The 144,179-nt window shown below is 46.5% G+C and overlaps 1 protein-coding gene across 1 annotated transcript; it reads left to right on the forward strand.

The window, feature by feature from the left end:
• Window positions 1-22,634: 22,634 nt before the first annotated feature.
• LOC146178937 (endothelin-converting enzyme 2-like) lies at window positions 22,635-48,078 on the forward strand. The gene is made up of 6 exons (XM_084580074.1): window positions 22,635-22,904; window positions 23,015-23,326; window positions 27,463-28,598; window positions 32,766-32,968; window positions 37,064-37,425; window positions 47,776-48,078. The coding sequence occupies exons 1-6, from the start codon at window positions 22,635-22,637 to the stop codon at window positions 48,076-48,078; spliced, it is 2,586 nt and encodes an 861-aa protein (XP_084436200.1).
• Window positions 48,079-144,179: the final 96,101 nt, after the last annotated feature.

Raw genomic sequence — 144,179 nt, forward strand, 5'->3', positions numbered from 1 at the left:
GTGAGAGCGCCGCGAAAGGTTGTCAGCGAGCTTGAAGAAAACCAACAAGTAATAAACTCTGTGATAAGGGCTTTTGTCAGATGGACAAATTGTAAAATCAGGTAAGTAAGGCTCAGAGATGCAGGCTTCTTAATGCAGTTTCAAGGTACAAAGGCTAGGAATTCTTGTTTCTCATGGACGCTTGGGTTTTCGCTGATAAGGTTGGGCGTGTCATTCGTGTCCTGTTCGGTTCTAAGAAACACAACCTATAGTTCTTTCAAAATTCATGCTAATTTACAACAATCTATATACGAAGGTAGAAAACGAGAAAATGAGGTAACGTTTTACAGCGAATGTTGTAATGGTCTTACCACGCGAAATGTCTTGTAAGAGATTTCGTATAGCACTAAACAGTTTTTCTACCAGAACATAAGGGTCCAATGTCAATGTTTGATGTCTAGTGTATATAACGTTTAAAGGTTTAACAAAGCAGTACCACCTCAAATCGATAAGACCAGTCACGTATGGAGCAGTCACGTAACCGGATGTATAGTGTCTAGTTCCCAGCTCAAATTCGACAGTTCGGTTTTGAAAACCGGAAAGACCATATTCTGTTTAGAACTAAGAACCGGAAGGACTGTTCTGGTATAGAGTTCGAAAAGAACTTGTCTTTTCTGTTGTTGAATTCTCACCAGGTAAACCAGTTCGGGTCGGAGCTCGAATCAGATAGACCAATCTCTTTTAGAGAGGCATTGGGTGGGGCTATCGGTCTGCAAGACTTGTACATGCAGATAGTTTTTGGTGTTCGGAACCTGAATACGCCTGAAAATGTGTAAAGTATACAACAAACCTCACCTGTGTATGTTAGGTGCGGGCGTTACTGAATACCTCGAACCTACAGGTCATCAGACTATAGACAGCGTAATTCGTAAGCCCGTTGCCCCAGTCGCCACAAGCGAAACCGCCGCAGCTCATCCGAATCTTCTATCAGAACCTGCACCTTCTATCACCTTCTACCAGACATTGAAAAAAACCTGCAAAACAAAAAGTCAGAGCATTTGTTAAAAAAATTGAAACACATCAGTGATCATCGAAATGTGCACCCATAGCTATCAGGGAATGTAGATCATGAAATAGCAATGCCAAGTTCATTATCGCTTTGAAGGCAAAATAAAAAGGCGCAATAAAAGCTGTAGCAAGAAAAGAACCACGATGTATGAAATAAAAAAGGACTGAACCAGTTTTGGAATTTTTTTTTCACATTTACATCGCTATTTGAATATTTAATATGAACAAGACGAGGTTTAAATCGTTTGACCAACTTTTCCGTGAGTGATTACTCTTGTAAAATGAATAGTCGGTATGAAATTACGTGCGTCTAGGATCATTGGGTGGACAGTGAGTTAAATGAAGAAACACGACAAGCATTTCTTGTATGCGCTTTAATGCCATATATGGCAATGCTGCCACCACCGGCAAATTAAGATATACAGGCATGTTTCAGAAAAGAACTTCCGTAATAAAGATGAGGGAGAATGATGATAGCCTTGAATATTTGGAAAGAAAATGTAGAATCCTTAGAGGAATTCTGGCTAGTCAAGACGGCAATTTGTACCTATGAAGATATATAAACAAATTGCAAAATAGTTCAGTTATCCTACAGAAGGAAGGATATTCCCTGGTTCGCCAGTTGTCGGCTTAAAGTAGTGATTACCGTGCTCGGTTGAGGCTAGAAAGAATGCTGTTTTCATATTAGCTCTGATGAGGTGATAATTTTTTATGCTGTTTTTTTTTTCTTTTTTTGCTATATGTAGCCGCGTTTCTTTGCAGCTATGAACTTTTCTTAGCGTTAGTCTCGTTGTTATCTCAGAAATTAAGGCTGCCTACTCATACTTGGCGATAGCGTATAATAGCGCCAGCCTATTGCATGGAGGTCAATTATAAAATAATAAATTGGCGTAAGAATTGATTTATGAATATTCAAGCTGATTTTCAGTAGTATTGTGAAAGATGGCATTGTCCCTGAACATATTGCACTTTGACGGCAGTTAAAGCGACGCTGAATACGCATGGTCATGTTTGGCCGAGAGGAGACCATGTTGTGTGGTTCAGTGTACAGTACACCACACCAGAGCGCAAAACATTTCGCATCTACATTTACACTCAAATACGGTACTGATTGGTTTCCGATTGAGAAAGGAGTGAGGCAAGGCTGCATACTGTCGCCCTGCCTATTTAACCTATATGCAGAGTGCATCATGAGGAAGGCCGGTCTGGACGAGTCTTCAGCTGGAGTGAAGATTGCTGGAAAACGTATCAACAACCTTAGATATGCGGATGATACCACTTTAATGGCAGAAAATGAAGTGGAACTTATGAGACTTCTGATGCGCGTACAAGAAGAGAGTGAGAAGTTTGGGCTTAAACTAAACATTAAAAAGACAAAGATCATGGCGTCTTGCCCTATCAAGTCCTGGAGAATCTATGGACAAGAAGTTAAAGCTGTGACAGATTTTCTCTTCTTGGGCTCCAAGATTACCTCGGAAGGAGACTGCAGCCATGAAATTAGGAGACGCCTGCTTCTGGGAAAGAGAGCAATGGTTAGCCTTGACCGCCTAGTAAAGAGCAGAGACATTAGTCTGCCAACCAAGATTCGTATAACTCGTGCTAAGGTCTTTCCAGTTGTGATGTATGGATGCGATAGTTGGACTTTAAAAAAGGCTGACCGCCGAAGAATTAACGCGTTTGAATTGTGGTGCTGGCGAAGACTCTTGAGAGTTCCTTGGACTGTCAGAAGATCAAATCAGTCAATATTGTCGACCATAAACCCTGACTGCTAATTGGAAGCTCAAAAAAGGTGAAATTCTAAAGTTAAAGCTCAGCTACTTTGGTCATCTGATGAGAAGAGAGGAGTCGCTGGAGAAAGATTTGATGTTGGGAAAGGTTGAGGGTCGCCGGAGAAGGGGTAGGCAGCAAACGCGATGGTTAGATGGCATCCTCGAGGCACTGCAGAAGTTATGTGATGTTAGGAATATAGTGAGAGACCGAAAAGCGTAGCGTGACATGGTCCATAGGGTCACGAAGAGTCGGACACGACTGAACGACTGAACTGAACTGAACGGTAGAGTGTATTTTGACAGCTATATTCCTAGCAGCGTTATGTAGGCGAGCCCTATCCGACATCCACATGTGAGGTTAATTCTGTGTGGAGACCCCAGATGCCAGCCATGGCCGTCAGCAGGTGGTTTCACAGTGGACAAGTGGTAAAAAGTAAATTGGCTTTGCTTGTACAAGGGGATGAAGAGCCCGGACTAAATTTATTCATCAACGATGAATAGAAGAGCCAATTTTATTAAAACGACATATAAATTGAAGAATAATTGGGCTTTACACAGATTTTAACAAAATCAGCATTGATATGGGTTGTTGGATAAAGGAAAATTAAGTTATAAATGGAATAGATTAGCAAGTGATGAAAATTGTATCGCATTTCCTGCGTATGAACCAAACTGCTCTTTTTGTTTTAGCAATCATGAATCGGAAGCGTAAAATCAATAAATGAGATATACTGTTTACTGAAGGTATCTAAGTATCAGCATTAAATTTGTCGCTTCGATTAGTAAATCTGCAACTGAAGCATATCCTAAACCTCAATGAGAAATTTTTAAACTTCGGTGCGCTCAGATTATACAAGCACGAAAATTAGGAACCTCCGTCATGTACATGTTTGTATGACAAGTGTGATTAAGACGTTTAAGCTCAAATTTAAAAGTGCAGCGCATGACCGTTTTGTTGTCATACTTTTGTATTCTTTGAGATTCTACCAGAATATTTTAATACATGGAAACAGAATCTGACAACTGCCAAATTCTTGCAATCATTGAGCTCCTGCAACTCATATAGCTCATCGTATGTTCGCACGCATTACTGCTTATATGTCTGCATGATTGTTCCTTTCTTTCCATGTTTCTTTGCACAACAAGGATATTTAAATATTTTCCGTGCATCCCGTTTTTATTCGCAGGTATGCAACATCCTTGCCTACGTTGTCTTCGATGGGTGCTTTGCCTATAATGCAGGCTCAATAAACAACAATGCTGTGAACAATTATGACAGATCTGTCCGGCATTTTGCCGAAGCCGACAAAGAGCTGGTGGCTGGTATCCATAATAAGGCATTGGTACTTGAAGGAAGAAGCGATCAAAAAACAAAGAACAGCTCGAGAAGACCCAAGCTCACAGATAAAACTCCCATATGATGCCTTTACACGGCGTTCTTTTTGACAAAAAAATGCCAGGTTTATCGTGACTAATAAAAGCGCCTTTTCGTTAGCCAGGTGTCCCCGGAAATATCTGCCATATTTCTTCTTTCATCTTCACTTAGCTAAATATTATCACTAACATCGATGCACGCCCATGCATTCCATCTGAAAGCATCTCGTAGAAATCAAAACGATTTTGAAAACAATATTATATGCATTTCAAATGCAGGTATGAGCTTTGGCGAGCGCAAATGGCCTTTTAACTACTTTCCCGTACCTCTTCCTGGACGCAATAGACGCTGTAATGGAGTGATTGGCTGCAGATTATCGAGAAAAAGTGTACGTAGCGCGCCGCTGGCACGCATGTCTTCAATTTTAAAAGCAATTGCTTTGAAGGAGCCGAAATGGCAAGTCTTCTGTTACTTAGAATCACATTAAAGGGACGTCGAAAATGTCGTCACTGTTTTAGAGAATGATAGATTCCTGTCCAAAAACTACAAATACAACTTAACAATATTTTATCAGGGTTTGGTTTGGTTTGTGGTGTTTAACATCCCAAAGCGACTTAGGTTATGAGAGACGCCGTAGTGGAGGACTCCGGAAGTTTAGACCACCTGGGGTTCTTTAACGTACACGGACATCGCACAGCACACGGGTGCCTTGCTTATATTTCATCAAGAGCACGAATCAGTCACAATTATTTTTATGAAGAATTTGAAGTGTAAACATTTTTATAACTTGAAACATTTTGCAATTGGAGTTATACGCATTATCTGAAAAGCAGGCGAAGATTTAAGTGCATCTGAAAGCTTTCCGAAATTTGAGCCATACCTTCAAACACGTGCCAATTTTTTTACTGCTGAATTATGTTACTCCTCCGATTGATTTTAAACTAGTGCAAATAGTAATGTTACAATGCTTATCGTCTGATGTGCTCCTTTTTACTGTCTTTTGGCATGAACTTTCAAGCTTGTAATTGGTAAAGGAAAGTTAGCAAAAACCCATGGGTTCGGCCATTTTTCTGGGTTGAAGAAATATACCCCTGATACAGCAGTTGCACAACATTTGATTTAAGCCGTAGATTTCTGAAGGTGATAAGAAATCCACGCCTTTAACTGAAAGTCGTGATCCACCGATTCCCAGAGTAAACAGCCGATAAATAATAGTAAGCGAAACACTTCTTTTATGTGCTGTATTAACCGAGTCAAGACATGAAACATTATTCATGCATACGTATTAATACATACCCTCTTTCCTACTTCTCGCTTTTTAGAGCGTAGCTCTTTGACGCCAGTTCCCGCGTTTCGCGTCGCCGTCGGCATTGTCTCTAGTAAGAATAGTTGTGTTTTGTGAGCCAAGCCCAGCATCAACTCGGCGCGTAATATTGCCTTAAATTAAAGGTCCCCCTCTGCTTGTGAAATTGCATTGCTGAATGTTGTGGTCTTCCGCCCACATTTCTTTTTGGGGTGCTTCAAACATGCTTTTAAAACTGCCGCTTAACCTGGGTGCTTCCTTGATGTTTTTACTTGCTTGACGCCTCTTTTCTTTACTAGGAAACGCATTTTATATTTCATATATTAACAGTATTTATGTTTTCTTTCTGCTCAAAATTATTCTTAATTTTTATATCTGTTTCAATTTTACTGAGTGCCTCTGTTTCACTGGGCTTTCGAAATAGTCGAAATATCCTTCAATATTTCTTTGTCTACCTTTTTCCCGAAGGGGGTCCCGTGCATGCTTACTGTTGTGCTTTCACATCTGTATTTCATGCTCATTCGCTTCAGATTGGAAGGGCAGGAGTCTCATGAGACCTTGTTTTGTAGAGGTAACAAAAAAAAAACTAAAATAAAACATGATTTCAAAAACTTTATTTTTGACTGTTTGACAGTCTAGTTTCCTTCTTATACAGGACAGTCCGAGGGGAAGGCTAAATGCTGCTAGCCTGACGAGGCCTTCGCGCCGACTACAGTTTCGTCAGTGTTACAGCGAGACACCTTTAAAATACAATCAAAACGCGTCTCTGTCGTGCACACTTTCGCCATGGGTATATATACAAATACATACAAGACTTATTGCCATACAGATGTAAAACAAACAATACGGATGAATACAGACTCAAAGCTCATTTACCTTGACGGACTAGTGGGCTGATAAAAAAGTGCCAAAAGATCAACCAATCAATCAATTTTTATTTTCACCGAAACAAAAAATACATGGTGAAAAAGGGGGGTGGGAGAAAAAGCTGCACAATAGCAGCTTGACAAAGCTCCAACCACCCTGACGACAATGACAGCACTGTAACATTTCAGTGATATCAAAATCCATGAAAACTCAGCTTCACAGATGCTATGACAAAATTGCATATAAAAGTCACTGGTGTCAAAGTTCTTTATTCATTCCCGCTGCTTTGACAGTTATTTTTTTCATTCTTTTGCTCAAATCGACATCATGAGTAACAGATTATTTAAAAGAAGTTGTATTTGCAAATCTAAATGTTGTTTACCAATTATTGTGCGTGTTCGAGGCTTTCTGTGAGACTTGTATGCGAAGGGTGAGCGCGTGTGTTTGGGCAGGATTACCAGTTACGTGGAGTTTACGTTTTTGCCCATAATAAATAACCTGAAATAATACACTTCATTATCTCTCAATAAAGAATACTTCGCAAACAGTGGACCTGTTGATAAAGTCTTGTGGGTGTCCAACATACCTTTCAAGTAACCGCAGTACACGCTTCTCTAATTTTAGTAACCGGAGGTAATTTTTGCTAGTGGTTGTATCCCCCCCCCAAAAAAAAAATGAAGTAAGAACGTCTGGTCCCATTCGGTGAAAATAAAAATTGATTGATTGATTGATTGATTGATTGATCTTTTCGCACTTTTTTATCAGCCAACATGTCCGTCAAGATAAATGAGCTTTGAGTCTGTATTCATCCTTTTGTTTGTTTTACATCTGTATGGCAATAAGTCTTGTATGTATCTGTATATATTGTAACCCGCGCTAACCGTGTCAGTTCTGGAGGGAGAAGAAGACGAAGTTCTGCGGAGTGCGCGTGGTTCTGGGACGCCACTGTTTTTGCCTGGTCAAGCGCCTGCTCTCTGCCTCCTGTGCCTCAACCCCGTCCTTTGACCCTGTCCTTCTGGACTGCCGTCCGGGTAGCGATAGAACCCGTGACATTCTGGTGGAGACGCGGGGTAAATGCAGCACAGCCCCTCAAAACCCGCTACTCTGAGTTCGCCCCCAAGTCTCAGCCGCCGCCCCTTCGACGAGGAGGCCGAGATACGTGCCAGCCGGCGACTTCAAGGGCTTGCTCCTCAGTTTGGTCTGTTGCCGAACTCCGGCTCTCCACAACTTACAATGGCCCGGAGTACCACGACCCAATGTCAACAGACGGACTCGTTTCTCGCACCGTCCGTGGTGTACCTACCGATGGCTCCTCATGCGGCTGCCACGTTCCATGGCGATGCCTCCGAAGATGTGGAGGATTGGCTGGAGCAGTACGAACGTGTGGCCCGCCACAATGGTTGGAATGCCGAAAACTGTCTTCAGAATTTGTATTTCTGCCTGGACAGTACGGCTCGGCACTGGTTCGAAAACCACGAGGCCTCACTTACATCCTGGGACACCTGTAAGGAAGAGCTGCGACGGACGTTCGCCAATCAGTATCGGCGACAGCGAGCAGAAGACCTTCTGCAAACAAGAGTACAACGACCCGACGAAACTGTAACGAGTTTTGTTCAAGACGTCCTACGACTTAGCTCCCGTGCCGACCCCCGTGCCACCGAGGAAAAAAAGGTGCGTGCACTCATGCGGGGCGTCAAGAGTGACATTTTCGGCGGGCTTATTCGTGATCCGCCGACTACAGTGGCACAATTTGTAAATGAGGCGACGAACATTGAGCGAGCCTTGGTTACGCGAGCGGACCATTATCGTCGCCTTGCTGGAGGTCCCAGCGTTTCGAACCTTTCAGCTGCTCGCTTCCCTGTTGGTTCCCTCGACACCGCAAACCTACGCGAGATCATCCGCGAAGTTGTACGCGAGAAAATACGGCAGCTGCTTCCCCCTGCTGATGGTACGGCATCCTGCGCCCTCACGGATACTGTCCGCGAAGAAGTACAACGTGCCCTTTATCCACAGTGCTCCGTTGCTTCTTCACCTACTCAGCCCATTGAGACGTACGCGTCCGTTGCTAGTCGCCCGCCGCCGCAGCAGCCACCACCGCCGCCTGCTCGCCGTCAGTACTTGCCTTCACAACCCCGTATCCCTGTGTACGATCTTCGTCCGCAGCAGCAATGGATGAGCAAGGCTGACGCGTGGAGGACAACAGACCAACGCCCACTATGCTTCCACTGCGGAGAAGCAGGCCACGTCTACCGTCGCTGCCCTTACCGCGAACTTGGTCTTCGCGGTTTCCAGCGGAATGCTCCCCGCCCGGAGTTCGGCGAGCAACCCCGCGACATCGCGGACTATCTGCGCCGTTCACCACCACCCGACCGGTCTTCACGTCGCGACCTTCGCTCGACACCATCCCGCCGATACGAATCTCCCCTTCGCAGCAATCGACGGCAAAGCCTGTCCCCTCATCGGGAAAACTAAGCCCGGCGACGTCTGGAGGTGACGTTGCCGAACCCGTTCCTGTTAAAGAGCCTCCACGTTTTTCGCCCCGCTCCTCCACGCGAACCGACGATCAACCCGACGACCTTCCCGACGAACTTCGCGCCGAACTTCTCGCCGAACTTCCCACCGAGCTTTCCGACGAGCTTTCTGACGAACTTCACGACGAACTCCCCGACGGAGCTTCCGACGACCGTCGCACCACAGTGTACAATAACCTCGATGTTGTGATCGACGGATACGACGTGACGGCACACGTTGACACCGGCGCAGACTATTCTGTTATGAGTGGGGAGCTATGCCGCCGACTTCGCAAGGTAACGACGCAGTGGGATGGCCCCGATATCAGAACCGCTGGAGGCCACCTCGTGAGACCAATCGGCAGATGCACTGCTCGTATTGAGATTAACGGTCTCAGGTGCCCGGTTACCTTTGTTGTACTATCGAAATGTTCCAGAGACATTATTCTCGGCATGGATTTTTTGAGTGATTGCAGCGCTGTAATCGACTTTACCGACCGCCGCCTCACGCTTCGTCAACCTCGATATACCTCGGCGCAAACAAAGCCCCAAGTTTGCACGGCACGCGTTTTGGCGGAGCACGTAACCGTACCGCCCCAGTCTAGCGTATTTCTCCCTGTCACGTCCGACCACGTTGCTTCTGGCGAAGTTCTGCTGGAAGGAAGTGCTCAGCTGCTTCTTGAACGGGGTCTTGGTGTTGCTCGAGGTATCGCGCAGCTGGATACTGGCTGCGTACACGTCCTAGTCACCAACTTTTGTGGCACTCCACAGCGCCTTAAGAAAGGCACGGCTCTCGGTACCATGGAGAGCATTACCGCCCCTATTCAAGTTGTTGCCCTGTCCGAAGGTGCTTTCTCCTCTTTCTCTTCGCAGCAGAACGATGCACCTTTGGGTGTAAGCATTGCACCTAATCTCTCTGTGAGCGAGAGGGCCAAATTGATAGCGCTGCTTGCAGAATTCCAAGATTGCTTCTCTACGTCATCCGGAGTTCGCCAGACGACCATTGCCAAACACAGAATAATTACCGATGACGCTGCTCACCCTGTTCGTCAGTCGCCTTACCGAGTTTCTTTCAAAGAACGTGAAGTTATACAGAACCAAGTGCAAGAAATGCTGGCCGACGATATAATCTAACCCTCGCACAGTCCATGGGCAGCTCCAGTGGTACTAGTAAAGAAAAAGGATGGCACTCTTCGATTCTGCGTTGACTATCGCCGTCTCAACAACGTCACCAAGAAGGATGTTTATCCCCTTCCTCGCATTGATGACGCACTTGATCATCTACGACATGCCCGTTACTTTTCATCCATAGATCTGAAAAGGGGTTATTGGCAAATCGAAGTTGATGAGCGCGACCGAGAGAAGACTGCTTTTATCACCCCGGATGGTCTATATGAGTTTAAAGTGATGCCGTTCGGCCTCTGTACCGCCCCAGCAACCTTTCAGCGCGTTATGGACACCATCTTGGCCGGACTGAAGTGGCAAACTTGTCTGGTCTACCTTGACGATGTTGTAATCTTCTCAAGCACGTTCTCCGATCATATTCTTCGCCTGAGAGCAGTACTACAAGCTATAAGAAGCGCAAACCTCACTCTGAAACCAACAAAGTGCAAGTTTGCCTACGATGAATTAAAATTTCTTGGCCACGTCGTCAGTAGCGCGGGCGTTCGTCCAGATCCCGATAAAACAGCCGCCGTCGCCTCCTTTCCTACACCATCGGACAAGAACGCCGTACGGAGGTTTCTGGGCCTCTGTGCTTACTATAGGCGCTTTGTTCCCAATTTTTCTCATGTCGCTGCACCGCTTACTCATCTCACGAAGGAGAACGTCGCCTTCCAGTGGTCGGATGAACAGCAGCGTGCATTCGACCGCCTTAAACAAAGCTTACAGACCTCCCCTGTACTCGGGCATTTTGACCAGGACGCCGAGACTGAAGTTCATACAGACGCCAGACACAAGGGCCTCGGAGCCGTGCTCATTCAAAAACAGAACGGGACCGAGCGTGTAATCGCATACGCAAGTCGAACATTATCGAAGGCGGAGACTAACTACTCGACCACTGAAAAAGAATGCCTCGCGGTAGTTTGGGCAATTAATAAGTTCAGACCCTACTTGTACGGACGCCCATTTCAGGTGGTTACCGACCATCACTCTCTATGTTGGCTCAGCACTCTGAGAGACCCTTCAGGGCGACTTGCACGGTGGGCCCTTCGGTTGCAAGAATTCGATGCTACAATAGTTTATAAGTCCGGTCGCAGGCACACAGATGCTGACTTCCTCTCGAGAGCCCCTATAGAATCAGCGTCTGACGGTCAAGACGACGAGTATGAAGATGCTTTTATAGGTACCATAAGCACGGTCGATATGGCAGCGCGGCAGCGACACGACATTGAACTCCGGGAAGTAATCGCCCACGAAGGTCAAGAAGGCACCATTCCACGCGTCTTCTTGCGCGTTCTACCCGCATTATGTCTTCGCAACAATGTACTATACAAAAAGAGCTTCGCAGCGAGTGCGAGGTCTTGGCTACTGGTTATTCCGGCTGGCCTACGTAATGAAATTATGGACGCCTGTCATGACGACCCAACTTCCGGGCATTTGGGATACAGCCGAACACTCGCACGAATTCGTTCCAAGTATTACTGGCCTCAACTTGCTAAGACTGTTCGTCACTATACCAGGACCTGCCGCGAATGTCAAAGACGTAAGACTCCGCCCGTACAACCCGCAGGACATCTTCACCCCATTCCGCCGCCTATGACTCCGTTCCAGCAGGTAGGAATGGACCTGCTCGGACCTTTTCCTACGTCCAACTCGGGACACCGCTGGATTGCTGTTGCTACTGATTACCTCACACGGTATGCTGAATCGCTAGCTTTACCTTCTGCAACAGCGGCTGATGTAGCGAAGTTTTTCGTCGAGTCCATCGTCCTCCGTCACGGTGCTCCCGAAGTCTTGATCACAGACCGCGGTGCCGCGTTCGTGTCCCAGCTAATGGCAGAGATCTTGCGTTTAAGCAACACGCACCACCGGAAAACTACCGCATACCACCCCCAAACGAATGGGCTCACAGAGCGCCTTAATAAGACTATGGCCGACATGATATCTATATATGTGGACGTCGAGCACCGTACATGGGACGATATTCTTCCCTACGTAACTTTCGCTTATAACACCGCAACTCAGGAAACAACCGGGTTTTCGCCGTTCCGCCTGGTGCATGGCCGAGAGGTGACTACCATGCTTGATGCCATGCTTCCCCATGAGCCGGAGGCCTACTCGTACGACGATGTCCAACTGGTAACCCAGCAAGCAGAAGAAGCCCGACAGTTGGCACGACTACGCATCCAAGACCGCCAGCACGTCGATGCACGCAGGTACAACCTCCGGCATCGTGAAGTTCATTTTGCACCTGGTGATAAAGTGTGGGTGTGGACTCCCGTTCGCCGTCGCGGTCTCAGCGAGAAGCTGCTAAAACGTTACTTTGGCCCATACGAGGTCGTTCGCCGTATAAGCGACGTGAATTATGAGGTGATTCCGATTCTTCCGAGCACATCTCGTCGGCCCCCTCATCCTGAAGTGGTGCATGTGGTTCGCCTCAAAACTTACTGTGAACGCTAGAACCACGTATTCTGACTCTAAGCTCTGCTTGATTTAACGTTTCAGTTACGCTGGAGCGCGCATCGGGACGATGCGCCTTTCAGGGGGAGTAGTAGTGTAACCCGCGCTAACCGTGTCACTTCTGGAGGGAGAAGAAGACGAAGTTCTGCGGAGTGCGCGTGGTTCTGGGACGCCACTGTGTTTGCCTGGTCAAGCGCCTGCTCTCTGCCTCCTGTGCCTCAACCCCGTCCTTTGACCCTGTCCTTCTGGACTGCCGTCCGGATAGCGATAGAACCCGTGACAATATATGCCCGCTCCGCTGTTTCCATTTTAGCATCCTCTTTAAGGAAAAGTACACGTGCCCTCATTCCCCCGTGTACATTCCCACTCCCTCGTAACTTAACGAGATTGGAGGAGGTTTCCCTTAGAAGGATAAGAGCTGGGGCGGCCCTTACCCCGTCGGTAAAATGCCGATGGGAATCGCAAGCAGACATCGAACCAACCACATGCCCAAAGTGTTCCACGCCAGCTGCAGAAGTGGATGTTCGCCACCTGCCATGGACTTGTGCAGGGACAATGGAATCAAGGACACAGATTCTGCGCGAAGTGGGTCTAACCACAACAAGGGAAGAGGACTTTTCTAAATGGCTCACCGACAACGTTAAGAGCGGGAGCCTGCTCCGGTTCCTCACGGAAAACCATTTACATGAGTTCATATAATATGCCTTATGGCAAGTTTGCGTACAAAAAAACAAACAAAAAAAGACGTCTGGAATAAACGAGAGTATAATAAAGAGAGATTTTTAACTACAAAGGTAAGAGTAAACTTATTCTATCAATGCACCCGAGAGTTCTTAGTTCTAGAGCGAGATTGTCAGTATTGGTGTTCCAAGAAAAGTTTTCCTGGAACCTCACTCCCAGAAATGTTTGCCTCTTGTCCTGTTTAAGCTGAGTGCACGGAAGGTGATATGAATATCTTTGTCCATTGGCTTATTAATTTGCTCCGGAGAATCCGGGAGGCAATAGGATTGACCGCTGAGATACCTCTGTCGTGGCAGAGGGGTGACGGGTGACGCTGGAGGAGCCGATGGTAAGGCGGCGCGTCCAGGACCACGAGCACGAGACCCGTGGGAGTGCTGGCGAAGCAGCGAGGGGGGGGGGGCGTAGGAGTGGCAGGGGAGGGCCCACGAACAATGGAGTCCGCGGGAGACTGTCAGTGGCCAGAAGGACTGCACCCATGGGAGCTGCAGTGGGCCGCCGAAGTAGCCACGAGCCCGGTGGAGGCGACGAGGGGTCTGCCGCGGGGAAAACCAGGTCACCGGCACAGCACTGGGTCGACGTCTCGAAGGCGGAAGGGGCGTACTGTGAGGGTTTGGACATCCTGAAATCCGTTGAAGCAATGGGTGGGGCGCGCATGGTACGCTGCAGCTGCGAGGGGCGTGAAGGAAGCACAGGGGGCATCGCAGCGGCAGGAGTTCTGGCAGAAGCCAGCGAGATGAGGTCGATGGCCCGGGGACTGCATGCACACCAGGAGACTGCAGCAGGAAGGACTGTGCCCCCCAAGGGAGCGAGCAGGACGCGCGAACGCAGGAGGAAGGATTAGGCCGACGAGTGCGCGGAGAGAGCGGGAGCGCACGACCTCGCCGGAGCGAGCGCCGCACACACCCGCTCCCGAAGAGCTCTGGTTCTTGATACCAAACTTCTCGAGTCAGAGGTAGGATGCTGCATAGACGATGCGTCTCACGACCAAATTCTGCACCAGTCGGTGAGTATCTTCTTCTCGCATTTCTCATTTAAACGCAAGAGCTATCTTGATCTTCACGATGTCAGTGCTCATCAAAGGATCCCTAGGTGTTAGAAATTATTGGTGAGCTCTTCACTATGGCCCTTTCTCTCTCTCTTCTTTCGATCCCTCCTTCCTCCATTTTCATGCAGTGTAATAGAGGGCTACGGCTGATCTTTTTCGCTTTCCCCTTGCACTCCCACCTTCCTCTCTTTCCTTACGGCGCGGTGCAGGTGTCCACAGAAAACAAGTGAGACAGATACTGCACCTTTCCAAACCTGCGAACCAATTATTATTAGTGTCCACTGAGATGTGAGACATATGCGGCCCCTTTCCTTTCCTAGAAACCAATTTCATGTTTAAATGACCGGCTACGGTGGCGCAGTGGTTAACATGCCCGACTACTGTGCCGAGTAACAGGTACGATAAGGGGATTAAAGGAGGAGAGAAAAGGTGTGTGAAGCACAGTCAGTTTTTCACTCAAGCGGGTGGCTGTTAAATAAAGAGCGCCCTTTATGCCTTGAAGGCAGTCGACTATCGTGGCCACGGACGAGGGATCTCCATCATCAGCAGCAGGACTACACACACAACCGGGCGAAGGCCCCTCCCTAGTTCATCCAATTAGGCCTGTGCTAGCTGCATCTAATTAACCGCTACGAACTTTGACTTATTTTCTCACCTAACTTTCTGCCGCCTCCTTCTACGCTTTCCTTTCCTTGGAATCCATTTTTTTACCCAAAGCGACCATCGATTAGTTGTCCTCTCTACGCACTGCATTCATAGCCCACGCCCATTTCTTCTTTTTGATTTCCACAAGGATGTCATAAACCGAAGTTATTTCTCTGACCTACTCGGTTCGCTTCCCATCTGAACGTTACGAAGCTCAGTAACGAGGAGGCCATAGATCTGAGGCGGCTGCAGACGAGCACCTTCATTAATTTACACAAATTACATGTGATGCATCCCACTACATTCAAAGACGAATGCTCATGGCGCGGGATGACCCCTACCCTGTACCACATAACGTTGGAATGCTGTGAACATCAAATACAAACAGTTGCAAACCGAAATGAAAGGTAGTGGAAGGCTTTGCTGTCCAGCTCTGACCCGGAATCTCAGCTCTACCTGGTCACGACAGCTCGCAAGCTGGTGAAAGCCAGTGGTGCCCTGGACTGGGGGCGCCAACCGCTTGCCAGTCTCGGCTGAAGTGGCTAAGATAAAAGACACCCCAAGCACAATTACGTTAACTCACTCTATCACTCACTCATCCTACCATTTTTCGTTCCATAGCCTTCTGCGTGGTCCTCAACAAAGTAGAACACTCTTGGTTAGCCTCCACGTTTTAGCCCCATAGATGAGTTCAGGCAAGATGCAACTGTTGTATCCTTTCCTCTTCAGAGATACCGGTAAGCTGCCAGCCATAATATGCGAGAGGCGACTGTGCAATGAATACTTTAAAAACTCCCAAAGATCTTATTCGTCGTTAAAGGGCGAGGATCGAGGCGGTCCATCGCACAATGCAACTCATGTATTTTATTCATAAATGCAAGACATTCCCACAAGAGATGTTCGATTGTCTCTTCACGACTACAGTTTTTACAGGCAGGGCTGTCGGTCGTTAGAATTTTGAAAATATTTGTTCCTGAAAACAGCGAGCCATAAATGGCACTGCAACGTTGTGCCTCTACGCGTTATATAATGGGGAAGGTGAAGGAGCAGTCCAGGGTCCAGTGCACTGAGGCGCCGTTTACTAACTCTCCTGTATTACATGCTGAAAGTGTGATCTCCAAGGCGATAGGGCGAAGCGCACAAGCTGCGTCAACCCGCAATATAGGTATTTTCTCTTGAACTTCGTTATTGTGGGTAGAACGGGCTGCCTTATTCGACTGGTGGTTGCAATTGCTACCGCAGTGTCCTGGAAGGTACTGAAAAATAATATCGTGACCTTTCGATACAGCGCCGTGGTACAACTGATGGATCTCTCCAAAGAGTTGGTCATGTTACCCGCGGCGTAGTGCAGCTTGCTGTCCTTGAAGGGCTGCTTTAGAGCCTGTGAATACGGTCCAGTCATGTGGATGTTCTTGGAATATAATTCCACTACAGCTCTTAGGGCACCTAGTTCAGCACCTGTAGAAGTCAGATATGACGTTTTAACCTTTATCAGAATTGACTTGGCCAGTATTGCCACAGACGCCAAGAAACTGGTTAGATTAACTGAGCCATCTGTGTAGACAAGAGGAACCATTAATGTGGTCTAGTAGTATGTCGTAAAGAGACATAATTTAGAGCGGCGCAGTATTATGTCATAAATTCAAAAGTATTATGAAATAGTGATAATGAAATTATTCAAAGGAAAATAGCTCATAGCAAAATTAGTCGCAAGAAAATTGGTGATATGAAAAATTAGCGATAAAGAAATAGGTAAAAAAATTCGTTTTTAGGAATCTGGTGATAAGAAAATTAGTAGAAATTACTCCTAACACAAATAATAAGATAATCAGCGCTGAAGAAATTGATGAAAGGAAAACCAGTAATCAGAAAATTAGTGGCAAGATAATTATTGATAACGAATTACTAATAAGAAATTTGGTGATCAAATAAGTGATAGAGAAATTGTTAACAAGGAAGTTATTGGTAAGGAAATAAGCATACTATTAGCGATAAGGAAATAATGATAACATAATTAGTGATATTGATGCTTTCACATTTCTCCATTGCAGGTTACCACAGTGATCTCCAAGCTTTTTTATCACTAAATCTTTTAGTGCCACTGATTTCCTTATCAGAAATTTCTTTCTCACTCCTTTTCTGGCTGCTTTATTTCTGTTCACTAATTTTCTTATCCCATGTGTCTAATTTTGTTATAGTTACGTTTTACTACTAACTTCATTTTTATCCAAATTCTTATCACTGATTTGCTTATCTCTAAATTTCTTATCGCTATTTTACTAAACACTAATTTTCTTACCCCTAATTTTGTTTCAATGCTCGTATCACATTTCTGTCTCCTTGTGACATACTGTCACCCTTTCTGTCCAATGCAATGAAATATGTTACCCTTTCTACGCACTAAATGTCCTGCCCATGCAAATTAATTCTTGATTTACATTAGAATGTTATTAACACGAGTTCTCTGACCCACTCTGCGCGCTTCCTGTCTCTTAACGTTACACCTACCATTTTCCTTTCCATACCCCTCTGCGTTCTCTCCGACTGCAGTAGAACCCTTTCGTTAGCCTCCACTTTTCAGTCCCATAGGTGAGTACTGGTAAGATGCAACTGTTGCATACTTTCCTATTAAGCGATACCTGTAAGCTGTTATTTATGATATGCGAATACTTGCCAACTGCGCTCCATACTAATCTTATTCTAATTATTATTTCGCATTCATGGTCTGGATCTGCGGTTACTACCTGTCCTAAGTAGACATATTCGTGTACAACACCCAGTGCTTCGCTACCTATTGTGAACTAGCCAGGCTGCACGCATCATGCGGTCAACAATGGTACTATATTGGCGATGTCCGGTCCTGCATAGTGCCAGTGTATGTCCAACACACTTCCCATATTGGGCCAATGATATTTGCTGCTTGTGTACTGTTCCTTCTCGAGGCTGTTGAACATCACCTTAGTCTACTGCATATTTATCTTCAAACCTACCTTTCTACTATGCCTGTCTAGGTAATCAATCATTATTTGCAGTTCATCCCCTCAGTTACTTAAAAATGCAATGTTATCAGAAAATCGCAGATTATTGAGGTATTCTCCATCTACCCTTATCCCTATCTGCTGCCATATCAAGTCACTGAATACTTCCTCAAAGTGATTGCTTGAACAGTACTGGGGATATTGTGCCTCCTTGCCTTATATTTTTCCTTATATGATTTCTGTTACTTTCTTTATGCAGAACTATGGTAGCTGTGCAGCCACTGTATATATATTTCGCTACCTTCAAGTACGACTCGTCTACATCCTGATTTCGCAACGCCTGTATGATTGCCGCGGTTTTTACAGGGTCAAATGCTTTTTTGTAATCAATGAATACTATATATAAGGTCTGGTTATATTCCGAGTATTAGTCTATCACCTGGTTGATTGTACGGATATAATCGATGGAAGAGTGCCATTTCCGAAAACCTGTCTGATCGTTTCTTGACTGAAGTCTAAGACTGTGCTGATTCTGTTAGCTATTACCTTATTAAACTCCTTAAATCTTATTAAACCTGTTCATGCCAATCCATCGCCACGCGGAATATTTTAATCATGTAGGAAGAAGTGTGGCACCGAGATTCGAACCACGGTATTCTTACACGCGAGACGGATGTTCTACCTCTACACCATCACTTTTCTTTATTGGCTAATTTATTATCAGATTTTACACATATAGAACATCACACACACACACACACACACACACACACACACACACACACACACACACACACACACACACACACACACACACACACACACACACACACACACACACACACACACACACACACACACACACACACACACACACACACACACACACACACACACACACACACACACACACACACACACACACACACACACACACACACACACACACACACACACACACACACACACACACACACACACACACACACACACACACACACACACACACACACACACACACACACACACACACACACACACACACACACTGCTTGTTCTATAGAACAGAGCGTGTATATATAGAACAAGCAGTGATGGCGTAGAGGTGCTATGCTACACTGCTTGTTCTACATATACACAGTTCTGTTCTATACACCGCGCGTTAATGTGGGGCTGAGGTGTTTTTATTTGCTTCTATGCTCACGTTCCTCATTTCATGTTCAGCAACCGTACAGTTTGTATCCTTACCTGTGTAAAGTTCTGAAGAAGCTGATTCGATTCTAAATACAGTGAATCTTCATTAGCGCAGCTAGTATGCTATGCAATTGATGTATGCCCGTACTTATTCCACATAACCCATAACCCCAAGCGGGAATTCTAGCATATTTGCCGAGAGCTATCGGCTGCAGTAGTGCGTTCTGCAGTTTCTGCAGTAGTGCGTTCTGCACAAGAGTTAAGTAGATTGTACATACGGCTCTTGGGATTTTGTTTTTTTTTTTTTCGTTCTTCTGCCCCGAATTGTCGCGCTAGTTCAACTAGTTTACCTAATTTTGCGCGTTTCGGTGATCAAACCTAAGGTCATTTATATGTGTTCGAATTGTTTGTGGTTGCGAAGGTTGCCGCTGGAATCGCGAAGCAAAATAATGCGCGATGATGCAGCGAGAGGCGTGTGGTGCGAGCGCCACACTGCGGAAATGCGCATTATCACGACGAGCAACTTGCTTTTGGTGCATCACGCGAAGTGGAGATAACCCTGAACGGCCGGGCCGGAGTGGTTGATCGCCCATGTATAATATAGGCAGCTTGTATGAAGGGATGCATGCTGGGTAATCCGTCATGATGTCGACAGCGGACGGCGGGCAGCATAGCTATCAGAGCAGCCTGGCTGAATTGACCGAGTATGGTCCACCGAGCAAACACACGGCTGTTCGCGCGCTGCCCTTACGTGCGTGTAGGGTGTCGGCAGATTCCTGATGAACGTTTGCATCGGCGCTGCTCACGAAAGATCGAGCACCCAATAAAGAAATGCAAAGCAGAGCTGAGCGGACCCGGTCAAGCTACGCGCGGATGACTGTGCGTCTGGGCCTGTGGACACCCGTCGGCATCGCCGTCGTTAATGATTTCTAGTTCTGACGACTAGTTTGATACTTGCCCAGATTAGAGTCGATCTCGCGTCTTTTGGCCCCTGCGAGTCATTATTGTCGGCGTCGCTAGAAGGATCATCTGCCTTCTCGCATTCGTGGAGACGTATTTTTAGAATCTTGAAGTACCCGCAGTCGGCCTGTCCGATCGCGCCGGCATCGTCTGCGCGTATTACGCGACAATGCAGACGAGGCTGTGTTGCAGTGCCTTGATGCGTCGTCTGCTGCCAACGACAACAACATGGCGGATTACCCAGCATGCATTGCTTCATGCAAGCTCGATGCATGCTGGGAATGGGTTCGCAAGCCATTCCAACGCTTGGACAAGTCCCCTTGTCCAAGGGGACTTGTGCCCCTTGTGGGGGACAGAGGAGTGCCCCAGGGCTCCGTTCTCGCCCCTACTTTATTTAATGTGGCCTTCATTCCACTTATTCGAGCCCTAGAGGCCATCCCTTCTATACGGGTGCTTGCGTATGCCGATGATATAACCTTATGGTGCTGTCACCCAGATACGTCTGTCCATCAGGCGGCCCTCCAGCATGCGCTGGATATATTGACATTTCGCCTCCCTCCTTTGGGCCTAACTCTTTCGCATACAAAATCCTGTTTCATTCGAATTGGAAATAAAGCTGGCTTACGGAAAGCTCCCAATATAAATTTTATGATAGATAATACCCCAATTCCTCAGGTACAAACCGTTCGCATTCTTGGTCTTCTTCTACATTCCTCTGGGACTGGCACACCGTGGCTGACAGCCATCCGTAAGACCGCTCACGCTACTTTAGGCCTCATTCGTCGCATAGCTATGCGCTCTGGCGGCGCGCGTGCTCACACGGCCCGCCAGCTTGTTCGCTCTGTCTTCCAGCCACGTATAATATACCAGGCACAGTTTCAACGTCTCACCCGCAGACAGTGGGACTCCCTTGAGGCCATCAATCGTGAGGCTATGCGTGCAATAACGTACCTCCCCCGCCTAACACCCATACCAGTACTTCAGGAGTATGCCCAGCTAAATACGCTCACTGAACTCGTTGATCAGCGGACGGCAAACAGAGCTCGCAAACAGTCTTTACAACTACATCATTTAAAGACACTACCTCCATGGTCGTACTGCCAGCTCACGGACAATCGCCCCACTGCTTCCCCGTCGGTATCATCCGCACATCTGCCTGAAGGGTGCATATTATATACCGATGCATCACATACTGCAGAGCGAGGAGTTACTGCCGTGTATAGTCCCTCTCATCCGCATCTCAACACTCACGTGACATATACCGCGGATACGTGCACCCCTCTGGCACTGGAACTCCAAGCAATTTACAATGCTATACATTCCCTCCCACCAGTTCCTACATTCAATGCAGTTCATCTTTACACAGACTCTCTCACTGCCCTTAAACAGCTTAAGGCCGTTCGACGCACATTCCAAATAACACAGTCCATACATTTGCTGTGTTCAAAGTACCCATGTCCTATTCGCATACACTGGATTCGCGGCCATGCTCGCGATCCCCATAACATACAAGCAGATGCTATGACGCATATAAACACATCAGACGATCCACCACCTTCCCCTCTTCCCCCAGATCCGTTCCTGTCCCACGTTTCCGATTCGCAAGTTCTGCGCCACCGAACACGCGCTCTCATTCCTCCGTGTTCGCACCCTCTCCCCCGTAGTCTTACTCGGCAGGAGGAGGTGACAGTGCGCCGGATCCGGGCAGGGGCGGCTCTGACCCCATCTGTTCCACATCGATGGCGGGAAAAAGACCTACCAGTGACTGACAGGTGCCCTCACTGTGACACTCCACCTGACGTCTGCGATGTGCGCCACTTGTTGTGGACGTGTCCATCAACAACGCACATCAGGCAACGGATAATCATGAAGGTGGGCCTGCGGTGGATTCGCGATAGTGATTATGACAAATGGACAATGGACAATCGCTATACTGCCAACCTTCTCGAATTCATAAGCACAACTGGACTACACTCCTTCTTTTAACTTTCTATCTCCTGCATCCCATTCCCCCTTTCTCAACTTATGCCTTGTGGCAAACGCTTCGAAAAAAAAAAAAAAAAAGTCCCCTTGTCGAAGCGTTGGCTCGGCTTGCGAGCTGAGGCATCCCTCAACGCTTTTTTAGGGCTCGTACATAACTGACTATGATTCATGGTCAAGATAGTCATGGTTCCAGCGTCTGACGTTATAAACGTTCAATGTAGACGGCACCACTGCATCTGCTGGTATGTCTGAACACATAAGGAGTTGCCATAGTAACAACGGTGACGCCACTGCGTGCACAGGGGAGAAATGATTTCGCAATATCATGCGTGAAGAATTTTAAGTTAAAAACTGGCCTGCGTATTACATGGCTGTTTGTGGTCCGTCTACGTGCTCTATAAATATAGCATAGAAAATAATCATAGAAGGAAATATAGCATAGAAGGAAATCAGCAGCCAGAATAAACACACCTTTTTCACACAATGTTCGTATTTGTATTTTGCATCTTTTTCTTGGCTACCAAGGAAGAGAAAGCCTGTGCACGTGACGCACTCTCACGAGACGAAGAAGAACGAGGCTTTCACAAGCACCGACCATGAACCTCGACGAGGCGGAAAAAGACGTCACGAAGGCGTCGAAGACCTCCGAGGCCTCTAAAAAGTCGAAGAGGTCCCCTAAACTCGCGAAGGAATCAGAAAAAGAAAAGGAGTCTCCCAGGAATTCTCGAAAAAGCCGAAAAAAAGGTGCGGACCTGCTGATCATCGCACCGATACAGGACCCCAAGAAGGCCCGGACGCTCGCCAACCCACTTCTAGTGAAGCGGGTCCACACGAGAAGACTAGCAAAGAAGCAGCAGATGTTCCTGGTAGGGACAACGCGCATCCGACGCTATCACATTTACAAACTCCTGACCGCCGAGACGGGGCTGCGAGTGCATTCCAACCACTCATTCTCGCACAAACTGAGTGTACCAAGCTGCCAAATTCGGATGGCAGCCAAGCACAGCTCCTTGCAGCAAGGGACGACTTAAGCACTGCACCAAGCGGCGTACCTAGGGTCCGTACCCCCGCTTCAGTTGAGCAGCCCCAGTGCACTGACAAGGGACAGGAGCACGCGACTCGCATCATACGCAATGCGACTGGAATTCAGACTGGCGTCCAAGCAGCTGGAGCTGTCCAAGCAAGCAGTCCTGGAGAAGACCCGAACGCAAGGGCTCTCAGCGTTCGGACGCAGCCTGTCATGGAGCAACCCAAACAGGGAAAGAAGACGCCTGGATTTCGAATTACGGTAAGCACTGTCCACCGACTTCGATAGATTCTCGTGAGCAACAATATGGCATGCGCTAAAGTTCTTGGAAGACGAGCCGTAATATTGACCCAAACAAAAGGCAACCTCTTTTGTACCATGGTATAATGATACTAGCTTAGGGCTTAGTGTTAAAACTTGAACATCAATGTTAGGTGTAGTCTACACAGGTCTACACTCACAAAATCGTCCTTCCTGAGCTGTTCGAATTTCATCCCCGAGGCTGGCGGGATAACGCGCACGAGTCTAGACGTACCGTCGGGATCACAAGTGATTTAGTTCGTGCGGCGGAAAGCGCAGTGCAGAGAAAATGGAGGCAATTAAAACGAAAATGCGCTGCAGTGACATCTACAGATGGCATCTGTGATCGAGACACCAAATGTGCCCGAAACAATCCACAGGCACGTTATTTGGCGCTCTCAATGCAACGCATTTGGAACTACCAGAATATCGAGCGGCGTCGCCGCTGTTGCGATCCCACGGCCGTCTTTTCATTGTGTTTTCTTTTTTTGCAAGAAGCTTCACTACGCCATGTTCGGCAAGGTAACATACGGAAATAATTTGACGATCAAGTGGGGATTCGCCAGAGGTGTGTCGTGAAGCCTTATAACGCGATTCCCCGCAGCTGCCGCCGCTCTTCTGGTCACCGCCTATCCTGCTCTAGTAACGTGACCAACCACGTCACTCACCGTCCGCTGAAAAAGGAGACAGAGCGATGTTCGCGCACAGTTTCACAATAGATGAGAGCCCCGGAGTGCCGTCTACGGCGGCTGTAAGCGATTACTCTGTCGCGTAGGCGGTAGGCTGCTTCAGATCACTCAGCAGCTGTGGCTCGCCTAGCTGCGGCATTGAACAGATGAGGAATCGCCCTCAACAATAACGGTGGTTCCGCCCGGTTACTAGGTTTAGAAGAATTAAACTTCAGGAAATTTTTCACCACATGCACAGGTACGGTACGAATGTTCCATCGTTCTCATGTCAGTTGTGATATCTCTCGAGCACGCTATAGAGATGATGCAAAGAAGAGGACGACGGAATCGCTACTGCTGCAATGCCGCTCGCCATTTTTGCCGGTCCAGTCGCACCGAGACGGGGTTGTTGAAATAATAATATTAATATTAATTGGTTCACAGGAAGGCAAAGGCGCAGTATATGTCACACTTGCTCTGCGGACACCAGAACTGCGCCGTAAGAAAATGGAGGAACGTGGGAGTGAAAGTGGAAAGAGAGAAAGGGGAGCCGCGGTGGAGGGCTACGGAGTAATTTCGACCACCTGGGGATCTTTAACGTGTGCTGACATCGCACAGCACACGGACGCCTCTTCGTTTCGCCTCCATCGAAACGCAGCCGCCGTGGTCTGGTTCGAACCCGAAAACTCCGGCACATTAGTCGGGCGTCTTACCATTGCATCACCCCGGCGGGGCACGGGTTGATGGAAGTTTTTTTTTGTTTTTTTTTAAGCTAAAGCTTAATTGGCCGCGATGCAGCGATTTTGCCGTGCTACCAATTTCCACCATGATTACACCGCTCTTTCCACTTCCACTCACACCTTCCTCCCTTCCTGGTGGCGTCTTTTCGCTAGGAGTTCTCGTTCTCGGAAGATTCAGTGTTCCGGGCCTCTCTCGCTGCCGCTTTGGGAAAGCGTCTTGTCGAACACAACCTGCATTTCATTGATTGCATTAAAGTTCACCGGAGTTCTATAACTCGTCTACAGAAAAGGAAAGGCGCAGTACCTGTCATTCGCTGAATCCCGATATCATTCTCACTGTAGACAAGGGGAATTATGAAGAGCGTTTCACGATCCGTGTCATGGCGCTGTGGTGAAGCGCTGGGCTGGAGATCCAAGGACTGGAGGTTCGATTTCCCTTTGGAAGACATGGTTTATTTATTGATTTTTTTTAGCATCGATTAAATGCTGATTAGGCATGAGACTTCTGGTTAGTCACTTCGAATTTGGCGGCTCTCGCGCATGCGCATAACGAGCGGCGCACACTCATGCGGCTCTGCTCTGACCCACGTAGTGGAACTTTAGGCTACAAAATTATATAGGGCACTTAGGACCATTAGTTTGCGATGCGGTGAAAGCCATTATAGCGCGGTGGATCGCAGCCTTCCACTGCGGCATCTCTATATTTCTCTCTTTCACTCCCACCTTCCTCTTTTTTTTTACGGCGTGATACATGCGTCTGGGGAGAATCGCGACAGATAATACTGCTTGCTATATTAACGTCTATCACGGCTAGCACGTGTACCTTTTCTACCCTGTAAATCAATTTCAAGCGCCATTGATGCCTGCTATAGTAACGCCTCCTAGACATGTGGGTCTGCTTCTGTTTGCTGTGTGGTACGGCGTTCGCGGAATCTGAAAGTGACCGGCGCAATACGGACGCCTGGATCGGACGCCTGGCGGGGTCAGCTTCCTGTATGCACGAATCGACTGGTGACGTCATGGCTTGTCTTGACGGTATATCGCGCGCCCCTTGTCGAACACAACCAGCATTTCATTGAACACGTAAAAATTCACCGGCGTTCTACAATTCGTTTACAGGAAAGGAAAATCGCAGATTCTCTCACTCGTGGAATCCCGCTATCATCCTCGCGGTACGAGGACAATTATGAAGACCGTTTCACGGTCATGTCCCAAATCAATCAGTTTTTCTTTTCCTCTTCACGGTCCGGGATGTGACGCAGGGGTAAAGCGCTCGGCTGGGGATCCAAGGGATGGAGGTTCGATTCCCGCGCGAGGCAATGTTTATAAATTTAATTTTAACTCTCGCTCTCAAAAGCGTGACAGCCTCTGCCGATATCTCCTGTTGACAACTATGAGGGCTAAAAGGCTTTCGCCTGAAAGGGCCACTATCCTCCCTCCGGTCAAAAATATTTTCTTCCCCCGTGACTGTGAGGCGTGTCCTCAGAACGCAAGGCCGAAAAAATGTTTTTGAATAGAGTAACTAATAACACAGTTACAGCAACCGCGATCACCCGATTCGATTGTGTTTTTCTTCTCCCGTTCCCTCGCAAACGTTTTTCCCTCTCCTGCCCGGTCGTAGCCTCCGCAAGCTAAATTTCCCTTCCTCCTCCGCGTTTGGTGGGAGGTGGGGCGTAGACTGCGTTCGGGAAAATGAAATGGGCTAGGGAGCGCGCGCCGCGACATTCATTGCATTCAGTCCGGCCGTGGCGAGGGAAAAGCGGGCAGCGAGCGGCGCACACTATTAGCCGTGTACGCCCATCTTTCATACGTCAGTCAGCGATACGGACAAAAGGATGTCTTCGCTACTCCGACGTCAGCCTTGCTGCTCATAGAGAACGGGGAAGCTGGTTTCCCGAAAGGGAGGATAAGAGAGCTTTGATTTGCATTTTTGCTGCTTTGCGGCGCCCGCATTGCTGTAGCATTTTGAACAGACTATCGCCGGTACCTGATCGAAGCATTAGGCTCATTTGCTTAAGTTATATCCTGGACAGTGGTCCTTTAAAAACGAAGAGGCAGCCCTGGTTTGTGCGATGTTACCTCGAGAAACCTTGAAGATCAAGTACATGTACTGCACACTTATTTTCTTATAAACCAATGCAGAATATACAAAAGATATGAAAACATGATTAGGTGTAGGGATACATAATTCCGTGGCGTCCACTAAAAAGTATAAGGCTCCTTCCTATCCCCAAAACATAATTTTTGAGCAGTGAGCATTACGAAAGCTTTTATTTTGAACAACCCTGAATGTCTAAGACAGATACTGCACTTTTCTTATATACCAATATACAATATACAAAAAAAAATATGAATCTTGATCTGGTTAGGTGTACATGTGCACAATTCGGCGGAGTCCACTCAAAAGTATAACGCTCCTTCCTTTCCTCAAAATCTAATTTAAATAAAAATTATAATAGGCTATCGCTGCAACACTCAGCTTTCGCTCTATCACAAGGTTCAAGCCATGCATAAACGCCCATAATAATTTTCGCCGGATTAATATTTTCTGATTTGGCTGCCTATGGCGACAAATAACGGTGCTTGCTCTATTAACGCTTACCACGGATAGCACGTGTACCAGACTGCCAAATACATGAGTACGGTGTTGTGGTGCCCTAATAGATCCTCATGCGAAACATTCTTGCAGAGCCCTGTCACCGAGAAGCGCGTGGTGGTAAAAGGCTGCGTCGGGGTTTCCAGCCTTTTGCTAGCCTTCATCCTGACAGCGCTTTGGGCATTTGGACCACGCCCCCAGAAACATCATTACACGACTTGCGGCACCCTGGCGTGCGACGCCTACTCGAGGCGACTGCGGGAATCCATCAACTCGTCAGTCAATCCTTGCGACAGCTTCACGCATTACGTCTGCGATGGCTGGAACAGTCGCTACGAGGCCAGCGTGAATGACGACGCTCTCTTGGCCTCACTCACTCGAATGTACCGCACTGTTAGAGACATGGATGTACCAAAGAGTGGGCAGAGCATGTTGCAAAGCGCCGCAGCGTTCTATATGAGTTGCGAGTGCATTCGCAAGGGAGAGTGCAGCGACCTGCGGAGCGTCGTACGGCTGCTGCAAGAGGCGAACGTCGTGTGGCCCGCCAAGCCACGCCATCCGGATGTCCTCAGGACCCTCCTACATGTGTCGATCAAACTTAAATGGAGTGGCATCATTAGTTTAGTTGTGTTCGCTTATGGACGAAAAAGAGGCGTGCTCCTGCGACCATCACCCGAGTTTTACATATTAGGTAGGAAGTCAGACGAGCAACTTGGTGCGACTGCTAGCAGACAACGTTATTTCAATTTCCTAAAAAGAAGTTTCATACCGGCACGCAGCCTCGGAGCAGCACATAGCCATTTGGTGACGTTTGAAGAAACACAAAATGTTGACCAAAACATGTGGAATGTGCTTTGGAATAAGAAGCTCGTACATCCCATAGTGATGATTAATTATTCCTATGTTTACGGCTTAGTCCCAAACCTCACACACGAGCGATGGAATGAAGCCCTACTAGACTACGGAGTGTTGAAACCCGAGGATGAAGATGTCGCATTCTTCACTGATACAGCTTATTTCGTGGACATGTTCATGAGGCTGTGGAAGAAGCACGGTGAGGAAGAAATGCACCTCCTGCTCTCCTGGTACACTGTTCAGGTTGCAGCGTGGTTTGCTGATCAGGAGCTGCTTCTCAACTTCTACGGCACTGAAGAGAAAATGAGGCACGGCCATAGAGTATTCTGCTTCAGCAAAACTTTTCTCGTCACCGGAGACGCCCTGCTTCACAGGTACGCCCTATAGTGTACACCGTGTACACTGCGCACGTTTAGTTCTGGTCCCACACTGCAGCGTTAGCTCACGCCTGTGATCTCTAGTAGGCAGCCTGATGCTGCATTTCCACTTTTCGAGATTGCGCCGTGGAGCCATCAGAAATTACGTGTCTCGCAGCGAAGTCTGCTGCGCATTTCAATGCAAAATACATCTTTTATAATTTTCTTCTCAGGGTTACGAGATATCGCGTAATATCAAAGTAAAAAACCTCCTAGTTTCAAAAATTGTGAACATTGTTTATTGAGCTTGGTGGCGTTTGAGAATCCAAGAGCAGTAAAGGGGTACTGACATAATAGACTACTTTCTGCTGCAGGGTTTGGATCGTGAGTATGAAGGACCACTGCAGGAATAACGATGAGACTAAGATCGCCCTGAAACAGACTTCTCTTTAGGCAAAAAGAAGTGAGCGATACTGGAAATGTGGACAACCACCCCTAGCATGATTGCTTTGTTTTCTTGGTAATTTCTTGTCTCAGAGAGCTCATATCTTATTCAATCTAGGGTGGGTGAAGCAATTTACTACATATTTTGCGTACCAGACACGCTTTTTGCACTGCCGTCTTTTCGGCTGTCATCCTGCATGTATGATGATGAGCTGAGAAAACGTATTGCCGAGAACGATGCATGCTGTGGCGGAGGTCTTTTTCTCACGTACAGAATGAAAGAGATGGGCTTCCAGAAAGAACTCAAAGCAAGATCAGTTTTAAGTTTATTATATCTAAAAGCCTATTCAGCCCAAGTATGTTACAACGAGAAAGAACCCACCGATCACAATGCAGCATCATACGCAAAGTTCGCAGGTAGCCATATGTACACATCGCAGTCACCACACCTTCAGAGTGAAATGGAGGTTGCAGCTTTGGCCGCCTGGAGAAGCTCTGTATCTGTCATTTCTTGAAGTTACTCCCGTCGATAGTGCAACTTAAGTTGGACAGTGGAGACGTACATATCAGTAAAGGAAGAGACCTTCAATGCTTCTTGTCATAAAACATATCGATAACGCTATGGGAGAGCTTCGGATACAGTTCGCGACTGCTGCCCCAGGGGACGGCAATGTCCGAGAATTTGAGCGCTCTTGCGCCCAAGTAGGAAGCCATTCAGATGTTCACTTGACTGCGGTATTCGAGTTTTATTGTACTTTTATGCATTGGGACAATGCAATATTTGTCCGTGAGACCATCTCGATCACTTCTTTTCGTGTCAGCATGCCATTCCACTTAAATAGGCGCAATCCAGAAGCGTTTCGCTGGTTCCCTAATAAAACAGAGCTGGCAAGCAGAACGAAGCGGTCGTTAGCGGGGCAAGAAACAGGTGGCTTCACGCCTGCTTTGAAACATGTGCGCTTTTGAGAAAAACATTTAATATTTTCAAACCCAAATAGCCGACTCCGAGCCTCTGCCGCGACGACTAGACAAATGGAACCCTGGATTTCGCGAGTGTGGTTTCCGCTATTGCAGGAAGCAAATCAGAAGGTTTTGTGAATTAAAATATCCAGACAGTGCAGTTCAACGGCAGTCAAACTAAGTCGACATATTGGGTAAGCCGCAGGACGCACGTGAAACTGGCGAAAACGCTGGTATCAGCTCCAAACCGAGCCAGTACATCTGATTGGGATCAATTTCGGATATTGCCTATCCGGAATATGCTGCTACCGAATTGCACTATCCGGATCTAAAATTATCTCGGTCCGTATAAACCTTATGTTTAAACTTTGTACAGAACGGATCCCAACAGGTGTGGTTTATACCGGAAAATACAGGAGCGACAAAATCCGGTTTAGCGACATACGTGATTTTTTTAGGGATGCAATTATTCTTCCGGAAGATGATACAGTTAACGCCATAAGAGTACTATTCGGGCGAGCCAGTATAGTAAAATATGTTTCATTTTCATTCTATGGGCCATTTCTGTGAGGGACCACAAGACATAACTGCCGTAGATTTCTGTACAATCCTCAAATGAAACAAGGTTTAGATAGGTATCAGAGATCTCTAACCACACAAAATGAGTACAAAGAAGGGTACGTGATTTGAGATGGCAAATGAAAATGCGAGCGGTGGAAAAGGTACGCTAAGTAATCATATTTTTCTAATATTTCTTGGCCACATATGTAAATCGTTGGAGCCATTAATAACAGAAGAGAAACGAAATGAAATAACATTTTATCTGTTTTTCTTTTTATTTTACTCAGGGCTCAGCAGTGTCTGTTCATGGTTCTATGAACGAGATAGCATTTCCAACGCAACTTCTCGTGATGACATGCCCTACTGCTTTATAGAAAAAAAAAAGAACCTGAGTGTGATCGTAATATGTTTGAATGAATGTTTAGGTTAGCTAGTTTAAAAACTGATGAAGAGGATTGTGTTCCTTGGTTTATTGTTTAGCGTTCAGCATATACCGACTTTTAAATGGCAAAAAAGGTGCATGTCATGATAAGAAATTTTAGATAAAATGCTTTCCAACCTTTAGATTTAAGCTATTGACCGATACACAAAAAGGCAGCTGCAGCTGTACCAAGATGCACGACAACCTACCATCATTAGAGTTTTTTACTCTTACCTAGAGGGAAAGCTCTGCTGCCATCTTTGGGAGTTTACATGGAGTTTCCGGACGGCCAGTTCAGCCGCCATGGGCGCTCAAAGCATCATGGGCCGGAGAGCTACCGAGTGCAAAACTACAACTTTTGGCCAAAACTAATGCAAAGATAAACGTTGTTCTACCATAAATAGTGTCCTAAGATTGAATATTGTGACTATAAATTGCAAAAAGAGGGAGAAACAGCATGTCAGTGTGATATTTATCCAATATAAACGATGGCTCTTTCTCCTATTGACTTAGTTTTGAGCAGCACATTACCAATATTTCGCACTTAATAGGCACGCTTTAAAAGGAACAAAACGTTTTGGAAATATTTATGGTTGTGCAATTACTTAAGGGAGATCTTAGTGCCATTTTGGGAAACAGAAACCTTTTATTGGAGACGTCTGCTTTTCCGCCTTCGCTACTATGGCTTTTTCGGTCTATATACGAACCTCGAGATAATGATGATGACGATGATGAAAAAAAAACTTTATAGTAACGCCACTCTATGCATCCGAGAAAAACCGACTGTCCAGCAACAATTAGCACACCGGCCCATGATCCTTAGCGCGCCCATGGTGGCTGAAGTGCAGCGCCCTCAGCTTTCCTTCTAGTTAGGGTAAGAAACTCTATGCCTACCGTAGCCTGAGAAGGATTCGCGCACTACGGTATGTATTAGCTCTCGACGCAGACAGTGTACATGCAAAATAAAGACACCTGTATTCCAATTTATGTTTTCTAACAAATAAAGCCTTCGCTTAAGTGAGAGTAACTTCTGCGTTGCTGGAACAGTGAAATCAATCAAAGCAGGCCAATCTAAACGTGTATTGGTGTTTCCTGCAACAGAGAGCATTGTTCCTACACAAATAAGCCCGCAGAGTGTCCAGGCATGTTTACCAGCAACTATGGCTCCCTCCTAATGAACTCCAGAGCTCACTGGTTTGAAACCACACTTATCAACTCTCTTAGCAGGCCGAGGAGGAATAATACGAGAGACAAACAGGAAAAGAATAAGTGGGAGCAACACTGCCGGTATCGCGTCACTTGAATTTTGGTGTTCCTTGGCGCACGCAGCAAAAACGACTTGCGATATAATGGCAGCTCGGTCATGAGGTAGTTATTTTTGCACCAATTTATTCGTCACACGTAATGAGCGATATCCAAGCTTCCAACTTGAACCACACTAATTAGAGTATATTTCGCTTACCGCACGAAAAAATTGTAGTTTGTACAGTCGCGACACCACTGCGTTCTGTGCATTACGTTTAAGATTTGCTTGTGTCATCTAAATCCTTCATCCCGGCGATGTTCTTGGCAGCATGCCCTTTCTTAATTCACTCACATCATTATTTTCAGTTGCTATCTGTACTTGTATCTTGTTTAGCCGCCATGAATGAACCCCTATCCCGCCGAAAGCCTTGTCTACATCTGCATAGCACCACGATATCACAATTCAATGAAACAAAATCTTCGGTCTGCTTTCAGTGCGTTTATATTTTTTATTACATCATTAGATTTGGCTAATACATGGTTTACGATTTCAGGTTCAGCGATGCCACTCTACCTAATAAATTTCGACCAGAAGCCCGTGCGCTGATCCTAGATGTTCGTCACGCCCTCCATCGGCACCTTCAAAGCTGGACGCACTATAATGAGAACCTGACCGTGGTGGACGATTGGAACTCCACAGCGCTCACACTGCATTATTTCCAGGAGCCAGGAGGAGAGAACTACGGCGTCGTATCAGGCATGTAAAGCCAAAATTATTCCAAAAAATGAGCCGAGACAGCGATCGGTTATCGAGTGTTAGCTGTAGAACTCTACTTGGTTTTTTTTTTCGTTCTTATACAAACTACATGATCTAGCAATGCTGTAACTAACTTTGTTTATATCCCGATCACATGCGGTATTCTATATTCGATATACCCAGTATACTCATTCGTTATATCTGAAATAAACGCTGTTAGCCAACTTTGATAGCAATGTGAACAGCGGAAAACGACGAGTCTTTTGACACAATATTTGAGGCCCTTTGCTTTGCATTTGTTACCTTTAATTTCATTTATATAACTAATAAATGTTAACCCCACCAACACCACCATGTTCCGACTCAGCTATCATTTTTTTGGTCCGTGACCCGCAGAATCATTTGAAACTACCTCACACTTTCTTTGAAACTCGTTGCACACTAATTTTGTAGAAATCGTGGTACTAAGCTTTCCAACATCGATGCCCACAAGACGGCTATTATAACGAAACGATAATATAGGTCTACAGCACCCCTGCCCAACCCCTAGTTCCTGGAGGGCTTGGCTTGCCTCGGTTCATTACTCGCAGCCAACTAAGCGGCGGAAGCAAAACGCTTCGGATAAAGTGTTCTCTGCCTTTCTCATAGTGGTTTCCGCTCAGAAATACTTATTTTCCTTTCGGCCTCCTCAACCGGTAATAACGAAACGATAATATAGGTCTACAGCACCCCTGCCCAACCCCTAGTTCATGGAGGGCTTGGCTTGCCTCGGATCATTACTCGCAGCCAACTAAGCGGCGGAAGCAAAACGCTTCGGATAAAGTGTTCTCTGCCTTTCTCATAGTGGTTTCCGCTCAGAAATACTTATTTTCCATTCGGCCTCCTCAACCGGTAATAACGAAACGATAATATTGGTCTACAGCACCCCTGCCCAACTCCTAGTTCATGGAGGGCTTGGCTTGCCTCGGATCATTACTCGCAGCCAACTAAGCGGCGGAAGCAAAACGCTTCGGATAAAGTGTTCTCTGCCTTTCTCATAGTGGTTTCCGCTCAGAAATACTTATTTTCCTATCGGCCTCCTCAACCGGTAATCGGGTGTGCAGCTTCGTAGAGTATACGAAGCCGGAGCAAAATCCGGTGAATTCTTATCGGCGTGCATGCTCCCCCCCGATGGCAAAGAGGGATTCTCAGCGGTGGAACTGCGGTGGTCAATTCTCAGTCACGCTTCAGAGAAGGGTGCGACGAGGAAAACTTGGGATTTTTTCGCAGTCCTTACAGTGCATTTGTTCCACGATTTTGCGCCATTTTCAGTAGGTTTGCCATTTCTTATGTACAGGATGGTTAGATTGTGGCGGTTCAGTGATAACAGCATCTATTACCGAAGTCCATGGAGTACTCCGCATAGAAGAATGAGTCGGACCGAATGAAAATAATACAGAGAAAATCCGTAGACGCGCGGGCCTCTGAGATGAACTGGCCGAGCAGACTCCTGCGAAACGACAGAACAGTATTGCGCTGAAGTGGAAGTTTCCTATACCCGCCAATTGGCTAGGGTGAAGCCTGCAGCGGCCATCTTGAGAAGGGAAGAAGCGGTCTATCAAGCGCTTGGGAGCGCTGTTAGCCGGCGTTGCCAGTGTGTTTCAAGTGTTTAAAGGGTTTTCATGTTCTGATGCAATGTTGGGAGCTATCATGTCAGCCATCCTGGACGTCTCCGAATCAATATGTACCACATTCTTAAAGATATCGATGATCTCAGAGCACGGCCCATTTAGCTCTCGTCAGTGCTCAAGTCGAAGCCCAACCTTAATGCCAAACATTTGAGTAAAGCCATAGCAAAGCTAGTATTACAGTTGCATAGCTTATAATAAGTATAATAGTGCCGAAGATTGCAAGTCTTAATTAAACATAGTGAATTAAATAACTATTGTTAAACTTTGGACTTTATGCGACTTCATCGAGTCGTATGTAGCTTATTTCGAGTATATATGCAGTAGAAATAATTCTCGGCTCTGAATAGATATTGCTAATAGGTAAATGTGAATAGAATTAAAATGCATGTAATAAAAACAAGTCGTATATCATTGGATAGCTTGTGCTAAGAACAAATGCACTGGGAAACTTCGCGTCATAATCATTTACCGCTAACGAATTATTTGAAATTGAAAGTTGAAATGTGCACTATACTTTGAAGTCATATATCGTAGCTTAGCTTATATCACGTACGGCTGTGCTAAGACGAAGGTCCTAACTTGTCATGTTTAGTAATTAGGATTAACATTAAGCTTTACGCTTCAATCTTATCATATATTCTTGTAATGGTACCAATGAAAAGACGCAAACCATACCTAGTGCTCGTCAACAGAGTCAACAGAGTTTGACGGCCAATGTCTACTTAGCAATAGCAAACCAGTCTGCAGCTACCTCAATCGGAATCGGCTCATGACCTGGGGATTAGCAGATGAATGCCTTTGCCTGGACCCACAGCCATTGGCGTTCAAGCTCTATATAAAGCTTAAAATATACATAGTCCCGGCCCGAAGTAGAAAATATTATGCACAGCAATAAGCGTTTCTTCATGTTCTTTATTGCACTATTTTGAGACGTAGAAGCGAGCAATCATGTGATACAAAAACAAAATAAAAATAAAACAAAAATGTAATTCAAAGCATGAGAAATAACAACCTGCAACAAACCTGGGTAGCTATTCTAACTAGTATTTTGAAAAAGCAAAAGGAGAAATAGCTACCGATGCTTCATGGCCAACAAGCGGTCTTTGAAAACCATGTTCGCGGCGATCGTTTTTAAGGACCTGAAATGGCGCGCAGTGACAAGTCTATGAGTTAATCATAATATTTTGCTTTCCAAAGCACCGATAAAAAACACGTTTCCAACCAGCCTCTTTCTCAACTGGAGAACAAAAAAAAAAAAAGCAGAAATGAGAAACCTCCCTGGCGAAGAGTGCCGCCTTTGCGTGCGTCTGTACAAGACTGTTCGCCCCTCCTCCTCATTCTCCTTTTCCTGCTCCGTGTCGCGGGCGGGCTGCAGAGACTGCACAGACGGCCGTGCTCTGGGCGGCCGCGGCTGCGAGTAGGTTTTGTAGTTCGTACGACGCCCAGTACTAACAGGGAAGGGAATTTCACGCCTCGGTACACACATGGTGCTGAGTGAGAAGCTACCTGCAGGACGCGCATTCCGCCGCGCCATAGTGCAACTACAGATTCCGTTTTTGACTGTACAGTAATAAGCGCTCTCCAAAAGAAACTAGCGGGCACTCGAGGAAAGTTGACTCTTTTTTCACCCTTTCCGTATGCCGGCTTCATTGGTGTCTCGCGTGAAGACGGCCAGCACACAGCTTGGCTGGAGGAAGTATTCTCACTCACTACGTACTTAGGTATTTAAATACCCAGGGAATGCGAAATGGTATCTTTTTCTGCTTCTTTTTTTTTCACTCCGGAAGTCAACACATGACATTCATGCCGCGGATTATGAGTGTTTATGAAAAAAATTCCAGCCATCACGTCATGCCAGCACCACAAGAGTGTCCATAACAATTCCGCCCCTTCCGTTTATCAATAAAACGGCTGCCTGTGTGTCATCCTGTGTGTCAATTTATTTACGAGCGTACATACAGCACATTTTCCTTATTGTGCACTTACGCGCCCTCTTAGGTATATGGCATTCCAGTTGCTCACCAGGTGATCTCCCGAGTTTTTCACTTACAAAGTACAGCCTCGTCCACTTCTAGCTAGAACACGGTCACTGCTTTCAAAGCGTCATTGCATCCGACTCGGCCAAGCAATATAGCTTAGTGGCAGGCCATGTGAAGCAACACGCCCGGGTCCTTCTGTGCTCGCATCGCTTTGCATCGATATATGCCTACGTCGGGCGCAATGTTGCTTTGAAAGCAGTGACCGTGTTATAGCTAGAAGTTGATGACCCTGTACATCATAAGAGACTGCCAGGCTTAGTTTGGTTACTCCAAATTCAAGACGCTAGATATCCCATGCTTGCCTGTTCCACGTATTGCCAAGCAGATGCGATAGATCACGAGCAGCGGATATGGTGCTTGACGCTCTTTTCGTTCCCGAAATGCAGAAGCCAAGCATGTCCGACAGAAAGGCATAATGGACATGGGAGATTCGCTGGTGGCCAACTGGCTACTCGCAACTCGATTCCTGAAACCGTCCTCCGAGCGTGTATCCAGGGTGATTCACGAGCTGGGCCTGTACATGCTCCACACCGAAACAGAAGAAATAGACATTTCCCTCTTGCCGTACGCCTTCAGCTTCCCGTATTTCGATCACGGAGCCTTGCGCACTCTCAACTATGCCGGGATCGGCAGTCGCGTGGCGGAAGCACTAAGCCAGATGTTTTACTCGGCATACTTCTTGCCCAAGACATCGAGAAAAGCCTTCATCGACCAAGCTAAATGTATGGAGAACGCAACGTCCAATAAGGTGAGATCAAAGCCGAATATTATGCTTAGATAGAAGACTACAAACATACTTCGTTTTGCTGTTAGTGAATCTGCGGGAGGGATTCCACCTCTGTAATTTGAAGGACACGTCAGCCGCCTACGAGTTTCACATACTGAGCAAAAATTATTGTCTTAAAACCTTTCACCACGTCATAGGCTTCCGGGTATGAGGTATTTGAAATTCTGGTGTTGATAATCGGTCATATACGCAGTTTTCTTTTTGTGCGACTGGATGCTGGAAGGAATGTTTGAGTAATACGCTTCAATATTCTGTATATGAGGATCAATAAATAGAAACGTTACTTTCGTTGTGGGTACTAAGTCGAAAAAAATATTTACATACGCATGCAGTGACTAATATTCACATTTCACAAAGAAACAGCTAACTAACGAGTTACAGTACGCACCAAATGTAACGCAGCCACAATTGTGACTTGGAGATCGCCTTTGTGTCCGAGGAATAGCAGAATAACACATCAAAGTGAGACCTAGAATGAGACCGCTACGTATAATAAAGTTGTGTAGCTATTTATACCTATGAAAAAGTTTGGTTTGTTTGCACATTTTGCAGATGTCGTTGCCTCCCCGTCTTAACATTGCGGCGATTGTTTCCTTTGTTATTGAGTGAAGACTTCCTTGTTGCAAATGTCGCCGGAAAGGCTGTGAGATAACGCAATTACAAATATAGACACTCGGTTGCTCTGGACCGTCGCCGTGGTGAGCGTGCGCTTCAGAGCCCTCGCAGTTAAAGTGAAACTTCTCCCAGTCATTTATCCACGCGGCCTATCATGACACCTGCACCTTAATGGCAATTCTCGGTATTACATGATGAATCTTCATTGTTCAAGCAGAACCTACAGAATATTCTTCCACAGCGAGCTGGATTGTTGTCACCGAAATGCACGTTAGCTATCGACGCCGACCAAAGCATGCGACAGCGCCTCTTCACCGGCAATGGCGCCATACGCCAATATTCCATCGCACCTCGAGCTGATCATTGCCATTAGCATTCGACATCGCCCCGCAGCGGTTAGCGCGCTCGACTTCTGCACCCAAGAATGCGGAATTGAATTCCGGTCGCGGAGGCCGCTTTTCCATGGAGTCGAGAAACTAAGCGCCAGTTTGCCGTACGTAGTCAGGGCATGTTTCGACCAGAAGTGCGGCCATATAGGTAAACAAAAAATTATATGTTGACAAATAGTTCGGGAACAACCCTTCGTCTGGAAACCAACTGGGTCTCTTCTTGAGGAACGACCTAGAAAAGGCTAAGCATCAGCAGAGCTCTGCCTTCGCTTTCCCCTTGCTGCCCCGTGGAGGAGCCCTTCACGTATGCGGATAGTAGAATTCCGGGACCCTGTTCACGGTCGCGTTTGTGAGGATTATGCGTCTTGGTGAGGTGATACGTCCAACATATTCACTTCTTCGAATGCGATTTGGCAGTCGGCGCGCTCAAAATGCTCGGTGAGGATGCTACATTGGATGTCTTTTGACCGCAAGCCATATTTGTGCTGTCCGATTCTCCGATTGAGGTTCTTTGTTTACCCAATGTATCATGCTAGGCGCTCGGAGAAGGAAGGTTCACAGATAGCGCACAGTTGGCTATCTTTTGACGGTGGTGTTGATGTTCAGTAGTCCGAACGTTAATAGCACAGAACTAACGGCTTTACGTCTGGCGTGCTTCTTCGCATTTCAGGGGAACAATTGACTATATGCTGGGTGCGCAGTTTCGCCTTATCCGGTGACTAGTTTCAAGTAGCTACTCCTATGCTTTGACATGTGTATGCGCCGTAACGGTCGTCCTCAGTTAATACCTACTGGAGCTTGCAAATTGTTCGACTATTGACATAACTGAAATTATCATTTCTATATATTCCGCTAAATTGGGGTCCGACCTGCTCAGAGGCATGAACAAATATGCGAATAAATACGAGATTATGTGCCTTTGCTGCCGCATACTCTTTCTCTACCTAACATAGCCCAACACTATAGCCAAACGGGCGAGTTGGTGGAACATATTGGACAGAAAAACAGCGGAAAAGACGAACACCACAGCAAGGAAACACAAGACGAGCTCGGACTCACAACTGAAAGTTCATTCAAAGAGGGAACACAATATATGAAAAAAAGAAAACAAGAACAAACACGTGTTGCTACGTAGGATGCAGGCACGCAATCTCACTTTCATGAAGAAAAATGGATGGCTTACTAACTCAGCCGATTATAACACAAATAGTGAATTCGTATTTGTGTTCGGCACGAACTTCGTTACTAGCGTGATTACGGTATATTTATTTTGTATTATATCATTTATTTATTTACTCATCGAAGCATTGGGAAGGTCGGCGATCAGGAGCGACCGCGTCAACATTTATTCCCGAGTAGCTGGAGGAGCGGCGGCGGAAGCGGGTAGTAGAATGCGCTGAAGTGCTGAAGTGCTGCAGGACTGTTGCGCGCAGCTTGTTGTACGGCCGGTAGAATGGCAGAGGAGCTGCAGAGACCTTCGGGAGGGGAGGATACCGCTGAGGGACTGCGTGTTTAAAAGGCTGGATGGTATTGCTGTTCGAAAGCATCACAGCCTCAAAGTTGGTGAACCACCCGCCGGTGACTGCAGGCCGGAACGCCTGAAGCGGCGGGGGCCGCCTCAATATTATTACCGAGTAGCTGGAGGAGCAGAGTCGGCCGAGGCAAACATTGAGAGCCTCTCCTTCTCTCGTACCGGCGCTGCCAGCTCTTGGCGCACGGCCAGCGCTGGCACGCGCGTCGCTATAGCATCAACCCCGTGTGCATAAGGCCACACGAGTGATGCAGAAAAGGGAGCTGCGAACCTCTGATAGATGGATTTATTAACAGGAAAGGCAGAGAAGTTAGCCGGAATGATTAAAATCTGGCACCTTGCTTTACAAGCGCCAGAGTGGAGCAAAAAAACGGCAAACAGCCCGCACTGCCTGGACACTCTTCCCCTTCCTGCCAAGCGCCCAGCAGCAGTTCTTCCAGCAGACGCTTCTTGTCCAAACGGTTCTACTTTTAAATCCTGACAGGCTGCCATTGGACACTTACTCTGGAAACGTGTACACTTAGAACCTTGCCATATTGTGTGTAACCAGCTCAAATACTCGATAATATAGAAGGTACTAAATGAGATCCCATAGAGCTTAGGTTAGGACATCAAATGAAACTATACAGCGGAAAAGGATACTCACATGCTAAGATGTCTGTCATGATTCTGCAGACAAGCGACAACTTGGGATGAATATTTCTGAACATAAAATACCATAGAAATTCTTGACTTTGGACTTAGCAGTTATCATGCTTCTGCTGAACAAGAGGTAGTGGTGATGGTAGTGGTTATTTATTGTATATACAAAAGGAGAGAAAAGATGTTTGCCAGCCCCGGTATCTGCTATCTGATATCTGAAGCACCTGAACTGGGGCGGCGGAAATAAAGGGATAGCGAGGAAAAGGTAGAGGAAATCAAAGAGGTGAGCGACAGGGAGAAAGAAAAGGGTAGGTAGAAATAAAAGAAATATGTACACTATGGTACAGTATACAGTAGTTTGCTTGAGGCCCACCCGCAAATGTCTTAGGCCACTGAGCTCTCGGCACATCGGGCGGGCCTCCGCAATAGCTGTGCAAACAAGAGGTCCAAAATGCGGGTTTTAGGTCCAAAATGCGGGTTTTTCAGGTCCCCGCACATACATCAATCTTAGTGACGAGTCATTACGAAGGTTCGAAGGTGACCTTCAATCAGCAGTAACTAATGTAAGAGGGATGTATATTGTGCAGATGAGCGATGTCAATAGTAGAACCAGGCAGGCACCCTGGAAGTGGGGCCTGGGCTTACATTCAAAAAGAAGAATCGGCAGATTTTGCAGAACGAAATTGTTTGTGGGCCATGGATGCGTTCACTTTTAAGCGAGGTTAACGTAAACACGGAAATTCTCTATGTTATCAGGAAGGACGCTTTGTACTGTGCGCGTACCTTAGTATCGCGCGGGTTGTGGCAGTTATGGGTTTGAGCGGTACTGACCAAACGGCTGTAAAAGTTCTTATTAGTCTAGCTTTCAAGAAAGAATGAAGGAAACCACTTAGGCCCAAGTACATAGAGGAGTTAGCAGTAATATTATTACGCGCGGAGCGGCTTACTGGGGAAATGTAGGAAGCAGAGTGACACGCACTCATACTGACCTGGGCTCTGAGCCGCTTTCGACCAGCTTTCATTCGTCAAGCCTTCATCTGTATAAAAGCCATTGCACCCGCTACATTTGTTGCTAAGCGCTCGGTAAAAAGTCCTGGATTCGCCAGTACCCCATCGCAGCCGCCAGATAGCAGGTTTGCTACCTTTATCGCCTCAAGGGTTCCTTCCAATGGCTACCACCCAAGAGACGCAGGGCTCAGGAAACCCGAGCTGAAGACGAGACGACCTTGTATCATCAACGGGAGCCGCGGAAGTTTTATGGTGAGCCCGAAAATGACGTTGAAGAATGTCTCTGACATTACGAAAGGTACAGCCTTTATCAAAAGTTTACATCCCAGAGGGTTTGCTTTCAAGCCGTATAATATGACTTCTGTAATAATCGTGGAAGTCCTAGCAATTGGAGAGGGTAGGACGAGAAATTTTCTTGCCTTCAGCAAGTATGGAAACCTTGCAATGCATTACGAGCCACATAGTATCGCTCAGAAGTAGACCCCCTGGGCTGTAAACTTTTGATAAAGGCTGTACATCAAGTACAACCGCTGGAACTCTACGCCCGCCTGTACGACGTTGGTTTCTTCCTTGCTGGTACGGCTCTGACTTGGTTTGAAAACCACGAGGAAATCCTAACGACCTGGAGCAGGTCAGTTGAAAAGTTCATTAAGTCCTTTGAAGATACCCTTGCGAAGAAGGAACGTGCTGGGCATCAACTTTCCCAGAGCGCCCAACTGCTCGGTGAGGCATGCACAAGATACATCGAGGAAGTATTGAAACTTCGTCGCATCGTGAACAGACAGCTGTTAGAAGCTGACAAGGAAGGGCACCTTCTCAAGGGGATTTCTGAGGACGTGTATAATTTGCGTATTTCACGAGGTACCCTTGCTACGGTTCAAGGTGTCATCAAGCAGTGCCATGCATTTGAGGCGTTCAAAGCACGACGGTAAGCACCTAAATTCCGCCGCCTTTCCAATGTGACAACAGTTGCCAGTATTCACATCCCGGATGCGGAAGAAATCGCTTATATAATCAGGAGGATTGTACGCGAAGAGTTGGATACTCAGCGGCAACGTACAAATTTTGATCTACCTTACTACCAGACGTCGAGGTCCTTTCCATCATGGAAGCAGCGTACGCCATCGCCTGCACCAAATAACAACGAACCATTTTACAATTACGGTATTGAGCGGACCCAAGAGTCGACGTCCATCCTTATTTCCAGCAGCTTCTATCCCATCCGGATGAAGTGCGTCGTAAAGCGCCTCGTCACGCGTTTGTCACCTCGTCTCGATCTCCAAGGGATCCTGCTGTCAGCTACTAGAGCTGCCAGCCACCGACATATTACGGCTATGGGGGCAGCGGACACAGCTCCCACCTTTTCCCACGTCGTCAAATTTCTCGACCCCCAGTATAACAAGTACCACGCTTCAGGAATGACGCACAGTGACCGCAATCACCCGTTACCTTCTACCAGCCTTCTTCACCAAATACGGTGAACGCAATACGTCCCATGTGTGCGATAGCACTATCACTCCCTCGCCGCAGAGACAAGGCTGTTCACCATTCCCACGTCGTCGCTTCGTTTCTCCTCCCCTGAGAATCTAGGTGGTGCGGCCGATGAAGGTAAGGTCGCCCGACGGTCAATTTCCCGAATGCCTCTGCCTGTCGTCATGCTAAAAACCAAAGCGTCAGTGTGTGTGAACAGTGTTGAAACGGATGCTTTGGTTGACACTGGATGCCGCTGTATCAGTTACGAGCCTTTCATTTAAGAACCGCCTACGACAGAAAGTTATGTTGGTGTGGGACAAAAAGAGTATGTTTTGTGAAGTTTGGGTGAAGCTTCAGTTCCGACTGGCATCTGCTCGGTTTCAGTTGAGTTTGGAGACAAGTGCTACAGAACAGAATTAGTTGCATTGAGGCCTACCGCGCATGACGTGAACTTGGGTGTTAACTTATTGTGCGAGCGTGGTGCAAACCAAGACTCCAGTGCCGGTGTAATTTTTTGAAGCCTAACATTACACCCGCATTAGTGGAGAACATATCCAAGTGTCATGCAGGAATTCTCTCCCTAAAGGAAGATGTATTGCTGTCAGCGATGACAGCAACATTCGTGCCCGTAAAATTATCGGAACATTTAGTGGGAAAACACTCAAATTAACCGAGCCAGATGTCCCGAACGGAGCAAAAAAATATTTTGGTGCCACGCGCCAGGTCGTGAACACAGTGGATGGGCGCGCACACATCTGGACTGTGAACGTGTCAGTAGATCCTATTCGTCTTCGTTATGCATTACCATTCGCGAGATTTGAGGACGATGTGATCCAAACCGTTCAAACTATTTCTGCTTGCAGGGAATCCGCGAAAGAAAAGTCGCAATATTATACTGAGCTCGAGCGCATTGTCAACAAATCGCTGCCGTCCAGGGATCGTCGTACGTTTCAAGATATTTTGACAATTTATGCCGAAATGTTCGACTTTGCCCCTAATATATAGGGTAGCCATTTCTTAGCCTCTCGACTGCTGTACAAAACTAACAGAGAGAAAAACGCACCCCTATTCGCCAAAACCCTCACAGAGTATCTCGATGAAGCGCAAGATAATCCAAGAACAGGTCCACAAAATGCTCCACAAAGTGATCGTCCGAGAATGTTCCAGTCCATGGGCCGCACCTCTGATCCTGGTGCGAAAGAGAAAGCTCTTGATGACTCTGATTAGACTACCGTCGTTTAAATGTGGTAGCAAACAAAAGATGTAAAACCGTTACCTCGTATTGATGACGCGTTCTATTGCTTGACATCCGCGACATATTTTTTCTCCATTGATTTGCAATATGGCTACTGGCAAATTTCTCCGCGTCCATCCTACCATGAGAATACTTCTTTCTTAACAACAGATGATTTGTACGAATTTGGCGTGGTGCCGTTCGGATTATGCAACGCTCCCGCGAGGTTCTAGCGATTAACGGACACTATTCTCCGATGGTTAAAATGGGAAATATGCATGTGTTACTTCCAAGAGCACATAGAGAGGCTCCATATTGTTCCTGAGTGCATCGTCACATCAGGACTCATATTCAACTCAAAGAACTGCCATTTCGGAGACAGACAAATATTACTTCTTGGCTTCCTCATTAACAAGGATGGTATCAGCCGGGTATCAGGAGGAGGATGGTATCAGGTAGCTGCTGTAAGAGACTCCGAAACTCCACGCGCTCTGAAAAGCCTTCGGAGCTTCCTCGGACTCTTATTTTCGTATCTTCATCGCCCAAACATGACATCATCTTGAATTATATGTAGAACAAAATTAGGCTTTCAGGAACGACAAAGAGGACGGCAGGCTATCGGCGTCCGCGTGTTGGAGACCAATTTTGCAAAAAATATTGAAGTTGAAATGCTGAACGCGTCATTCCCAACGTGGCTGTCGACTGCAAAATATGCTCCGATTTAAAAGCCATCAAAATAAATGATGGCGAATGACGACTAAAACAGGACCATGAATTAAAAGCCGAATTGTTTTACACAAAAAAGGCAACGAGAAAGTCTGTATTAGTCAGAGTGTAAATAAGCTGGTAGTTGCTCCCAGACCCACTTGCGTAAGCGACAAGATTATCATCATGATGCTGCATTAACATATCTCTCATCTCGATTCCGCTGGCATCAATGTGCAGTTCAGTCAGTGCTACTGGGACGAAATAACGCGGTTTTTGTCCCGATGGTAGCAGATACTTGAGCAGGCGAAACGCCGAATCGCATTCAAGAGTTCACTTGAAAGTAAAGTCACCTGACTTATGGACATAGCGCCGAATGCAAAAGCAACGGACCAAAAGCCCCTAAGCTTTTTCAGTGCGGTTTTCTAACATAGTTGGCAGCTTCAGTCTTCCACAGATAGTCCCTGACGCCGCTCCTCTCAGCTATCGCCCAATTCCCTGATTGTCATAACAAGGTTTACTTCATAGCCTACAAGATGCACACGACACGGTAACACGGAGCGTTCGTTTGAATGATAACGGCCCAAATAGTGGCGTCAACCTTGACCATTAGATTGGATCAGTAAAGCTGCAGTACAGTCTAGTCTGCGCACTTCCGCACAGCGCAGAGCATTGAAGGCATTGCAAGCCACGCTGGAGGCAACACCGTAAACAGATAGTGCTGCAACGATTACGTCGCCGTCGACGGAAAACAGTGCGGTATAAAGCATAGACAGTAAACTTACAGAATTCTTCCAGTGCGTGAAGTCCAGGGTTGCCGCACACTGCTGTAAAATTTAAATGGCCATGATAATGTGCACAGCGCGAGGAGGCACTGTAAATTAGTTCTCAGCACATGGCCAGCGTTCACTGCATTTACGAAACTTTCCATCGACGCTAACGATTATCTCCGTATGCCACGGAATTCCACAGAACAATTCCAGCTGAACATCACATGGCGACCTAGACGATCCTTAAAGCTAACCTCATCACCGACACTGTGTCACCAGTTTCCGGCTATGAAACAAATAACATCTATTACCTCTGGGCGGTTCTTTGATATAGCGATGGGCAGGTCAATTGCAAATGCTGAAATTACGATCGCACCTCCATCGACTGCACACAGCAGTTTTAACGGTAGCGGTGTGCGATATCGCTGAGATGAGCGCTCAGAACGTCGAGTTGGAGGAGTGAGGCTGCGATGAGATGCTGGGTAGTCAGCCTGGGATGGTGCGCAGTAGAAGCGCCATGGAAGTAGAAATTCAGGCCAGGTCATGAACTCCAAATTGAAAGTCGGTCGATGTTTCGGCCATTGCCGTCGGTAGTGAGAATTTCAGCCACAGCGGCGGAAAAATCTTGTGATGACTCCGATCATACCCAATAGTAGCAAGCAAAATGGCGAGTCACGATTGCGCTCTGGGTACTTGTCCTCGTAAGATCGTAAGAGGGGTCGAAGTGCTCATCGTAAACCGGCCGTGGATAGAGCTATGAGGGAACTGTTTCTTGCGTAAGTATGATCAATTCAAGCAGTGCCGTTGAGATCGTTGCTAGATTCACAGGCAGGAGTGCTAAGCCGAACACCTTCAAAAAAGCGCTGCGCTGGAGCTGCTTGCAGAGAAGAGCTAGCATATACGGGGCTTTATTGCGGTGCATAAAACCTTCATCTCTGGAGGTTACATCGAGTGTAAAATGAGGAAGGACATCGGAAAGACTGGTGTACTCACGCTAGTGAAAGTGATGACATTTGGTAGTCCGTCTATTTTCTGCGTGATACGGCGCAATTTAAAAGCTTCAAATGTGCGGCCGGTAGTGCTTTACAATTTAGTCTGTATATGTGTCTACGGTGTGTTTGCTGATTAAGAGAATAATAAACATCATCTGCGATGTCATAGCCAAGCTACCACCTCTGCATCCCTTCTATTTGCTTGGATGCACCACTTTACAGAGATTTAGTAACTTCTTAGTTTATACTGTGCGCATTTCATCATACACAATTGTGCTCGCTGTAGTCAGGTCTGCTCAGGGTACTTCATTTTTGCAGCTCCGGCCCCCAAAGTATTCTGAGATCATTTCCATAAAGCAGTGGCAGTTGGTTAAAAACAGTTCATGGTTCTCAAACTACTTCAGTACCATCCCAAAATAACCCGCATCTGCCAGCTTAATGGTGACATCTCAGCGCTTCCACTTGTTTAGCCGCTGGTAATTGGTCAGCCATTTACGTTTTCCCCCCCTTCCCAGAACAGGTCCACGGATCGCGGTGGCGATGCCAAATGGCCGCTGCTACTTCTGGCTGCTGTGCGCCGCCTTCTTGCGTCATTAGCACGGGCAACAGTGGCAGGCCGGCGTGTGTTTGTAAGCAGCGAAGCCGAGAGAATTGCTTAATGATACTCTAACGGGAGTTATATCAGTCGGGTGCGTCGGTACGCAGACGCTAAGCTTCTTCTACGTCTCCGCTCCTCTGTTGTTTTGTCGGCAAACACGAAGTTAATATTGTAGATTTTAACTTTCATCTGAAGCCAATATCGCATCTTAATATGCATTGTTTTTCCATAAATATGAGGAGTTCTCTTTATGCGTGCAATTTAGGTCGTTAATTTCTGACCTTCCAGTTCGCTAAAATGAAACGTCGTAGAAAACGTCGTCTAAGCTGCAGACTTGAATTGTGTTGTTTGCAGGTGATCGACGAGACCTCCTTTGTTAAGTACCTGGAGCCCCTCTCTCTGAAGACTGCGCTGTACGCGTACCGGATGCGCGACTCTGCGGCAGACGTGCGGGTTCGGGGCCTCGAGTTCCTGACTCCAGAGCAACTCTTTTTCGTCGCAGCTTGCTACGTGCGCTGCAAGAGGACTACAAGGCCTCCAGGAGTAGACGACGGGCAGTGCGATATGGCACTGATGCATGTTGCTGAGTTCGCAGAGGCATTCAAATGTGCGCCAGACTCGCGAATGAACCCTTCACACCGATGTGAATTTTTGTAACCCCAGCCTCCGACTTAATATTTCGCCTGTTGTGCTGCAGTACACCCTGTTTGAAGAAGCTTGTAAACAACCACATATGTTGTCAAGACGACAAAGCCTGTTGCAAGTCTCAACCTACTTATATTGCTGATGTATGGAAGCAGCTCGAAAACCTTTAATCCTAAATAATAAGTCTTTAGATTTCTCCTTCTCATGACGGGGAATAGATCATATAACGTATTTTTTAAAATGACTTTCCATCATCACATGGTTTTATTATCTGGTTGTTTGCCTAACAGCGTGCAATGCAATAAAAAGCTTCTAAATGCACTTGATGTACTCTCTCCTGTCAACAACGGCTATGTTTAACCAGAAATCCATTCTATTCCCAACTGCCCTCCTCAGTTCTTGGTCCTCACTGCTACGCTTACTTTCGGCTTGCATTCGTGCCTTTGCAGTTCGGGTCTATCGCGTATCTTGCTGATTAGTTACACGTCTTGCCCAAGCACACCACATTTCATATTTCAACTGTAATATCATCACTACCAACTCTTTCCTGACTTACGTGCTATCTTCTTGTCACATAATGGTTTGACAGTAATGATGCGCGTTTAAAGGTATTATTTTTATATTTCTTTAAAATCAAGAACGTTTGCTTTCAATCAAAAATAGCTCAAATAAATCCTGCTTTCAAAATAAGTGATAGAAATAATCCTGCTACCCTCCAATATCGCTGGCACAGGTGGTTTTCACCGACCATGCAAAAGTCTCCAAAAATTATCACTAAAATTTGATTACCAAAATAGTTTCAATTGACCTCCACCAGCTTTAAGGATGGTTTCCTTTTAACATTGATTTATTTTCAGAAGAGGCAGTTATCGCTGCAAACCGAAAATATTTGAGCATAAGCGTTTGGACGTTTCATTTCCACGGCGTTTTATTGGTAGAAATATTGCATTGTTCTCGCGATTTATTCCTTTAAGTTCCTCTGAACATGTCAATGCCAATTACTGCTTCTCGCAAAATAATCTAATGACAATCGGCTTCCCGACTGGGAGAGTCTTTCAGACCCAGTTCATAAATTGAGGAACGGTGTCGCAAGTATTAATAATTAATGACTGGTTCACAGAAACTTATTTTGTGGATACCTGAATCGCGTGGTAAGGGAAGGGATTTAGTTAGGAGCGACCGCGGGAAGAAAAAGGGGTGCCGTAGTAAATGGGTACGAAGTAATTCGACTGCCTAGGGAGAACTGTTGCTCCTGGTCCTACGGCGCTGAGACTGGTAGATCACTGCAGCTTGCGGCGGGGGCTAGCCTGCCACCATATTTTTATCTGTTGCACCTGCTACCGTTTCAGTGGTGAAAGACTGCTGTCGCGACGTGCGTCTTTCTCTCCATTTGCTTTTTTCTTTCTCCTCTATTTTTTCTTCTGTCAACACGAGGCAGCGGAGGTGGCTCAGCTACAGAGCCAGTAGCAGGCCCGTGCATTTTCGTTTACTTCTTCCTTCAGTCGCAGCAACAACAACCGCCTTGGGATCTTAAAAGTGCACTGACATCGCACAGCACACGGATGCCACTTCGTTTTGCCTCCATCGAAACGTAGCCGACGGGTTTGGGATCGAATCCTGGTAGTCCGGTTCGTAGTCGGGCGTCACGCGGCTGTGTTTCTCCAATTCATCCGCTAACTCATTTTTGTAATGCAAGCGTGCAAACAGTCTACGTCCGCCGGAATGACGTAATTATTCGTAAACATTTAAATTTAGTTGCTCTATAAGAATGCAAAGAACTTTGAAACCGAAGCTTCAACTATAACACTACGTTATTCAGCCCCGAAGGAGCTAGAGACAATAGGTATACCTATTCTGCATCTCTGAAATATTTCCGGAATGTTGGCGTGAAGCAAATCTCTAAATGATCAGCTTATTTTTATTCCACCAAACATATGTCATGTGTGAATCCCGAAGAACGGCGAAATTTTAGTAACTGGGCAATCACAGTGTTACAAAGCAAAATTTGGCCGTATTTTATGTAAACATTCTGCACTAAGGAACGTTTCCTTATTTTTTGCTCCTTTAGACGCCCGCTCCTCACCCAAATCAGGAGACACATTAACAAAGCCGATTGCCTTCAACATTTTGGCATTAAAGCTGTGACGTAATGCTAGTGGTTGGCAAATTTAATCTCCTTTTGACAGGGTGCCATGTTGACTTACTGCACTCTAAGTCCTTCTTGCAAAAGTAGAGCAAGAAATGCGACATTCTTTCTACAGAAACTGCAAATCAGAGGTGTAAAATGCTGCATTTCACAGATTCATGGGACTCCTTAAGCTACAAGCAAGATAAGGTTGCGCTATACATATCGACTTAAACTAAATTTTTAGTATAAAATGTAAACAGAGATATGTAGGCAGAAATAATCATCTTCATCACCATAATTAATTTACCCTAATTGCCCTTTATTTAGAAGGTTACATAAGAGGATGTGGAGCAGCCATGTTATAATACATTGGTGAGTAATATCAAGCAGAAAAGCAATCTACAGGGTCAGTATAATATAGCAATAAATAGAAGGCATTGTATCAATATAAAAGACACAGCGACTCAAGAACAATCCACACAGAGAATAAAAGCAAGAACAGAAACACCGCAAAACAGTTCAGCGCTGTCAATAACTCAGTTAATTTTTGGTTCTTTTTCGCCCACGATCAGGAGAGGATCGTGGGACCCGCAACTCTTAGCTCACGGCTTAAGAGGTCCGCGATTGTCACTCCCTTGTTGTTGTGGCTGTAGGAAGAAGGAAAAGAAAATGCACGGACCTGCTACTGGCTCTAGATTGAGAGAGCAGGACGCGTTGAGTACATGCAATGGCGGGTCCCTGCGGCGGAGTGGTAGGAAGGATGGTTACCATTACATAGGAATAATCTAGTTGGAGATCGAGATCCACTAAGTCGACTTGGCAGAGGCTCTTTATTTTTATTTCCTTTTCATGCCTCAACATAATATATGTGCATGCTTTGTGTACGAGACTAGACGCGGGATCCTGTTGGAACTTTAGGCGTCCGTCAGCTGTGCGATGCTGGCGCACGTTAAAGATCCCCAGCTAGTCCAAATTACTTCGAAGCCCTCCACGACTGCTCCTCTTTCTCTCTGTCGACATTCTATCCCAAGTTCCTCACTTCTCTTACGTCGCGGTTCATTTGTCCACAGAAACAAGCGTGACAGATAAAGCGCCTTTCCCTTCTTGTGAACCAACTATTATTAATATGATTATTATTATTGTACCTTCCTCGGGGCCTTTTTTGAACTTCCGTTTCTGAGCTCTGGTTTTTTACAGGGCGAATAATATTATATTGGCACGAAACGTTGTCACCTAGACAGGTGCCGTTAAAATTGCAGAATGGATGCAGGCATGCGTTACAAATCATGAATTCCTAATACCAATGACATGGTTTCTATTTTCATGATCTGGGTGAAAGACACAAGCGGGAATCCGACTTTCATTAGACTCCGTGAAAGGCGAAAATTGGCATCGACATGCTGCAAGGGGCTTGACGGCTTAAGTCTCTCCAATTTCGACAATATGAAATGTTATCTCTAAATATGAAAACATCATCTATACGAAATCTCTGAACTCTTATAGTGAAAAAATAATTTTTTTTGCAGTGCAAACTGTCTTTTGTGAAAATAAAGCAATGTCAGGAAACCAGCCTTAAAACGTCTTTGGAAATCAAGACAAAAATAGATAGTTGGATTTATTGAAAGGAAAAGGCAGAGAGGTTGGCCAGAATAATTCAAATCTGGCCTGCTACTCTGCACTGGGGAAGGGGAAGGAGACAAGAAAGAAGATCGTGATGGGTGACGATGTGGGAGAAGGCATATGAAATACATATCTACAGGCACAGTGGCTTGCTTTACAAGCGCGAATCAAGTCCGCTGGCGAATAAAAAACGGCAAAGGGCACGCACTGCCTGGAAACCCTTCCCCTTTTCCTGCCAAGCGCCCAACAGCAGTTCTTCCGACAGAGACCTCTTGTCCAAACGCTTCAAGGAAGCGGCTAGCACGCATCTTTCGCACGCATATGCTGTGCACACCAATAATATATGGTCCACAGTCTCTGGGATGCCACACGTTGAGCATTCCGGCGAGTCCACCTGTCCAATCAAGACAAAACTATTTTGGTTTTCAACATTTATTGATACATTTTCCGACACTATTGCCAGGTCTGTTCAAACTATGTGTCAGCGATATTGGTCGATAGTTAGCAAAATTACTGCTCGGTTTGGGGGGTTTATCGTCCCAGAGCGACTAAGGCTATGAGACGCCGTAGTGCAGGACTCCAAAAATTTCAACCTCCTGAGGTTCGTTAACCTGCACTGACATCGCACAGCACACGGGCACCTTGCTTTTTGCCTCCATCGAAAAGCGGCCGCCGAGGCCGGGCGGGATTCGATCCCACGTCCTTGGGAACAGTAGTCGAGCGCCGTAACCACTGCGCCACCCCGGCGGAAAATGACGGCTTTCGCGTATCTTAAAAGCAGGAATGACGAACTATTACCGGTTTAAAAGGAAACGTTCCGGATTTAAAAGAGAAAAATATTATGTTTAGCCGCCCACTATCACTGGCGTACCATTATGCGACAGAGAGATAGCAAGTAAGCCAGGAAAAAATAGGCAATGATGACATTCCTGTTTAAATAAAAAAGAAGTACGCTTGTGCAAGACACGTAACTGGGTGGCAAGATACCTGATGGACCCTATCCTCGATGGAAAAATTCCAAACAAAAGTAAGCGTAAAACTGAAGAGCAAAACGTGAGGAGCGCAGTTGGAAATAGAAAGGCTTTATCGTTAACGTAACCGCTGTGAACAGGGCCGAGTACACTGGATAATAATGGTAATAATTGGTTCACAGGAAGGGAAAGGCGCAGTATTTGTCACACTTACTATGTGGACACCTGAACCGCGCCGTAAGGGAAGGGATAAGGGCGGGAGTGAAAGAGGAAAGAGAGAAAGGGGAGCCGTAGTGGAGGGCTACGGAGTAATTTCGACCACCTGGGGATCTTTAACGTGCGCTGACATCGCACAGCACATGGACGCCTCTTCGCATTTAGAAACTTCTGATTGCAGTAGACGCAGTTAGGAACACCACAAGATAATAAAAATATGCGATGATGAGATACTTATTTTTAAAAATTGTTAGAAAATATCTTCCGGGGGCAAGAAATAACTACTTTCAAGTGCTGCTCCCATATATAAGAAAAATCAGTAAATATAGCCTTGCCGCACGCTTCGTCGTCTCGAAAACACGCAACTATAGTGCCTATATTACTAGGCACTATAACGCAACACAGAAACTTGTTTACAAGCTCCTTCAAACAGGGTCTATCGAAGCACGACAGATGAAAGAGTAAGTAGGAAGCTGAGGTTACAAAAGTTCACATCGGTGCGAAGGGTTCATGGGCGAGTCTGGCGTGCACTTGAATGCCTCTGCGAACTCTGCAACATGCATAAGCGCCATATCGCACTGTCCATCGTCGACTCCTGGAAGTCTCGTAGTCCTCTTGCAGCGCACGTAGCATGCGGCGACAAAGAACAGTTGCTCTGGAGTAAGGAACTCAAGGCCTTTTACCCGCACGTCTTCCGCAGAGAAGCGCCTCCGGTACGCGTACAACGCAGTCTTGAGAGAGAGGGGCTCCAGGTACTTAGCGAAAGAGTTCTCGCGAAAGAGTTCTTCCTGCAAATATGAAAATAAGTCAGAAACCTGGTCAACGCCTGTTCTATAACGTTAAAATTTGCCGAACAGGAAGCACAGAATTTAACTACGTACGTTTGTTATACCGTACTCATACTCCTCATATATATGAAGAGATGCTGCATAATAAGATGCAACAATTCTAGAGGGCACTTTGGACCACAAGATGCAAAAATTCTAGAGGGCACTTTGGACCACTAAAATGCGATGAGGCGAAAGCTATCATAGTGCGGTGGACCGTAGCCCTCCACTAACGGCGTCTTTATGCCCCTCTCTTCTTTCACTCCCACCTTCCTCCCTTCCTTTAGGCGTAGTACGTGTCCGCGCAGAATTGTAACCGATACAGCGTCTTTTCTATCCTGTAAATAAATTTCAAACGCTGCCGATGCCTGCTGTACTAACGCCTCCTCGACATATGTGCCTGCTTCTCTTTGCTGTGTGGTGCAGCGTTCCAGGAAGCGGGAAATGAAAGTGTCGAATGGACGCCCGGTAGGGTCAGCTTCGCATGAATCGCCTGGTGACGTCATGACCTGTCGCGCCACCCCTTGTTGAACACAACCAGAATAAAAGCGAGTTTTTGTTGTTGTTGTGGCTGTAGAAACAAGGAAACGAGAACGCACGCGCCTGCTACTGACTCTGTAGCTGAGCCACCTCTGCTGCCTCGTGCGGACAGAAAAGAAAATAGGGAAGAAAGAAAAAGAAGAAGGAAAGACGTGCGCCGCAACAACAGCCGTCGTCCACCACCGAAACAGTGGCGGGTGCAACGACGGCCTACAACAAATAAAATTTGGTGGCAGGCTAGCCCCCGCCGCAAGCAGGGGTGACCTACCTGTCCCAGCCCCATCAGGGCCAGGATCAGCCACCGTTCACCAGGCTCATGCTGTCGTGGACAGTGTGTCCCGCTTTTGCGGCGTTCTGATTGACCGAGGACGGATGCGTCCCTGCAGACCATCTGTAATCTGCAATGCCACACGAACGCGCGCCAAGGAACGCCACGCGACAGGAGCGATGGTGTAAGTCCAAACTCACACTTGCCGGAGAAAGTGTGATATATACTGCGACCTTCCTTTCCTGTGAACCATTTATAATTATATGTAGCACTGCAACGATTGCCGACAAGAGGCTAACAATAGGAGATAAATTATAGGATAGGAAGGGTAGGCTTTCGCCATTCTCCTCTTAAGAGACATTTGAAAGACGCTCTAATTTTTTTTCATTGACGGCATCACAGTCCACCGGCGTTCTATAATTCGTTTGCAGGAAAAGAAAGGCGCACTATCTGTCACTAGCGGAATCCCGCTATCATCCTCAGGGTAGGAAAGGGGAATTATGATGAGCGTTTCACGTTCCGGGGCGTGGCGCCCGAGACCCAAACCCTCATCTGTGGCTCGGGCGCCGTATACAGTTTAGGTCCTGGCACAGATGTATTAGAGTAAAGAAAATTTAAGTTATACCTGAAGCTAATGCCTTTTTAATTGCATAGCGGAACACTACCATGTTGTTGTGGCTGTAGGAAGAAGGAAAAGAAAAGAAAATTTGGAGGACGCTTAAGCTTCGCCTTCAAGAGTGGAACGCGATAGCGTTATTGCACCTCGTCGAGAAAACTTACTAAATGCAAGGGTATTGGGGCATCCTCGCACCTGTACCCGCGTGGCCCGAAGGGGAGAAGTGGGTGAGCGAAGATAGTGATCTAAAGAAAGGAAAGACGCTTGATTCTACAACCTGTGAGGGTGCACGGCGAAACGTCAGGGGCGAGTGGCGCGCCACGTGTCGGGGCAGCGCCGCACATTGCAAGGAGGGGTTCTTCTGTGTTTGCCGCAAGATGGCTCTGCATGTGCGCAGAATAAATGTAGCGGAAACGTACTTCGCTACTCGTGTAACTGCGACTTCTGTAAGTAACATGCTCATAATTACCGATATACACTGCAGTATAACGTTCTACGGCATGTTTCTAAGGCAACACCGCATTCACTAGAAGCGCTTTTGTACCGCTTTCAAGCATCGAACTCGTGGCTGAGTGGTAGCGTCTCCGTCTCACACTCCGGAGACCCTGGTTCGATTCCCACCCAGCCCATCTTGGAACTTGCTTTTTATTTATGAAGTGCATGCCGGGATTTATCGCTCACTGGACGCCGACGACACCGGCTTTTCTGCGACACGAGCTCCTTAACGCTACCGCGTTAAAATGCACGGGCCTGCTACTGCCTCGTGCAAACAGAAGATAGAGAAGAAAAAAGGAGAGGGAAAGAAAGACGCGCGCCGCAACAACAAAAGCTCTCATGGTTGTCAACAGTAGCTGTTGGGCTTCTTTATACCGTGGGGAGCACAGTGTTTAATCTGTAGGCGGCCGGAAACAACAGATCATGTGTTTTTAGATTGTTGGGAAGGGGCATATTTTGGGGATTTATTACAACGGACCTTGAAGTATTTTTCCCTAGACTCTCACGGCATTCGATATTTAAGCATAGAAAATGAGGATGGGGTTCTATTTGCCGTAATTATGCTTATGGGCCTCCACTGTATATGGCGCTTTAGAATGGCAGGCTATCACTGTGACAGGGATGCCAGACCTGCTCGAATTTATTTTCGAGATAGTATGGAGTGGTTTATTGCCATTCAAAATTGGCTGCAGAACCTCCCGAATGGTTCTCAAGAATAGAGCCTTTCTTGTCTTTGCGGGAGTTTAAAGCGACGAGGCCAGTCTAGCACTGGCCGATCATGACATTCATTCATGAAAATTTCCTTGTGTGTCTTTTTCCATGTTTTGATGGGAGTTTCCTTTCGAGGTATGTCGTGTGCGAAAGCCAGGCTATAAAGAAAAATATTCGTGGCGTGGCGCAGTTGGTAAAGCACTCGGCTGGGGACCCAAAAGTTGGAGGCTCGATTAATGGTGGACACAAGGTTTAATAATTTATTTTTCACTCTCGCTCTCAAAAGCGTTACACCCTCTGCCAACAGCTACTGTTGACAACCATGAGAGCTTAAAGCATTTGCCTTAATATTACTTAACATCACAACTTATAATCTACAATACTAACGTCCCGCTCGCAGACAACTTAACGAAGAAGGAGACGAAAAAGAGGCTCATCTACGTACGGACACGCCCGACTGAAGCCGATGTGCATCTCTAAGTAAACCCTGTAACATTACCATCACCCAACCCTTTAAACCTCAATGAGGACGAGCGTGTTCCCCGTAAGAATTGCACAAAAAAGCGGCTCAGAGCAGCCAGGAGCGGCAGTGGTATTTGACAATCCCATCGTGATTCATGGACCTAATTTGGGAAGTGTGGGGAAAAATAGATAAGTGGCTGACCAATTACCAGCGAATAATAAAGTAGAACCACTAAGGACGCCGTTAAGCTTGAGGTTTGATAACCATGAACTCCTCTTAACCAACTGGGACTGCTTCAAACAGGAACTACGCTGAGCAAGCTTCACTACAGAGAGCACAAGTGTATGGTGAGTTGCGCACAATATACATTTAGGAGGTCCCGAAGCTCTGTGAAGTGGTGAATCAAAGCAATTGTAAAGAAGCCACCATTGGTATCGCAATGGCATCGCATAGGAGGCTTCTCGTTTTAAAAGCGGATGCCTTTAAGGGCTCATTGTCAAGGTCATCTGCCGCTAACAGTAACCGTTACAACTCTCCGATCTCCTGATTTGTCTTCTCCGTGTCGTGACGTCACTGTCACTCTTGATTGACGCGCGCGCGTGACGTGGTGTCATTAGGCGCGGATGTCGGAATTGCTCCGCGCTGCGTGGGACGACTCATTGCATCCGCGCGCACGGTGGCCGTGTGCTCGATTTACTGATTAAACTTTTATTTTTCACCGATTTAAGAGGCCCCCTACTCCCCGCTTCTGGCACGCAGACCTGAGGAACGGGGATTGGAACCTCCGCACGACTAAGGACTGGCTAAAATACACTGGTTATTCACGGCCTCAGCCGCCAGGCGGGCGGCTCTTTGCTGGTCAGCGGGGACGTCGCTTCGAAGCAAAGTCTCCCAGGCTTCTCTACTTTTAATATTGTCCCTAGCGCCCTGAGACTTAGGACATTCCCAAAGTATATGGTCGAGAGTCTCCCTTGCTTCGCAGGATTTACTTTTATGATTTTTTTCTCTAATATATAGGTGTGAAATAACCAGACAGGCTCGACGGTGCGTCCTGATGTCATTGTCGTGAGGCGCCTAAGGTGGCTTCCCGATTGGGCGCTGTGTGGCCTGATGTCACTATCGCAAGGCGCGTGTGGCCGCCGTCCGCTTGTGAGTGGTGTGGCGGCGGTGGTGGTGGCGGCAGTTTGCATCGTGGTATCGTGTGGGAAGGATGCCTCATCCCGCCAAACCAATGTCACCCAACACGCGTTCAAGAGAGACTGAGTGTACACGTCGCATGCATCAGGGCGGCGAGGTGCGTCCGACACCACAGAGTCTCGGGACGCGGCGGTCCAACGCAAGAGATGCAACGCGTTCGAAGCGACACGCTGCACATCCGCGTACCAAAGCAAATGAAGCTCGGAAGTGCCGTGACCGCCATGCAGCAAGTTTGAAACTCTCAAATTACGCCACATTACACAGAAATCAGGACGACTGCCGAATACCATCGCTTTAGCTAGCGTGCGCCCTTCAACCTTTCTTATCTCATTCCCCATATACTGCCCATATACTGCTGGTCGTCTTCGAACCTTTGGAATACCTCGTCACTAAGACTGGATGTATGTGCATAGGCCTTAAGAACCTGCATTTTTTACCTCTTGTTCATCAGAAGCATGATAACTCCTAAGTCCTAGTTGTTAGTTAAGACTTCCTTATGTGTTATTTTATATTCGGAGGTATTCACACCAAACCCTCTGCTAAAGCATGGCAGCAGAGGACGTCAGTATCCTTTGTCGCTGTATTGCTTCATTTGATGTCCTATGGGGGTCTAATTTGTACTTTCTAGCTTGCCGATCGTTTGTGCTGGTTACACTAAAGGTTGGAAGTGTACGTTTCCAGGGTAAGTATTCAAAGGCAGCCTGTCAGGATTTAGAGGTTCACAACTCCCTTTGCTGCATCAATCGTGTGGATGACGTCTTGGTCAGCTGATGCGCAGTACCTGGACACTAGAAGCCGGCCGTTAATTTCATTGTTCACATTGTAGCTGATGGAAACTTTTCAATCAATGTGGTCAAATCAACTCAGGTGAGAGGGTACGGGATTCCAACCGCGGTTCTTATGCACCACCGGCTATGTGCCGAAGAGGAGGCAGCGCCGGCACGAGAGAGGAACGCTCTAATTTTCGCCTCGTCCGGACGCTGCCGCCGATACTTCTCCAGCTACTGGGAAATACCTACTGACGCTGTCACCACCGGCCGCCGACCTCCACAATACTTTAATTAGTACTTACATGACTGACATATATATATATATATATATTATAAAAATATTGCAATCACGCTGTTAATGCGTTCCTTGCCAGAACCAAATACTGATTCACTTTTTGTGTTATAATCGACTATGCTAGCTGGAGAGAACTTTTGCGGCAGCAAAGGCTCAGAATTGCTTGTTATTGGTCCATGCGTTCAGCAGGTCGGCCGCCAGTTTAGCGGAGTGGAAATTAAAAGTATAATGATTGCAACAATCGAACAAACAGCAAGCTCCAACATCTACTAGTAACTTACGAAGACCGTTACGGAGCATCACCTGGATCACCTGGAGAATTTGATCCGGCATTCTTAGTTCCAGAGGTCGTGTGCCTTAACCACTGCACCACCGCTTCGGAGCGATGTAGAAAGCTAATGGCAATAATCTGCTCGGAGGGGCACGGGAACACTGGCATATAATGCCAATGCAGGTGAAGAGGCGTTCTCCCATGCCTTTCCAGGCATCGATAGCTAACGCACATTTCGGCGACAACAGTCCGTCTTGATGTGGCACAATGTGCCCTAGTTTATGCTTGTATATTGAAGGTTCATTATTTTTTGCCGAGCAATGCCGCTGAGATACAGGTATCATGATAGGCAGTTAGGTTATAACGACTGCGAGAAGTTAAACTTTAACGACGAGGGCTCTGAAGCGTATAGTCACAGAATGACCATCCGGAGAGACCTTGTGCACATCTTCAAAGCTGCCATACCTGATAGGCTTTCTGGTGACGTTTGCAAGGAAGTCTTCCTACAAAAGTAATGACAGTAACCGCCGCAATGTTAAGACGCAAAGGCAACCAACCTACAAAAATGAGCAAGGAAATCCGATTTTTCTCGTAGTTATGAACTCCTACTCAAGTTTATTTTACATAGCGGCTTCATTCCTGGTCTGAATTTATATCTTTTAGCTTGCTTTTTATCGGCCACAAAGGCGACCTCCTAATTGCAATCGTGGCAGCGTTGTATTGGTGTATACAGTGCCTCATTGATTAACTTGTTGTTTGTCGAGCCTGAATATTAGTGGTTGCGCATGGAAAATATTTTTTCCTTATAAGGCCCTCAGCAAAAGTGACGTTTGTATTTATTGATTCTTAATTACCAAATATTGAAGCCTATTACTGAAACATTTTTTCCAGCATCCAGTCTCGAACAAAAAGAAAACAATACATAGGACCGAATATCAACGCCAGAATTCCAAATACGTCATACTTGGATGCTTATATAGGAGACCGTGAATATAGCGGTATATACGCACCTATGTACCCTATTTACGATGGGTAGCACTCTTATGAATAGCAGTTATTTGAGATATTAGTTTTTGCTGCGTATATGAAAACCATAGTCATCTGTCGTGTCCTCCTAATTGCGGACGCGGAATCCCTGCCGCACAGTCATTAGCAGCAACAGGAAATAAGTTTATTTTCTTCTATCTAGGCAGAATATTTGACTTTGATCTCACCTTATCGGGCGTTGCGTTATTCATACATTTAGCGTGGTCGTGGAAGGCTTTTCTTGGTATCTTGTACAAGATGTATGCCAAGAAGAACAGCTGGCTAAGTCCTTCCGCCACGTGACTGCCTATTCCGGCGTAGTTAAGCGTGGACACGGCTCCATGATCAAAATATGGGAAGCTGAAGGCGTACGGCAGCAAGGACATGTCTGAATCATTCCTATTGGTGAAGACCATGTACAGTTCCAACTCTTGAATCACCTTGGATAGAAGCTGGGAACGCAGCTTCACTATTGAAGCTCGAGCTGCGAGTTGCCAGTTGGCCACCAGCGAGTCGCCCATGTCCACAACGCCTTCCTGGAGGAGATCTTTGGCTTCTGCAATTAGGAAAAGACAAGTGCGTCAAGCATCATATCCATTCGTCATCTATCTCATTTACATGGCAGGACGCGGAAGGGCAAGCATTTGATATTAGCGTCTGTTGTGCGGAGTAAACAAGCTAAGCGTGGCAGTCCCCTAATACAACGTAAACTTGAGAGAGCCCCTGGTGAACAATTGGAATGTTATACCTGAGAGGGCATGGAAGTGCACAATGAGAGAAGCATGCTTTGTTTACTCATGTTACTAAATTGACATGCAGCAAGCCACTTTAATGATAAATGGAAATGGTGCAATAAAGTGCTGCCTTACATGATGGCTGGAATTTTTTTATAAACACTGTGATGTGTGAGATGAATTTCATGTGCTGACTTCCACAGCGAGAAAGCAAGCACAACAAGATACCATTTTTCATTCACCAGGAAATACCGAAACACGAGGACACTTCCTCCGACGAAACAGTATAAGGGAAAAAAAGCTTTAAATAGCGATTGCACGCTACTTGCTTTCTGAGAGCGTTTACATTGTACATCCAAGAACTAAATCTGTAGTTGCTCCATGTCAAATGTCCAGCCGCACCACATGGCGACTTATTCGAGCCCTCATCGACCCAACCCAAACACGAACCGAAACAGAGAAACTTTTGCAGAGAGCCATGCATGCTCTCTCTGGCATCAACTAGCACAGAATCTCCGGGACCAGTATCTGTGTACAGCCCAATACCACCGTGGATCAGCATACTCTTATGCAGGCAGAGAGAACAAAGAGCTGGATCAACTTTTCCAGCTCCATGAACTGCGGGCAACTCTTGCCAAAATGAAACGGGGCACTGCCCCAGGAAGGGATAAGGTCAGCGTTAATTTTTTGACGAACCTGCCTGAATCGGCATACCAGTCCCTCCTTGACTACACCAGTGCGATATGGCGCGGGGACACCCCCGGCCAAGCGACTGGAAAACGGCTCTGGTAACCTTTATTCTTAAATCAGGCACACCAACTGACATTGACGCAGATAACATCTGCCCCATCTCTCTTCCCTCCTGTGTGGGCAAACTAATGGAGACGATGGTACGGGACCAGCTGTCCGAATATCTTGACGAGAAACATGCATTCGCGGGCACCATGTTCGGATTCCGCCCACACAGATCCGCTCAAGATGTCCTCCTGCGACTCAATCGGGAAGTCCTTGACCCAGTTGAATGCCCACATAATGATCGGGTGGTACATGCCTTAGATCTCAAAGGGGCCTTTGATAGCATAACACACGAGATCATACTCACTAAAAGCCAGACCGACTGTGGCCTCAACACGGATCGTCAATACTATATTCGCATCCAAGATAACGAGCATGGTCCTTACCTACTCGGCAAGCGGAGAAACCCCCAAAGTGCGGTACTTTTCCCGCTGCTCATTAATATGGCTATGATGCACCTGCCTGCCCAGCTCGATGGTGCCACTGGTGAGCAGCACGGCCTGTATGCCGATGACATCACCCGGAGGGCCACATATGGCAACATAGGGGACATTGCAACCAGCCTGCAAGCAGCGGCGACGATAGTAGACTGCTACGCCCGCCGCTGCGCACTTCAGTGTTCCTCCCAAAAAATTGGAATTTATGCACCTCCGCCCCTCGCCAAAGTGCACAACTCAAGTCACTCTCTCATTAGACAGGGGTCCCATACACGAAACTGACGAGATGCAGGTACTCGGACTCTACATCCATAAATAAAGACGGTCAGACACTACATTGGCCAAACTCCATAAGGTGGGAGACCAGCTGGGCCACATGGTCCTTCTGGCTTCACACAAATGTGGGGGGTTACGAAATAAGGATGCCTTGCGGCTGGCAAACGCCTCCGTCACCAGTCGGATTCTATAATCGACATCTTATCTCCACCTACGGAAACAAGAGGAGGATGTCCTTGAGGTCATGCTTCGCAAAGTTATTCAGCGTGCCCTGGACCTCCCCATCCCTACTCCAACCAGCCATCTTATGGCCCTCGGGGTGGTGAATACTTCCTGGGAGCTCCGGGAGCCGCACCTTACAAACCAGTACACGCGTTTATCGCAAACGGAATCGGGTCGCCGCCTTCTTGCTCGACTCCGTATAGAACACACTACTTTCATGGAAGACAATTTTCGCATCCCAGAACTGCGGAGACGCGCCCAGTGTGTGTGTGACCTCTTCCAACTAACATATCACACGAAGATCATAATGGTCGGCGCCTGGCACAAGCGGAAGCCCTAGCCCGACCTTATGACAACAAAACAGGTGTACACTACGTGGACACCTACGGCCCTCACCACGGGGGATGGTACACTGCCGCTGTAGTTCACAACAGCAAAACGGTTAACGGTCTCAACAGCAAAACGGTTAACGGTCTCAGCCCCGCCGGGGTGGTGCAGTGGTAAGACGCCCGACTACTGTGCCGGAGTTCCCGGGATCGAATCCCGGCCTCGGCGGCTGCGTTTCGATGGAGGCGAAACGAAGTGGCGTCCGTGTGCTGTGCGATGTCAGCGCACGTTAAAGATCCCCAGGTGGTCGAAATTACTCCGTAGCCCTCCACTACGGCTCCTCTTTCTCTCTTTCCACTTTCATTCCCACCTTCCTCCCTTCCCTTACGGCGCGGTTCGGGTGTCCACAGAGCAAGTGTGACAGTTACTGCGCCTTTCCCTTCCTGTGAACCAATTTAATTTAATTTAACGGTCTCACCTTCAGAGCTAGGGAGATGGTACACGGCCGCTGTAGTTATCAAGAGGAAAACAGTTAACGAGGAGGAGGAGGAGGAGGAGACATCTTTATTTAACGCATTGCATTAAGCGTTAAGAATGTCCTGGGCCAGGGTCACCAAGGCCAACTGATCTTGCAGCTGGTCAGAGGCTAACCAAGCCCGCCACGTTGGGGGAGGAGGGTGTGGAAATTGAGGAGATTAGATGGCGACAGGGCATGAAAAGATGCAATGCTCCAAGTTTGCATAGTGTTCTGGGCAATTTGGGCATGCAGGGGAATGTATGATTCTGTATAGAAAAGATCGGGCAGGAGTAAGCAGTGTATTTAGTTGTATGCGTCTAAGAATGCGGATTTGCGTGGTAGTGAGAGATTTATACGAACCCCGCACACCGTTACCTTATATGGGCCCATGGGCTTCAGCACTAGGTGCTGTCGTCGCTGAAACGCTGTACTTGCACCACCCTGTGCAGAGCCCATTGCAAAACGACTAAAAATGGCGCTGAAACATCGAACAAATGCACAACAAATGAGGGAATCCATCTCAAGTATTGCTCGTCGCACCCTTCTCCGAAACGTAACACTTGACCGCCGGAATTTCACTGCTGACAATTCGTCTTTCCTTAGCGGCATGGACGCTCATCTTTGGATCCCGGATGGCATGCACTTGGCTTCGCTCAAGCTTTGGATACACTGCGTAGCTGCACACATGAATACCCGAAGTGGCCGAATGGCAGCGAATTATTCCTACCCGGAAGCCCATATGAGTGAGTGAAATAGAACACTTTATTCATTGCTTTTTTTCAGGCGCTTAGTTGTCTGCGGGAAAGCCGCACAAGGGCCATCAAGTCTTGCAAACGATCCGAGGCAAGGCAAGCACTCCATAAACTAAGAGTTGGGCAGAGGCTGTGTGGTGATTATATCACTCATGGACATTAAAATAGACAGCGAGAGTTTGGTGTAGTGTTGTGGATAGATGGGGAATCAAAGTGTGGTCTGAGGGCGATATATATAAATATATATATATATATATATATAATATATATATATATATATATATATATATATATATATATATATATATATATATATATATATATATATATATATATTATATATATATATATATATATAAAAGTGAAAAATTGCTTCATACTGTTTCCAAGTTTATTTGTAGTCGACGTTTCGGCAGGAGCCCTGCCTTTCTCAAGACTGATGGTACATGATTCTTGTTTGTCTTCTTATAGGGTTGGCCAGAGGTGATACAAACAATATGGGCACACACAGGTGAGTCAGCTGGACACGCACAACACACACATACACACACAGGTGCGGAGAGCAGGCTAGGCCCAATGGGCCATCAACCCAAGGCACCGGCCGCCGCGAGTCATCTGTATACAGTACAAGACACAATACAGGCAACCGCGGAACAACCTTGGAAGGAAAAAAAAAAAAAAAAAGAAGACGAAAACAGGTGGGGGAAGGTGTTTGCTGCAGGTGGTGAGAAAATTATTTTTCTTGTTCTCACTAACAGATGGGAGCGCCCAGGGTGATGAGAAAACCAGGTGGACACTGCTGGTTAGAAGAACCTGACAGCGGCGAGTAAAGTTCGAGCAACTTGCGACGAGAGATGAACCTCAAAGAAAGAATAAAAAAAAAAGAAGTAAGTAAATATGTGGGACAGTACAATGGTGAAATACTTTGAGGTTTTCGCTAACAGATGTGAGGGCTAAGCAAAAGATCACTTCTCTTTTTTTTTTTTCTATTCTTTCTTTGAGGCTCATCTCCCGTCGCAAGTTGCTCGAACTTTACTCGCCGCTGTCAGGTTATTCTAACCAGCAGTGTCCACCTGGTTTTTTCATCACGCTGGGCGCTCCCAGTGAGAACAAGAAAAATAATTTTCTCACCACCTGCAGCAAACACGTTCCCCTACCTGTTTTCTTCTTTTGCTTAGCCCTCACATCTGTTAGCGAAAACCTCAAAGTATTTCACCATTCTACTGTCCCACATATTTACTTACTTCTTTTTTTTTTATTCTTTCTTTGAGGTTCATCTCTCGTCGCAAGTTGCTCGAACTTTACTCGCCGCTGTCAGGTTCTTCTAACCAGCAGTGTCCACCTGGTTTTCTCATCACCCTGGGCGCTCCCATCTGTTAGTGAGAACAAGAAAAATAATTTTCTCACCACCTGCAGCAAACACCTTCCCCCACCTGTTTTCGTCTTCTTTTTTTCTTTTTTTTTTCCTTCCAAGGTTGTTCCGCGGTTGCCTGTATTGTGTCTTGTACTGTATACAGATGACTCGCGGCGGCCGGTGCCTTGGGTTGATGGCCCATTGGGCCTAGCCTGCTCTCCGCACCTGTGTGTGTATGTGTGTGTTGTGCGTGTCCAGCTGACTCACCTGTGTGTGCCCATATTGTTTGTATCACCTCTGGCCAACCCTATAAGAAGACAAACAAGAATCATGTACCATCAGTCTTGAGAAAGGCAGGGCTCCTGCCGAAACGTCGACTACAAATAAACTTGGAAACAGTATGAAGCAATTTTTCACTTTTATGTAACCTCTAGCAACCAAGTACGTCTATTTACTTATGCTATATATATATATATACATATATATATATATATATATATATATATATATATATATATATATATATATATATATATATATATATATATATAAACATATATAAATATATAGAGCGATGGGTACGCTTCATTTAAAGAAACATTTTATTGACTCGACGTTTCGACCAGAAGCTGGCCTGATGAAGGCAAGCTTCTGGTCGAAACGTTGAGTCCAATAAAATGTTTAAATGAAGCGTACCCTTCGCTCTATAATTTTTTAAGCGGCCAAGTACGTTAAATGTTCTCGCATCCTATATAATTATATATATATATATATATATATATATATATATATATATATATATATATATATATATATTATAATGTCCAATGCTGGTATTTAAATGATAAGTCAGATTTTGCGTAGAAGGCGAGCTCATGGCGGCAGCGTTCAGGGTGCGTCGATGCAGCAGTCTGTTCATTTTCTCGGACCGTGTCGTGTATGTTGATTTGCTTTCGGTATTGAAGGCCTCCAGTCCGGACGGCGGCTATAAGGAATCACAGCTGCCTAGTGTAAAGTTTCGTGGGCTATATACGTCTTTCAGCTCGTTACCTGCAATCCGGCATCACAATGCAGGAGCTCATCTAGTCCAAATGTGGGGATGAGGCTACCTCTTTTGGTGTACAGTATATTCGCGCAGCTTAGAGGTCACCTTTAAGACCACCTATTGACCACCTACAATGAGAAGCATTTCCTAGTAGTTGTGTGAGGAGCGTTTGGGACTAGGTGATGACTGTAAATAATCCTGCACCTGTGTTGGTTCACTCAGCGGTGGTGTAAATAAAATCATGGTTGGGAAGGGGTTAGTGATGAGCAGATTTAGCCGTGTCGGCTCCCCTTTGATGCGGTCTACGTTACCCATTAGCGGAAAAAATATCTGGACTTGGAGAGAGGGGGGTCTCATTTTGAAGGCGAAAGCCTCTCTAGGCTCGTGGTGCATCGGCAGAAAGTGACCATCGTACGCGACCACCGGACGCGCAACAGGAAGTGTCCGCCTTATGTAGGCAGAATATATTGAGTGAAAGATGATGGATAGACATATAGTTAGTGATTAAGAGTGGTTATAGAGATTGGTAGAGACAATAAATACGAAAGAATTTTAATGGATCATGTGTTTAACGACGACTTCTAATGACTACTACTACAGTTGATTAGAAATTACTAAAACTGCTCAGTAATGAATAGTGATGATTAACTGACCGAAACTAATTATGTTGGCTACTAAATATCTGGAATGACTACTAATAACTTGAAATGACAAATATGTCTAACATTGAATTGTAACACCTGCAATTGATTAGAAATTGTTAAAATGCTTCGTAAAAATAATAGTGAATGAAATCACTACTAATCAATTGTAGTGAAAAATATGTCTAACGATGCCTCCTAACGACTACAATTCATTAGAAATGACTAAAAATGCTTCGTGAAAAGTAGTAATGACTTAAATGACTACTCACTGCTAGTACTATGCATTCGACATTCCCCTCTTAAGTAATATCTCAAGAGACCGTCTAATTGTTATAGGAAGATGGTCCATAGTAGTTACTCCGCCTTGCTAAGTCCCGTTTGCTCTCTTTTCACCTTGATAGGCGCGTTGCCTGCCGATCACTCACTGGTTGAACGAGTTCCATAAGCGGCAAGAATAGGCCTGTGCTGCAGATACCGTACTTAAAGGCGAGGGCAGGGAGGTGACTTTATACAGGGTTTTCAGTGCAGCTTCAAGCTAACGTTTTTTCCTTGACTGGTTAGAATGAGCATGAGCTCGTGGTGCTCGGCGAGTTCTATAGCTCTTGCACGGAAGTGCTTGACACCAGACTCCCAGTAATTCTGCGATATTCAGTGATGGGGGATGAGGGAAAGTGGGACATGTAAGAAGGTTGTGTAGTAGATCTGGTTCGCCACACAGTCGAAAAAACTACAGAACTGTGTCAAAAATACGACAAAATATTCTGTAGTTCTGTCGTAACCATCAGATTTTTCTGTAGTCCTGTAGTACTTTTCTGTAGTTCTGTAGTTTTTCTGTAGTATATTTCTGTTGTCTGTAGTTCTGTTGCACTTTTCTGTTGTAACTACAGAAATTTTTGATGTTACTACAGAATATTCTGTTGTCACAACAGGTTTCCTGTCAGAAACCGCACAGAAATTCTGTCGTACCATCAGAAAATTGTCTGTAGTTTTTTCCGACTGGGATTAGTTGGCATCTGCATCGCCATTGAGGATCACTCAGAGTGATCATTTACAGTGGTAGTCAAGGAAAGCAAGAAAGTGCGAGCGATTACCACTGAAATCCCAATAGAATAGAAAGGTGTAGGATTAATCGATAGAGCTTTTTCGCAGGACTAGAATGATCCGCATGCAGACCGCTGCTCAGCCTTCCATACAAGTTGCCGTTCACAGTTCGCGAATTCTACTGTTTTTAAAGTAGTTGCGGTGCTCTTCAAGGCAAAGCACAGGTAAATGCCCATGCTGCTTTCAGAATGTCCTCTGCGTTTGACTTGAATATAGCCGCGCCAGAGGCGCGCCTCGAGCCGTTGAAATCTTCATGGCTGCGCCGGTCATGGTTGCCAGCACGCGATGGGAATTTCGCGGTACTCTGAAAATTATCAAGTGACACTAGATTCTCATCTGCTAAATGTCTGCGCATGACCAGGCCACCGCTGACAGCGCCATCGCTTTGGCGATTTGTGTATGCATGGTATATGCGAGGAGTGGTGCTCTGGAGCGTCAGCGAGACTTGGATATCTGCCACAAAGCAGATGATCGACCCGGGAGGCCAACGATCGGAGCGCAAAGGTAAATGCGATTTGGTATATAGGAAAGGAAAGGCGCTGTATCATTCGCACTTCTCGGTAGACATGTAAGCAGAGTCACAAAAGGAACACGAGACGGAAGACGGGGATGAAAGGAAAGAGAGAGATGCCGCCGTGGAGTGATCGCGAATACTATGAACCACCGCACGAGTTCTAGGGCCCACTCCAGGGACCAAATTCCACACAAGACGGCAGAACACAACGTTTTGAGCTAGACAGGTAGTCTCGCATAAGAATTAGTAGCATACCGAAGAGCTAACAAAACTTAAGGAGTTGGCAGACAGCGAACTCAGAGAAAACGAAAGCATTAAAGAGAAGGTTCAATAACTTGGAAATCCTAATCTATCACAGCAACACAGCTCCGTAGAAACGCAGGTGAGCAAGAGCTAAAGCAGACAAAACAGGGTAGAAGAGAGGATGCCTCTCCTTCAGCGAAGAGGAAGACGAAAGAACCTAGAGACCAACACATGCGTTAGAGAAGGTCTGTAGAATCGTCTACCAGAAGCTAGGACAGAACCTCGATGTCTTCGTTGAGGCAATAGCTATACACTTTGCGGCAGTCAGGGCGCAACTAAATGCATTCACTCTCAAGTTCCGTCACATAGATGGGCGCTCTGCCGTAGTGAATGAGGAAAGGACGCCAAGAAACGGAAACATAATTGGTCATGGTCATCAAAGATAACAGGCATACTATTTGGCAATGGAATTGTCGCGTATACCGCCGTAAAAGGCACAAGGACAGTCCGGAAACCATCGCGTTACAAGAAGCAGGAATGCAAGCACAGATAATGGGTAACGAGCTTTCTGTACAGAAGGGGAGAAACCGCGGGTGGCTATACAAATTAAGAAAAGCATGACGGCACTCAAGCATGACAAGGAGTTTACAAACACTGACCACGTCCTAGTCGAACTCATACCTCACAAGAAGCCAGAAGGAAGCCTTTTTATCCTTAATGTTAAGCACTCCGCGGCAGAAAAGGGCCAAATTTGGTGCACTTTTTCAAGATTTCGGTGCAATGCTCATCTCGTTGTGAAAGTGTCCAGGTCCATGATAAGCGAGGCGGGGCTACTCTGGTTGAGCAGGGAAGCGTCGAGGTTCATTAATAGTTCCGACAGTAGGCGTTGTAATAGGAGCAAGTGGTGGGGAATACACGGCTACGGCAATAACGCGAAGTGTGGCCGGCTCGACAGCAAATGAAGCAAATTGGCCTGTCGTCTCAGGTGCGCTGCTCTGCAGGATTGCGACTAAGGTAGCGACTTGGGGATGCCAGGCTGGCGGTAGCAGCAGCCGCTACAGGAACAGAGTCTGACGGGGACGGCGGTGACATGGGACTGGAGGAGAAACCAACGTTGGCAAGTTGCATTTGCTTTTATCGGCTACACAGGTTACGATGGTAGAGAGTACAAGCATCAGTTCAGTTCAGGCGTTCAGTCGTGTCCGACTCTTCCTGACCCTATGGACCATGTCACGCCACGCTTTCCGGTCTCTCACTATCTTCTCAACATCACATAGCTTCATCTGCAATGCCTCGAGAATGCCATCTAACCATCGCGTTCGCTGCCTACCCCTTCTCCGGCGACCCTCAACCTTTCCGAACATCAAATCTTTCTCCAGCGACTCCTCTCTTCTCATCAGATGACCAAAGTAGCTGAGCTTTAACTTTAGAATTTGACCCTCCAATGAGCAGTCAGGGTTTATGGTCGACAATATCGACTGATTTGAACTTCTGGCAGTCCAAGGAACTCTTAAGAGTCTTCGCCAGCACCACAATTCAAACGCGTCAATTCTTCGGCGGTCAGCCTTTTTCACAGTCCAACTCTCGCATCCATACATCACAACTGGAAAGACCATAGCACGGGTTATACGGATCTTGGTTACAAGCATAATGCGCCTTAAATAGAGTTATGCTATTTTTAATTACTGCGACACTAATATTTTACAGCGTAAAAAAATACGAAACAAAAGCACTTGTTCATGTTTTTGTACATAAACGTGCTGTGCATGAGTAACGTGGCGCTCCTCGGGTCCTTGCGCGACGTTCGAAGGCCTTCAAGATCTCGATAGAGTTTTGAGCTGTTTCTTTGACTCGATAAACTATCGACTCAATGGCCAATAAAATGCCAGTGCGGCAGCATTCGAATGCTTTCGAGTCGATAGACAATCGCTTTGAGGGCATTCTAATTGCTCGTGCGATAGCGGTATAACACTTTTTAGCGAGTTAGGCTTACTCAAAGGTGATCACGCTCTGAGGCCCCAGTTACCATCTGAGCATTCACCTATTGACTGGATAACAGGAGCACTCAAGTGTTCCCAGCCCTATTTCTCAAAACTTCATCGCAAATGCCTGCACTTCGTTCGGTTACAGGAGGACGCAACCCCCCCCCCCCCCCACCCAGTAAGCAAAAAAAAAAAAAGACAATCAATTTATCATCTGTTATCTTTTAATTTATCTGTTAGGAGGTGTTAAGCGACACTGAAGCTAAAGTTAAATTGGTTCACAGGAAGGGAAAGGCGCAGTAACTGTCACACTTGCTCTGTGGACACCCGAACCGCGCCGTAAGGGAAGGGAGGAAGGTGGGAATGAAAGTGGAAAGAGAGAAAGAGGAGCCGTAGTGGAGGGCTACGGAGTAATTTCGACCACCTGGGGATCTTTAACGTGCGCTGACATCGCACAGCACACGACGCCTCTTCGTTTCGCCTCCATCGAAACGCAGCCGCCGTGGTCGGGTTCGAACCCGGGAACTCCGGCACAGTAGTCGGGCGTCTTACCCCTGCACCACCCCGGCGGGGCAAGACACTGAAGCTCAGACCACCTTTTCAGGCTGGTGTTCGAGACAATTTTCAGGTGTCCACAGAAAACGAGTGAGACAGTTACAGCGCCTTTCCGTTCCAGTGAACCAATTATTAATTATTATTACTATGAAACTTTACTGTCACGTGACGTTACTACGTGATAATCTCGCGCCTCTTCCTATTGACGGCGGTGAAGTCGCTGTATTTGCTACCCTTACGTTACCTAAAAATTGTCTCGAACACCAGCCTGAAAAGGCGACACTGAAGCTCAGACCACCTTTTCAGGCTGGTGTTCGAGACAATTTTTAGGTAACGTAAGGGTAGCAAATACAGCGACTTCACCGCCGTCAATAGGAAGAGGCGCGAGATTATCACGTAGTAACGTCACGTGACAGTAAAGTTTCATAGTAATAATAATTAATAATTGGTTCACTGGAACGGAAAGGCGCTGTAACTGTCTCACTCGTTTTCTGTGGACACCTGAACCGCGCCGTGAGGGAAGGGAGGAAGGTGGGAGTTAAAGTGGAAAGAGAGAAAGAGGAGCCATAGTTGAGGGCTACGGAGTAATTTCGACCACCTGGGGATCTTTAACGTGCGCTGACATCGCACAGTACACGGACGCAAAATGTCACGTTTCTAAGACCGCCACGTAGTAGGATCGATGCCGTACCGCCAATCCCATACTTGAATGAAAGCTGCAGCAAGCTCGAAAAGAAAGGACCTCCACTCAAAAGCAGCGACGCTGTACCGTTCAATATCAGATTTGCAGTAGCATTGCAACGAATGCGTGCAAAGGAAAGGAAATTTCTACTTTCCGGCAAGTGCCCAGAAACAGCTAGTAAAAGCTTTACAAGGGGCGCGCGATATATCGTGTGCAGCAGCCACGCACAGGCGTTCGCACTTCTCCAGTGCAGATTCTACATTTCTATCGGAAGTTTCGTTTGCAATCTTTTGGAATTATACATATTTGCCATATTCTGAAATCTTACTTAAAAAACTGACACCAGAAAGTTTTCTCACTGAAAGGTAGAACTTAGCTGGAGTGTTTCTGCTTGAAACACGAAAGCTGAGTGTTTAAGGATAAGCCTTATGAGCTTCAATTGCACGCAGGGTACTTAGGCCCATGAGATTTCATATGAGGTTCCTGGTTTTTGTGTGGCTATTAAAACTCAGTGCGACACGGCCTACGAATGACTCAGTAGTATGGACTGCGGAAACTTTAGATCATCTGAGGTTCCTTCGAGTGCATTAACGTTTCCGTGCAATGGGCACCTCTGCGCCCTGCCTCCATCAAAGAGGGGCCGCTGCGGCCGGGTCAAACCCTGGCTTCCCAGCTCAGTAGTAGAGCGTCTGCATTTCCTTAATTTACCCTACGTAAATACTCTGTGCACATATGCCATCTAACCCTGTGCGGCCGAGCTTTTTTATCGTAATGCCAAACGAATCCATCAGGTTACGTGACGAATTTCGCAATGCTTTCGCATTACTGCATGTAGGTAGACTTAAGTATGCCCCCTAAAGGTTTAGAACATCAGCTCTACGATACGTTTCACAAGGTCATGTTTTCCCCACTCCAAGGTCATTTCAGTCATAGTTTTAAAACGGCAACCCAGTGTGGCCACCGCAGAGGAACAATGTTATACCACAAGACCAAAATAAACCAGACACATGACTACACGACGGCTGCATACCAACAATGGACGCGTAAGGTCGGGGCTCAGACCTATATTTTCGTTTCCGTATATATAGCAGTCTTGCAAGCATTGAGGCTCCACCGCTTAGTGCTATCATTTCTATATTTTTAGTGTTCCATCTTTTTGGCACAAAAGGTTTGGGTAGTGTCAGACTATTCTGCGGGTCATAGACAACAAAACTACTAGTTGAGTCGAAGCCTAGTTTATGTGGGAGATTTTTAGCGGCTACGTTTGCTCTTCCAAACCATGCCCCACGAAAAACTTCGAACGAACATTGAGGCAGAAACATTTGACAGAGGATGTTCCGGTGGTGGTGGGCGCAACAACAATTATCGGCGATATAAATGAAATTAACTGGAAACAAAAGCAAAAAAAAAAGTACTCAAATATGGTTTAAAGACTCGTCGGTTTCCGCTGTTCACATTCTGTCTAATGTTGGCTCACAGCGTTCATTACTAATATAATGGAGGAGTATACCGGATACAGCGAAGATAGATATACCATATATGATCCAGGTAAAAACAAAATAGGTTACAGCCTTGCTAAATCATGCAGTTTGCCCTACAAAAACAATGTTCTACAGCTAACACTCGTTAACCGATGGTTGCCTCGGGTCATTTTTTGCAATGCTTTTAAATTTACATGCCTGATACAACGCTGTAGTTACCTCCTTTTGGCTCCTCGAAGTACTTCAGTGTGACAGCTGTGGAGTTCCAATCGCGTACCACGGTCAGGTTCTCGTTATAGTACTTGAAGCTTTGAAGCTGGCGATGGAAAGCGTGACGAACATCCAGAATCAACACACGGGCGTCTGCTCGAAATTTATTAGGGAGAGTGGCGTCACTGAACCTGCAATCGTAAACTATGTATTAGCCAAATCTTATGGTGCCTTGAAAAATGGAAATGCGAAATCGTAATGATTTTGTTTCACATATATCTTACATCGTGATCACAATCTGACCGTAGTTCCAAGCAGATGTAGATAAGGTTTTCGGCAGGATAGGAATTAATTCATGGTGAATAAACACGATACAAGTACATATATCGAGTGCAAATAACAGGTATTATGGAAATAAGAAAGGGCAAGTTACTGCCACTTACATCACCGGACTGGAAGATTTAAATTACAAAAGCTATTCACAAAAGCGTACACTGAACACAGTGGTATTGCAACTGTACAAGCTGCAGTGTTCGTACGGTGAACGCAATATAATCAAAGGGGTATGTGTCACGTAGGAAGATTGAAACCCGTACATGACATACGACGAATAAATTGCTGCAAAGAAAAATAATTAGCTCTTAATCGAGCTGGCGTTATTTCGCAAGCCGTTTTTGCTGCTGTACTGAATGAAGACCACTAAATTCGGGTGACGCAATACCGACCGTATTCTCGCTCCTTCTTTTCCTGTTTGTCTCGCCTGTCACTGTTCCTCATCCTGCTAAGAAAGTTACAATTGTGTTTTGAAACGACTGTACTTTGGAGTTCATTAGGAGGGAAGCAGCGCAGCTATTAAACCCAGTCTTGGCTCCCTGTGGATTTCTCTGCATCAGGATTGTGCTCTTGTTGAAGGGGCACCAAGACGCATTTACGTTGGCCTGTCTTGATTATCTACCCGTTCCAGCAACGCCAGTTACTCTAATTCAAGACAAAGGATTAATTTGTTAGAAAAACAAAAGAAATGGAATACCCGTCTCGTAATTTTTTACGCAAACTCTCTGCGCCGAGAGCTAATATAGTGCGTCTATTCTCCTCAGGCTATGGTAGGCCATCCTTGTATGGCCCCTTTTTGTACGCGTCAAAATCTTCAATCTAGAGGCTTGAAAATATTTAGCTAAAATTTCCTACCATAATGCATTATTTTTTTCCATTCAAACGTTACTACATCAAGAACATGAAAAAATAAACCAACGAAGACAAGCACTTTCATCAGTTTGTTAGCCTTGTTAACCTCACTATGCATACTAAGATCTGCCTCAGTTTCGTTTTTAGTCTATAAAGCAGTAAGTTATGTTATAGGAAGCGTCGCGTCGGAACTGACATATCGCACCTAGAAACAAGCAACTAGAATGCTCCACTTTCGGTAAAATAAAAAAATGACAAACTTTTATTTCATTTTGTTTCTGTGATAACCTTAACGGCTCCAGATGTATATATAAGGGCAAGAAATTTTAGGAAAACATGAATTTAGCAGTCCATCTTATTCACAGTCCGAATTTTCATTACCATTTTGCAGTCATGCACACTTCTTTGTACTCGTGTGTAATTAAGAATCACCTGCGGTGTACTAACGTTGTTTCAGTTAGGGGCTCTACAGAAAACGACCGTCGTCAGGTCTGGGGCTTTTCTCACTGAAATGCAATATAAAGACTATGAATGACAATGGAACATTTTTGTTAGACTGAGTCGCCCTTTTCAATACCTCAACTACACCATCTTCCGAGAGACCAATGATATTCCTGCTGAAAAGTTCCTGTCGCGCCAAACCGTTTTTTTTTTTTTTTTGTTTTTTTTTCGTTCTCTATTCTTGTCGACTAAAACCGCACTTGCAGTCCTGGTAATGGTCGACAAGATTTCCGTGCTTTTTCTGCTCTAAATCCTATCATTTAAACAGCGCCCCGTTTGACCAACGTATGTCCTTGTGTCATCGGAATTCTATACACAACTGCCTTTTCGCATGCGTGCTCGGGGTCTGTGTTTATTTTTATACCCACTGAAGTTCCTTCATGAGAAAGTTATTTTGCACAACTTTTCTAACTTGTCTGGTGCGGAAAAGTTGTGCAAAATAATAAACTTCCCAGGAAGGAACGTCAGTGTGTGTTAAAAGAACCACAAAGACCCTGCGGTGGCATGCGAAAAAGCAGTTGTGTATAGGATTCCATTGACATGCGCAAGAGCATAAGTCGGTCAAACGGGACGCTGTTTAAATTATAGATCCGTGAGCACTAGAACAAGTTAGGGCAGAAAAGGCACGGGAATCTTGTTAACCATTGCCATAACTGCAAGTGTGAACCATTTCACCGGGAAAGCACAGAGAACCGCAGTACGGAAAGCCTCTCCCGTTCTGTCGTGCTGCGGTGGGTTTCAAGCGGGTGCTGAGCAACAACTTTCCAGATGTACATATCGGTAAAGTAGCCCCGATAGAGGCGAGTCAGATGGTCGCCAGCACGTATCTCAGCCAGGACGAAGAAAGGCACACTGCGCCCAACAAATGGTGGTCGTGGGCAACGAGCCGACTCCCTCCCGAAGTCGGGGATTTTTAATGGCGGTGTCGCTGGGGAGTCTTACCAACATGGCAGCAGCTCGCGTCTTGGGGCATTGTCCCGAATCATCGCTGCTCCAACTGCGGCGCGACAGAAACTAGCGCACGTGTGTTGTTTCAGTGTTCAGTGGCAAGCGCCATATGGCACCTTGTGAACCGCATCTTTACAGTTAGGTACGGACAAGGTATCCGACGCCCGAGAGGGCTGTTCGCGCACCTGGTAATTTGTTGTGTTTGCTTTGTTTTGTTGCGTCGCCGCTGCCTGCCCGAAGCTCGCAGGCAACCGGCGCGTATGTATCCGGCGCTGCAGAAGTTTCGCCTTCTGCTCGGGCCTTACCTGTCCGACTGTCTTGAAACAGTCGGACAGGTAACAGTCGGACAGGAGGCGCAGTTTCTGCACCACTGGCATAGTCATTTCTTTGTTCTTCGGCCATATGGTTTGGCCATGCTGGCACTGATGCATTAGACTCAAGCCTGAAGGCATCGGATATCGCATTCCATGTTTGTGTGTCGCGTTCCATGTAAACACCCCCCCCCCCTTTTACACCACTCCCCTCTGCCCTCTCCATCTTTTCACGGGTGTTTTAGTGTCGCCGGAGAGGAGACGGCGCTCCAAATGTGAAACAGGCAGTGAAGGCTGCACCTGGGATTTGTAATTGAGAATATGTGGAAATGTATGTAACCATGTAGTCTTTATATAGGTTTTTTTCTGTTTGGAGTTGAATACATTTCTCTTTATGTATCTGTCCATGTTTCAAACTCTGTTGTCCAATCAACTCGCCCAAAAAGCCACTTTGCCTGTAGTGCCGGAAGACAGGAAACGGTGGCACCTAATGTGTGGAGTGAAAGAACAGTAGTTTTCCTGCCTCATCCGGAATCCAGTTACCACCATCACGACGTTTTTCACTGATGCCGTCTTTATGTAAAAACTGCTGCAGCAGTGGTCAAGCCAGCACGGGCGCCCAACGGTCCCAGTGTCCACGAAATGGGATTAATGACACATCTTAACCAATCATAACGACGCTTTCTCTTGAATAACAAGGCTTAGCTGAGCTAAGCTGCAGCAATTTGTTTCATTTTTGATTATTGAAATTATTTGAGCAATTACACACCCTACATTTCCTGAATTAGCATCAACAAGCATTGGCGTTTCACGGTCTGAATTTTGAGACCTTTGAAACCTCTTTCCGATTTTCTCAGTTTCTTCAAATATTTCTATTTTCATATGATCGAATACACACGGTAAACTGTCCTAATAAGTATCATCTAAGCATTTTCGTTCCATTCGGGCATCCTTGGACCTCTATTTTTCCTATTCCTCATATTTTCAAATATTGAAATTGCTATTACACCAGTTGCATACTACATTTTCACACGTAGGATCTTATGCATTGACGTTTTATTCTGACCATTTTGAGACTTCTGACACACTCTTTCTCCATTTTAAAAATTTTCATTTGCATTCAATGTTTAAATAATTTTCACACTATAAATGTTTGGTTTGGTTTGCGAGGTTTAACGTCCCAAAGCGACTCAGGCTATGAGAGACGCCGTAGTGGAGGACTCCAGAAATTTCGACCACCTGGGGTTCTTTAACGTGCACTGACAACGCACAGCACACGGGCGCCTTGCTTTTCGCCTCCACTGAAAAGCGGCCGCCGAGGCCGGGATTCGATCCCGCGTCCTTGCGAACAGTAGTCGAGCGCCGTAACCACTGCGCCACCCCGGCGGGGTACACTATAAATGTGTTATATATATGATATATCACTTATTTGGAGCAATTGAAAACAAAAAAAAAATTAAAAAGGAGGCTTTAAAGACGCCAAAATACAAAAAAAAAAAAAATTCTCATGCTTGATGATACTAATATAACACTTATATTAGTATCATCAAGCATGAGAACTTTTTTTTTGTATTTTGGCATCTTTAAAGCCCCCTTTTTAAATTTTTTTTTGTTTTCAACTGTTCCAAATAAGTGACGTATCATATATTTTAATTTTTCTTAGCTGGCATCATAAAGCATCAGAATTTCATTCTGAGCATTTGACATCTTTGAAAATCATTTTTTATTCTTTTTTGCACTTTAACTTGTCATCTTCAATCAATCAATTACAATGATTTCGTTAATTTGTCATCACCTATCTTACAGCAAGCAATGGAACAAACACTAGGATCACAAATTACTTGATATTTTTACGCAATCTCCGTTATATTTGACACGCGGTGTCGACAACTCCTCCGCCGACGGCTGTTAAGCCGAACAAGCTGTGTATGTATGACAATGAAAAGCTTTCTACAAGAGACTCGAACTAGAGCTGCCGTTCGCTTTCAGCAATGCTCGGAGATAGTTTATTTACGGCAGCTCTTACGCCGCGTACGGCAATCCTTCCGATCGCATCAATTTCGGTGCTAGACCGCACACCGATCGGCACGCCCGACAGTAAAGACACTCAATATACCGCTATAGAGCTCAGCTCACCCGAGCAAGCCAACGGTCTTACTTTTCTTGACATATGCAGTAATCCTAATGATAAAGGCAGATCTATTCTGGGAATCCTGGGCTCCTTTCGAAAACCATAACTCCTTGTGGTAGGGGACGTTAATGCACGCCTCATGCAATGGGGATACCACCCACACGCGCCGAAAGGCAACCTCATATCTGCCGTAATGCTTGATTATAACTTAGGTCTGATCATAAGCTCCACTGTGCACACTCGCATCGTCACAAGTGTCACCCGTGATACCAAACCGGATCTCACATGAGCAACACCGGACTTCAATTGTTAAATCTCATATGGTCCTACAAGACAGCCTTGACAGTGACCACTTCCCAGTCTCCACTGCTACCGCTTACGATTCCAAGATTTACAGCCCTCGCTCACACCTTCTCACTGACTGGGATAAATTGCGCTCATACTTGGCCGCTGTCTATCGAAGTCCGTACGGTCGCCGCTGGACAGACCGCCAGGTGGAGGTCATCCAGGTGAACAGAAAACACATTAGAATTCTCCTACTGCATTGCAGGTTGATCCGCACATGGCTCATCTATGGGAGGCCCAATAGGGACTTCTCAAGCGCTGGCTTCACCTCCAACATAATCGTAAATTGAGACTCTGCACAGCCGCTCTCACTCGTCAGGCATAAAATACGCGAACGACTCCTAAGGCCGTGCAAACAGGGTAACCTTTTGTACCGACCTTAAGGGTACTTTAAGCAGTCAACGGACGTGAGCCATCCTACGCGCTCTCTTATATCCAACAACCACTAAATCACAGGCACAAGTAAACACACAGTCTAATACAATAAGCACCGACGTAATTGTTGAACTACGGGACAACTATATGCCCACATCCCTTCACTCAGCAGATCCACCAGGTCCACCTCCGCCTAACTCTGAACTTGATTCTGACATAACCTTAAGTGAATCTCGCCGAGAACACTTTAGTATTCGCCACTCAACGGCGCCAGGACCAACCGGTATAACGTGCAAGGCCCTACTCAATCTGGACGAAGTCTATCTCCATCAACTCACGCTACTCTAACCACCACTGGCACTCTGGGACGCTCCCATCAGCCTGTACCCATGCGAGCAAGCGATCTATACCCAAACCGGGCAAAGCTCTCACCCTTCAAAACCTGAGCCCCATTTTCTTAACGAGCTGTGTCGGCAAGCTCTTCGAGCACATCATTCTCAGTCACCTTCAACCATTTCTAGAAACAAAAGGCTTTCTCTCCATTGTTCAATCACCATCAACCGTTTCTAGAAACGAAAGGCTTTCTCTCCCATGTTCAATTTGTTTCCGCCCAAACCACTAGGCGAAAGACGTACTTCTCGCCCTTAAAGAATCTCTCTCTCACACTAATCGCCATACAGCCTCTACGCGCGCCTTACTGGCCCTGGATAATCACGCGGAATTTTATACGATAAGCCATGACCATATCCTAACGACAGCCATCACAGGCTGCGGCACGCGCCAATGGACCCTGCGGATAAGCAAAAAAAGCCTTTGTAACGCCAGATGGCCTTTATGAGTTTAATGCTATACCATTCGGGCTGTGCAATGCGCCAGCCACATTTTAACGATTTATGGACACAGTTTTGCGCGGCTTAAAATGGGACATTTGCATTGGCTATCGCCCCGCCGGGGTGGTGCAGTGGTAAGACGCCCGACTACTGTGCCGGAGTTCCCGGGTTCGAACCCGACCACGGCGGCTGCGTTTCGATGGAGGCGAAACGAAGTGGCGTCCGTGTGCTGTGCGATGTCAGCGCACGTTAAAGATCCCCAGGTGGTCGAAATTACTCCGTAGCCCTCCAATACGGCTCCTCTTTCTCTCTTTCCACTTTCACTCCCACCTTCCTCCCTTCCCTTACGGCGCGGTTCGGGTGTCCACAGAGCAAGTGTGACAGTTGCTGCGCCTTTCCCTTCCTGTGAACCAATTTAATTTAATTGGCTATCTGGACGATGCGGACATATTTGGGAAGTACTTCCAAGAACACAGTGACCGTCTAGTGCGCGTCTTGAATTGTCTGCACAACGCCGCGCTAATTCTAAACTCGAAAAAATGCCGCTTTGGAGAGCGCCAAGCGCTGGTGCTAGGCCACCTTGTCAATGGTGATGGTGCTTTGACGGATCTTCAGAAAACTGCCGCTGTTGAGTCTTTTAAACCCCTGCAGACAGTGAAGGAGTTGAGCAGTTTTCTGCGATTGTGTTCGTATTGTAGACGCTTTATACATCGCTTTGCTGATATTGCTTACCCATTAATGAGCCTTCTCAACAATAACTCCACTTTTGTCTAGACACAAGACTGCGACGCATCATTCCGTCAACTGAAGTTTCTTTTAATATCGGAACCCATCCGATGTGACTTCGATCCTGCTGAAGTGACAAAAGTTCACACGGACGCTAGTGGAATCGGTCTCGGTGCAGTCCTTGTCCAACGGCATGACGAACGAGAGCATGTCATCGCGTACGCAAGTCGTACCCTGAGCAAGCTATATAGAGCGAAACTACATAGTCACCGAACAGGAATGTCTGGCTGTCGCTTTCGCTGTGCAGCGTTTCTGTTCATATTTGTACGGAGGGTCGTTTACTATCATAATTGACCATCATTATGTTGGCTGTGGAACCTTCGAGACCCATGTAGTCGCCTCGCATGCTGGGCCCTCCGGTTACACGAATATGACTCTGCCGTGGTGTACAAAAGCGGGGGAGCGTCATGCAGAGGCGGATTGTCTTTCTAGGATGCCAGTGGCCACGACCGGATCTTACAGCGACGATTTCGAGAATTATATATCGACCCTCGAGCCAGAGTTCCGTCACACGAATGTTTTCAAAACGGAACAGCAAAGGGATAGCAGTCTGCAGCCTCATTTTTTCCACCACCCAATCCAGCGCAGCTACAAGCCGCTTTTCTGTGCGTGATGGCCTCCTATAGATAGTTATTCGCCTGTCGGCCAGCGATACCTACTCGTAGTTCCCAAGACGCTTTGCACGGACGTATTACGTGTGTATGATGATCCACCTTCTGGACATTTGGGATTTGGGACATTTGGACACTCCTCCGTGCACAAGAAAGATTTTACTGGCCCAGAATGCACTCGATCATTGAACAATACGTTGCCAGTTGCAAGCAATGTCAACGCAACACACGCCCACTGCAACTCCATCTGGCTTGCTGCACCCTGTGAAGACCCCGACAGCTCCGTTTGATCAAGTAGGCATTGACCTCGTAAGTTCGTTTTCGAAATCGTTGGATGGAAATCGCTGGATTGTAATCTGCGTGGACTACCTCACACGTTACTGTGAAACCGCCGCTATTCCGTCTGCTACAGCGCATCAAGTGTCGCTTTTCCTGCTACACTCAGTCATCTTACGACACGGGCCGCCATGAATTATCATCACCGATCGGGGCCGACAATTCACCGCTGATGTTGAAGAGCTCATGCGTTTATGCGCCGTAACTTCCCGACACTCGACGCCATACCATCCCCAGACAAATGGCTTGATTGAGCGCGTCAACAAAACGCTTATAAACATGCTAGCCATGTATGTTGATGCAGGGCATAAGAACTGGATACCATACTGCCCTTCAAACGTATGCGTTCAATACCGCCACGCATGAGACGACTGGGTACAGCCCATTCTTCCTGCTGTATGCCAGACCGCCACCCTACACCCTGGATACTATCCGGCCCTCCTCAAGCGATGAAGATCCCAGCCTGGCTGAGACCCTCTGTTTCGCCGAAGAAGCTCAGAGAATCGCCCGTTTAGGGTCTGGTGCTTCCCGAGAACGTTCCAAAATACGACACGATGCCAGTCACAGGCGTGTCACGTACTCTAAAGGCGATTTAGTTTGGCTGTGGCGTAAGACGCGGCGCCGCAGCCTACATCAAAAACTCTTAGCCCACTATAACGACCCATATGTGGTTGTCAAACGCATCAGTGATTCAACTTATGCAATAGCCTCGGGTCGTCAACCTGCCAAAACCGAATTATGTCATGTTGCCCCGCTTGAAGCCGTGTCAGCGTCGCACGACTCACGACCACGCCCAGAGGCCCTCGGCTGAGTAGGGGGGAAATGTCACGCTACTGACGACGATGAAGGATTGTGATAGTGTGGCAGAGGAGGAGGAAGAGGCGTTGGTTTCTGGCGACTTGTAGGCTTTACCTTATCCCGCTGCCACAGCACTGTAAATAAATATCCCCTTTCTAATTTCATTGTAACAATATGACTATATGGTACGGCTTTCCTTCGGGGATACACGGTACAACTTTACCTGGGGGTATCGCCTCCCAGCCTTTCCCATTGCCTAACCGGGCAACCCATCAAGGGGCGCTGCTGTCACCGCTACTTTTTAAAGTGGCAATAGCGCCATTAGCAAAGGCACTTCATCATAATCATCAGTCTGATTATACCCACTGCAGGGCGAAGGCCTCTCCCATATTTCTCGACTTAACCCGGTTCTGTGCTAGCTGCATCCACTTGACCCCTGCGAACTTCTTAATCTCATCCGCCCACCTAACTTTCTGCCGCCCCCTGCTACGCTTTCCTTCCCTTGGAATCCAGTTTGTTACCCTCAGCGACCATCGGTTATCCTCTCTTCGCACTACATGTCCTGCCCATGTCCATTTCTTCTTCTTAATTTCCACTAGAATGTCGGTAACTTGAGTTATTTCTCTGACCCACTCTGCACGCTTTCTATCTCTTAATGTTACCCCTACCATTTTTCGTTCCATAGCCCTCTGGGTTGTCCTCAACTTAAGTACAACTCTCTTAGTTAGCCTCCACGTTTCAGCCCCATAGGTGAGTACAGGCAAGATGCAACTGTTGTATACTTTCCTCTTGAGCGATACCGGTAAGCTGCTAGCCATAATCTGCGAGTGCTTGCCAAATGCGCTCCATCCCAATCTTATTCTTCTTGTTATTTCCTTTTCATGATCCGGATCTGCGGTTACTACTTGTCCTAAGTAGACATATTCGCCTACTAGGACAAGGCATATTCGCAAAGGCCCTTAATTGCTCTTATCTCAGAACTCCACACCGCCATATATGCAGATGATATAACCCTATGGACAACGGGCAGATCCCTTGAAACATCCCAGGATATATTGCGGTCTGCCATAGACTGTGGAAAACCAGTTTCCTCCCCCTTCGCCGCGACCGACCACCACCACCCCCAACGAGCTTCATGGCAGCGCCGGCTGGGAGAGGAGGTAAATATCTCCCCTTGGGGGAAGGAGAACAGCGATGGGTGCGCCACCAAGACGTCTACGTGCGTTCCCGCGAGAAGACGAGAGGGAGCTTCTGGATCCAGGCGGCAACGAGAGCGGTCGTCTCCCGCCGCCTCTCCCGGCAAATGCCGAGGGATAGTGGGCACGGAGTACCCTGCGCACACGGGAGGTCCCGTCGTGCACGACCGCCCATCTTCTGGTTCCCAACGACGAAGCGACCGGTAAATACCGCGGTATGGCTTCATCCGAAGAATGCGGCGCGCACGGGAGATCCCGGCCGCCATATTCACGGCGCGTTCAAATGTCCTCCGCCGAAATCGCACCCCCATTCCCTAGCCGGTGAGTCAAAAGTCCTTCTTACGTAGCCTTGCCCTTCCAAGGAAAACCTTGTTGATGTATAGCTAGCCGGCATGCTCTGTATTATTTGCAAGTGCAATAAATAGCATTCGAGTATTAACTGTGTCGTGCCCGTCCTTTGTCCCCTTTGTTCCCTCCGCGTGTCGCCAGCGAGGACGCAGCACCTGCGGAGTAGGAGCGGGGCGGAAGACCGTCCCCCTCAAACCTCCACAAATGGCGCCCAACGTGGGGCGCCAGTTGTGGGGGTTCTTACTAAGCCGTCGAGCCTCTTCTGAGGTCTAGGCCGCAAACACAGAGCTCCCGCGATCGCACACCACGGGCAGCCGTTCTCACGGCCGCAAAGTGGTAATGCGAAGTACGACACAACACAGAACCGGACTTTGCCCGGAACCAGATGTTTATTGGGTTTTCCCAAAAAGAACGCTGGTGAAGGTCTTGCTGGCGACCCTATCCTTTTGGATGGGGCCTGACACTTCGAACGGCAAGATGGCGACGACAAAGAAGTATAGCGGGGAGGTATTTACCTTGCGTCCTTCCGTTGTCGCGGCTCGCTGTCGTCTCTCCGGTTTCCGCCGATCTCGGCGCATCTTGCCCTTTGTCCTTTTTCGGCCAATGAGCCTCGCGTCTGCGACGCCTAGCGGTGCGCTCCTGCGCCCGGCGAGGGAAGAGGGAAACGCGGCGCTATCGAGCAACCCGTTTGGGTTACTCAACCTCGGAAGAGAAGGAATACTTTTGTCCCCTTCATCTTCCGCGGCGCGCAGTGCTTCGGAGGGATGCGCGGTTCTCCGCGATCGCTACAAGACATCACCACCACCCATCTAGAAAACACAGGCCTCCGTTACTCTCCAATTAAATCGGAACTATTTCAGCTGATGCCACCACCTGGGGATCCCCCATTCAACCTCACATGTACGGAAACCGAGTGCCCATTGTGTCCCAGACGAAGATCATCGGCCTTCTTATTAACAAAGCACTTGGTGCAACTCCATCCCTTCAGCTCTTGCTAAGACAGACCAAACAGGTTGCTGGACTAATCACGCGTGTGACAGCGCGCAACCATGGGCTGTCTGAACGCTAGACCCTCAACATGACCAATGCATTAATCATTAGCCGCATCACATACCACCTCCCATACCATATACTCACTTAGCGCCAAACAGAGCAGGCGGACGTCCTAGTACGCACGGCTGTCACCTCCGCCCAATACGTCTTCCGCGGACGGTTAGTACAGAACGTCTACTGGCTACCGGTACACACAATATCTTGAACGAATGGATAAAGGCTCAACACACAATCCAATTAGGCCGCCTGAGCCGCACGGAAACAGGGCAATGCCTATTGCGACAACTCCGTCTCAATCCACCCATTCCCATCCCCAGCAACTCCTAAACCTTTCATCATCTCTCTTCGCACGCAGGATCACATATACCGGAAGGCCATACCGCGCAATATAGGCGCTGCTCTTTATCAGGATAGACAGAAGGCTCGAGCCAACTATTACACCAAAAGCGACAGCAATCGTTCCGATATCCTTTATGTCGACGCGGCAAAGAAGTTGAAATCACGATTTTTCACGGCAAGCGCAGCCAACGAAGATGGCAGAGTGGGGGCCGCCGCCACTATCCAAACTAATTCCCCTACAGAGGCGGAAAGAGCCGCCAACCCACTCCACCACTGCCAAAAAGATAACCGAAATTTGCACCGATGCTCAGGCGGCATACTTCCACTACCTAAAAGGTGTGTCGACACCAGCCACCCATCATATTCATGCTACAGCCACCTCTCTCGACCGAATGGTCAATCTGCCTTGGATCCCTGGCATGCCTCGATCCCCGTTAATAAGCGCGATCCTGCACTGGCCCGAGAACTCTCTTCCTGGCCCCGGATTATGAGGCACCCACCTCCACGCAGGAAGCTATATCGATCCTTTCTATATATCTTCAAATCCCCACATTCCACAAACACGGCCGCATAACACTGCCACCATCCTACAGCACCTTGTCGCACTTATCCAGTGCAACATGGTGACAATTGCAAGCGGTTTGCTTCATTTCCCCCTACGTCTCTCAAGCTTTTACCCCGGCTTGTCCCCTCACTGTGATACCTGTCGCGAGCCCAAATTCACACTTTTTCACTAGCTGGGACAATGTCCTTTCCCCCAAACAATACCTCCCATCTCCCATCCCACTCATTCTTCCTGGGTGGCTGCTTCGCGAATCGCTCATCCCGCCGGCGAGAAATGGCGGTGGATCGGGCTCTATGTGAAGCACAAGATGGTGGACTCTTGGACTAGTGGGACCACCCTGGAAAACTTTATTTTTTTTTCAGTAAATCTGATCCCCTATCATCCATCCATTGGACTCGTCAAAGTTCACCGGCGTTCTATATTTCGTTTATAGGAAATAAAGGCGCAGTATCTGTCACTAGCGGAGTGCCACTTTCATCACGGTAGACAAGGCGAATTATGATGAACGTTTCACGATCCGGGACGTGGAACAGTTGGTAAATCGCTCAAGACGCAAAGGATGTAGGTTCAAATCCTGGTGGAGACAAGGTTTATTTAGTCATTTTCAACTATCCTCACGGTAGACAAGGGAAATTATGATGAACGATTCACGATCCGGGTTGTGGCGCAGTTGGTAAAGCGTTCGTCTGGGGATCCAAGGGATGGAGGTTCAATTTCCGATGGAGACAATGTTTATTTATTTATTTTTCACATCTACCTCAAACGCGTGACAGCCTCTGCCGATAGCTGCTGCTGACAACGATGTGACATTAAAGGCTTTCGCCTCAAAAAGCATATGTAGTTACATTATGCAGTAAATAGTGCCGAAAACCATTCAAATCTGTATTTGTTCTTTTAACATCAGCAGGCATGCGGCCTTATCGCTGTGATAGTAGCGCACGATCGATTCTACTCTTTGTTGACGCTCGTTATCGCCAGACGCGGCTTTATCATTTCATTTGATGCAGAAGGTGGCTCGAAGTGTATCCTGTAAATACCAAACATGCAGGTGTGTTTCTACAACGTTCCAAGGTATGCTAGTCAGTTTTTGCAATTTTATGTAGATCTTTATTCGCCGCCTTTGAATTCAGCAAAGACGAGTGAAACGAGCATTCTTTGTTCGACCACAGACGAGCACATTTGCTGCTATCGCCGCCGCCGAATTGTTCAGTTCTTTTGCTGGCGCAAGTCCACCCAATAATGATTTTATTTCAGTGCTATTACGCATGTATTTTTTGCGCATGCGGACTCTTCACTACCACTTCGAAATAGCTCCAATCACGCGCGATCTGACGCCATGTAGGCTGTCTGCAACACGAAACTACCAAGCATACCGTACTGCAAAAAATGTATGAGGCAATAACCTCACATTTTCTCACTCAATTCCCATCAGAAATCACATATATGTCGCATATAATTGCATAAGGTCTCGTAGCTTCTTGTACATTATCACAAAGTGTGTACGATATTTTATGATAATGATATGAGAGTCTATGCGATTAGATGAGATATTGACGTTACTGCCACGTAGAATTTTTGGTTTTTCAGTAGGGATACAAGACGATCGTGCCAGAGTGAATTGCCAATATTTACAATATTGTTGGCTCTAAGTTATTTTTTTCGCTTCAAGTAAGTTCTTTTTTAGGCCAGCCTGTCACATCATTATTCCTGCAGTTGTACTGAGCTGAATGCAACTACAGCAGAACTCAGTTGTTTAAATACCCCGTTGCTGCCCCTGCGTTTACTAGAAATAACAAGGTTCTGTAAACAATGTTCACAACTGTTGCGATTAGGTTGCTTTTTACATTGATAATTCGCGATATCGCAAAAACCTGGGAAGAAAATTATAAAAGACGTGATTTTTGCATTGGAATGCACAGCGGACACTCGATTTCAGGGCGAGCTGCATAGCTTTCGGTTTTTCGCTACACAACATCGGAAAGTGGAAACGCGGCATTGAGCCGCCTCGTGGAGATTACTGCATGGAGCTAAATATCGTCGCAGTGAGAGAGCAGAGCTAAACGTGCGCGATATACATGGTATACACTAGGACGCACCTGTGAAGAAGGGAGTCTCCAGAGACGACGAATGTTTTGCTGAAGCAGAATGCTCTATGACCAAGCTTCATTTTCTGTTCAGTGCCGTAAAAGTTGAGAAGCAGCTCCTGGTCAGCAAACCACGCCGCAACCTGAACAGTGCACCAGGACAGCAGGAGATGCATTTCTTCCTCACCGTACTCCTTCCACAGCTTCATGAACATCTCCACAAAGAAAATTCTATTAGTGCAGAATATGACGCCTTCATCCTCGGGATTCAATAATCCGTAGTCTTCCAGGGCTTCATTCCATCGCTCCGCTGTGAGATTTGGGATTAAATTATAAAAGTCGGAATAATTCATCTTTATTATGGGATGCACGAACTTCTGTTTCCAAAGCACATTCAACATATTTTGGCCAACCTTTTCTGTATCTTCAAACGTCACCACGTCACTATGTGCCACGAAGCTGTGTGCTGGCATGAAGCTTCTTTTAAGGACTTTGAAATAACGTTGTCTGCTAGCAGTCGAACGAAATCGCTCGTCTGACTTCCTACCTAATAAGTAAAACTCGGGTGATGGTCGCAGGAGCAGGGCTTTTTTTCGTTCATAAGGAAACACATCTAAACTAATGATACCATTCCATTGAAGTCTGGTCGATAGATATAGGAGGGTCCTGAGAAGATCCGGTTGGGGCGCCCTGACGGGCCACACGACGTTCGCCTCTTGCAGCAGCCGTACGACGCTCCGCAGATCGCTGCACTCTCCCTTGCGAATGCATTCGCAACTCACGTAAAACGCTGCGGCGCTCTGCAACATGCTCTGCCCACTCTTTGGTACATCTATGTCTTGAAGAGAACGGTACATTCGAGTGAGTGAAGCCAAGAGAGCACCGTCATTGACACTGGCCTCGTAGCGACTGTTCCAGCCATCGCAGACGTAATGCGTGAAGCTGTCGCAAGGATTGACTGACAAGTTGATCGACTCCCGCAGCCGCCTCGAGTAGGCATTGCACGCCAACGTGTCGCAAGTCGTGTAATGATGTTTCTGGGGGCGTGGTCCGAGTGCCCAAAGCACTGTCAGGATGAAGGCAAACAAAAGGCAGGAAGCCCCGACGCAGCCTCTTATCATCATGTGCTTCTTCGTGACATCAGGGATCTGTAAGAGTTTGTCAAGGAGGATCTTTTAGGGAACCACCACATAGCACTCAAATATTTGGTTGGCTGGTATACATCCTATCCTAAATTTGCGCGAATACAGCATGCACTTGTTTCCGCCGCCTTAGCCCGCCACAGCAGAAAATAATTATTCAATAGCCATTAAAAACAACCATCTTCAAATAACCCGTCTCAGTGCGACGCATTTCATTGCGGCTCATTTCAACCGGCCAAACTGGCAAGCCACGTTGCAGAAGTAGCGACTCCGTGGCCCTCTTCCTTGTTTCCGTCATTTTTGTAGCCTGTTCGAGATATATGACAGCTGAAATAGCGACAAAATAGTCGTACCATGCCGGGGCATACAACGAAAACATTGCTTAGGCTTGCTCTTTTAAACCTAGTTACAGGACAAAATGTTTGTCACCCTTGAGCGCGATTCCTCAACTCTTCAATACCGCATCTTGGTGAGCGACATCTGCCGGCGATCTGAAGCAGTCTATCGCCTACGTGACAGTGTAACCGCTCAAAGAACCGCAATGCTGGGCTCTCGTCCATTGTGAACGTGAGTGCGAAAAGCGCTCCGCGTCATTATTTCGGCGAACCGCGAGTCACGTGGTGGGTCACGGGGCCACAGCTGGTGATGCGGTGGCCGGCGCAGCGGCGGAAGCCGTGGCAAATTACGCCGCATGGCGTGACGACACAGTACCGGTGAATCATGACCTCGTGGTCAAATTATCTCTGTCAATAACCTTGGCAAACATGGTGTAGTGGAGCTTTTCGCACAAAATATAATACACAATGAAATGATGGCCGTGAGATCAAAACTGCTGCGATGCCACTCGATATTCTGGTAGTTGCAAGTGCGTTGCATTTAACGCGCCAAGCGAAGTGCCTGCAGATCGCCCCGCCCCCATTTGGTATATCACAATCAAAGGTGACAATCGTAGATGTCATTGCAACGTATTCTCGCTTAGTCGCCTGCATTTATCTAAACTGCGCTTTCTGCCGCATGGAGTAAATCACTTGTAGTCACTACACTACATTTATTCTCCTGCGCATTATCCCGCCAGTATGAGGAATGAAAGGTGAACCGTCTCAAAAAGGAAAATTTTGTGAGTTTATAACCACCCCTCAACCAAAATATAAATGAGGTATTCAAATTTTAAAGCCGTAAGCCCTAAGGAACAACCATTAAAAAATGACACAATGAGGTTGCCTTCTGTTCGGTCAAACAGCGCTACTCGTGCAAAATCTACAGCGCATGTCACATTGTCGCTCACGAAAATCAATTGAAGGCTGTTGTTAGTCGGTGCAGTGTGCTTACCGCAATTCGAAATCCCGAAGGCTTCTTTTCTTGTTTGGGCTGCTCCACGACAGGTTGCGTCCGTACGCTGATAGCCGTTGTTTTCGGGTCTTCTCCAGGACCGCTTGCTTGGGCAGCTCCTGCTGCTTCGACTTCAGCCTCGACACGAGTCGCGTGGCGTATGATGCGAGTTGTGTGATCCTGTTCCTTGTCAGTGTCTTGATCCTGCTCATCTGAAGCGGTGGTATGGACCCCAGGTACGCCGTCTGGAGCAGCGCCTAAGTCGTCCCTTGTTGCAGGGAGCAACGCTTGGCTGTCGTCCCAATTTGGCGGCTTGGTACACTCGGTTTGTGCGAGGATGAGTGGTTGGAACGCGCTCGCAGTGACGTCTCGGCGTTCAGAAGTTTGAAACTGTGATAGCGTCGGATGCGCATCATCCCTACCAGGAACATCTGCTGCCCCAGCTGTCGGTTCCTTACTAGGCGTCTCGTGTGGACCCTCATCGCTAAAAGCCGCTTGGCGAGCATCCGGGGCTTCTTGGGGTATTGTGTCGGTGCGTTGCTCGGCAGGTCCGTCTCTTCTCCGGCTCTTTCGGGAGCTCCTGGACAACTCCTTCTCCATTCCTGGCTCTTTTGGGGGTTTAGGCGATCTCTTCTTCGACTTCTTGGAGGTCCTAGTGGGCTTCGACGCCTTCGAGACTTCCTTTTCCGCTCCGTCGAGGTTCATGACCGATGCTTGCGAAAAGCTGGTTCTTCTTTGCCTCGTGCGAGCGCTTCGCGTGCGCAGGCGTTCTCTTTCTCAGTAGCCAAGACAGAGGTGCAAACTACGAATACGAATATTGTAGAATAAGTTGTGGTTGTTTGCTTGCCAATATCTTTGATTTAGATTATTGTTTGATTGTATAATATAGAACACATAGACGGACCACAAAATAAAAGCAATGTAATACTGAAGCCAGTTTTAAGCTCAAAATTTTGATGGAACGTAAGCCTCTTTACGTTTGGCAATGCGAAAGAATTTCTCCCCTGAGCATGCACTGCACCACCGCTGTTACTATGGCAACCCATGGCGAGTTCAGACGTAACTGGAGATGCATTGGTGCCGTCTACATTAAACTGTTATGACATCAGACACGGGAACTATGAACGTGGCTAACATTGACATTGACACTGAAGGGGACTTGTCGAAGCGTTGGCTCGCCTTGGGAACCCTTGTTCAGTGCTCTTTGTTCAGTGATCTCTCCATGCTCTACCCTGGATAGCCATAGTCATGGTGGTTCATATTCATGGTTCGTCTTAATGATAGTCATGGTTAGTCATAGCATTGATTAGCTTTAACCATGGTTATAGTCAGTTATAATCATCATTGTTAAACATCATAGCATAGTAATAGTCATACTCATGGTTAATCACAGTCATAGTCCATAGCCATGATTAGTCATAATCAGTGTTTGCAATCATCAGTCGCGGTTCATTATACTCATACCCTATTGCAAAAACCAGCGTCTCCCAGCGTCTTTCAGTGCGAAACCAGTAAGATTTTCGCGCTGGTTTTGCACTGGGTCTGCTGGGGGCGCTGGAGGTCTGCGATATTCACTGGAGCAGTGAAGGGAAGACACTGGTTACACTGGACGATGGGAGAAAAACGCTGGGATTAGCTTTTTGACGCTGGGTGTATCGCTGGCATCCGCGAAGCACTAGGAGAAGAGCTGTATGTGCGCTGGGACCGCACTGGTCCCAGTTAGCATCCCTCAGGGTTAAACATGGCAACAGCGTACTCGCAATCGACCATCGGGATGCATATGAAAAATATGGTTCAAACAAGCACTTTTTGCTATGAAGTCATTGCACACTTGCAAGAAAACAAAGGCTGTATCTTTTTTCTAGAGTTTTTATGTTTATGTAGGTCGTTTCAGAGCGTTTCGAGAGAGACCACGATCGCCGCTCCTCTGATATATCATGACACACTGACGATTAACATACAACTAAAACTGGAATAGAATAATGTGGACTACCATGCATAACAAACTTCACAGCTGATCTTAAGGGAACTTATACACAACGATTACTGCGAAAATTCTCAATGCGGGCTCAATCGCAGGCGAGCGTAGCTTTCACCATGGCCCAGTATAAACAGCAGAAAAGAAATAAAACAAGGAAGAGAGCAGCTTACCTAGCGATGGGTCCATGAGAGGAAAAAAAACAACATACAGCGCTTTTGCGTGTTTCTCAAGCTTTTGCGCTCCTTCTTGCTTTGCGTATAAAGCAGCCGAGCCCTCGGTCATCGCAACGCTTCCCGAAATGTTTACATACAAATAGGGTTTAGTTACACGCACAATAGTGTCGTCGTTGCTGTGCTTGCCGGTATTGAAGCTTGGTAGCACTTTTTTCCTTGAAGGTTTGTACTGAAGCTCCGTGTTCAGCGAAAATTACGCCCGCGGTAGCAGAGCATCACCTAAGAGCCGGCGTTGGTAATTTTGGGCGCGATTTCAAACTCCACATGTTAAAATGATCCCAATGCACAAAATAGTGTGCATAGCCATCCAGAACATTAGTTGTATGTCATGAGACCAGGCAGCAAGCTTCAATGCTCAAGAAGTTGTAATTGTTAGAGTGGCAGAAATGGCCAGTAGACTGCGAAACATGAAGTCCCAACCTTATAAATGCGGTCAAGACATAAAACACAAAAACGTTTCATGTATTATAACGAGCACCCGCATTTCCTCTTCATGTATCTGCTTGTAGCTTACGGGGGTCTCGGTTCTGACAGTCTTGAGGCCATAGGTAGCATAAGAGAGTTCTAGCACAGCTTTCGCCCTCGCTCTTGATCACGTTCTACGGGACGCAGGAGGTAACACAGGACGTTCCACGTCCACCGCTACGGTTGAGGGCGGCGCTGGTGAACACTCTCAAGGGATCGTGTACCGCAGAACATGCACCCGGAGTATAACAAAGGGAGGAGAGCAGCAAGAGCCAAGGCGCTGATAGACCAGCACGCGGCCGACACACACGCACGCTACGTTGACGCGGCTGAGTATGCCAAGATACACGGGTTCACGACGGTCGTCGTCGACGCGACCGGCACCGTTCGCACGAACGCCAGCACGAGATGCACCAAGGCAGAGCAAGCGGAGGAGGTGGCCATCGCCCTGGCCATCGCCGACCGCGACTGCCACACCGTGCTATGCGACTCGAGGCAGGCGGTGAGAAATTACGCCAAAGGCAGGATAGCGAAAGAAGCTGTGCGCATACTGCAGGCAACCAAAAACGACGATGGCAGCAGGCAAGTGAGAATCAAGTGGTTCCCGGCGCACGCGGGCGAGGCGTCAGACCGCAACGCCAACCACAACGAGACGGCACACGCCGAGGCGCGCGCGCTAACGGACCGCGCCTCGGTCGACTGGCCACTGTGGTTCAGCACTAAAGACCGAATGACCGACTACAACGAAATAGCCAAGGTGTTCCGCCTAGCTCACAGAACTCTTCCACCCCCTTGTTCGGGGCTCAGTCGAGAGCAAGCCGTTTTATTCAGACAGCTACAGACGGGCTCACTCCCCAGTCCGTCGCTGATGCATAGAATGTATCCCGAAACGCACCCCACAGACAAATGCAGGGTCTGCCGAACGGAGACGGCCGGCTACGCACACATGCTGTGGAATTGTACCAAGTACCAGGAAGAAGCTAAGTCTGGGAGGATCCCGCCGCTCTGGAAGCAGCCGCAGGGAGCGACAATCAAGAGCAGCAACTCTGGGCCGTCCAGCAGGTCATCAAGGCGCTGGCCCGGCAGGGAACCAGCGAGCCGGCCACGGCGAGCGGGGACACAGGCCGCGCGGCCGCGGTGCCCAGAGGACGACGTAGGCCCCGTCCGGAGCGCGTGCGCGCGAGCGCGCGTTCTACTGCAGTCCCCGAATAAACATTTTACTAATCCAATAGCAGGTTGGACAGCAGCCGATGTAGCTCAGTTGGAAGAGCACCGGACGCGATATTCGGAGGTCGTGGGTTCGGTTCCCACCATCGGCACGTTGTTTTTCCTTCTACTTTGAGTTTAAGTACCTTTCACTAAAGAGATTACATTACTAATTTATGTGATTATCGAAGTAAAAATTAAAAAAAAGACAAAGTACAATCCCCAATGCTTTCCTTGGCCTCGCCGACTGTTGGCTTCTTTCCTTCATGTATTATAGCGAGCACCCTCATTTCCCCTTCATATATATATATATATATATATATATATATATATATATATATATATATATATATATATATATTATAAACTTTCTTGGCCCTGCGAAAGCATATTCTTTTTTCTCACGCAACTGGCAGTCTGCATGAGTAAACATGCCTATATGCATGGTATAGGCCATCTTTCGTTTTTTTTAACAGTTAGTGACAAGACTTTATTGTGGACTCTTCTTTTGATCCGTATCACGATAGCTCCCATTTTCTCCAAGTAAGAGGTAGTCTCCAGTGAATACTAAGCGGCCGTTGCTCTAGCGGCAGCGGAGGGCTATCAATCTAAACGGTCTCTAACAATCCTTACAGACTCACAAACAGCATGCCGCAACTATCTTCGCGGCAGAATCGGGCACAGAGCGCTCCGCATACTCCGCTCTGGGGGCCACATAACACGACAACCAAACGAAAAACCAATCAAGCATACGATAGTATGGACGCCGGCACACGCGGGAGTAACAGGGAACGAAGAGGCGGACAGGATAGCTCGAGGGTACACTTATTACCGTGCATCCAACGTAGGCGACCTCGAGGGGAACGAACCTGTGCCCCAAGATTATTCGGCGATACTAAACCATTATAAAAGGGCTGCAGAAAGCGGTACCCACCACCACACAACTCCTTTACCAGAGAGGACTCAGTCGCGTGGAGGCAGATACAAACGGGATCGTACCCGAACCTACACGTACTCAACAAAATGTGTCCCACACAGTACACTGACAAATGCCCTTGGTGCCAAGAACCACCCACGCTGTACCACATAACGTGGGCATGCCAGAGGATAAGCGTGGTACCCGTTATAAGAAACCCGAATGCGGAGAAATGGGAGGGAGTGCTCTCCAGCGATCGTCGAGTCGACCAAGAAGGTCTGATTTGGGGAGCACAACTGGCAACAGCATCCAGCGGAGCCCTGGACTAAGGGCAACCGATCTTTGTGTTAAAAGATGGACGAAGCCATCTGAAAACCGCAGAAGACAAGCCAATCTAGAGCTAAGTAAAGTTTTTCACTCACTCACTCACACTCTAAAATATGCTACGCCAGCTAGATGGTTTGAAATGGACAAAGGCGCGTCTATTGATTGCGGTGTTGTCTCAGAGATGTCCCTTAGAGAAGTGTATTGTGGCGCATAATAATAATTATGAACATGTAAATTAAATAATTACAGAACACGCAGTTAAGCTAGTGGCAAACTACAATTCCGCTGTACTTCCTCTTCGCTTGGCGTGCACGTAGCGCCATCATGCGTGTGGCGCACGGAATAAGATAGACAGGGCATGGCCTCCGAGACCTTCAACACGCCGGCTCGGACTGGCAACGATGTTGCGACGAACTACGACTGCAACTTGAGGCCCGCGCGTTTCGGCGAGGTAGCTGGCAGCGCTTCTGTGTCCCGGAAGGATTAATAAATAAAAATGAGTAACTTTGGACAAGTTAACGAGTGTTGTATCATGTGAACTACGTCTTTGTCCCCCTCAAAAGCGCGACAAGCAAATGAGTAGACGGCGCGAACGGGGCACGATAACGCTATCGCGTTCCATTCTTAAAGGCGAAGCTTAAGCGTGCTCGAAATGTTTTGCTTGCGAAGTGTTTGGATTAGATTTAAACCAGTTATTTGACGTAACTGGAACTGTTTGCCAGTATTCACCGTTGCGTTTGACTGTTTGACACGAAATTCTAAACCGCGCCAGATGATAAAGGTCAGTGCTACTGGATGTATTCGTGCTTTATCTCATAATTTGATGTTTGAGACATAATTTTTCGCACATTCATTCCGGGATGTCATTTGGCGCCCGTCTTAACAAAAACGAAATTAAATTCTTTGTACTATATTTCACTCATGGCGAACAGGAAAAACCACAAAGTGCGAGGAGAGAATGTTTATTTAGTATTTAAAAAGTTTAAAAGTATTTAAAGATTCGACCTGCTGACACGTTTTACATGTTACGCGCAGTCACTTAGGCCCCACCGTGCCTCTGCGCGGCTTAAGGCCGGTTGCTTCTTTCTTCCAACGAATTCTCTGGGTTGGGTCTTCGCCGTGCATCCTTGTGCGGTGGGCTGACAAGGCGCCCGAAGTAGCGAACTCCTGGTCACAGAGGCTGCAGCGCAGAGACTGGGTCGGCTTGTGACGCCTCCTCAGGTGAGTCAGCAACTGTTTTTTCACCTTGAAGCCCCTGCCACACAGCAAACAGCGGTGGGGACTGCGCTCCGCCAACTCGTAGGCGTCGAGGCGAAGCAAGTAGTCGTCATCATTCTCAGGGTCTGGAAAAAAGAAACGGTCCCGCACGTGTCACAGGGAAAGTGCCGCGATCGGCGCACAAACGTGGTGCAGTCACAGCTGGCGAGAGCTGGCCTCTACACTGCGAACGTTTGTGAGTACCGAAGTGCTCTAAAAGTATATAGGACACTTAAGATCTACCTTTCAAAGTATGATGCCATAGCGTTAAGTGCTCCCGTAGTTTTGTAGCGAACGCTCCACTGCGGTAGGTTTTCAAGCCGTCAGCGTGGCACCGCGTTACCGTGGAAGACGAATAAGAGAAATAAGAAGGTAAAAGAGGAAGAAGAAAAAGAAGAAAAAGCGATAACGGAGCAAAAGAAGGAGAAAAAGAAGAAAAAAAGAAGAAAGAGAGGTACAAGAAGAAAAGGATAAAGGAGAAGAAAAAGAAGGAAAAGAAGAAGACAAAAAGAAAGAAGTAAATGAAGAAGACAGATAACTCGGTAGTTGGCAGAGGCGAACGACAAGAGCGAGTTGCTAGGGCATAAGGTTCGTTCGAACGTTGTGACGGCGGTGTGCCTCGGAGTTCGACGTAGAGACGATTCCATACCACTAGAAGTCTTCTAAAGCCAAATGAGAATGGTCAACGACGAGAGGCAAGGTGTGATCATACGTGAAATGATTCCCCTATGGCATAAATAAATCTTAAACGAAAGAGTAAACTACTATGCGCAAATCCATGTCTTTATACTTTGAAGCCGAAAGTAAGCGCAGCCATGCAGATTGCTTTCGCGTAACTCGAGGTTTAGCCACAAGCTAGACAACAGCTAATTTTTGTAATCAGTGCTCAGCCCCGTCAGCTGCCAGCCATCACATACCAGCGCCATGGCCGCCGTTTTTAAGAGCGTTATCTCTTACTATTCGCATTTGCCGATTTCATGTCAGTTTCTCCGACGCTCTCAGACTCAAGGGGCGGCAAAATCACCTAAATAGCTACAGCATAGCAGATAATTTCTCAGCTACCTCGTGACCATCAATACAATAGAGTCTACCACCTCTGACGTCACGATCCCCAAAGCCACAGGACAGAGGCCTACCCACCGCCACCCCTGCATTACCTACTATGCTATTGACCGACCTCATAAAGAATATCAAAGCTAACTGTAGCCAAGGGTTAAAAAATAAAATTTAGGTAGGTAAGAGTAAGCGTCTGAAATCAAATTAATTTTTCTAATTTACTAACTATTGCCTTGAGATAATAAATGTAGTTTGCAAAGTTTGCAAAGCGCGCAACGATTGTGCTCTCAGTCGTGGTTCGAGTGAACGAAATTCGCTGCCACCGTGACTCGACAGCCTAGTTCCAGTGGTAGGCTTATACGTTAGCTATGGTTGTAGCGAGCGCGGCGGTGAGCTCGCTGCAACTTGCACCGTCACGTGCGCCGGCTGCCTGAAGCGGACGAAGAAACCATAGCAGATATGTAGGCCTGCCGCTGCAATGGCGCCGCGGAACCACGATGGCGGCTTTAAGAGCAGCAGAACTCTACTGAAAAACCTAAAGTTCTACGGGGCAATAACCTCATAAAATCTCATGTAATCGCATAGACTCTCATACGGGGCACATCATTATCATAAAATATCGTACATAATTTATGATAATGTACAAGAAACGACGAGACCTTGTTCAATTATATGCGACTTGTATGTTGTGATTTCTTACGTGAATTGAGTGAGATTGTGCGAGAAAATGTGATTGTTATTGCCTCATACAATTTTTTCAGCAGGGAAACGAATGAGAAAGCAATGCGAGCGGGGTCCGGTAACGCTATCGCGTTACCGGACCCCGCTCGCGTCCGGTAACGGACGCGAGCGGGGGTTATCGCGTTACCAGCCTTAAAAGTCGGCGCCTGAGCGTCCTACCAATGTTTAGGTGCACCATCACGAGTGCCGGTAGAGCGAGCAGTCAGAGGCACTTGCTCTGAAAGGCTTCATGCAGGTCCTACAAGCTATTGCAAAGGGCACTTGCGAATGTAATAGGTTGCTTGCAGTCAGTGCTGTATAAGTAAAAGCGTTAAAAAACAACAGACGACGTCGCACTCAAAAAAGCACAAGAAAGCGCACCAAATGCCCAATGTCCTATATACATGAGCGGAAACTTGGCAGTGGCTGAACCATGGTTGAACCGAGTTACTAGAGTGTTAGCGGCGTTCTGCGTCATTGTAGCCGTCGAGAAATTTTGAACGATTAATCATGGCGATGCCGGACAAAGATCAATTTACAACCACAGCAATTAAATATATAGCCATAACGAATTAAGTCATGCAATCAGTACAGTGCATTTATACTCATCATAATCTATAGACGAGACATCAATCTTCATGATGCAGAATAAACTTCGACTTTTATTCAGCGTAAACTGGAAATAATTACTACACGCAAATACTAAAGCGGTCGGTTAGCCATGTGCTCCATATCGGCTAAGGGTATAGTACACCTGCATGCAGCGTGTCGAACCGAAAAGCGAAACCAATTTTATTTCTCTATCTCGGAACTGCCCCTTCATGGATCACTGCCTTGTCGTGGCGGAGGGGCTTGCGAAACTCGATGAAGTCGTGAGCTCTGCTGTGTAGGGCCACCCAAGATAGACAGGTCACGGCAGAGAGTTCTGACAAAATGTGATTCACTGGAGAAGGTAATGGCAACCCACTCCAGTATTTCCTGCCAAGAAAACCCTATGGCCAGTCACAATACCATTATCGATATGGCGCCGGAAGATGAGCCCCCCAGGTTGGAAGGCGTCCCACATGTTACTGGGGATGAACAAAGGGCGATTCCTAGTAGCTCCAGGACGAATGAAGCGGCTGGGCTAAAGCCAAAAGGACGCTCAGTTGTGGATGTGTCGGGAAGCGACCGGAAAGTCCGATGTTGCAAGGAGATATATCACATAGCAACATGGAATGTAAGATCTATGACGCAAGGTAAACTGGATATCGTCAAGCGAGAAATGGACAGATTGAACATTGATATCTTGGGTATCAGCGAGCTCAAGTGGACCGGAATGGGAGAATTTAACTCCGGCGACCATTATGTCTTTTATTGTGGGCACGAATCCAAGAGAAGGAATGGGGTCGCTCTCATAGTAAACAGAAGAATGGGCAAAGCAGTGCTAGGGTACAACCCCAAAAACGACCGAATGATTTCACTTCGAATCCAAGGTCACCCTTTCAACATAACAGTTATCCAAGTCTATGCACCGACCACTGCTGCTGAAGAAGCTGACGTTGAGAGATTTTATGCGGACCTACAATGCCTTTTAGACCGCACCCCATCATCAGACGTCGTTTTTCTCATAGGAGACTGGAATGCTAAGGTCGGGAGTGAAGAAATATCCGGAATTACAGGCAAGTTCGGTCTTGGTGAGCCAAATGAAGCTGGGCAGAGGCTAGTAGAGTTCTGTCAAGAAAACAACCTGACCATAGCGAATACTCATTTTCAACAGCACAAGAGGCGCCTGTACACATGGATTTCACCGGACGGTCTGTACAGGAATCAGATCGATTATATTATTTGCCGGCAGAGATGGAGAAGCGCTATACAAGCAGTAAAAACAAGGCCTGGGGCCGATTGTGGCACCGATCATCAGCTTCTTGTTGCCAAAATTAAGCTTCGATTGAGGAAAACGCAGAAAACTAGAAGGCCTTTCAGGTATGATCTGGATCAGATTCCATTAGAATATGCTGTGGAAGTGAGGAATCGATTTCAAGAATTAGATCTAGAAGACAAAGAGCCCGAAGAGATGTGGACTGATGTTCGTGATATAATACAAGAAGTTGCTACTAAGGTAGTTCCAAAGCAAAAGAAATGCAAAAAAGCAAACTGGTTATCTGAAGAGGCTTTGCAAATAGCTGAGGAAAGGAGGATGGCAAAAGGTATGGGGGAAAGAGAAAGATACAAGATTCTCAATGCGGATTTTCAGAAAATAGCAAGGAGAGATAAGAATGCCTTCCTGAACATACAGTGTCAAGCAGTTGAGGACAACAGCCAATTAAGAAACACAAGAGCTCTGTATAAGACAATCAAAGATATCAAAGGAAGCTTCTGTGCTAAGCTGGGCGTGATAAAGGATAAACGAGGCAAGGACCTCACTGAAGCCTCAGAGATAAAGAAGAGGTGGCAGGAATACACAGAAGAACTGTACAAGAAGGACCCGGATGTGCAATCCCAACATAGGACGGTTGTGATTACTGATCTCGAGCCGGGCATCCTGAAGAGTGAAGTTGAATGGGCCTTAGCCAGCCTTGCTAAGAACAAAGCAAGCGGAATTGATGGTATTCCAGCTGAGTTGCTTCAAAACCTCAACCACGACGCTGTTAACACACTGCATACATTATGTCAAAAGATTTGGACAACCCTGCAGTGGCCACAGGATTGGAGGAGGTCAGTTTACATCCCCATTCCAAAGAAAGGCAGTGCCAAAGATTGTTCCAACTACCGCACGATCGCGCTTATTTCGCATGCTAGCAAGGTGATGTTAAAAATCCTGCAAGGTAGGCTGCAGCAGTATGTGGATCGGGAGCTTCCGGACGTGCAAGCTGGGTTTCGCAAGGGCAGAGGAACTAGAGACCAAATTGCCAACCTTCGCTGGATCATGGAAAAAGCAAGAGAGTTCCAGAAACCCATTTACTTCTGCTTTATTGATTATGCGAAAGCGTTTGACTGCGTAGATCACAGCAGATTGTGGCAAGCTCTCCGAGAGATGGGAGTTCCAATTCACCTCATCTGTCTCCTCAGGAACCTGTATGAAGGGCAAGAGGCCACAGTCAGAACTGGGCATGGTCTTACTGATTGGTTTCCGATTGAGAAAGGGGTGAGGCAAGGCTGCATACTGTCGCCCTGCCTATTTAACCTATATGCAGAGTGCATCATGAGGAAGGCCGGTCTGGACGAGTCTTCAGCTGGAGTGAAGATTGCTGGAAAACGTATCAACAACCTTAGATATGCGGATGATACCACTTTAATGGCAGAAAGTGAAGTGGAACTCAAGAGACTTCTGATGCGCGTACAAGAAGAGAGTGAGAAGTTTGGGCTTAAACTGAACATTAAAAAGACGAAGATCATGGCGTCTTGCCCTATCAAGTCCTGGAGCATCAATGGACAAGAAGTGGAAGCTGTGACAGATTTTCTGTTCTTGGGCGCCAAGATTACCTCGGAAGGAGACTGCAGCCATGAAATTAGGAGACGCCTGCTTCTGGGAAAGAGAGCAATGGTTAGCCTTGACCGCCTAGTAAAGAGCAGAGACATTAGTCTGCCAACCAAGATCCGTATAACCCGTGCTATGGTCTTTCCAGTTGTGATGTATGGATGCGAGAGTTGGACTGTGAAAAAGGCTGACCGCCGAAGAATTGACGCGTTTGAATTGTGGTGCTGGCGAAGACTCTTAAGAGTTCCTTGGACTGCCAGAAGATCAAATCAGTCGATATTGTCGACCATAAACCCTGACTGCTCATTGGAGGGTCAAATTCTAAAGTTAAAGCTCAGCTACTTTGGTCATCTGATGAGAAGAGAGGAGTCGCTGGAGAAAGATTTGATGTTGGGAAAGGTTGAGGGTCGCCGGAGAAGGGGTAGGCAGCGAACGCGATGGTTAGATGGCATTCTCGAGGCATTGCAGATGAAGCTATGTGATGTTAAGAAGATAGTGAGAGACCGGAAAGCGTGGCGTGACATGGTCCATAGGGTCACGAAGAGTCGGACACGACTGAACGCCTGAACTGAACTGATCTCGGAACTGAATTCGGATCGGAACAAATCACACTAACCATTCTGAACCGGTTCGTGATACGGTTATGACGGTCACTTTTGCAGGCAACTTGCCTTCATTACTTTTTCTTTTATCGTTGCTTGTAGAGCGCTCGTCTCTTATTTCCAAAGCGCCACTGCACATCGCAATAACAGCCGTATTAAAGCGTTGTCCCTAAAAAAATGTGAAAAAAAAACTGAACAATATACTGCCACATGCATAGGCCAATTTCTGGTGTCGGGCTATCGTTTCATCCCGAACGCGTGTGGCTGCAGCGCAATGCGCTCATGGAGAAAGTTGTCCCATTCGAGAGCCTAGCTTCCAAGGTAGTAAAGTAATAGCACATAATTCGTGAGTTACGTATTTAGATAAATAAGTATATAACCGTGTACACCGCACGAACAAAATGACGAATTTGTTAAAATTAGCACAAATCATTTTATTTCCCTATCTTTCGACGAGGTCGCAATGAGTCGCATGGTACTTGCCAGCAGTCGTATAGGATGCGACGCCAGCAACCGAAATTTGGTTGACCGAAACTTTAGACCGATAAGCCAGCGCTGATGGTGGGATGGCCGTATCGGACAGCAATCTACCGGTCTGTTCTCGAGTTGTACTTGAATTTAGCACTAAGATAATTCCTTAAGTCGGTTTCCCCTTTTGTCTGCTCTTCCTTTTGTAACTAGCGATGTCTGCTTGGAGTGGTGCTCGGATGTTCAAATATGAAGACTTGGTGGAGCAAACAACTGAGTGCAATTGCTGGTAGGCCTGTTAATTTAAGTTTTTCGGTATGCTATAGTTTCGGCCCGTACAACTACGGTGTCAAAAAAAAAAAAATAATGGGTTCCATTGCTTTATCCATCATCACCGATCCGAATCCCTAAGAAAGTCAAGAAATATGGGACTAAAAGCCAGAAGTGCATTATTGAGAGATAACGCAACTATGAGTAACCTGGTCTGCACGTTGCGTTGTGACATGGGAGATCGGGACAAAAACCTTGAAAATCAGGGAAAGGGATGAGATCAAACGAAAGAGTGTTCCTGACACTAGAACCAAAGGAAAAAAAAAAGAAGGGAATGGCAGTAATTGTGCAGTCGCAAAACTGCAGTGTGAGAAACTAAAAGAAAGAAAAGCTTGTGAGGCAGCGGAAGTAATACAGGAAGTAAAAAATAAGAAAATAAGCAAAGCGCAAATGAAGCCTTTCTTCCAATCCCACTTGTGCGAACAACTCAGTGTCCCCGAAACTGTCCCTACTACCGTTAAGCTTCTTTTTTTTCCGAACCCGTTTTAACCATTTTGAACCGGAACAGAATGTCTCCAGAGCCGAACCTCGTCCCATAATAGAAGGTTTAGAATAGGGGTCCCAAGGCTTGGGTCCCCCAAGGAAATACCATGCCACGGCGCAACTTGCTAGCCGAGCGGCGAGTTTTTCCCGACGTAGCGGAGCCGGGATTGCGTTTGTCAATTGCAGCGCCCCGACGGTAAACCATGAAAAGCCTTTAAATATATAAAAGCCAACAACGCTATTTTGTTCATCAAAAAGTGCTGTTAATGTAATTATTAAACCAACCAGTTATATACACCGTTTTCGTCAGGCTGAGCCGGGAAACTTCATTCGAACCTTCCGCGCTTTTCGACGTCGGGTCCCCATGGCAACCAAACGAGGCGAACTCGCTAAGCCTAGCAGCTCGGTAAATCCAATGCCATTAGTTATAGTAGTAACGTTGGGTAAATCTGGCAGCAATCAGAAAATATGGCGCGTTTTATCGCTAAAATTTGGCGATGCGGGATCATGAAACATAGCGCAAACTTCGCTGGCCTTTTGTTTGCCGAGAACGCGTGACACCACGGAGCGTTAACGACGATTGCGTGCCGCGGCGAGCGGCCGCCGCTTGGCCGGACGCCGCCATGTTGCCGTAACCCAAGTGACCCAACGGCGGCTTGGGGCGAGCACTGAGTTGCGCGTTAGCAAGGTAAAGTGGGCACAGACCACGCGTACATACGGAGTAAAGCCTCACCTGGAGCTGCTGCAGCTGCTGCAGTTTCGTCACTCATCGCCTCCAGTGTTCCACGTCTGTTCGAACAGGCCAGGTCCAGGTAACACTTCGCGGGCTTCTGCTGCGCCTGAGGACAAATGACGAGGTCCGTTCGGTGCAAGAAGCGAGAGCGAGAGGAAATGCAACGCCAAGAAGCTGAGAGGCACCACTCTCGCTCTCTACTCCAATTTGAATTTTCGACCTCAGCGCCCCACGAACCCTGGGAGAGCCCTGGAACCTGCAAGGCATGCGCATCACGTGCCATGACGTCATCCACGTCGTCTCTGTCCGGCCGGCGCTGCCGCACTCGCTCGAGTGCCCGTTCGGCGGAGCGCGTCTGGTAGCCCGGCGGATGGTGACGTCACCACACGGGGCGCAGGCTTTGTAGTTTAGGAGGCGTTGCTTGGGACCGTTGAAACTGAACCGCGTCTGCTGACGTCCTTTGCATTTGTGTTTCGCGAGCTTGGTGAGCTCCTTTCGCCGGGTCGCCTCGGAAGCTATGACCGATTTCGTGGCGCCGGTCAGCACTTAATGCCATGCTAGAAGTGTTCTTTGATGTATTTAGTAATGACGGCCGCGTTCGATGGAGGCAAAACTCAAAGGCGTCCGCAAACTTTACAATGTCAGTGCACGTCGACGATCCCGAGGTCGCCGAAATTATTCCAGAACACTCTATTTCGGCACCCATTTCTCTCCTTTCATTCCCGTCTTTGTCTCTTCCCCTATGACCCGGCCGGTCAGGTGTTAGCCGTAAAGTGCGACAGATACTGCAGCTCTTTGCTTTTCTTGTGCTCATTGCTACAAAAACTAGGCTCGTTGGCCTCAGAACTCGCGCACCTCGAACATAGACACCACCGAGTCGAATGCTACTACCTACTACCGCATATACAATACGCCACCTGTGTCCACTTTCCTCGGTTGCCGTCAACCAATTGGTCGGTGTGTATCATGAACTAGAACATAATCATCTGATGTAAAATTAGTCACTGTGCATGAACTTAAGTGCATTATTAGCATTTATGGGTTTATACCAAGGCTAAACAAGTTTCTAATGAACAAGTTTAACGTAGACTGTGCATGTATTTATTAAAGGGACAGAACACTGGCCAAAATATGTCATGAGATTATGGTGGAAATGAAAAGATCTTGCCTCATATAGTACAGATCGAGCACTACAATATCAAAGAAAAGAGGCTTTACAATCTTAATCTGCCATTGAAAATCGCATAAAAACAAACGAGGCACTATATAGCGGAGAAACCCTAGTACTTTCAGTGTAGCTCCCCACGTGACATGTTAGCAAAATATCGCTGATCTTCGTAGCTGCACACTGTTCTTTTTCTTCTAGGGGTGCTGGCTGTAATCTATTTTGCGCTTTCTCCAGTGCGTCCTTAAATAAAAACCACCCCTGCTTTCGCACCGCGAGAGGTATGCTTTCAGGTTTTGCCACTAGATGGCGCCACAGTTTGCAATTTCGTGAGTGAAGCAATGACATCATCATCATCATCTGCCTGACTATACCCACTGCAGGGCGAAGGCCTCTCCCATATCAGTTTCAGTTCCCACTTCAAAGTTTCAGTGCCCACTGAAACTTTCGTCGACGAGGGCGTGCGTTATTGTGTCGGACAGCATTGAGTGTGAAACTGAAAAGGACGTTACTTTATACAAAAAATGTCGAATTAATGCCTGGCGAGTGAAATTTATTGTTTTCGGTACGTCTTTTTTGTCGACCACCAGTCGTCATCGTGGTCGCTGCTCATGGTTTTCGGCATCGAACTACATAAAAACAGCAGCACGCATTGATCGAAAAATTTCCGGTAAAAATTTTCTACAGCGTTTGTAACAAAACCCTTATGAAATCGAACATTTTAGACATCAATTTTTTTCACTGCGGCGGAAAAAAATTGAGACCTAAGTTCCAGTGTTCTGTCCCTTAAGAGACAGGCTGAAAAGCAGTCGGCCTCGAAGCAGTAGTAATGCAAGTAGCAGTGCCGGAAATATTAATTGGCTGCGTAAAAAATACCGTATGGTAGTATTTGTGGTTCTAGTGATTTATGTGCGATAAGCGATGATGCATCAATGAAATAATTTTAATAATTGGTGAATGAAGATTTTGAAAAACGGCAGTTTGAACTGGGAGAACGTTCAGAGTAAAAAAACAATGCTTGGTGATGGTAATTAAGAAAAAGACGGTGTAATGTATCAAGTAACCAAATGAAATACCTGATAAAATGAAAAGTTGGAGAAACAGGGGTTCAAAGTTATCCTAGTGCCCACAACAAAAAACGATTGCTTTGTGATGCTAATTAAGGAACATTAGAGTGCGTAATATATCAATTACTGACTTGAAAGAATAGGGAAATAAATGTGGCTCCAATTCACGCAGGGAAGGTGGTTGGACAGCGAAGCTATAGAACGACACACAATTACCCATTGCGACATCACTTCAAAATTCACAGATGTGGCTCTACAAATTCTGGCATCTTTACTTACCATGGTAACCTGGAATGCACTTGAGTTGTTGAGACTGTAGGAAGGAAAAGAAAACGCACGGGCCTACCACTGATCGTGTAGCTGAGCCTGCGCTGCCTCGTGCGGACAGTTGAAGAGAAAATAAAGAAAAAGAAGAGGAAGAGAGAATGATGCGCGTCGCAACAGCCGTTGTCCGCCACCAAAGCAGTGGCAGGTTGCAATGACGGTGAACAGGTACAACCACCAGTGGCAGGCTAACCTTCGCCGCAAACGGCGGGGACCTACCAGCCCAAGCCCCGTAGAGCCAGGAGCAGCCACCCCCTTCCCCATGTCCTGAATGAGTTAGTAGAACGGACTCCCTTTCTATATGGCGTGGTGGCATCAGTACGTGATTTTTATGCTGTTGGGCACTTTTCCACTCGGAGTAGTTTATGCAGTCATAATCTTCACTTGGAAACAAGCGGGGAGAAGTAACGTGCTTCGCATGTTTGCAGGCGCCATTATACATTTATGCAGTTTTCACTTCACGAGGCCTTCCGTCAATGACTAGAGCTTTATTTAGAAGCCACGAAGACAGATAGAGCGCGAAATGCCAAACAAATGGCAGCCATATGCTGCAGGTCTCGGGTCTGCCAGCCCTATCACTGAACTCTTATCGCATGCCTCATCCTCCTTGCCATTCTTTAAGTTTCCAGTCAGTTGAGGTCATTCAAGTCGGTTCACATATTGGTCTTTTTGTAGTCATGGTGAGTCATGCCTAGAGATTATAGTCATTATCACTCATAATTAGGCATTTTTACTCGTTTCCAATTAGTAGCAGTCATTACAAGCCATTTTTAGTCATTATTAATCCTTATTAGCTATTAACTCTACCGGTGTCTATATATATATCTTTTATTCATTACCTACTGCCATAAATTGTTGGCATTCTTAATCTCCCTCCTCACACATCCGCTTTTTGCGAGTGACACATATCCGTGGAAAGATGTGGCACACAGGTCATGCGCACAGCTCCTGCATATAGACTTTCGCCTTAAAAACTGCACACTGCTATAGGGAACCTGCACTGGAGTTTTCTGCGTACCGCCAGCACCGTGTAGCGGCCGTCGCACCACTATCTTGGTAGGATGGCTGCCGTGGCTTGAGACGCTGAAGAGCGGCTAATTTATCGCAAAACCAAAGGCATGCTGCTGCGTTTAGATGCACTCGCTTACGATAAACAGATTGGTTGTTTGTGGGGTTTAACGTCCCAAAGCAACTCAGGCTATGAGAGACGCCGTAGTGGAGGACTGCTCCGTATTCTATTCCACCACAGTCGTACAAAACACAGTGACGGTAGAAATCAGCTAGATTCAGGAGACTGGATGAGTACAGAGGATTGTTGAGCTTCTCGTTTCAGTGCTGCTTATTACGCTTTATAATGTGGCTTCGCCTTCAGTAGCATACCTATACAGTTATGTTTATTCGCTTTTATCATTTTCGCAATCTGATGAGAACGTGTTTCGAAGGGCGCCTTTTAGAGCGGGCGTGAGCTTGAGGTTCACGTGCGAGCATCGGATCATTGAGTATTGTTCGTGCACTTGAGTGGGGCCGTTGCATGATGTACAGACACTCAAATTCAACAAAGGGCGAATGTAAGTTGAATACTGATGTGCATATTGCGATCATCTATCGATGAAAAACCGAGTGTTAGCCACCTAACCGAATAAGCAGTATTTTGTCGGAAGTGCAAAGAGTCGGGTAATGCCCTCACCAGCATGCTTTCAGACTTCCTGATTTAAACTATCACAAATCCCTAGTGACCCTTCAACCATTTCCCAATGGGTCAGTAAGTGAGCTGTGTTTGAAAACAACTCCCCAATTAGAGAATTAATTCATTTGCTGTTTGCTTCAAATAAAAGGTATATCGCTTCAGGGCACTTTTTGTGTTTAAGTTGGATATTTTAGTTTGGTGGCTGACGTATCGCTGAAAACATTCGCGCAATATTTATTTTAGCATACGTACAAATCTATAGGTACATATTCATGTTCAATCCAGAACACCTTGCCTATTGTAAATATTATGCTGTACAATCTAGCTGCTTCCCAATTAATGATTGTTGTATAGCACGTATGCTGCTAACTTACCATTATTGCTCGAGTGTTTTATTGGGCACGAAATAGTCTATTAGTCGGCACGCAGGTTGGCTAGAGGGGTTGATAGTGAGGGGGGGGGGGGGGGCAGGTACGTCTGTGTGTAATCACACACGTCACACTGTTAAACAGTGCCTGCTGCAATTTTCATTCTGTGCAAGGAACAAAGCATAGCAACTTTATTGTTTCAAGTTTCCATTGATTGTTTTGTATTAATCATCACCAACACTGACCCCATCCTTCAATGTAGTTCATTCTTGGCTCTTGAGATAGAGTGCAGGTTTAGGCTAAGGAAATTTAAGGTATGGCAACTCTCTCCCACGCTCATACAATGTAGGGCACCGATAATTTCCGCCCAACATTTATCAACGGAACAACTATGGCCATTAAACTATTTACAGTCCAAGCACTGCTTCCATGCTTCGTAGCGGATCTAGGTGTTATTCGCATTGAATAATGAACAAAATACACTTCACTTAAACCCATCAATTGTTAGTCGTTTGCTGTCGTAAACAGGCAAGGGTCAAAACGCGACTACAGGCCTTTGTTTCTGTACGGATGCATTCAAGAGCATCGCCTTAACTAACGGTGCATTATATTTTGCAACACAGGAGGCACTTTTTTGGTCGACAAATTTTCTCATCATGAAGCTATTAATCATTACTGTTCCTCAAAAGGGCAGCAAGTAAGTACTGCATGTGTTCAATGCACTTAACGCGTGCAGTATTCCCAAATCTTACCGAATGTTATTATAGCAGGGAGGTTGTTTCATTCTGCTATGATATATTTACCCACCATTAGCGATGCTTCGAAGCAGGTGCAACTTATTTGCTAGAAAGTGCGCACGTAATTAATAGTGCAGGGACGCTCCACTTTGAAAGCGCCCCATAGCAAGAAAAAAAAAAAGAAAGACTGAAGTCACAACAACAGTTTCAAACCTGTGCGTAGCGACGTTATGGCTTCGATAATGCAGCGGCGGTACAGCTCGTAGCCAAGTTGGCAGGCAACTAAGGAGGCCAGGTTGCGCCTTTAAGTCAGTCAAAAATGGAACTCCAAGTTCTTCAGAACATTAAATCTGCGATAAAAGCATTATGCACGAAATAGAAAGCTCATAGTCTGCCGACAGGCGCAGTCACGGCAAAACGAGTGGCATGCTCTGTCCTACTATGTTGTGCCGAAGGGAGCATAGCCCGTAGCTCACGTTACCCATTTCGTGAACGAGAGTTGCCTGCTCCCTTGGCGGTAACGATGAAACCGAGTCAGCATCGGAGAGATGAACAAAAGGCTTCATTATACATTATATACAGGGCGTATTTATTTCGCAGATTTTTCAAACGCCACCGCAGGTGATCGCCAACTGTTTCCGTCCCTGCGGCTTTGCTCAGTCCGGTGTAGACGAACCAGTGCGCACTACTGATGAGTGTGCCGATTCACTGTTCAGTGCCGATTATTTTGAAGACTTACTTCCTGAACAAGTGTGTCTTGAGGACTATATCAACATAGACACAGGTGTGGCCATCGCTGGGTCATTAACAAAGGACGAGATTGTCGAAGATGTGCTCGGTGGCTCGGACAATGAATCCTCGGAGGGTGACACCGCATGTGAGGAGCTGCCACAAGTACCGCGCCGCACGGTAAGAGAGGCCGCAGAGGTTCTTGCTGTTCTGGAACAATTCTGCCTCGAGGCTAGCGACAGCGTTCGTGCAGTGAAGCATCTCACAGAATTGCGCAAAATCGTAGTTGACGCGCAGTTTTCGCGTCAAAGGTGGGCGATTATTTCCGAGTTTTTCTTTAAGTAAATCTGCAGCAATTGAATGCTTTGTCACAATTTTTTCGTGGTCATTTGATAATTCGAACTCTTGGTTATTTCGAACTTTTTTCCAGTTTCTTGAAGTTCGTATTAACGAGATTTTACTGTAGAAGTCAATATGATGAATTTGCGATGTAAGCAATGTACCAAGCTCCGAATTCATTATTTCTGCACACCCTGAGACATTTAGGAAGATATTTTGCGGGTCTTTTCTGCATAACTGAACAAAAGGCCTGAGGTATTGGCTGGCAACAGCTGCAGAATGATATCATGATACAATGGCAAACCGAAAGATTCGATCGATATGAAGCTTGTTCTATAATTGCGAAATGTCTAAAAGGTGGCTAATGTGTAGAAATAAATCTGCGGAGATGTTATCAAACTCCAGCCTACAAATTTTTGCATGGCCCTCTGAGAAGCCGGTTTTCGGAGTTGTGCGGTTAATGTGGCAAAGCTAATTCTTCAATCCCCAACTCTTTCCCGAACAATGGACACAGCCCAGTATCTGACCCCTTTTTGACAAAGTCATAAGAAGGACCATCACAAATATGGCCACTCATAATTACCTTGCTTATATGTCGATGTGTATCAATGATGCACATAAAGCTGATGTGTTACTCAACATGCTACCCAACACATGTCGTCGATTCTAAGCGTACAAAATGAACCCCCTGGATATGCACAGTTCTGCATAGAGCTGTGGTCTTTGGCAGAGGTCATTTTAAGCATAAAAGATTACCAAAACTCAAAACCACCCCTTGAAGACTCATCCTCTCTCGTTTGAAATTCAAGATAAGCCAACAGTCACTGAAAGCCAAAAAACAACAGAAGAGTGCCTTTTCTCTGTTTCGCTGATGTTGTTCATGAAAGTGGGGTATATTAGTAACACAATTGCTTTTGAAATGCAAGACAATTTAAGAGAAAGCATATGCCACTGGTGGTATCCGAACCAACACCTCTCTCCGCATGTTGTGCACAAAGTTCTACAAACTGATCTGCAGCTGTGGCCATCTGATCGCTTAAAGTGGATTTGTGATGTGCACAGCCAAATACTGAGAGTGTTCACCAATCCTACGCCCACAAATTCCACATGAAACAAGACTGAATGGTACAGGCTATAGTTTTATGCTGCCTATGCTAGCTCAGTGCATAAAGTTATTTTAAAAAATGCATTTTTATTTGAACCAAATTCCCACCAATGAACGTTTCTAGCAAAGGAGCGAAAAGGGAAAGAACTAACAAAGATCCTCCGCCAACGAGTTACGACACCGCCGCCATTACACCGATGCACAGCCTTCTCAGATACTTCTCAGTTGAGAACGGAATTCGTCCTGGTCCAAGGTTCAAACCTATGACCACTGCGTGCCTGGAGAAATCCTCTACCAACTGAGCAAATAGCTAACTGGTCAGAGGGCAGGGAGACAGCAAATTGACCAACAACTCAAAGCTGAAAAAAAATGTAGGTCTGCAAACCATGATGTGGAATAGATTCTGCTGAACAATGAAACAATGAACACTCGTGCCACTTTGTTTCTGGTAGAGAAAGTGTACTGCAACTCACAGTGGTGGAAGAAGTCTACCAACAACACTACATACGGACAAACAATACTCACATATTGTGGGGGCACAGAAACAACAAACAAAATATCGTGCTCACAAGCATAAAAAGCAAAACAGAACTAAAACGCTAGTGTGATCACTTCACACAAACACACGATTTGCGTGCACAAGTTGCGCCTCACACAAAGTTCAAGTTCATGCGCAGGCATCAGTTCTCATGTTCGCGCACACAGATTATCCTCGCAAACACCCACACATATGCACGCACACTTGCATGGCTTCAGCACTTATTAGTGGCAGTGTTTCGTCCGTGGACGCCAACTTGAGTCTCCCCAGCAGCACGCCCTACCACTGTGTGCGCTCGAGCCGGTGTGCAATGTTTTGGGCCACAGTCGCAACAGAATGGAAACTCAACCGCTTGTATCCCCTGGGGTCGAATACCTCCTGGTTATCGTAAGAGCCTAATCCCTCACCATGTAATGCTCCCGAGGGCACGCTCTGCATGTTGCACTGCGACAATGCGGCTTGCCCTTTTCACCCCCTTTGCATAAGCTAACGAAACCCGTGCGACGCTTGACCTGGCGTAATGAACAGTAGATAGCACGGTACCTCAGGCGTGCTTGCAATATGTGAGCTACGCACCTGTCTACTTGCACTTTACCTCGATGGGCGCCTTTTGCCCCATTCCCTTTGGCACTAACATTCTGAATGCCGTGCACTGCTTGACAGGCATTCTCCAATTCCGTGGCAACATCGAACCTTGAAACTGCAGGAGCTACCTTCCTCTCGCCTGACTAGATATTGCCTAGCAACAATGCTTTGTCCCCGGACGGCGCGGTCAGGCTTTCGTCAGGTGTTTGAAACTTGCACAGCCCTCTTTATGTTCTGTCCTACTGACCAGTCTCCACTTGTAGCCTGAAAAGGGGAGCTCCTGCTGAGGATAGTAGTACAGGGCACTTCATGCAATATGTTAGGCGCAGTGTGCCGTTGTACCTGCGAGATATTTCCACCTCTCGTCGGTTGTCCGTAACAGGTTCTCGCTGTTCGAACCGCTCCTTCTCTGAGCTTGCCTGAGGTTGTTTTAGTGGCAACGCCGAATCTGTTTCATGGGAATCTGGCTCGCATTTTGCCGATACCTGGCCGCTTTCCCCTTTATCGCTTGGCACTGGAGAAGCCTCAATATGCTCACTCAAAGAGCATTTGTTTTCCGGCTCTGGTGGTGTAACTAGTGGCACTATGCTGGGCATTTTTGTGCCCACTGCCCTCATCCACCATGTTGCTAAAGCGATTTTCCGATCAGCTTCATGGCGCTCCGCGATTGCAACTTCAATCGCGTGGTCCAAATCAAGCATACTGCACTCGAAACTGAGCGCATTTCCTCCCTTTAGCCTCTGCAATTCTGCCTGCAGCTCCTTTAACCGCGCCTGTTCCGCTTCCAAAATTAACCATTTATCCATTTCTATTTGTTTTCCTCTACCGAGGTTTAAACTCAGAAATTATCCATGCGGACCCACGCACCCTTAAAACTGCCCAACCGGCTCGAACGGAGACAGAGACGCGAACAATGGGACCGGGAAAATTCACGGTTTGATGTGTTGATCTTCACTGAACACTCTCCCGTATCGATGTCCGCCGCCACCTTCCGTGGAGCCTACGATGCGTTGCCACTCGCCTTGGGTGCATTGCCGCCAACTTGCCTAGACTAGCCACTGACCGACGCGCTGCGTTTCCTAAACGGCTGCAGTCCCGCGTCCCTGGTCCGTTCTTCTGGTCTTTGCTGCTACCTCTCCTGGTTTCCTTTGCTGCCGCTTCTCACCGCCTGCTCCTCCTCCGTCTTCTCCGCTGCCTTACTTTGTCTCTACTTAGCCTGTAGAGACATCCTGTACGATTGCGCCAGTGAAGTCCCGTTGGTGGACGTTCTTTTTCTTTGTGCACCAGGGGTGTGTCGTCAGTATACCGTGTTGCAGCGGAAGTTCCTTGCGCCAGAGACGCCCCGTCGGAGACTGTACGAGCGAAGACTTGAGGGCAGGAGTTGACGAGAAGAAAACTGAATTTTATACACATGGCAAATAATTACAACATTTACAGCAGAGATACAGGTTGAAAACGGCTAAAAGGGAACTATTCCCACCTCGGCATAGTGGCGATGCCGAGCATCAAAACCTAGTCCGGAATGCCGGACCGTGTCCTCAGTCTCGGTTTTAACCCCCTTAGGTCCTGCCCTAATTTCCGCAACGACCAATCACAACCAACATCAACCTGATTGATTTGTTCTGACGTCCAGCACCCCCTTCAACTTTAAGAGGACTAAACCCTCTCTCTCATAAAAACAAAGGAAAGGCAAAACTCCTAGTGTCACGTCCTTCCATTGGGCGCTTGCATTGAATGAGCGTCTCACCTGCCCCAGCGAGGTCGAAGCACGCTCAACCCGGTGTTTAAAAAAAAAAAGAAAAAAAAACTGAAAGAAACGAAAAGGGCGGTCCTGTCACAACCCGCCTGTCGTCATGAGTGCAGTGCCATTGTTAGGCGTTCGCCACAGCGTTCCATCGGGCCCACGCTAATCTGTTGTGCCCGTCGGTCCCTTACAAGTAATAAGGGAATAATTACTGACATCCACCCAAGTGCAGCTATACAGCTACAAAGGAAAGCTAAATGGCTTTCTCAAAAACTTCGTAGTTAAAAAAAAATTCGTTCTGGTTCGGTCCCCTAAATGTCTGACCACACCTTCAGGTATGCAAAAAATCTTTCCAATGAGAAAAAAAAAGCATTGGCCAATTCTGTGTTCTCAGCATTTTAAATGACGAGTCTGAGATATTGCAATAAAACTTAATCATTCATAGTAATCTGCATTGTTACATAGTCATGGACATGGCATTCCAACATGTAGAAACTATTGCATTCTGCTAGCATGATGTGCAATTGCATAACCTGCAATATGGTCCACAAAATGTGTTTAACGGGTAATTCTTCACTTTGCAATTGGAACAAGCACTTTACAATCTACTTGTTGTGAAAAAGGTAAAAGCAATTGTTCTGAGCCGACAGACACAAGAAGATGCGGCATTTTTGGCACCGAATTCGTGACTTTGCCGAGCATCCCTCACGACGGCAGCGCTGTGAGTAAGGCATGGTAACATGCTCCGGCCAGTGATTGTAGCCATCGTACCTGATGGATGAGGTAGGCAGCGATTGCGGGACAGCTTTCTTCACAACACGCCATTGGTACTCGTTGCTCGGCTGACCACTCTTTTCCAGAGGCGCTTGGCCGCTCGCGATTAGACTGTTTGCGATGTCTGTTTGGAATGCCTTTAAGTCCAAAGTACTTTTCTGAGTAAGCTTCGCAGCACTAGCATCTCTCAGGTATTCTATAAAGCTGTTGCACAGTGCGAAGGACAGAAAGTGAGAAATGACTCTCACCGGCCACTTCCTGGTTCTTGCTGTAGGGGGGCAGTGTGACATCAAGAAGTTAAGTTTATCGACCCCTCCTCTGTACGAGTTGTACTGGGAAATAACTTCTGGGCAGTCAATTTCTACATGATGCTTTAATGCGTCGCTCCATCGTTTTACTTTACTTACACTACCAATTCCAACCTGTGTGGATGCGACACACATGACTTCCTCATCTTGCCATTTCACAATGGCAATGTCTCCTTCTGCAGAAACCCTCTCATCCATGCTTCCCTGGCCTTCTTTCTTCATTTGTTTGTCACTCTTTAAGGAACACCCGAGCAGTCGGTCTGCTCTGATCGGACCACTGGCGAGAATGCCCATTCGCTTCAGCTCCAGGAATAATGGCACTGAGGTGAAGTAGTTATTCATGTAGCACTTCAGGTTCTTTCCTTTAGGCATTGACTCGACAAGATGCAGGACGATTGAGCCGCCAGGGCGGAGGTGTGGATGCCGCACGTTGACCCATGTTCCCTTACCTTGGTACAGTGCGAAGTCGTGGGCTAAACCATCAGCGCTACAGCGGAGGAAGATCTTCACCCCTTCTGGCTGAGGCCTTCCTTCCGCATACTGCTTTGCTGGGACACGTCCTGTGAACGGAACCATCTGTTCACCTATACTGTTGTGCTCCATGGGTTGCAGCTCCAAGCAGCGTGACCTGACTGCTTCGATGATGGGGCGCACTTTCCAGAACTTGTCATGGTCAGTGGGGTCTCGTGGAGCATTTGAGTCCGTAATGTGCAGCGCGGCTCTAATTCTGAAAAACCGTTTTGCTGTCATGGAGTCGGCTATGGCAGGAACTCTCGTCGAGGCTTGCCAATACATTCGAATTCTTGGGAACTTTAGAACTCCCATGAGCACGAGGATTCCAAAAAAGATTTTGATTTCTTCCTCAGAAGTTCCAAGCCCAGCTCCATCTTTCTGAAGCACGAACATGTTAGTGTTTGTTGCCAGGTCACGAAAGACAGAGGGCGAAAAATACCAGCTGAAGTAAATAATAGGGCTCAAAGGTGCAGATCTACATCGAGGCTGGTATGTGCAATCGGAGTTCTTAGGTGAAAAAGCTCTGGCCACCCAATTCAAGGTATTGATATTCGTTAATGACTCATCTGGTACTTGCTCGTCCTGCCTATCTGATGTTCCAGGAAATACTCCTGCACTCTGCACAGTGCCGTTCGTAGAAGTCTGAAAAGAAACCCCACATTATTACCCAATCTCGAAAGGACAAGAGCGGCATCATTACCGTATTTTGCGTGTCTTGCTCTGCGTACTCGTCATCAGAGAGATCCAAGTCAGAAATATCGCCATTTTGAATTTTTCTGAAGATATTTTCGGCTGTGTCATCATTCAGTCTCCTTTCTGCAGCAGGCTCAGAAACATCTGAAAAAAAAAAGTGGGGTTTCTCTATGTCGCTGTGACATCATTAGGAAAGGCAGGTTTGAGGCACCGTGTCCACAAATGGGGACACAACTGGAAGGCCATGCAACTATTCATAAGGTTGAAGCAGTTATTCCACATTTGTAGGGCCTTACTTTTGGTAAATAAATGCAAATGTGTGGTCAGAGTATCCCTAACAGTGAAAAACCAAAGAAAACAAGGAGCACTAATGGCATCCTCTACAGAGGGTCAAATCGTCTGCATTTCCTGCACTTTACTGGCAGTATTTTGTTTGTGGACTTACTTGACATAAGATGGCACCACTTGTCCATTAAAGTGGCTTAAGGGCCTTATTTTTGGTAAATAAATGGTAATGTTTGGTCAGAGTATCCCTAACAGAGAAACATCAAAGAAAACAAGGAGCACTAATGGGCCCCTCCTGCACTTTACTGGCCATATTTGTTTGCGGACTGACATAAGATGGCACCACTTGTTCATTAATGTGGCTCAAGGGCCTTACTTTTGGTAAATGCGAATGTTTGGTCAAAGTATGCCAACAGTGAAAAATAAAAGAAAACAAGGAGCGCTAATTACATCCTCCTGCACTTTATTGCAGTATTTTGTTTTTGGACTTGGCACGAGATGGCACCACTTGCCCATTAAAGTGGTTCAGGGACTTTCGAAACTCCCTTTTTGGTTTCGTTTTGCGTAGCAGCTAGGACACGCAAAGTTTGCACCCACAAAAGTGGGCACTGTACCTGAATGGGATGTACAGTTAAACCCAAATTAAGGAGAAAATTTAAATGGACCTGACAGTCAAGCCAATTACATTTGCTGTGGTCAAAGTTCGTACTAAGTGGCCTTTCAATGGAGCCAAAATAGAGATAGTCAAAATTGGTGGTTATTTGTTGAAAATGTCTATTTTGACCATTTGTGTCTTCAAAGCCAAGCCCTATCAAGCCACTCTGAGGGCTCTAAAATGTGGCCATATGGGCTCCTGGCTGAAAACTTCCTGTGAACGAGAGCAACTGAGGCGTTCATGACAAATAGTTATGGCAGGTTGGTGCCTAAGTCCTCAATTCTTGACAAAGTTGTAAAGATGTAAGGAGGAAGGTCCTGCATCCATATTCACACAGAACCACCCATGCCTGACGGCAGCGCAGGAGATTAGAACTTCTCAAATCATCTTCAGTGATTGATTAGTATGTAGTTAACTTTCAGTGCTGCCCCTGTGTCATGGCTACTATGCTGCTGCTACTTCACATTGTTAGACACTTTGGCTAGCCAGAAAATGTATGCAGCAGTTGACCTTTTAGCCTGTCAGGGAATACTCAACAACTGTTAAAGGCCATCTCCGGGGATATTTTCAACAATTTAAGTTGACAATCAAATTACCCTTTTCAGCCCACCCATTACACTTTTCAGCCCATTAAAGAACAGCCTTTCAAAATATTGAGTAGAACGGTATTAAAAAGGCAGAACCAGCAAAACTGAAACCAAAACAGTTCCTGCCAAGCAATGACGTAAGGAGCATCTGTTAAAATGATGTCAAAGATAGTGTCGAAAAACAAATGGTGCATGCATTGTTAAACTAAACTGGAGAATGATAGTGACAGCTTGAGTCATTATTTGTCTGAAGTGGCCAAAAGCAAGCTCGATATGTCCTTCAGCGAAAGCACTGTGAATACCGGCGATCTTGCGTCTAGTGATGTCACACACGTGAGGCTGGCCATAAAAAGCTCTGAACGAGGCCAGAAATTTGAAAATTATAAAAATTCTTTTGCGATGAAACAAACACTGGGCCGCTACATAGTTTGGCATGAAAGGCCAGAAAACTGAGAAGAATATACCCTGAAAACTGAAGTTAAATCTAAAAAGGGAAAAAGAGCCAGAGTTGGGTTTTACCGGCAATTGTAATATTGTCTTTACCATTTTGGCAGCTCCGTTGGAGGGGATCATGAGAGCTATGAGGATACTTTTTGATCTTCACGCTGGTAAATAAATTTTGCAATGCAGGGGCAAGTTTATAATGCCTTTTTGTTTGCTGTAACAAAGAGTTGCATCCATATTTCATTTTATCTGCGACGCAGTTCCATAGCTCTAATACATATTTTGACGGCAGCTCCACCCCAGTTCATAGTAGGTGAGCATTTGTTATAAATGTAGCCCTTATAAGTGGGCCCAACTGTATATGAAAATGCTTCAACCCCAAACTGGCCCAGTGGATTCTTTCTCCTCTAAAAAGTTTAGCTTTTTACTAGCATAATAATACACAGGATGAAGAATATCATTTCGTGCTTGTAACAACACTCTTCTGTGAGCTTTGTCTGAAGCAACAATTTACAAGATAAAACTAGTTTTTGAATTATAAAACCAGTAAGACCAGTAGTTGCATCACTTGCAATCCAAAGGCAGTATAGGCACCAAATTTTGAGTGCATGTCTTAATGACAGGTAAGACTTCACACTGTGCATGAACCACTGCACAGTATTTGCCATGCACTGCAAAATAATTTATGATTAAAATTTTTTTCTTGCATGCTTTAGTTTCGGTTTTTACAACCTAACAATGGCTATATAATGTAAAAGTTATGCACTAGTAGAGGTCACGAGAGAAGAAAAATAAAGATAAAATTACCTCTTCTCCACATATTGCAATTCCAGCTCTTCAGTCAGGCCAGTGTTAGCATTGTAACCAGTTAAAATTATAAAGAAGTGACTACATACTGCAGTTCTTAATATTATACAGACTTAATCTTTGATTAAGTGTTTATATATTCTTTTTAACAATGGATAAGACATTACTATAACGAACTGCCAAATGCAATTTGCTTACATTCACTAAATAATTTATAACTTCATAACTGGATCTCTTTTCTCGCCTGTTCCAGTTTCTGTTTCAACAGCCGAGGAACGGCTATGCATCAGAGTTCAACCTAAGTCACGTCAGGGATGAATAAAACTACAATATCACTGCATTGTCATGTTTATTGCTTAAAATGCTCAAGTCTCATGAACAGGAATCGTAATCAGTGAAAAAGCAGCAATAATGCTGCAGTTTTTTTCCCACTCCTCATGAGACCTAGACTTAGCTTTGATGTCATAGCTCTGACTCAGCTGATGAAACTGAAGCCGAAACTGGTAGGAAAGAAATCCCCTTATGAGCTATTTAGCGGTTATAAACAAATACCACATGGCGATCCATGGTGACCGATGTCTTAAGCATCGTAAGAAAAAAAATGCAACTAAATTTGGTGTCTAACTCCTACAAGCACGACATGTCTTAGCTCCCATTGCTGGCATGCCACATGTGACCATGGTACCCTAACGGAGAACATGAAGGTGAACCTAAATGAAGTTTTGTGGTTTACCACCGGGTGCCCACATACTGAAATGCAGCTGGGACCATCTATGCGTGCATTTATCAACGGGCATTTTTCTTTGTCCTTTCATGGGTGGAGCAAATGTGCAGTGTGAAGAAATCGACCGCCTGGCTCTTCCACTAAGAAGACTCAGTAATTCTACTCTCGAAAATAAAACCCTCTCTCTCTCTCCATGTTCCGACCTCCAAGCCCGAGCAGTGAATGCACAGCCCTGGTGGCACGAGCGAGGCAACAGCATTGAATAAGTTGCCGTCAATACAGAATGCCCGCTGCAAGTAACCATGCACAACAAGTCTCGTGGCGCCCTCTATCGGCATTACATGTCACCGCTCAACAGCACAAGAAGATTAGTGAAGGATGCTGAGGTGAACTGTTCAGTGTGCTACACCGGTAATAAACCCATCTCATGTTTATATCTACTCTTGGTTTTCCATCGCACACAACCTACAAGAAACTTTGAAATCACAGTCATTACTGGGTTGAAAATTGAACCGAAATAGGTGAGAAAAAATTTGACTCTAAATTAATCTGCCTTGTTCATAACATGTGGCGCCTCCGGGGGAGTGGTTGAAAATTCGTCTGCTACTGGTTGAAAACGTGCTTTGGAGACGCAGCCGCCTGCAAAATGGCGATGCATGTACTTGACAGCTACTGCCATCTGTTGCATATGCCCGTCATGAATACGACCTGTACATGGTCCCTGAGACCAGCTTCAGCTGTGTCGATCGCGGAGGCAAAAACTGCGCGTGCGCAGCTGGCACTGATAGTTCATTTTCAACCACTGGAGCGGCCTTGTGAAACAGACAGATTAGCACTTATAGGCGGACACTGAGTGGAGATTTGTGTATGGCAATGTCTCTAATACATCATTACAAAACCTAAACATGAAACTAAAAATTAGTTGCTAATACTCGGCCTTTAGTGTCTTCAAGGATTCCCAATGTAGGGATGTCCGCTCCTATTAGTTACTAGCTTTCTTCATCAATGCCACCAGCAGATAAGCAATATCGGAGTAACAGGGAATAAATTCACAAAAACAGTAAAGAGGAGAAAGACCGAATGTTCTCAAGCTGTTTATACAGCTTTTTCCCTGGCTGTCCTCGCAACACCAGTTGCGGAAATAAACCTTCAACCTTCAACCTTCAACCTTCCCGTTTTAGGGGGTTTGCCTGCTTATATTTATTCAGGGGCATCTTGCTTCGTAGTGATATGACCTTACTAATATTGTGACGAAGAAATTCCCTAGGCCTGAAACCTCATGAATCCTCCTGCGAGCCCAGCATGAGTCTTTTACCATACACTCTATCTGTTCATGCCACCTTAAGAACTCACAAAAGACCAAAGGCACAAACAACATTGAAAGAATCGAGTCCTCTCCTGTCCCTTGTACAGCATTCACTTGCCATCTCTACTTTGAATAATGCTTTAAGAACAATGTCGTCTGTTCCAGCAGTAATAATTCATGCCAGGTGTGATGGCTGTGCAGGCAGCTACAGGATGGCCATGGGGGTCACACTGCCACAAATGGCCTTAGCCAATCTAAAGCACAAGTTTCCGCTTGGCATGATCATCCCAAATATAGACACCCCAAGCAGTCTGAACAATGGCAGCACGGGGATCTTGAGGGGCCCCTTAAAGGGTCACTGTCCAGGGCATGACTTTTTAAGCAAGGAGCCCAATGCTTCGATCAGGCACCGGAGATAGTCTGTGCAAATTGCTACAGCAACACGCGTGCCGTAAAGCAATAAAAATACAAATCAAAGCCCTTTCATCCTCCCCTTCATGAAACCAGCTTCCCCGTTCTCTACGAGCCGCAAGGCTGACGTCGGAGTAGCGAAGACATCCATTGGTCCGTCTCGCTTACTGACAGGTGAAGGATGGACGTACGCGACTAATAGTGTGCGCCCTTCGCTGCGCGCTTTCACCTCGCCACGGACAGAATGCAATGAATGCCGCGGCGCGCGCTCCCTCGCCCATTTTGTTTTCACGCATGCAGTCCACGCCCCACCTCCCACCAAATGCGGAGGAGGAAGGGGAATTTGGTTTGCGGAGGCTAGACGACCGGGCAGGTGAGTAAAAAACCTTTGGGAGAGAGTAGGAGGAGAGAAAATGACAGAATCGGGTGATTGCAGTGGCTGTAACCGCATTATTAGTTACTCTTTTCAAAAACATTTTTTCCGCCTTGCGTTCTGGGAATGAAGCCTCACAGCCACGGGGTAAGAAAATATTTTTGACCGGAGGGTGGACAGTACCCCTTTAACGCTAGAGCTAAGGTGGCTTGAAGCAGAAGCGTGACAAGCGGTGTGCGATGACAAGGACAGAGGGCACCACTGGCAGCAGAGGAGCTATGCAGGGTAGCAGGGTACAAGGCATGCAGGCATATTGGCGGGTAGTTCAGCGTTAACAGTCCCCTCCTTTGTAGAGGATTTAACTTTCCCCTTAAAAAAAAAAAGCGAAAAGTACACTGTCAACCGTTCTTCGCGGGAGCAAGGCTTGGGAGCTGGCGCTGATATTTGACACATGCATGCCTCCCACACAGTTTTCTCATATCTTCTTGCTTTGCCTCGAGCTATAGGAATTGAATATAGGAGTTAAAAGAAGACATGTGCAACTAGGTCAAAAATGTTTCTGATCATCACCCCGACTACATCCACTGCAGGGCGAAAGCCTCTCCTATATTCCTCCAATTAACCTAGTCCTGTGCTAGCTGCTTCCAGTTGACCCCTGCGAACTTCCTAACCTCATACACCCACCTAACTTTCTGTCGCCCCCTACTATGCTTTGGTTCCTTTGAAATCCAGTTTGTTACCCTAAGCGACTATCGGTTATCCTCTCTTCGCACTACATGTCCTGCCCATGCCTATTGCTTCTTGATTTCCACTAGAATGTCAGTAATCTGAGTTATTTCTCTGACCCACTCTGCACGCTTCCTATCTCTTAACGTTACCCCTACCATTTTTCGTCCCATAGCCCTCTGCGTTGTCCTCAACTTAGGTAGAACCCTCTTCGTTAGCCTCCATGTTTCAGCTCCATAGGTGAGTACAGGTAAGATGCAAATGTTGTATACTTTCTTACACGATACCGGTAGGCAGCTAGTCATAATCTGCAAGTGCTTGCCAAATGCACTCCATCCCAATATTATTCTCCTTGTTATTTCCCTCTCATGGTCCGGATCTGCGCTTACTACCTGTCCTAAGTAGACATATTCATCTATTACTTCCAATACTTTGCTGCCTAAAGTAAAGTGATCTTCCTTCCCGAGGCTGTTGAACATTACCTTAGTCTTCTGCATATTTTCAAGCCTACCTTTTTACTTTTCCTGTCTAGGTCTTCAATCATTCTTTGCAGTTCATCCCCTCAGCTACTTAGCAAGGCAATGTCATCAGGAGGAGGAGGAAGATGAGGTGGAAAGGCAGAGAGGTTAACACGTAAAAGAAACCGGTTTGCTACCCTGCACTCGGGGAAACGGGTGAGTGGATATAAAAGTTGTATGAGAGGGATGGGTGAAGTTAGAAGAGTCACATCAAAGACATGTCATATCACATTACGTCACAGTCATATCACGTAACGTAACTGCAAAATCATAGCTTGCAAATCGTTAGTTAGGTATTCTCCATCTACCCTTATCCCTAACTGCTTTTGTGGGCATCAATTTGCAAAGGCAGGGTCCACGCATTACTAAAACATATTTTGCTTGTTTGCTTACCACACATTTTTTCAGAGTATGTAGCCGTTCATTCAGCACCGAAGGAAATACGGTCGAACCTGGCTGCAACGAACACGGATATAGCGAATTATCAGATAAAACGAACTAAAATCAGTTTGGTTGGTGTATGCTTTATTTCTATGGGAGTTCTTTCTGTATAACGAAACAAAAAATTCAATATTTGAAGCTAGATCGGTTATAACGACACAGGTTTTTTGCATTAAAACGGCAAAAAATGCGTAAAGAAGCCGAAAAAACAAGAAAGACAATTTTTCAATCGATCGAATCGGCCACAATTTGCGTGCCGTGTCATCTGGCGGCGTAAACAAAAACTACCACCAATGGCTTATGGCCTCCAAGATCACACCCCCGTGCGCGGTGACCTCGAAGGTCATGAACGGTCGTGGCCGAACTTGAGCGGCACCGCCAAAGTGTGTTTATTCGCCCACGTGTTTACATGCAGCATCATCTAGCGGCGGCGACAAAACCTACCGCCAACAGTCCATGGCCTCCGAGATCCCATCCCCGGCGCGGTGATATCGGAGGGCATGAATGACCCTGGCCAGACTCGAGAGTAGCCGCCGCTATAGTCCAGCCATGCAATGGCAGACAGGCATGTGACTGGCATGTCATTGCCATTACCTCGTCATGCCGTGAACCCCTACCATGCCTCTGCCACTGCGACAGCTCGTGCACGCACGCTGCACTCCCAAGTCGGTTGGCTCCGTCGCCGCGCGCGGAGGCAACATCCCTTCTTGAATATTCATTTTTCAAAGGAAGCTTCATTGGGTGAACTTGTGCCTTGAAACCAACTGAACTCGATAGCAGTGACAGCAAGAAATGTGCTGGGCGGTCATCAAGTTTCTCTGATTGTAGCTCCGAAAATTTTAGATCACAAGGAAACCTTGGAGATAATTAGGGCGTTTACACCTGTGGTAATTCCAAACATCGTGTAAATAGTTTTCCACAGCTACAATCGATCAAGTGAGATCTGGTCGCCATGAGAGGGTGACAAAATTATAAGCCACAGAGTTACTTGACGGCTCATTGTCGGCATGTCAAACATTCCGTGTCCGCTGTGTTCTTTAGCACTGCGCTTTGGCAATTGAAAAAGTACAGTGAAACCTCGTTATAACGAACAGTTAAAAAATCGGAAAATAGTTCGCTCTATCCATAATTCGTAATATAAAATTTCGTAGAAAATACACGCAAGAGCAGCGAAATTCAATCAGAGAAGGCACAGCAACTCTGAGGGTGCCTACATGGGTCACGTCCATTTATTTACGTGCAAAGTACTGCGTTATCGCGGCCTGCTTTTTTGTGTTGATCGCATTCCGTATCACGCCCTGTTCCACAGTTTGCAAACGCTCAACAAGGGCAAACCCACTGCTCTCAATAGCACTGCAGTGGCGGCGCAGTAAATCCAATGCAGCAAGCGCTTCTTGTGAAGTCGGAATGTTCTATCGTCTGCAGGGTCAGCCTGAGCTTCGTCTGCGGGATCTTCAGAAACTTCCACAGCGATTTCAGCGTCTGTCAGTGCAGCCGTGGTCGCCGCGATGTCGTCGCCGCCTACAAAGTCCTCAACAGTCATTGTTGCGGGCATGTCACCAAAAAAACGCGAAAAATCGTTCCAGGCTCCTCGAGCTCGCGGAGCTCTGCTTCTGCTTCGTCGGGATCGTCCCCATCGTCACTTGATGCACGGGCCTCTGCTGGAACAAAACCTGCGTGCCGAAAGTAGTTGGCAATCGTTTCGCCTTTCACGCTGTCCGATGCCGCTTCAATGCTCTCAGCAAGTCGATCTTCAAGTCCTGCTTCATAAGAAGCTTCACGAGAAGAGTGTCAATCAGTCTCCTCTTGTAAACTGCCTTGAAGGCCATGATTTTATCTTGAGCTTGGTCTTTAACGTCAGTGCTGCTCTTTTTTTCACTTTCACCGCCATCACAGCACTACGCACACCCGCGCACCACACTTGACTCCGCGACACCGCTGCTAATCTGCTAACACTAAAACGCGAAAGACGCAAAAACCAAAAAAAAGCAAAAGCAACCTTCGATCGCGCCGCTGCCGCAGCTGCTGAAGCGGCGCTGTCAGCGATTGTGAGATGCGAACGATTTCTTATCGCCTCTGAGATCACCGGGGGTAATCTCAGAAGCCATAGATTTCTTTGGCTGTCAACTCCCAATGCCGTCATGGCATCTGTGGCGCTGCCAGCGCCTGCGAGGTAGTCCTGAACGTTTGCTGCACCCTGCAATGAAGCTTGCTTCCTGCTATTAAAGTGAGGAAGTGCTTGGCGTCACGAAGTTCGTAATATCCGTTTTATGCCGAACCGCGTTCACTATGGGAAGTTAAAAATACATGCGTTTGACAAAATAATTTCGGAAGAGTTCGATATATTCAACAATTCGTAATATGCGTGTTCATTATATCGAGGTTTGACTGTAGTCTCATTGCATGCAATTGCACCCCTTTTGACCGCCAGCCACACGCAGTTCATTCTTCGGACACTGCCTATTTCAAGGGTCGGCTGCATTGTACAGCTCTCTGAAGCACACAAACAAAGCGGGCAACAAATGCAACACTTGTACAGTGCCTGCAAAAAATAGCATGGATGGAAAAGACCAAACGCCGGGAATTCATTCATGACCCCCTGCAAGGCGCTTGTCCTCTACGATGCCTCGATGCTCCCTTCATTGGAGTGCGCTTCGGGGCACCTTGCTTTCATCTTGGCTGCAGTGCCCAGAAAAGAGCAGAAGGTTTTCTACGCTTTTTGCGTGCCTTCCTGACATGCTCATAGAGTGCCTATCACACTTTCCCTTCCAGGCAACAACTATCGCACCTTATGAAGTTATTAAATATGCATGAGATACCAAGCACAGAGTGGTCTCCCTACTGCAAGTGGCAAAAGCCAATTCAAGGTAGAAGGTTTTGCTCAACATCATCCTGTCCTACCTAAGAGCGAAGCTCAAGTGTCCAAAAATTTTGTGGTACATTAAAAAAAATATTCAACAAAGCAATGAAACAAAACAAACAAACAAACAAACAAACAAACAAAAGATTCTAACTACACTTTTCGTTTTGCAACAGAGAACGATCGAGGATTAGTGTGTTTAAAGGGGCTTTGCAATGCTTGCCAGCTACGCTTTAGATGAATTCGTTGTCGGGCATGTATTGAATCAAAACAAATTACAGGAATTGGTGCACTGAAACAGGAGTTATTAGGGAATGAATTTTCAAAATACAAGCAAACCAAAAATTGCCCCCAGCTCAATTTACCCGGTCTTTCGGTTTCCCATTTCACTCGCCCAATGAAAACATCCTGCGGAACCAATCGAAACAGCCTCCATGACCACGTCAAAATGACGTCGCAGAAGATGGCTTCTCATGATTTCTTGGTCACTGTAACACGTTTTTGCTACAGCTGACGACCTCTCTTGCGTGGCTAAGACCGCGTGGGCACCTCGCAGAAATAGAATGAGGAACAGAGATACTGAGAGCAGGCAGGGGAAGGAGACATTTCTTTGTCACCATGCACCCCAAACTATTTTGCTTTTCATGTAAGCCTGCTCCTTTCCTACCAACTCTTTTCTCTCTATCCACAGGCATCTTAAGATAGCAAGGAGCGACTGGCGAGGTTCAATTCTTTCTTGCTTAACTTTAGCTGCATAGCCCCAGGTGTTTACGCATATGGATCCTGAAAGTCGTTGGTGAAAAGTAAAAACCAGCACCTCTGTTAGTGCATTTTTAGTCACTCGTGTTGGATTCATTGACCTAATATAAGATACAAGGCGACATAACATAATTTTCCTAAAGAACACAATTTGCAGTGTATTTGCCATTAATTCAAATGTCAAACATTCACCAGTTGACGTCATATCCGCTGCAAAGAACCATCACTGTGTGCTGACACCTCCAGTAAAATGATTTTGGTTCACGAGCAAATTACATATTAAATACTGAAATATGCGCGTTACGGTCGGTGGTAATCGCATTGCCATAACTCAACAATTGCGACAAATAAGCAGGACAATGCACTCAAATTATGTTGCAGGACCTCTTTAATTGTGCCCTTATTCATTTTGACAAAAACAACTATGATTTGCTACTAAACAATTTGTTCAAACAAAAGCACTGTGGCCTGTGTGACTGTGCCATTGACAGAATGGATGCATACTCCTCGGCCACACCGGTGAAAACAGACGCCAGGTTTTCTGTGACACAAAGAGCTGGACTTAAATTTCAATTTACCAAGTATCGTAATTGTCGGATACACATTTGATGGCCATATGGTCACCATGCCTGAGCATGCAAGCAGCGTGCTACTCCTGCTGCACAAATATATGCTTTACGTCCTCGGACATCAGTGCAACATTCGGTATGTTTACTAGATTCTGGAGCACTATCCAACAGTTCCAGGTCAAAGATGTAGTTGTTTTGTGATAGTACTGGCAACCAAAACTCACTGTCGTCATTAGCAGAGCTGGTTAGTCCTAACTCCGCTATGAAGGTCTGTAATTGTGCATCAGTGTGCAGACTTCTTGCGGAGATGGTCTGCAGATCCTTCAGGAGACTTGCTGTCACATGCTGTCCCTGTTGCAGGTTCACACATTATGCGATAAGTGTCATAGCACTTTGAATGATTTAAAGCTGCTGCCAGCTTCAAAACACAGGCTAGCCAAAGTAAAAAGAAAAAGTATAGGCATCATCTTTGCCGAAAATAAAATGAATCGACATTAGAGATTCGAAAATGAGGAGTAGCACACATTTCGGCACACAGTTCCCACGGCCAAGACAATGTGCAGCATTACATTGGGCATAAGTTCTGCGCCTATCATTCATAGGCAGACAGCTTAGCTCTGCAAGTTGTTCATTCTTAGCTATGGAATCAAGCCTAATATCGGATACATTGTCTGGGGAATGCGGGTACTGCATGTACTTTAGTGACTACAATGCGAGAACAGCAGAGCCCGACAAGTGCAAATAATCAAAAGGAAACAGACGTATTGAACCCATGCTGTCAGAAGCTAGCCATGCATCAGTGCCTTCATTGGAACTTCACAATTCACCATAATGTCATACAGAGCAGCTGGGACGTTATGATGAATTGTGAAGTGGGACGACGCAATTGGAGCCCAGCTGCCACCAACCACAAAGAGCGAAGGGACGCTCCATTTTATAAGAAAATTAGGGGGCAATTTATACTCCACCATTAACGGTATGACACAATAGCATTTCACACACAGGGACAATGTTCTTCATCTTATTTTTTTATTTCATTTTTCTGTACGCCAATACTCAGCATCAGCAAATATTTGGTGCGTTCAATTTGAGTAGTTTAACCTCTTGGAACACATTTTTTATTTTTCAATTATTTCACATAATTATTTGATCAATTACACACTTTACATTTTCTTAATTAGCATCATTAGTCACTTGCTTTCTATTATGAGCAATCTGACACCTTTGAACATATTTTTAATTTTTTTAATATATTTCAATTACAAAAATTAAACAATTATAAATATTAAACTTTCTTATATTCATCACCGAGCATTAGCTTTTCATTCTGATGCATTTTGACACATTTATAACCACTTTTTCCAATATTTATTTTTAAAATTTTTTTATTCATCAATTAATTACAATGATTTCATTATCTCATATTTGCCTATCACACACTAATCAATCATCAACCACAGGAACTATAAATCACAATGATCTGATTTTTATTTTGCGCAGCCACCGATTATTTCTGATACACATTGCCCACTATGTTGACAGCTTTTCGAGTAAACGAGCTCGCATAATAAATAAATGACAGCAGTGGTAGCACAACACCCAACTTGAGCTGTAAGGGGCGCACTTGCCATATTCCTTCTATACTGCCAACTAATCCTCCTGCATCATCAATAAGCCCATTGCCAAACCATTATCCCCCCTCATGAGAATTTTTGAGAATTGAAGAACTCGCATTCGTCAACTGCACAACTGCACAACCGTGTTCCTTGTGCTATTTCTCACCAGTGACTTTTTTTAGCGTTTATCTCTGCCGTGTGTTCGCAAAAAGATAGCGGGCCTTTCTTGTGCCAGGAACGATGCTCGCAACCGAAAATAACTGTTTCTCCGAGCCTAACTCTATGCTTAAATGCAAGTGAACACAGAACCGGTGATTAGGCCAGAAACCGATCCCGGTAGGCTCACCAGAATATATGTCACGTGCAGCTAGTGCACGTTCTACGTGCACATGCACAGAACAAAGCGACTGACCCGGTGGTTTGCACGTAAAACGAATATTTCATAACACGGCGCTACACACGAAACCCAGAAGCACAGTTCAAGAGCAAACAATGACTAAACGTCCAACACGTACGCAAAAAGAAGACACAGGAAGTCCAAAAAATAATAAAGTGGCACAAATACTTGTCGCCCAGTGTCAAGTAGTATATCAAGAAAGGTACCTTGTACTGACGATGAGATCTCAAGGCTGAGGTGAAGGAGAAGGCCAGTCAATAGCACAGTGCCAATGGCTTGCATTCTTTATTCTCGAGGAGGCACCCCGGGAAAGAGACAAAACGCTGTGTTGGCATCCCAGAGGCTTCGACAGAGGCCCTTGCTCCATGGAAGAGAGGAAACATCGCGGTATTTCACGACCAGAATGGAAGGTGGCAGAAGCCGCACGTGGTTCTTATTCCTCGGGAATGATCTATGACAACTGCCGGCCGCCGTAGTACACTGTAGAAAGGCAGATTCTTTCTGCACCCACGTCGCCTCTTCTCTTTTTACATCATTCCTCTTCTCTCTTCTCCCATCCCCACCTTCCACGTCTTCCATTTCCAACATGTCGCAACCTTTGTTTTTGTTTTTTTTCAACCTTATCCTTGCCCCTTCTATCTCCTCTATTAGTTCAGTGACCCTTACTTGTGAAAGTTAAACTGTCTGTTAGTTACAAAAAATCGGTGCAACTATTTACAAGTTTTTTCTTGTTGTTCTTTGACAGCAGCGGCCACCAACCTGTTCCAGCAGTTAGAGGGGCTTTACCCATACTACTTGTGCCACTTGAGAAAGCAGTTCCGCGCAGACGTAAAACACAGGTGAGTTTTGCATGAACTGCAAAAAACATTAGTTCTTTGCTCAGTTTTATACTGCTGGTAGCATAGCTTGCAATTTGCACGTCTCCGACCTCTCTCTGGCAAATGATCAGAACGTTTTGCTGAGAGCGGCATAGTGTGCGCTGGCTTGTCATAATGACTGAAAATCTGCTCAAGCAGCTCCTCCTTGAAAGCTAGGTAGTCAAGCCTGCTTTTCCTTTCCACCTTAAGGGTCCTTGGGAGTGAGGCATGATATGCTTGGAAGAGAATGAAGCTGTTAATGCAGGTGACGTCAACGCAGTGAAAGAAGAGGGACTTCCACCAGCACACGCTTTGCATTAGAACGCCATAATCCCCAATCATTTTGTCAGATTTGTCCATTCCGACACTGAAGTCGTGAACCAACAAAGGCTTTGGCACGTACACGTGAGTCCAGGTGTTTCCTCGTCTTTCCCTTCTTCTGGTGGTAATCTTCTCGTTTGCTGTGTGCATCGAACTTATCATATTCACGACACGGCGGTCTTTCCATTGAAGATAAAGGATATCTCGATCCCGCAACCATCGGATGTCACCGCGACGAGCTTTTTTCATCCAACGCGTGTCTTTCAGCTCCGCAGGAAATCCTCGACGATCCGTACATGTTGTCCCGCAAGCTAACGTTGCTCGATCAATCATGAAACGAAACACGCGTGTCGAGGTATAAAAATTGTCCACAAAGATCTTGTATCCCTGATAGAAGTATGGAGCACAAAGGTCGCTCATGACGTCGACGGCCAACCCACGAGGACCTGGCTGACCACGTCTGCTGGTGTAAACGGCAGAGTGCACAGTGTATCCAGTTTCGGCGTCTGTTAAAGTCCACAGTTTGTACTTCCGCTTGGTCCGCTTTGCTATCATATATTGGCGGATGCCAGACCCGCTTTCTGCTTTCGTGACTCGCTCGTCCACAGAAAGTTCTCGACGCGGTTGGAAAAGCTTCGTTGACACTTGATTTATGTGTTGGAGAAGCCACCACACGTACCGGATCTTTCCTCGTGACTGCTCGCTTGCATCGTCCACGTCCGCAAATTGCAGGAGGGCTAGCAAAGCCATGAAGCGGGTTCGTGGCATGATCTGTGGTGGGACAAGGCCTCTGTAGATACCTTTCGCGCTCCAGTACTGGCGCAAATGTGGAACCTTCATAGTGCCCATGTATATCACTAAGCCAATGAACTTGATCATTTCAGAGGGGGTCACTTCCTGCCAGGACCCATCGGAACGAGCATGAGCAAATTTTTCATGAATGTGCGTCCACGCATACTTATTCGTGTTTGCACAAATTGTTTTGAGGACTTCAGTTGAAAAAAACAGAAGAAAGAAGTCGAGGACCGAGTGACGTTTCCCTGACCCACCTCTTGTTGCCACATCCATGTCATCGCTTAGGTACACGCCGGGTTCTCTTTGTGGCGAAAACTCGATCCAGTTCAGTGTGTGCGGCAGTTGGTCACCGCCGTAAGTTGTCGAGACCCTGGCAAATAGAAAAAAATAATAGTAACAAATATAGTAAGCACATTTCAGTGCTTACTATACTCTGTTTCACACATCAAGTACAACGCTGCCAAAGCTAGAGCTCTTGTTTGCGCTCCCCACATCCGCAATGAAAAATAACGGTGATCTTGACGAGGAAATAATAGTTGCTTTGTCTGCAAGCTCAATACATCTTACATTTGCCATCAACTTCGTAAAAAGCACCTTTTTTTATTGAGAAAGAATCAGATTCAGTGAATTTGTATGTTTTGTTTGTTGTTTTCGTTCGTGTCATTTTTTCACTGCCCTGCAACCCTGCCAGCTGTGCCCTCTGCGCTGCTCATCTCCTTTTCAGAAAATGGCGTTCAACACAGCGACCTAGACTGCCTTTTCGAAGCACATTTTCTATATAAGATCCATACTGCGAAGAGGTCCAGACATGTGAAGCAAGTTATTGCAAACGAATATGCTCGATATAAAGCCCGTTTCCGCAGAAACTAGTTGGCCACAAAATGAGCGCATAGTGATACGCCTCTTTTTTTGTGAACTATAAGGACAGCGTGAGAATGGCACTTGCTTCAGGCACATCCTCGAAGCACAAAAAGGTGACGCGGCCCCTCCATGAAGAGTTGGACAAAGCAGTGCATGCGTGGTTTGTGGAAGCACGAGCCAGCAACGTCCCCCTGTCCGGAAGCATCGTCCAGCAGAAAGCCTTGAACTATGCATGCCTACTTGGCATTGATGATTTTAAAGCCACCATTGACTGGCTAAACCGTTTCAAGGCCCGCCATAACATCGTTGGAAAAGTGTTGTGCGGCGAGTCAATGTCAGCAGACGTGGACGGAGCAGCTGCTTGGAAGGCGAGTAACATGGCCGGAATTTTAAGCAACTTCGCGCCTGCAGACATTTACAACGCCGACGAGACCGGGCTATTCTACGAGATGTTGCCGGCTAGGACGCTCGACTTCAAGGGGCAGCGCTGTCACGGCGGCAAACACAGCAAAAAACGCATCACAGTGCTGCTTTGCACAAACATGGATGGCTCGGACAAGCGTCCGCCGTTAGTCATAGGCAAAAGTGCCAAGCCGAGCTGTTTTAAGGGAACACGTAGCCTACCTGTGCAGTACAAGGCGAACAACAAGTCATGGATGACCCGCGCTATTTTCACCGAGTGGATGATGGCATTCGACCGCGACATGAAGCGGCAGGGCCGTAAAGTTTGCTTGCTTTTGGACAATTGTTCAGCGCATCACTCCGACGAAGTCAAGCTCACTAACACGGAGCTGAGGTTTTTCCCTCCCAATTGCACGTCTGTCTTACAGCCTCTCGATCAGGGCGTGATTCTTAGCCTGAAGCGCGCTTACCGCGGGAGGTTAATTCAGCGGCTGCTTTTTAACACTGAAACCGGCCGAGACACGAAGGTGGACTTGTACGTGGCACTGCAGATTATGTCTGCTGCCTGGAGCACACTGGGGCGCTCAGTAATTGTGAACTGTTTCAGGCACGCCGGATTTGCCGAAGGTCGACCCGTACACTCTGCTGGCCTAACACCAGGCGTTACAGACAACGACGAAGAGGCGTCACCGGCTCCGGGGATCGCGGCCGCCTGGAAAACACTGGGAGAAATAGGAACCGTGCCGCCTAATCTCGAGCTCGACGAATACATCGGCGCTGACGCTTGTGTTGTTGTTCACGAAGATGTGAGTGATGAGCAGATCATAAAAGCTGCCCGGAATGATAAGGACTCTTCCGATGAAGAAGACGACGACGTACAGGAAGCGCCGGCTGCGGCAACCGCCGTACAGGTGATGGACGCTTTTGATGTCATCAGGAATTTCGTTGCTGTCCGAGACGACGATGTTGCAATGGGTTTGCTGACCGAGTGCGAAAATCGCGTGACGGCGTTGCTCGCCGTGAAGCGTAAGCAAACCAAGCTTACAGATTTTTGGCATTAAACGCCTTTGCTGCTGCTTGGGCAATTCTTTCTGCGTTTCACGTCAAATTTTTGCGATAACGAAGTTCCACGAGAACGAATTTTTTTTCGTGCACCGTGAATTTCGTTATAGCGGGATTCAACTGTACTTGCGTAGCTTTCGCTGCGTTGCACCTGATGTATAAAAAGAAGTATAGAGACCTGAAACCAAAGGTGTGCTCACCTTGAAGTTTTGGTTGAAGTTCGAGGCTGACTGTCTCCTGCGTCGTCATTGGAGGTGAAGTCGGAGCTTGTGACACTGTCTTCAGACTCTTCGCTACCGCTGTCGTCAAAAAAATCTGCAGCAGTACAAGCAGTGGTGGAATCACGTGACTGCTGCCAACTACTTCACATGTCCGACATGAGCACTTTGAGATGCTTGTTTACGCTCCAAACCACTGCTCTCCAGACAATTCTCTCCACTCAGCGTAGCATCGAGGTAATCCCCCTTCACAGTGGCAATAAAGCAAACTGTGAGCAATGCAATCTGTCATCACATAGCTGCTGATCACGAGTATCCAAGGCTTATTTCCGTTTCCCTTCCTCTCTGTTGGTTAGCATCAACTCTGAGCCACACATTTCACCAGGGAGCACAGTAATCATAATTTCAATGGCACCATGAGCAAGGCTGATTCTGAAAAAAAAAATCAGATTCAAGCTCTTTTGACGGAGGCGTAAGTTGGCAGCCATAACCTTTTTTTGACACTACTTTAGGAACATTAAGTATGAAGAAAAATTGGTCACTTCACATTATTCTCACTAATACGATAGAAAGAGAAATCCAAGGTAGTGTAGCTTTATAACAAATATAACCCACGGACGCGATCCAAATTTCATTATATTTTTGCATAGGGTGCAAATTTCCGCCTTTGGATTTCGCACCCATTACATTTGGACCCGCCCTGTCGAGTATGTGGCGCCATCTTTTGCTGCTACAGCAAAATGTGCTCGTAAACAGCAAGTAAAGATGGACATCAGAGCGTTTTACGATGGGACGAATCAGTAGCTCTTGTTTTTGCATGCCTCTTTCTAAATCAAAGTTTACTTGGTCTATGGTTTATTTCTATGGGAGTTCTCTTGTATACCGAAACAAAAATTTCACAATTTGACGCTAGATTGGTCATAAAGAAGCAGTTGTTTTGCATTAAAACGGCAAAAAATGCGTAAAGGAGCCAGAAAAACATCAAGAAATGAAATTTTTCAATCAATCGAATCAGCCGCCGCAAAAGCGTGCTTAAATCGACTGCGCGTTTCGCGCGCCGCATCATCGCATAGCAGCGGCGACAAAAACTAGCACCAACGGTCAATGACCTCCAAGATCACAGCTCCGTGCTCGATGATCTCAGAAGTCATGAACGGCCATGGCCAGACCCAAGCGTCGCCGCCGCCACTGATTGAGTCCGACCAAGCAACAGCTGACAGGCATGCGACTGGCATGTCGTCACCCTGCCATGCCTTTGCCACAACGACCGACCCAAGCAAGCGTGCTACACTCCCCGTGTCCATTGGCTCCATCGCGCAAATTGTGCATGGAGGTAACATCCCTTCTTAGTATACATTTTTGCCCTCCAACACAGAACGAAAAGCGAGATTTCATGTTTATATCAAGCTTTTAATTAAAGAATTGTGCATTTCCACACCTTTGTGTTGTTTTATTAGTAAACTTATCTACAGGAATTTGGGCGCGCACTTTTATAATGAGTATCGGATGTAATGAACAAATTTTTGCTCCCTATACTACTTTGTTGTAATGAGATTCGACTGCACTCTTCAATTATTAGACTATCTGAGCCATAGTTACGCTTTCGTCACGTCCACATTGCTTCCCTTCATGAGAGTGTAATGCAGCTGCCAGTCGTGCCACGAAAGAGAGCACGCGCAACGCGAAGCAATAACATGCGGTTCCCACGGGTAACGATGGCTGCGAAAACCCCGAGATGAGCATCGCAAAATTAGACGGTTTCATCAAGGAACCACGCGAAAACAACCCCATGCTGCTGGTGGGATCCAGTGGTTAGGATCTGGTTGTTCTCTTCTTCTCCTTTTCGGTTAATTATTTCCACAATTAGTGATTACTTCACATTCATTAACACCAGAAAAAGCCACCCAAGTTTTCCTTTCTGTCACTGGCAGTAAGTTGGTCACCTTCTTACGTATCTAACAATGAAGCTCCTAGTTTCCATGCATTTATTAATTGATTAGCTTAACCAGGGCTTTGCATCTGATGGCCCTCATGTCATAGGTAGCTTAAGGGGGTTATCATACAGCCCCCTCCCACGTGGTTAAATCATGGTCTAAGTGACACTCGCGATAACACAGGATGTTCGATATCCGCCACTAAGATAAGCTACACCGCATACAAGATACCTAAGAAAGTAGAAGACTGAACAGCCACCACCATAACTAAGTCGGGAGAGCATTCTCTCCTGGCTGCATCTCTCTACTGAGCGGCATCTGGTAATTTTTCTCCTACTTCTTAACCTTTTATCTCTATGACTAAATGATTATTTACCAATGATCGCTATATACCGACCAGCAATCAGGTGTAGCGGATATTTTCTCGCACCAGACCAAGAAAGACGATGTCGTGCGTTGCTTAGCGAAGTGCATCGTTGACCTTGGTACAACTGCATGTGTGCTGTGTACATATGCAGATCAGATTCACCAAGAACGGCTTAATGTTACCGTGCTGTTTAGTGAAGTTCAAACATCCATTGCCCGAAATAATCAACGCTTTGTCACATGTTGAAACACGATTCCGGTGTACCACTATATCGCAGGAATCATTTTCAACGCATTGACCACTGTGTGTTGCCACACCAAGTCTGCCGAACAAAAAATAAAATAAACGGTCATTTCACCTCGATTAAACACAACCTTACGCGTGTGCAAGGTCATGACGCAAGGCATGTAGATTTCAACACATAAGGACGAGCACAATATGTCGAAAGCCCATCCATTACCACCCAGAAACACGGTCGGGCTCTCGGTAACAGTGAAACTTTACACCATTGTTAGTGGCCCAAGGTTTCACAGCAACAGCAATGTTGCCAGTGGCCTGACTTTTTATGCCTAAATTTTGATGTCACTTCTGCCACACTTTAGCCGATGAATTGGGACCATGAAAGGCCTCTCCTTAGTTTTCCCTTCCTCCGAGCTCTTGCGTATGTAGGTGTAGAGAGGAGAGTATAAATGTTCTGCAATTTTGTGAACTGTCCTGTTGGACACCTTGGCACCGTTTCTTGCTTGGTACCTTCGTCGCCATGTTCTTGGTGCCACTTTGCCATGGGACGGTTTGCAAGCCATACGAATGCTTTTAAACTGAAAGCTGTCGAGTAGTTAGAGCATGGCAACCACACCGTGAGCAGACACTTCGGCTACAACGCTGGAGATGACAGCACGACAAGCTCAAGGCAACAAAGAAGACTCGCTGGGCCTTGTGTGGTCTGAAGAGTGCAGAAACGTTAATCCTAGACTACATCAAGGCTCTACGGGCAGATGGGAGCAACGTGCCAACGGAACTGACACGAAAGCAGGTACATGTAACTGCGAGGAAGAAGAGCATTTCAAAGCAAGATTTCAGGGCACAATGAGTGAGCCATGCGATTCATGAGGCACAATGTACTGTTTACAAGCTGCCACGTTATGCGATTTTGATGTGCAAGACTCCCACCTGCCTAAAGGAAATCCCCCGACTATACACATGCAAGTAAAGGAAACAGTCTGGATGACTGCAGAGGTTATGATTGTCTAGAAGACTGTGTGGGCGTGGCGTGGGAGCGCTTCTTTTTACGTTGCTCCACGCCGGATTGCTTTTGCAGTCACCTTCTGGAGTCTGTTCGCGTGAAGCTAAGAAAATTATGCATGGACCTGGCAGCAATGCCTGGTAACCTCAAATCGAAGCTGCAGGCTCTGGGAGAGTTTTTGAACATGCCGTTTAAGGATAACGTTCAAACACCATATGCAGATTGGATGGCTGAAGGCCAACATGCTCTATGCCGCGCATCAAAATCAAGCAACCATCTGCGGAGCTGATTTTGGAGGCGTGACTGCAGAACACACGATCATGAGAAGCTTCATGAAAACCTAAAGTTCTCATGTCCTAGATGCATCTGAAGATCTCTTGGTGTGGGTCAAAGATGAAGAGTCAGAAGCTGAACGAGAAGCAACTAGCAATGAAAATGTCAAACAGAATCTGAGCAGAACTGTATGGTCTGTCAATTCAGGATGCTACTTCTTCAATCGTGAGTAGTGAAGGTGAGATTGCAGGCGGGTAGCCTTGGCAAATAAGTGCTTTTGCAGTTCGTGCTACTATCAACCCTGTAGTTTTATAACGAAAGTAAGCTCTGCACGAAAGCAATGCTTTATAGTCGAGGCCACTTATAACGGTTCCACTTAAGACAAACGCTCACTTATGATGAACAAGTCCGGTGCAAGCGTCAAAGTATATATTAGGGTATGGCGCTCTGCTTCAGCCACAACTAACATCCATGAGCCTAGCTGATAAGCTACAGTGAATGCCTTAGTGCTGCAGACCATTTTCCCCATGTGAGAGCTACCGGACCTGTACTATGTACAACCCGCGACAATCAGTTTTGCTGATTCTCCTGCGGTAGCCCGGCGGTGTCTCGCCGAAGACAAGGGGCAGCGGCGACACAGCGAGGAGAGCGCTGGCGAAACGAAAAAAAAAGGAAATAAAAAGAAAAGAGAAGGAAAAAGATTTGCTAAAAATAAAGATTTGCCAGATAAATATTTGGTTTAGCTTGGTTTATCGACGTAGACAGAGCCATTGTGTATCTTATTCCAATAAATACGCTCCTGTGATCAGTGAAGAAGTGTGTTTTGGATTCTACTTTGTTGATGGCGTAGGTTGTTTCCGGTGTAGCTCTATGGAATACCAAGTCCAAACTTCTAGCCCAATGTGTAGTTGACTTGGGTTGTTGAGGACATACCGTATTTACTCGCATAATGCTCGCAATCGCGTAATGCTTGCACCCCCAACACTGGGCGTCAAAATTGGAATTTTTTTTTCTCGCATAATCATCGCATCACCAATATTACCACCTAGAGAGTTGCCTGCTAGTAGTAACAAGTGCCATCTTTGGAGCGCTACAGATCCTAGCTGGTCTCGTTGTGTGCACGCGCTACTAGGCGTCAATAGCGTGCTCGGGTCGATCATCATCAGCATCATAGGTTATGCTCATCTTGTTTTTGTTTTTTTTTTTTACCTCTATGATGCTCGCAGTAGTCGCCATTTTGCGAAATGTCTCGGCGTCTCGTTGTTATTGTTCCTTCGTTCCGTCCATCTTGCTTGCTTTGTTCCACCGTCTACCGTGTTCTTGGTGCCGCATCGCGGTGGGGAGGTAGGCAAGTTACACAGCTGCTTTTAAGCTGAAAGGTTTCGAGTACGGGCTAAAGCATGGCAACCGCACTGCCAGCTGGCACTTCGTTGTCAACGAGTTCTGTGTAGTACGCTACTGGAGACAGCGATTGCAGTGTCGACATGGACTCGGATCAAGTCTCTGATCAAAAGTAGAACTGTGTGGTCTGCTGTGAGCATTATACCACGGAACGCGTGGAGTGATGATGAGGCTTCGTGCGGTAAATAAAGTGCTTTAGCAATTTGTGCTTTTGGCGACCCTGTACTTTTAAAACAAGGGTGAGTCCTGCTTGAAAGTAATGTTTTGGTTATATTTACAATAGTGACCTAAAAATCCCGATTCGCACCTATTTAAATTTGCTTTTAGCGCTCCAAAACATTTGCTCGAAAATTTCCCCAGCATAATTATCGCACCCCCCAACTTAGCATCAATTTTCCACGAAAAAACGTGCGAGCATTATGCAAGTGAATACAGTAACTCCCAGTGACACCCCTCTTCTGCAGCTTGGACGAATAAGGAGTCCTTGTCTTTGTTGATGTTCCCGGTCACGAGCACAGTTTCGTTGCGCACAGGGATACCAGTGGAGATCACTTCCAAGGCAGTCTGATCGTTTGCCTGTAGAGCGAGCGCAAGAGAGAGCAAACGCTATTGAGCGGCGTTCACCTAGCGCATCGCTACATATATACAGTCGAACCCGGATATATCGAACTCGAAGGGGATCGCGAAATAGTTAGATATATCGATAATTCGATATACAAAAATCGGCTTGTGACGGCACTTACGATGCGAAAAAACGATACCGTATTTGTCGAGTAATCAACCCACTCGCATAATGAACCCATCCTCCACTTTTGCACCCGAGAATGTGAAAAAAAAAAATGCATTAAGGCCAGCTCGCTCACCATGCAAGCGACGGAGCGATCTCAGCGACGAGCGGCAGCGACAGAGCGAAAATTTTCAAACTTGCTGGAACTGCGTCCCTCTCGCCACTCGAGCCACCGGGGCAGCTCAAAACACGGTTTCTGTGTCGCCGCGCGGCAGAAATCCCGAGCATTTTCGCTTGCATGTCGATGGCGCGCGTCAGTCCGTTTCAGTCGTTTCATCCACAGCTCATGGGCAGCGTGCCAAGATGCTACGCAGCGATAACGTCAGGGCGCGTTTATCTTTTGATAGCTCCTGCGGTGGCGGGGAGCGAACTTGGCAGAGTGCCCGTGATGGCTTGATTGCACAAGCCTGGTTCGATTTACGCCGCGCTTGAGGCGGGCGTCATGATCGCAGGAGCTGACCGCGTGCTCTCGCTGACTCATACATGCAAGGATAAACGATAAAAAAAAAATAAATAAAATAAACAACCCCGCAAAAAAAGAAAAAAAAAAAAAACCAGCAGCTTCTTAACGTTCGCAGCCGCCATATCTTACGCTACGCCGTGCGTACTGCACAACGATAAGAAAGGATGACTCTCGGGAAAAAAAAAAGAGAGAGAGAGAGCTGCCACTTCTTAAAGTCCGCAGGCGCCATAGTCACATCAGCTACTGCGCCGCCGCACGCAGAGGGTTCGCAACACACGCTGGAGAAAGCGTCCGACGTCTGTCTGAAAACGGGCTGAGCTGGCTTGGCGCATGCGTTGCGCGTGCTGAAAGAGAGAGATAACTCGGCAAAAGAATGGGCACACCCATGCACATGGCTTGCAAACGTCATGTGTTGGCGCACGAGAAATGACAACAGCAGATGTGCGCGCCTTTGGGGAATGGGCGCGGCGCTGCCCAGACCAGCCGTCGCCGAACTGTCCCCTCTCATTCCTTCCGCGCATGGCTTGAAAACGTCACGCGGCAAACGGCCAAGGGTGATGCGGTCGTCTTTGGGGAAGGCACACTTTCCAGCAATGTTAATAAAACTAAGATCAGTTGCCAAACTGAGAGCTGTTTCACAGCGCCGCCACCGCTGGCTGCATTGAGTGGCGCTGCAGTTCTACCAGGCTCTCGTCGGCCCGAACGTGGGTTGAACACGTGCAGTGCAGGCAGCATGAGTACAGTGCGTTCCCGACTCGGCTGCTGCAGTGATCGTTTTTTTTGCTACCTGTGCTAGCATGCAAAGTTGGAGGGGCTACAGTAACCATGCCGACGTGCTGCGTGCCGGGCTGTGCGAGCGGTTACAAGAGCGACAACACTGACAACACAGCGAGGCGTTTTTTCTCGGCTCCACGTGACGCGGATCTCCGTGCGGCATGTGACCGCGCGATTCCGCGTGTTGTAAGGAAACTTTCTGACAAATAACGTGTGTGCGATCTTCATTTCTACGATGAAGACATACTGAAGACGTACAGTCATATCATTATTGGCAAGGAACTAAAAATCGATAGGGGCAAATGGAATCTCGCTGAAGGATGTGTACCGAAGGTTTTCCCTAACTGAAAAGCGCTCATTTGTCCCTGGAGTGCTCAAGCACCCTTCAAGCTCCCTGACTGAACTGGTGACTGGCATCAAGTCAGTGGTCGAGCGACAAAGACAGAAAAAGTTTTTGGAAATCTGT

Source organism: Amblyomma maculatum, chromosome 9 (assembly GCF_055883805.1).
Source record: "Amblyomma maculatum isolate TAMU_Amacu chromosome 9, ASM5588380v1, whole genome shotgun sequence".
Lineage (NCBI taxonomy): Eukaryota > Metazoa > Arthropoda > Arachnida > Ixodida > Ixodidae > Amblyomma > Amblyomma maculatum.

Coding starts and splice junctions, on each gene's coding strand:
- LOC146178937 (XM_084580074.1), top strand. CDS start 22,635: ATGAACCTCGACGAGGCGGAAAAAGACGTCACGAAGGCGTCGAAGACC. Junction 23,327..27,462: donor CGCCTGGATTTCGAATTACG/GTAAGCACTGTC, acceptor ACATTCTTGCAG/AGCCCTGTCACCGAGAAGCG. Junction 32,969..37,063: donor GAACTACGGCGTCGTATCAG/GCATGTAAAGCC, acceptor CCCGAAATGCAG/AAGCCAAGCATGTCCGACAG.